At 44.3% G+C, this 121,012-nt stretch overlaps 4 protein-coding genes across 15 annotated transcripts; 1 reads left to right on the top strand and 3 right to left on the bottom strand.

Annotated features, from left to right (window-relative positions):
- Positions 1 to 484: 484 nt before the first annotated feature.
- GRAMD1C (GRAM domain containing 1C) lies at positions 485 to 54,507 on the bottom strand. Of its 5 annotated transcripts, none has more exons than XM_037387609.1 (18): positions 54,124 to 54,507; positions 52,009 to 52,137; positions 35,616 to 35,700; positions 32,353 to 32,456; positions 30,497 to 30,592; positions 29,244 to 29,324; positions 22,775 to 22,893; positions 21,504 to 21,624; positions 17,333 to 17,492; positions 10,383 to 10,529; positions 9,492 to 9,610; positions 8,200 to 8,342; positions 6,397 to 6,500; positions 5,544 to 5,723; positions 3,939 to 3,996; positions 3,321 to 3,431; positions 2,356 to 2,461; positions 485 to 707 (listed from the first exon to the last, which is right to left on the bottom strand). In XM_037387609.1, exons 1-18 carry the CDS (start codon positions 54,490 to 54,492, stop codon positions 630 to 632), a joined length of 2,310 nt encoding a protein of 769 aa, XP_037243506.1. In that variant the 5' UTR covers positions 54,493 to 54,507; the 3' UTR covers positions 485 to 629. The 5 variants fall into 5 exon arrangements, with proteins under 5 accessions (XP_037243506.1, XP_037243508.1, XP_037243510.1 ...); XM_037387611.1 differs by having other exon boundaries at positions 10,383 to 10,526; XM_037387613.1 differs by lacking the exon at positions 54,124 to 54,507 and adding an exon at positions 53,711 to 53,792.
- Positions 54,508 to 54,768: 261 nt separating this feature from the next.
- LOC119149266 (phospholipase A2-like) lies at positions 54,769 to 80,955 on the bottom strand. 5 transcript variants are annotated; one of them, XM_037390350.1, is made up of 6 exons: positions 80,609 to 80,955; positions 77,224 to 77,389; positions 69,845 to 69,951; positions 63,877 to 66,725; positions 56,697 to 62,298; positions 54,769 to 56,558 (listed from the first exon to the last, which is right to left on the bottom strand). In XM_037390350.1, the coding sequence occupies exons 1-4, from the start codon at positions 80,643 to 80,645 to the stop codon at positions 66,562 to 66,564; spliced, it is 474 nt and encodes a 157-aa protein (XP_037246247.1). In that variant the 5' UTR covers positions 80,646 to 80,955; the 3' UTR covers positions 54,769 to 56,558; positions 56,697 to 62,298; positions 63,877 to 66,561. The 5 variants fall into 5 exon arrangements, with proteins under 5 accessions (XP_037246247.1, XP_037246248.1, XP_037246245.1 ...); XM_037390351.1 differs by having other exon boundaries at positions 54,769 to 62,298; positions 63,877 to 64,013; positions 65,862 to 66,725; XM_037390348.1 differs by having other exon boundaries at positions 54,769 to 62,298.
- Positions 80,956 to 92,662: 11,707 nt separating this feature from the next.
- CLDND1 (claudin domain containing 1) lies at positions 92,663 to 110,094 on the bottom strand. 4 transcript variants are annotated; one of them, XM_037389148.1, is made up of 6 exons: positions 110,049 to 110,094; positions 109,386 to 109,553; positions 105,070 to 105,371; positions 103,760 to 103,867; positions 103,235 to 103,372; positions 100,631 to 103,126 (listed from the first exon to the last, which is right to left on the bottom strand). In XM_037389148.1, exons 3-6 carry the CDS (start codon positions 105,356 to 105,358, stop codon positions 102,906 to 102,908), a joined length of 756 nt encoding a protein of 251 aa, XP_037245045.1. In that variant the 5' UTR covers positions 105,359 to 105,371; positions 109,386 to 109,553; positions 110,049 to 110,094; the 3' UTR covers positions 100,631 to 102,905. The 4 variants fall into 4 exon arrangements, with proteins under 4 accessions (XP_037245047.1, XP_037245049.1, XP_037245045.1 ...); XM_037389149.1 differs by lacking the exon at positions 110,049 to 110,094 and adding an exon at positions 109,828 to 109,970; XM_037389150.1 differs by lacking the exons at positions 109,386 to 109,553; positions 110,049 to 110,094 and adding an exon at positions 109,173 to 109,345 and having other exon boundaries at positions 92,663 to 103,126.
- Positions 110,095 to 117,717: 7,623 nt separating this feature from the next.
- On the top strand, positions 117,718 to 120,458 carry GPR15 (G protein-coupled receptor 15). The gene has a single exon (XM_037389308.1). It carries the CDS (start codon positions 117,750 to 117,752, stop codon positions 118,854 to 118,856), a length of 1,107 nt encoding a protein of 368 aa, XP_037245205.1. The 5' UTR covers positions 117,718 to 117,749; the 3' UTR covers positions 118,857 to 120,458.
- Positions 120,459 to 121,012: the final 554 nt, after the last annotated feature.

Below are 121,012 nucleotides of genomic sequence, written 5' to 3'. Positions count from 1 at the left end.
AATTTCTCCGGGAGAGCTACAGCCATATGGCATAAGCAGGCTGCCAGAGCTGGCGGCACGCGGGAGAGGTAGCAGAGCTGTATGAACCATTTTCCTGTTTGCTTAATTAATCTTCAAAATATTCATCCTTAAAGATGGTGACTTGTTTTTACACGGTCTCCATGGCTAAAAAAAAAAAAAAACAACCAAAAACACACACACAAACAAAAAACCACGCACCTAAAAATGCCGTGGCTGTGAAACCACTGCCTGTGCTTTCTCTCCACAGCACTCTTTGCTTGGTGGTAGTTTTGGAGGTTGACCTAAACGGCTGTGACCCTGCTCTGCTGAGGGTGCTCTCCCCTCCTCCAAAAGCCTGCAGCTCCCTTAACCCGCAGCACACACAGCCTGGGGTCCAAAAGCCCTGCGCTGCCGGCGAGCGAGACTCTGCAGGACACGGGGCTGGCAGGAGAGAGCACCACGCTACGGGAATACAGAACCCAACTTACTTCTTCCAGAAACCTTTATTCTGTGCAGCTTTTCAGCCAAATGGTAAAGAGTCCGAAGGTGACAGTGACAATCCCTACCCCGCAAGTCCTCACACACAGAGCTGTTCTTCCGACTCCTTGAAGGGAAGGCTGCTGTGGGTATTAACTCTCAGTCTTGCCGCTCTGTGTCCTGTTCAAGTGGTCAAAGCTTCTTTGGAGCATGGAAAGGGAGATCTTCAGCTGCCAAGATACAACCATCACACCCCACCCAATTACTTCGGTTAGTCTCCTGCATGGGTGAAGGACATCAGCAAAACAATGTCTCCCTCCTCCTTTTCTCTTAAGGGTTTCATGCAATTTCCTTCCCCGTTTCTATTAGCAGTTGCCTTCCTGTGCTGTGCTCTAACAGCTGTACTCCGGAGTTTGTAATTACCAACAGTCCAGTGTGATAAAGTCTTAACACCTCAGCAGACAACAGTGCAGAAGATAAGCCATCCCACTCATTTTTAGTCAGTTAAATGTTCATAGCAAATACTCTTAAGGAATACAGCAGCAAAGCATGAATTTTCTTTTAATACTTGGCCCTTTCCAGTGCATTTTGGTGCACAAAATGTTTAGATTGACAACCGTCAGAAAACCCAAGGTAACAGGCACTAAGATGTGTCATGACTTCCAGACACATTATTTCCATGTGTTATTTGGGATGAAAAAGGTGACTGAATTCTCACTTTTTTTTTTTTAAAGTTGTGGGGGTTTGGGTTTTTTGTGGTTTTTTCCCCACTCTGCGTGTTCAAAAAACAGTTTAACACTTCAGAATTAGTAATTGTTTGGGTAGTAAGCAGAGAAAATGAAAAGGGCATGGAAACCAGGAAATTCATTTCTACAGTGAAATTTTCAGCATTTGGAAGCTTTTTCAAGCTGTGATCAAAATGGTTAATAGATTAATAGCAATTTTGTGCGCAGAGACACCTCTGAACAAGGAATGTAAGAAATGGCTTCTTTTTCTACCCTCCTTTACTGTGTGGGAGAACACAGAGCAAAGTGGTGATGGATAGAGGTACATGTGAACTCCCCCACAGCTTTCCTAATCTAATAATTTCTTCTGTCACATTTTAAGATTTAATAAAAGAACTTAAAATCAGAACATTCATAGGTTATAAGTAAAAAAAAAGTATTTACTGTCCCTTCACTTACTGAGTGGAAATTTCAGCCTAGGGGTTTTCCAGTCCTGGATTCAGGATCAGAGAAACACAACAGTATTCAATCTTTTTTTTTTATATATATATATCATCTGTGGTATGAAGAGCCTGGAAGTGTAAGTTACTGAGGAGGATTAACTCCACAGCCATGGAACCTTTCAGAAACATATGGTCTGTAGAATTTATTTTTCACTGGAGCTTAGGTGGCCCATTGATGTCAAGGCTAAGTGAAGCTCTCACCAATATCTAGAAGAGTAGGGAGGAGCAAAAACCAGGATAAACCTGCATGAAGAAGCCTCATAATGACATGCGCAAACACTTAAAAATTGTGGTTTGAGTCTTCTTAGAAGAGAGGATTTGTTTTGAATTACTCCAGTCTTAGCTTTGTCAAGATTCAGAACTGCATCAACATATGTACTTGACAGGTTTAAGAGAATTGACATGAGTATTTAAACTTAGTTAAAAAAAAACCAAACAAAACCACAACACACCACCACAACCCAAAACACCAGAAACATGAGCATTGCCTATGTGCCAAATTGAAGCCTAGGACAAAACAGGTTAAGGAGTCAAGAAAACTTTAGTTAGCACCAGAAGACACCAAACAAAAGCTATGATGGCATAAGGGAGAAAGAAAGCTTGAGTTGCTGAGTAAGAAGAATATCACCGAGAAAGACTGGCAGACCTACCTGCTCAAGCATTTCAATTGAGTCTCTTAAAACTCCCTTCACATGCTTAACCTGTTCCTTATCATACTGAGGGATCTCCTCTTTTGATACCATTTCTGGGGATATGCTGAAAGAGATGGAGATCACATTAGAAACATGAAACAAGCACCTCCATGCCTTTCTAAAAGCAACTGCTCTCTGCAACCATTGCTCTGCCACTGCTAAAAGCATCCTTTTCCAAAAGCCACATAAAAAGCTGCCTGCAGGTGAATTTTGATCCTCGCTGCCTTGAAGATACTGCCTCAGACCTTTGTAGACAACAGCCACCACCACCAAACGTGCTTGCATTAAGTCTACAACGTAAGTTCTCACACTTCAGAAAGCAAGACCTTTCTTATGAAGAAAGTTACTCTAATCAGTTCTGAGATAATCTCTACGGAAGGTCACCACACCACTTCCATACTCAAGATCAGGTTATGGTTTTCAGACTTGTTGATCACATATTTGAGAGAGGAAGCAACATCTGAGCCTTTTTCACGTGTCTGAATACAAAAGGCACCCCCTAACACAAAAGTTTGAGGGGGAGAGGAGATTTAGCAGAAGAGTCACAGAAACAGGCTAAAAAAGCTAAATGAATTGTTAACATTACATTTGAGACCATGCTGGTTCACCCAAGATGAAGTGAACGCTTCGGTTCTGCGATCAGCACTACGATATTCACAGAAGATGAGTCACAGCAGGGTGATAATACGCAAGCTAAGGTTAACACTCCCAAAAAACAGCTTGTCAAAGGAGAAATTTATTTCTGCAAGATGTAGTCAGACATGTCACTGGATATCAGCACAGACCACAGAAAAGCAGCAAGCCGCAGCAGCTTTTGAAAACTTACCCTCAAGTTTGATTGTTTAAAATGCATTTCTTTAGATCAGATTCTCACATAAGCTGAGGAAGAAAGAAAGAAAGCAAAGTCTGTGAATTCAACTTACTTCAGAGAGCTTTCTTCCTGAAGCTGGACATGATAGAGAGACTGAGCTGCATGCTCTATCTTTGACAGTTTGAAAAACAGTGTTATATTCAGCAAGACCAAGAGCAGCAAACTGTAGAAAGAAGAGAACAAAAAAAATCAGGTCCTGTAACAGTTCCTGTTGCAATGATACAGAAACAATGTCTTGGCTAAAAACAGCTAAGGAAAGAAGCCTTCTGGGAGGAAAACACACCCCAAAAGGTTTGTGGCTGTGCTATACTGAAAATAAACATCTATCCAGACAACTCTAAGCGTTAAGCTACGTAACAGCAACCAATGGGAATGACAACAGTGTCTCCTGTTGGAACTTTTAAAACTTGTGTTTTAATGCGTAAATTCTAGATATTTCTTTTCTAATAGGATCAGACCCAAGTAAATCTGCAAGGCAGACTAGCTTGGCAAGTCAGCATTTTCATTCAGTGTCACTTCACAAGTTAATCCATTCCCCTCCTATACCAGAGTGCTCCATTCAAATTAGGTTATTATGCTACATGCAACGTTAACATGCAAGGGAGGTACAGACAGACAAAGACAAGATGAGCTCGAGTCAAACCATATTTTAATGCAAGTGAGTACTTACAAGACACTCATTACTACAATGATGGTGGTGGTCCTACTTACAGCATCTCTTTTCCTTCCTATAGGGCATGGAAGAGAAGGAGGTTAAAAAGTACTGAAGCACATTTCTAAAGGATGCTTGCAGATACATGTCAGTCAGTGCCCAACATTTCACACAGAACAGCTCAACAGCTGCTGATGGGGAAAAAAAAAACCAACTACCAGATCATGTGGGTGCACAGGATCATCTCCAACATTTGCAGAGGTGTTTTTGCAGTCATGTCAGATAAGTCAGCTGGACAGTCAGGCTCTTCCAGCAGGAGCAGGATTCTCCCTACCCCAGTACTTGGGGGGTGGGGGGGGTGGGGGAGGGGAACAGCACTGGGGCATGTTCACATTAAACCTAGACAGCCTGAGAAGGTTACAGTCCATCCATTACCAACACTCATTCAGCACATACGCTGCTAGCCACACACAAGCAGAGACAGGCTGCAAAATGGCTCTCTTTTGCTTGCTCTTCTGCCCCTATTAGTCTTTCTGATAACTAGTGTCAAATGAGCTTCTCCTGTAACTTGTCCCATCCTTATTGGCTTGGTTTATATTTTGACCTGAAGACAAACTTTTGAAAGAGCACCTCCTAGTCATCAAGCAACAGAGATCAGACGCTACTGAGGCTGAGGAAGCGTGCGTGTCCTCTCCAGACTGAGCAGCGATCACCTACCACAGTGGGCAGGCTGACCTTTAAATGTAATTACCCGTTCCTCTCAAACAGTTCCTTACATTCATGTTTCCTGCCCTGGGCAAAGGGCATACATGAACGCTATAGCGTATACCGAGACACACTCACCTGAAAACATGGAGCAGCAGTAGCAAAATTAAGCAATCGGGAAGTAATCTCAGTTAGGTAAACAGCCCATTACACATGCTGGTGATCCAGATGTTCTCTCGGTACTATACTCAGTGTTGCCTCCCACTTTAGGAAAGAGCACTTGCTCCTACTTCAGTGTGTACAATTCATCTTGTGGCATGAAACCCACCATTCTCTGCTACACGTTAGCACACAGATGTTCCTCATCTCTGTAGGTGTAGCTAATACTGTATATGCTAGTGACCAAGCCTGTCACACCTAGGGGCAGTGGAACTAAGAAATGCTTCAGTGACCCACAAGTTACAGAAGCATAAAAAAACCCCAACAAGGAGATTAAAAGTCCAAGAGGTGAGTGACAAAGTTTAATCAACCCATGACTGGAACGTGCTGTTATTTGGAGAAATCAAGCCATTTTTCAGCAACCTTACAAAAGTCAGGTTAAATTTCTTTCTGATCCCATCTCATTTTCAATCCTGTGCAGGTACAGTGCAGCATTTTGGGTTTTAGTTGGTTTTTGTTTGTTTGTTTTAAAAACAGAAGGTGAGATTAGGTTTGATTTTATGATATACTCATCATAGAAGCAACTATGGATGCTCCAATTATTTTATGCAAGCTCAAACACACTAAAGCATCTGCTATCACACCAATTAGATAAAGGCAATGAGTGTAACATACATGCAAGTGTTACTCATGCACTACTTTAAGAGTTAAGCTTTCTTGAACACACCTTCTGAAAAGACTCGATATAAAGATTCCTACCTATTATGCTGCCCTGGGACTCCACTCCCATGTCACCAGAAGAGTGTTGGGAAGAACGTTTGGGAAGTGATTCTGCCAGACTCTGGTGTAAAGTGCGTCGTCTTCGTCTCAGGGCAACGAGTTTTCCAGAGTCTTCTATAGACTGGTTAATTGCATATTCCTCCATTAGGAGATCTGATTCTACAGCGGAAAAAATAAGGTTACCAAACTTTCAAAAGGAAAGCTGAAAAGCCTAGCACTGAAGACTTGAATTGAGAGATACGGAGGGTGGCAGTGAGAGGAGTAAGCACACCTTCTAGTAGATGTACTCCTTGACTTGCACTAGCTGTCCTATTTGCTAGAGGGCCCTTTGTACGCTTTTCAGATACAGTGTATATCCAGCCTATGCAGGATTGTTTAACGATACGTTAGGCAGCACTTCAAGACACCGTTAGACTGAGACCAGGAATTGTGTTAGACTGTGAGCCTGCAGCCACGGCTGGCCAGGCTGTTAACAGACACAGCCAGGGAGCCTGCCAAGTGCCACTGCTTCTCCTCTCATACCCACAATCAAGGACCTGCTTAAAGATAGGCACATGCAGCTGAGAGTAACAGCTTTCCCACTGCTCCTCCTGTTTCCTTCGGAAAGCAATTATGACAAAGTATACAAGAGCTCCTCATTAGCATGAAGCCACGAGGCTTCTTTTACACCCTGAAACTGGCAGATACACTGACGTCAGGAACGTCTGACTTCACGATTCCTTTGGTGTTGCCTCCTTTTCAAACCATCCTTTAAGGAATAGAGTTAGAGACATGAAAACATACATAGGAAACGTAACCTTCTTACTCCAGCACAAAGAAGAAAATGCCTCACCAAGTTGTTTGAAATTTTCCTGTATGCCTCCCCAGGTATTCTTCTCGATTACAGACTTGACAAGGCCCCAAGGCTGTTTTTTGTACTTCACTTCCGCAGAAACCCTAATAAACAGAATGCAAGAGTGAGTGTACTCTTCTAGGTAGCAGTGATAGCAGAAATCCCTCATTAGAAGGAGGCTTCTAGCTTACATCCATAAACTGAGATACCAGCTGGAACTGCCTTGGCTTTCCACCTGGGTAGCTCTTACGCTGAAGCAAGGCAAGAGACACACAGCAGCAAAGAAAGTATCTAGCTAAAGCCTCAGCACATCAGAATGTCCAAATTATGGGAAACATTTTGGTGTTTTCCTTCACACTCAGACTAGCAGAGAATTTCTTTCCTCTGAAGTGTTCTCATTTTTAACATGTTTAAAATAAGCTTCAGGCTTTCAGATCAGAGTCCTGTTTTTTACTCTGTGTGTATACACAATGGATTACACAGGCATCGCAGTGGCAGCAGGTGAAATTCATTATCACCAATCACACATCAAGTGCTTAGATCCTACCCTGGGTAGACAGAAATTAAAACCTGTCTTCCTGTGAGCATGACAGAGGGGAAGTGACATTCCTACCTCGTGTTCCCCAGGTCAAGGCTAATCAATAATGCTTCCAGAATAAAAATAAAATGGAGTAGAACCCTTCAGAGGGCTGCTTTAACAGCTGAATGAGTCCCAAAGCGTTTCATAAAGGACAAAAGGAGAGCCTGTGGTTTTGATTTAAGTCAAGAATGCTGACCATCCTAGAATACACTTTTTTCAGTGTTTTCAAATAATCATCCAAATCAGTAAGCCTGCTGTCTTTCTAGTCTAACCAAACAGCATCATTCAAATAGCTTCTGAGCCATTTTAAACACAGTACAAAGACAGCTGTAACACCATCATGCACCTTCTGTTCCATACATGCTTTATGCACCATACTGAAACCTAGGTTTTTGCTCTTACCCTAGGGTTACTATGTGTCTCACACAAAATATAGCTCTCAACAAGGAAGAACGACTCAAAAAAAAAAAATCATCCAGAACAGTTCTTCAAGGACCTTTCCCTTCCCTTCTCCCAGCAGAGAGGGAGTCTTCAGCACTTTTATAGCCTGAGATAAACCAGGATAAAATCCAGGCTTGCTTACCTTTCCTGGGTACTGATGAAGTTTGAAATAAAAGGCCTTACTAAAGGGAGCACAAAACCTACCAAGGATTACAGTCAGAAAGTAACACAAATGCACTGAACATGGAACTTCATCACTTCAGGTGTTTTCAACAAGTGGGAAGGGAAAGGGAAGTGCCTTTTAAGACTCCCCTACCTAGGTAAAGTTTAATAATGGAGTCAAAATTTTCTCCAGTGCCCTCCCTGCAAAAGTAGGTACATTCCCTCTTCCCTGCACCTTCCTGTGAAATCATCCTCACCTGCAGGCCCTTAACAAGGGTATCTGGGAAATTGTTACAAAACATCTCAGGCAGTTCCAATTTATCCCACTCACCCAGCTGCACATGAAAATACAAGGTGGTCAGAGCCCACTTCAGTCTTGGACACAAGTTCTGTACCTCAGAGTCAACATAAAGAGTTCATTTATCGCTGCATTAATGAGACCCAAGCACAGCATACACATGATGAGATAAACCAAGCTTATTTTTCAGAAGAGATCCCCAACTTCAAGAGAAACTGACCTTCTCTACGCTGTTGGCAGATCTTTTGATAAGCACACTTCACCAACCCGTAACATACGTGCCTTGGCATCTCCCCTCCCACTGTGCACCAGTCAGGCTCACCGTAATCGACACTTGTGACTGGATGTGCGGCTGATGCAGTATCTGTTCACAGTGTAGAAGTAATCATGGTAGGGGACATCATGGGTCAGTACCTCAGCATCTACCTGATAAGACTGACCTTTCTGGCTCTGCTTATGCAGGATCTACCATAAAAAAAATAAAAATGAGAAGGTATATTCATGGTATCTGGTTGCTTTTTTTGGGTCCCACTCCCCTCACCACCAACCCACCACCTTTCTGCCTGAATTCCTTAGGCTAAATCAACTCCAGGTGAACTGGAGCAAGGAGAAAGCCCGAACAATCACAATAAAATGCAGTTAAGAACAGCAAGTGTAGATGGGGTGGGGAAAAAGAAGATGCCTCCCACTAGAGCCAACACAGGCAGCGGCAGTACTTCCCCAGTGCCATTTCAAGTACCAGATACAAGGCTGGCCACTGACTCCTGATCACAGCTCTTTTTAGAGACAGACCTGTAAGACCTTTCCCAAAGCAAAATTACAGAATGGTTGAGATTGGAAGGCACCTCTGGTGGTCGTCTTGTCCAAGAACCCTGCTCAAGGAGGGCCAACTAGAGCTGGTTGCCCAGGACCATGTCCAGGTGGCTTTCCAATACCTCTTAGGAAGGAGACACCACAACCTCTATGGACAACCTGTTCTGGTGCTCCATCACTCTCACAGTAAGAAGTGTTTCCTGACGTTCAGGGGTGCCACCTGTGTTTCAGTTTCTTCCCATCACCTCTGGTCCTGACACTGGGAACCACTGAAAGGTGTGGCCTTTGGCGGTGAAGGCCTGGCTCAGTCTTCTTTGCATTCTCCCTTCAGATACTATATATTGTAAGATCTCCTGCTGAGCCTTCTCCAGGCTGAAGAGTCCCAGCTCTCAGCCATTTCTCACACAAGATTCTCCAGTTCTGTAATCATCTTAGTGGTGTTTCACTAGACTCTTCCCACCTCTTTCTCTCATAGTGGGGAGCCCGTAAGTGGACACTGAAGGCCTTTCATTACATCTTTTCACCTCCCAGTTCACAAGAGATGTAAACATTTTTCCCCACAGGCTTTGTGGGATAAGTTTACAGGCATCTGTACGGTTAGAAAGCCTCTGATTTCATCAGCATTTGCACACTAATGGCGAGAGGGGCAGCAAGCTACCCTTAGAGATGCTACATTTAGACTGCAGATCCATATTCAGCTTCGTGAACCATAATCCATGGTCAGACCTCTGACAGACCGTAGGGCTGACCTCTCCCTCGCCTTAAAATGGCACCAGGCAGACACGTGCGTGCACACAGTACCTGCTTTTCAGTTGCAGTCGTGAACTTCCCACAAAGTGGATTGTTAATCGTTACAGTGTATGTCAAAGTCCTCAACTGATTGCCACTGGAATCTCTATTCCAAGGGGTTGATACAGCATCTGGATGAGAAATTATGCAAAGTCTCACATGCAGATTACCTGAAAGGCGTTACCTCTGCCCTTTCATATCTTAACAGTTTAAGAACAGTGGTGGTGAGAAAACCAACTCCAAATGGCTGTATTTTTTTCAGAAAAAACAGAAAATAGTTCACTGATGAACAAAGGTGAGGCACTACATAGCTGAACCAGTCTACTGAAAGAGACTTGAGGGTGGGGAATAGAGTAAGCAATTATATGAAAATATGTAATTTCCCATCTGCTTAAACTTGAATAGATTCACTTAGCATTATCGAAAGCTTTTGCCACTGTGCCTTCCAAGCTGACACTGAATAAATATTACCCTTTTTGACTCAATTTTCTGTCCTTATGATCTCAGTGAATAAAATTTACTCATCCAGAAAATTAAAGCCTGTGAGTATCGTTTAGGATGCAATGATTTTGCCCATGTGCCAGCCACACAAATTTCACTGTTTCTGGGACACAATCAGAAATACCCCACAAAATGCACGAACTTAAAGGCCTACCCAAAATGCAGGTATTCAGGTGCGGTTTTGTAGTGCACTGAAATGAGGTTTTTACTCCAAAGTGTGACTGATCTACAGAAACAACAGGCTAGCTTTAAATATCCTCTCTCAGTGAAAATTTCAAGTTTCGAAATACTTTTAAAGCAAGGAGAAACTTAAAATTCAACTTAGCCCTATTTAATGTTTCCCAGAGGTTGAAATTTTCAAGGTAATTTGCAACACGGACAAAAGGGAGAAGAGTGCATTACCTACTATGCTCCTGGAATTGAGAAACCTCTGCATGAAGTGAGAATTGGTGAAAAGGATTTCAAACATCTTGTCTGCAGTGATGTGGAAAACTCTGTTTATAAAAAGTCTCCCATAGAGATCATTCTCAGGGACAGTCTCCTTCACTGCTAAGGAAAGGCAGAGAGATCAAGTTAGGAACAGAACAGTATTATGAAGAAGCTTTATAATATTCTAAGCTTTGTTACAACTCAAACGCTTCCCAAGCTTGCACCAGCATTCATTTCTCACTCTCGGAAACCCAGTAGTGATAGCAGCACATCATTTGGTAGGTAGGTTGTCTTCAGGAGCAAAGTCCAGAACTGATCTTCAAACACATTCCCCACCCTTCCCCCCCCCCATTTCCCTGTGCAAACATAAATTGGTAAATGAACATCACACGGTACCATCCCTTTAGTTTTGCCTTCAATTTTCTACTAATCTTACAGCAAACATTGGAGAAGGTAAGAAGTTACCACGATCTTCACTAATATGTATGCCTATTGTACAAAGGACATGCACAGAGCAAGCAGAACAGCAAAACCATAGCAGGTTTCTTATTGTGGCTAGTTTCAGAATTCTGCTTTTAACATCTGTAATGCTGGCAGCGTCCATAGTCTATGAGGCCAGGTAAATTCCCAGACAGCTCCTCAAACTGCTCCTCCCTCTCCACCTATTTATAACAGGAACACAAGAGGTACCCTGCTCCATTTTACAGTCCTGAAAAATACACCAAGATGCTTAATCGCCGTTCCCCGTTTCAAAACCACCAAGCACCCAGTGGCATGCTGTAGCTGCAGCACTGATCCTTGCTATTTCTGCTTCTTGTTGGTTGCTGGCATGACTCAGCTTCGTGGTTGCCTCAGCCACTCTTCCAGGAGATAAGGGATAGAATTATAATCCTGGAGGGCAAGCAGTTTCTTCTGCCAACCCCAACTCCATCTGCTTACGCTTTAGAAACAAGTCCATCCTAAGCTATAATCGTCAAAAACCAAACACACACACCCTTCTCCTACACATTACTAACATGAAACAAGAAGCCTGAAAGTGAATCTTGCAGCAGAAGGCAGAAGTCAGGATGCCTAACCTTTCAACCGATGCAACTAAAATGCTCAGAGCTAGCAAAGGTTAGTGCCAGCCACCAGTGCAAAGGTAGCCTGCATATTAAGCTGTAGTTCACAAGCTGCCTATAGGCTAAGGTTACAGGACTTAAAACATTACTGCTTGGTGGCAGTCAGTATTGATAAATGCAAATGCAGCAACTAAACACCACAACAGTCCCCATCGAAACCTACTTCTGACTCCAAGCAGACTTCTGCCCTATTACTGCTTCTAGCCTGCTAATAGTCCCTGTTATATATCTGCCTCCAAAAAATGTTCTCTTTGATCTAACCAGGTTTCTATATAGGACCCCAAAAGTGAAGCATGAGTGCCGTATTTTCATGCTTGCACAAGAGGTCGGCTTCCTTCCCACATCATGCTCTGCTTATGCAATTGCAAGTCTACACAATTGCAAGGTAGGACAAAAAGCAAGCACATGTTTTAAGAGGCCCATTTAACCAGACAATATGCAGTCAATACATGCTAGAATGCAGATTCTGCTGTGCTGAAACACTCTGTGGGAAGCCAGAAATTCAGCCTGGGTTTTCAGCTTATGATCACTCTACTTCCTCTCAGGGCTGAACCTAATTCCAGCAAAATGCAGTCTGACCTCAGCTAACAAGACACCAACATCACAGATTTCTCAGAGCGCACTCCTCACTTCCTCTTTCACCAAGAGACAGGAAGATTCAGATATTGATGCCGACATCCCCTTTGCCTGCTGACATCAGCTAACAGGCATGGAGTCAGATACCACGTCATTCAAACTTAGTTACTCTGAGCCTTACTCAGCTGAACCTTGACATGCCCAAGGCATCTGCTACCACTTAAAATAAATAAAATACAAAGGCCTGGATACATGATCAAGTAACTATGCATCAGATAAGTTTTGACAGCTATTTGTATATGTCTTAGCAAATACAAAATAATACAGGTTACTTTTGCCCCAGCGAGGCTTAGCTAAACAATACAAGTTATGTTCACCTGAAACGCCCAAGGACAGCTACTGTGTTTCTGCTGATGTGAGGTAATTTGGTAAGCCACAGCCACTTATGATATGCACAAAGCCCATGCACTATCACCTAAATGTGCAGACCTTGCTACCGACTTCAAGCATGAAGTCTGTCCTCCTTGTACTGAGTCTTAAGCAAGAGCATCCATGGGTCTATAGAAAATTTCCCATTAGAAATAGCGTAGGTAGATCAGCTATCTAGTCATGTCTCTAATAACAAAACGTCAATGAGAGTGCCAAGTGCATCAGAGTATCTACTAAGAAATACATTTTTACTCACCATCCCTCTCAGCTCTTGAAACAAAAAACAAATTTAAAATCACGTTACTGCATAAAGCAGTATTTTCAGAAAATCCAAGTTGAAACTGGGTTAATATATCAGGCCCCTCAGACACTTTAGATGCTAGGATTCAAACAGCTGTTTTCCAGAAAGCCTGGAAATCTTTCAGACAATAGGCCTGGAAGGTGCATGTATGTATGAAAGCTGCTTTGAGTTTCACATCTGTGGAAGCAAGTCACTGCACACATCAAGAGCTTGACAAGCTTCAAGTCACTTCCATCTGGGCTTCTCAGAATTTACCTGTAGAAATCCTAGATGAAGCAGCGAGCAGAAACAGTAGCATAGCAAAGAATAAGCGTACAGTTTACATGCTTGCATTTTGAACAGAAAGCTTTAACCAATTGTCTCTGCTACAAACGAACAGGCATGTTTGTCTGTTGTTTTTGTTTGGTTTAACTCGCACAGGTAAGCCTACCTGCCTTTTATTATCTCGATACTAGAACAACATCAAGCATTTTACCTAGGACTAGCTTAGAAATACTGTTTATGAAGAAAAGCTTCGTGCAGGTACCTAGATATCAGTTTAACTCCTTAACTTTTAATGCTGTTCCAACTCAGCACTATGAAATCATCAGCCACTAACTCTCTTAGCCTGAATATATGTATAGATGAATTGGAGCTATTGTCTGATAAGAGAACATGAGATTATTCAGACTTCAGGTTAGGATCCCCAGGGAGCCAAAAATCCAGAAGTAAGCATATTACCCAGAGTATCCTGGTTCAGCCTGAAGACAGCAAGTCTGTTCCCTCCCCCACCATTGCCTTGCACTTCATAAGGTCATTTTCATCGCTGCAAGGCAAGCTATGAAATAATGTTTGACTATAATACCATTATACAGCAGTGATTGCAGAGGTTTGAAAACATCTGCAGTGTAAGAGACAGAAAACTGGAGGAGGGGAAAGGGGGCAGGAAAGAAATTGTTTTTAAAATTCCCATTAACAACTAACAGCTTGAAGCTAAATGCACACCACAAACAAATTAAAGCTGAACTGATAAGAGCAGAGGCTATCAAACAAATTAATAAGATGGCTGATTTTTCCACTCCACAGAGTAGAGGGAGGATCAGGAGGGGGGAAAAAACCCATGTATGTATGCAAATCCACTGCTGAGGACTTCTGTGCCACCAGGGATGGGGAAAAACTGCACACTACATGAAGAATATGCAGGTAAGGAGCCTTTAACCTGATACACCTGAAATCAAGTCAATAAAGCCAATTCCTAGAGCGAGCATGTTCCAGAAACCACTTAAAGGCTGCATCAGCAACATTAACCATTATCAAAGCACTCCTGTACTTTAAAAGTATAAAATTAACTTGAGGAGGTAACCAAGTAAGTACTGTCACGATACTAGCTTTTTCTAGTTCACAAGATACAAAAAAACCAAACGCACGATAAATTCCCAAATTTTATGCCTTTAGGTAACTCAAACATACATCCTCCAAACCCCAAAACAACAAATAAACTGTACTTACACAGTCAACAAAACATGTGCATTCAATATTTTGATTACAATGCCAACAAGATAACAGGGCTACTCTGCCTCACATACATTGTATGGACAAAATTTCGTAACTTAAGGGGGCAAAACTCCACCAGAGCTGAAGTAATTTCAACCACCCTGCATTTCAAACATTTTCTGCCTCTTATATCCCATCCCCACCTGCAAGGAAAGTCAAGCCACTACTGTACCCATCTCACAGCACTACAGTGCAGGCAGTTATGCTCTCCTGCAGACCACACATTTAAGGTAATTAGTACAAATAGAAACAATACAGTATGTCTGTCAAGTTATGCAAGATCAGGAATTTAGGATATTCCCATACAGAGTAAAGCTTTTAACAGAAAAGACTTTGCCAATTTCCTGCTCGCACCTTTCTTTGAATTATTTTATGCTGCTGAACATTGTCACTGCAAACAAACAAAAAAAACCACAAAACACAAACCCACAACAAATCCTACATACAAGTCTCATTTAAGGAAATTCAGAATCTCCTGGCTCTATTTTGCAAATAGATATTCTGTGTTTGAACTAAAATTTGTTTCCTAAAATCTAGAATCAAGACCGCAAATACTAATTCTTAGCTTAGCCAAAAGTTTGTCGTGGCTCGAGATTTATACTCCAATTTATGAAACCAAACCGAAGCATCCAGATGCAGATCAACAGGCCAATGGTGCACAGTGAGACACACACACCCATCCCCCCAAGTAAGCAATGTGAGAATTGCTTAGGGCAAGGGAACTAGTGTTGCTATGGCTCTGGCATTCCAGCTTTCCGTGTGTCAGGTGGACCTGGAGTTGGAGAACAGTCTTGAGCTCGCCCCTCACCTTATTTGCCAGGACACCTCCATGGGCAGCCTGAGTACAAGCCAGAGGACACAAGAGAAATTAATCGCATGGGTAAACCTTTGCCATGTAGGTAAGCTAGTTTCTTTTGCATGAAGGAATTCACCTTGTAAGAGTATGGGGCAACTGCAATGGAAAACAGACAGAGAAACAGAAGAAAAAAATTCTAAGCATGAAGAAGGGAATCAGAGACAAAAGATTAATGTTGTGAGACTAGAAAATCTTGCTCTGAATAAAAAAAAGACTAGTCTTGGGGGAGGGAGGATAAGTAAGAAAAGTAGCATGCAGTTGGTTCTCTTTTTATTAAAGAAGCATCTCCAGTTCAATATGCTTTATTTACTCAACATCACCAATGCAGGGATGATGGAGTATTTACTACTATTGTTTTGGCAAACAGCAGCATGAAAGACACCAGGACTGTTTTCGGTTTCACTGGAGACCTTTGCCATAAAATCCAGGACAGAAGAGATATGTTACTTAAGAGGACAGGAAAACTACAAGATACCCAAAACATCCAAAGGCCAAAACTTTCTGCTGCTCTAAAAGACATACCTGTAATGAAGTAAACAATTAATTTGTGAAGCTTGTTAAGTGTGTAGGAGTATGGCATGAAGAGCAGCCTGTTCAAGTAGGTATGTTCACAAAAATGATACAACCTGACATGCATTGAGTCAAATCTGAACTCAAGAGAACTCAGAAGCAGTTTGGGTGAGCAAAAGGCAAGTTAATTGCATATAAAGTACGTGAGCAGGCAACAAACACAACTTGCAGGCAGCCAATCCAATCCATGACTTTGTAAAGCTTTCCTGGACACCTCAGTGATCCCAACACAATGACACCTTCAAGCAACTTCAGCTGCTAACTCTGAAAGGATGAGATGTAAAATTTCTCAGCTACATTAAGAACTGGCCTCAATTAACTGAGCTGTTCTGGTCCTGCCAAGAGGTGATGAGGGTAAGTTATCTCCTTGTGTATGAAAGGAACATTCAGCTGCCGTTGAGCACACTGTGACTGTTGAGCTTTTCTGCCTTTCATTTGCACATCACCATACAACTTTGGAACCAATCCTGGTTGTGCACACTTGATGTTAAAAGCATTTATAGAGTCCAAAATTGGGATATTTAACAGAACATTCACCACAGCTTCAGTGAACTGTTTGAACAACTATGGCCCTTTGGCACAGAAAAGTTCGCCACAGTAAATTAAAAGTTCACCTTAGAGAGCGAGAACTTGTCAGAGGCTACTGTGGGACCACGTAACAAGCACCCACAGACCTCAGCACGAGTCTCACTGTCATCCAGCCTGGGTAGGAGGCACACTCCGGCTTTTACTGTCTCCCCAGAACACAGCAAAAATGTTTATACCAAAACCCCTCTGAGACATACAGCTATGCTTTTCTCTCCTACAGTGAGAAGAGGAAAGAAAGCACCTAACAGCCAAGTTACAATCTCTACACTACTGTGGCATCCAAGCTTCTTCTCATCTTGTACCGGGTAACAAGGTATGAGTTATGAGGATGGTGTATTAGGATCCATTAAGATACTAACTCTGGTGGCACACAGTGTAATCTGCTCCAAGGTACACGTTGAGATTATTCATCTTTAGACCAGACTCAGAATACGCATAATACTCTCCTGAACACTGGGAAGTTGTCTTGCCTGAACTTTCAGCGAGTTCCTCAGTTTACTCCTTCAACAACAATGAAGCCCATATGACTTAAAGTAGAAGTGTAAAGGAGGAGGTGGGGGGAATCTTTCAGAAACTGAAGAACAATCTGAAATGTTTCCTCTCAGTTCCCAAGACATGAAAACAAAGAAATATTTGAAATGCCTGAGAAAGCACTGAAAGTGAACAAATGCCACCATGTTGTCAAGAAACTTTTTTTTTTTAGTTTAAGCTGTTAGCAACTCTACCCACCGAAAGAAGAAAAAGCAAAACCACAATTTGTTTTCATTCTAAATACCCTCAACAGAACTTTTTTCGTCCTCAGAAACTAAGATACAAAGATATTTTTGCTGCAATTCTGTGAAACAAATGAGCAAACAAGTTTCATAACATCAGAAAGTTCTCTAACTTGCTCCACAAGTGAGGTGGAACACTAGAGTCAGGTTGTCTTCAGCTCCCAATTGTTATTTACCTTCTTCACTATCTGAGGCACTGCTCTTCTCTGTAAGATTTTCATTCTCATTGAGGTCCAAGGACTTTTCTAAAGACCTGCTCCTAAGTAGCTTAACAGGTTTTCTTTCTGAAGATAGAAGAGGGCTCTTTATTTGCTTCTCACTTGTGGACTCCTCCACCTGAAACAACCAAGAGGAAAAAAAAAAAAAAAACCCTAAACAACAAAGCATCAGTAATCACTTTAAGTAATACTTAAAAGAAAAAGAGACACAGAAAGAGTTACTTTCAAAGAAAGCCATATAAAGGAAGCCACAAGTTCTACCTGCTGAATTACCAGGCAAGCACTAATTTCTCCCCTGTTCCCCTACCCCAGCCAGCATCCCTTCCTCTTTATTTCAAACTTTCACTTTACCCTGGTGACAAGGGGCAGACTTACTTATCTGTTCTGATACCAAGAGCTGCATTAAAGGGGACAGTTTACTCCCTATCCAGACCCTCTGCACCCATCTGCACTGTTTGGTCCCCTTCCCTGCATCAACACTAGCATTTATAAATTTGTTAACCTAACATTTATTTTTCATTCATCAGGTTAGCGTTTTCCTGCCAGTTCAGCAAGGGGTCCAACAATCTTGAGGGGAAGCACAATGAAACAGGCACGGTCTCCCTTTCTCAGCAAGATCAGACCATCCCAATTACCTGTTTGAAATATGTTCTTATTTTGGAGGCCTCCATTATCTTTTGACCAAAAAAAGAGTTTTAAAACACTGTCTAGAGCCATCCTACCTGTAAAATGTCAGTTCTCTGAAACAAACCAATGGAGTATCGTTTGCTACCTCCAATATGTAGAGCAGGATATCCCCCAAAACATCAGTCACTGAATCAATGATGCAGCTCTTAACCCTCAACTATAATAACTGGCAGCTAAGCTTCCATGCCATTGCATACTTCAAGTAGTAACTTTTAGTGGAATTGTAAGCACGAGGTTCATACATCTCCAAATGCCACCCAAAACGCTCAGCTACTAGCTTTGAACCACAGTTCTCATTCTAAACTTCTCAAAGTTCCCATTGCCTCCACTGGAACAGCTGGGATCAACAGCCCCTCATATGCAGTAGCACACAGACTGTAATAAGTAAGATCATTCCTCCTCAACTGAGTAATTCCAATTCATCTGCAACACCATCATCCCCTAAAGATTATTCAGCACTGACTCAGAAACGCAAGAGCATCCCCTACTTGAACAGCCATCAAGAACTTCCTGTACTTGGCTTTTTTCAAAGTAAAGACCGTCTACTTTTTCACAGACTGAGGGCCATTAGCAGAAGGTGGGTGGCTGGAAAACAGATACAGGCATGAATTTGACTGCAGTATAAGCAGGCAAAAATAACTCCCTCAAAGTCAAAAAAAAAAAAAAAAAAAGAAAAAAAGACTGCATCAGAAAAGCAGATCAATTAACAAATACTGCTACTGAAAGGAGCTACCATACCTGAAGTTATACTCAAGTCACTCAACAGGAACTAGGACTGAACCCACATATCCATGTCAAAATACTCTACCAATACAGCTGGAAGTCAGAAAGGAGCTAGTTGTGGTAAAACAGTCTGAAAATTGACAGACAGATCCAGCACAAATCCAAGGAACTCTTGTAGCATTTTGATGGCGATTAGGGATGTGGTGAACAAGTGGGGCTCCCACCAGCAGCAGAAGAGCAGCCGACTACGCCACGAGCAGAGCAGGAAAGTCAGGCTTAAGTCTGAAGACAAGAGCAACAGCTCTTATAAAAAAGCCGTTCATGCTGTCAGGGAAGAGGAGATTCATGCTGAGGCTTTTGGAATAACTGATCAACTCAAACAGCTTTCTTCGGGTTCTTGGGGGGTTGTTGGGTTTTTTTGGGGTGGTGGTTTGTGGGGTTTTGGGGTGTGGTTTTTCTTTTTTAACACACTAAAGGGCAATGATTTTAAGATCTGTCAGCTGGAATTAAAGATACATAATTTCTTCCTCATACACATTTCTCTCCTAAGCCAGTCCAGTACTGCTATGTTCTTTGCCAAGGCTCTTCTGTTTTTAACCTATGAAGAGCAGGCTCTGGGACTGGAAGAACTCCCTACAACTGGTAGAGGGAAGAAGATGGTTGAAAATACAAGCAACAAGGTGGTTCCCACAGCGAGATGAACTGCACTTAAGAGAAGGAGATAAGCTACAACTGGTATTATGCACTAGATTTTCTTCAATCCACTATGGGCAGCTATTGACAATACTTTTCCCAAAACAGGTCAAGTACTATGGCCAACCCCCCCACTAGTTCAGATCTTCCTCTGAAGAGCACTCTGGGACTTACGTTGCCCATCAGAGCTGTAAAAGAGATGTTGAGCTTGTTTCCTTCCAGTCTTTGGAAGATGATTAACTGTGTTTTGTGTCATCAGTGCAATAGTTTTTGATAAATGCATCCTAAGCACTGCTGCCTCCTCCTATTGCCCCTGTGCTTCTACAAAATATGCTGTAATCCTGGGGCTGTGGAGAATGTTGACATTCTTGAGAAACACCAAGTGACACATATAGCTGAACAAAATCACTATGTATTTTAGTTATACTGAAACAGTAAGCTAAACAGTTTAGTTACACATTTATCAAGGCTGCACTTTTAGACTGTAATTACAGGGCTTTTTAAAGGCAGTTTATTCAAGGGAAAATCCTAGCGTTTTCCCCTGCATACAGACCAAATCCCCATGCATTACTGCTCAGCAACATGCCCAATTAGATTTAGCACCTGCAAGAGACACCTCTGGGTGTGGCATCCAACAGGTAAACAACACACTTCTTTCCCAGGCAGAGCAATTATTTTTAGATGGCTCGTTCTTGTGCAAGTAAGACTTAAAAGGCCAAATCAAAGCTACCTGGGTAGATTTTTAGTTATCCTGAAGAGCCCAAATTCCAGCAGCATCTGCAGTCCTCCCAGACCTCCCTTACAGCTCTCCAAAAATCTTGGTTTATACTGCCAGGATTTCCACAAGGGATACCCATCACCCAATTAACTAAGCTTTTAACATCTGACAAATACCAGTATTTTTTGCTGGATATGAGTCTCTACCCACTAACTTAGATTTCAGCAAAACTATTTAAAGCCTGCTTAACCTCCAGATCAGTTTTAGCAAGTGACAAAAGCCAGCAGCTGTATATGGTAGTAAAAACTATTACAATCATCTCCTTTCTTCCCTCCCCAAATTTTCCAAAGCAGAAAGAGCAATTAGGTACCCAGGCCTAGTGAAGTTTATAGGAAATGCTTTGGTGCTCTATTTGCTTTTTCAAGATTTTTCCCCTGGGGTATCTATTAACCAAGAGAAAAAAAAAATGCCTATAACCTTTCAGGACTACAGCTACGTACAGGAGTCCCAGCAACTGTGCACCGCAGATACCGCTGCTAAGGTGCTTGCCCTTCCAAACAGCCAAATACATTCATGATTTCATACAACCATGAGTGAAGCACTCTGCCTTGTTCAGTTGCATTAACCTAAGGCATTAAGGGGAAACTCGTCTTTATTACATCAAGCACGGGGTTTTTTTTCCCCCCTTCCTTCTGAAACACTGCCACAAATTTCAATAAGAAGAGATTTCATATTCACAACAGACTAATTGACCTTTGAAGGCAAGGATAACACAGCGTAACTACCCTCTAATAAACCTCAGGTATACAGGAGGCAGAAGTATAAGAGGAGATATTTGTTAAATGACAAACAGCACAAGCATAAAAATGTGGATGTGAAGAGCAGCATTACTTTCATAAAGCACTTGTGTAAAAATGCACATGGTCCCTAGGAAGGTAGAGAAAAACACAATTTTGTTTTTAAACAAAAGGAAAAAAAAAAAAAAAAAAAAGAAAAGAGAGACCAGGGCATAAGCCTCAGCGTTCTAGCCAGGTTATACAGTGAATTAGCAACAGGACATTGCTGAAACTCAAAACAACAATATTCTCTTATACAGAATTTTGTTCATTTCTAAATTAGAGAAATATTCCTGAAACCTGAAGATACTCATATTAAATTTCTCATGTGAAAAACCTCTTAGACTATCATGAATTCTCAAAGGCTTCTTTAGAAGTTACAATCCCCATGCATCCCATGCTCACAGGTATACAAGTTAAGCATGTATGTTTATCAGTTACAGATAGCAAGAAAGGCTGTGTCAGCACTTACTCCTGGCAACGCATGTCTGTTCAGCGACTCTCCTTCTGTTTGAAGCGTGGGTTCCTGAACTAAACCAATCATTTTGGGTAGCTTTTCATCCCTTTCTCCAGAGTCATCACAAATGCTGGATCTGTCCAAAGCAAAATGGAAGACACCTTTGGAGATACAAGTGCTGAGAAATCCGAGAAAGCTTCTCATGTGATTTTTGCATTAAAAACAATGGCTATTCAGCTAATATTAAAAACTTCCAACTCATTCTCCCACATCCAGCTCATTAATCTCTCAAGACATTTTCGTCACCCTAGCCACCTCTGAAGAAGGTTCAGTTTCTGACCATGAGGTTAGTAAAGCCAAGCACTGGTGAATCAGAGAGAAAGTAAATGTTGTGGGAAAATAAAAAACAGAAATAGCTTAGAACAAATTTGGAAAGAAAATGTTTTAAGAAACCTTGGAGACAAGAGGTTTTTTCCTGCATCCCTTATTTTAAAGTTACCGAGTAGTGCATTTTTTTTTTTACAGGGGGGAAAAAGCCCCACCCAGGAAATATTTAATAGGACATCTTTTGAAGCTTGCAGTGAGCTTTTTTTTCCCCTAACATACTCTGATAACACAGGATTGAAAACAGACATGTTACATTGTTCAGTTTTATAGGGCCATACTTATTTACATAGAGATACAAAAATTAAAGCCCTGTTATTAGATTGGCACTGACAGTTCATAAGTTAGTTCACGTTTGTTTCAAGAAATATTAAGGCACTGTTCAAAAAAAAATACATATACAATTATATTACGCCAACTTCCCAATTCAAGCCAAGGACAATATTAAAATAAGCTAAAGACCTCAGACATCAGGATGGCCATGCAAAACGAGTGTTTCGGTCTCCACAGAGAGAAAAAAAATGTCTGAACATAATACATAGCAACATTCCATTCAGCCTTTCCATATTGTTGAAGGGCATACAGATCCTGCCTAGATAGCAACCTTTTCTCATGATGGTATTTAAGCTACCCTGCTGATATCCCCAAGCAGACCTAGGAAGACCTTGTTCTTCCTATCTCCCTCCCCTAAGGGGCCTCAGCTGTGCTCCTACTATTTTAGACAACGAGCACAATTAAGCTTTTATGCATTCTCAGTTATTGCAGTTTCGTTCTCTGCATCCTTTTACTACAGGCTTAGCCTTACCAGAAAGGTTACAGCAGCACTTTGGAAAAAGAATTTCTAAGAAAGAGGACACTGCTTCTCCCCAAGTATTTCATTAAGCTTTAGAGCCTCTCCTCACCGAGACTGCCCGTTGTCCTCAGATGACGAGTGGAAGCTCTCCATCTCCTCACTGTTCAGGCCCAGCTCAGAGCCATAGCTCTGGTGCACCAGCTGCCAGAATTCCTGCTTGGTCAGCCTCTGGAAGAAAGCAAGCTAGTCAAGAACTACGGTATGGGACAGTAAGGCACAGGAGGTGAAACAGTAAGAAGTTTGAATTACGCCACAGCCTTTAACCTCGATTCTGACAAGGTCTGAAAGCATTTAAGTATCACATTTCAAGATTGGATTTCAGCATTTTGGGGAACTGTACTCCCGTCTACTCCATATTCCCAACCCATCACTGTTCAAGCAGTAACACCAGACAAGAAAAATCATTATTTCAAGAAAACACACACTTGTAGCCACTACTTGCTTCTTCACGTCACCCATGTTTTCACAGATATCTTCAAGGTAGCACAGCCTCTTGAATTTCACTCGATATGGCACAAGACCAGTAACTTAGTAGACAGCCAGGGACTCCCTCTTTGATCTTGGACAAACTGCTTAATAGATACATGCCTGCTTCCTCAGGATGCTCAGAGTGGTGAGAGGCTAGCGTTTCAGTCACTAGAGACAGCGGTGTCTAGGTCAGCCAAGTGTTCGCTTTGCCAAGGGTGGGACAGGAGGTCCTCGCTTTGGAACACCACCAGAACCCCATTTATGAAAAAATAGTTGGTTTTGCTATTACCTTGGCTCACTGCTAGCTACTCTTCTCCTTCTTTAGAATCTCTCTGCCCTGCTCTGTGATTTCCCACAGCTACTGTGATAAATTTAAGTTCTCTCAGATCGTCAGGAAAGTCAGGAAGTGAAAGGAGTATGACAAACTTCTATTAGCAAAGTAAGCAACTCGTTTCAAAGTCCACTTTGACTGTAAAGGACTAAGGGGGGGGATGGGGGGGTATAAATGAAAAATAAAAAGAGAGAAAGGAAAGAAGGTTCTGGGATTTAGCAGAGCTCAGGAAGCAACAATAGCAATCTTTTTTAAAAAAAAAAAAAAAAGACATACCACACTGGAAAATGTGCCTCAGCCACAATCCATATTGATCAAGGGAACAGAGCCGCGCTAATGAGGCAGTAACACCAGTACTGCTTGCTATTTGCATGAAATAATCACCTTAAATAGCCATGCATTATTTAGAGGGCTTTTAAGTGATCCTCCCCACCTCCCGCACCACCTGTAGCGTTCCACTGCCCGCAATTTTAGACCGCCGCGAAGCCGACCCACCGGCAGCAATGCAAACGCACGCCCCTGCACCCCCTCGGCGCTCTCCCCCCGGGGCTGCCGTCCGCCCCCCCCCCACGCTGTCGCCCCGCATCTCGACACACGACAAACCTGGCGCTCCCCGCCGCGCGGCGCCGCCCCCGCCCCCCCCGCTCCCACTTCCTGCTCGGCGGCGGCGGGGCCCGGCCGGGGCCGCCCCCCCTCGCCCGGCGCCGGCTCCCGGGGCACCCCCCGGGCAGACACCACGGGTGTCCCTCTGCCCCCTCGGCCTCCGGGTGGGACCCCCGGGCGGCGCCGCAACGCCCCCCATCCCCCCCTCCCCCCCAGCGGGGGGCAGCGCGAACCCAGCCGGCCGCGGCTGTTCCCGAGCGCTCCGCCAAGGGGGCTCTCCCGTCCCCCTGGGACATCTCCCAGTACAACAAGGTTTCAGGGTTTTCGGGAAGCGGCGGCCACAGGCGTCCTGTCGGGAGGGCTCAGTTTCAAGGTGTTCAGTCCTACCGAGGACAAACAGCACATTAACACACAGCACAGGGGTATAAAACAAGGGCGCAAGCAGCGAGCGCCGCAGCCTCCCAGCCCACGCAAGGCTGAACACGCAGCCACACGGCTGCCTGCCTGTCCCCAGGCACGCTGTCCTGTGCGGCAATAAACCCCGAACCACGGACCACCTACACCTCTTTCCATTAAACAGCTAAGAACAGAGGCAGGCGTCGCATGGTTCCAAAATCCCAAAGTCTATCTTCTAGACAGCACACCCTTCAACCAGAAACCGAAGGACAGAAACAAAGCCGCTTCCACTTCTATTGCCCAATATTGCCAATGCCTTTATTTCCAGTTGGAAGAAAATAACTGGGAAATAGCTAATGTCGCTAATTAACTTCACTAGCACATTCTGCACCACTGCGTGGCCAAATCCGCCTGCCCTCGTGCCGGGTGTGCGATGGTTTGAGGAGAGCAGGGAAACCTTTCAGCTACATGTCATAGGAATCTACAAAGCTGGTTCCTGTGGCTTTGTAGTCAGCATTACCCATTTCTCCTTCTGAAACAGGATTCTTGCGCTCTGCTCAATTATTCCTAGCTCAGCTAGATGTAATAAGTTGTTAATGGTCACAGCCCGAGATCAAACCAGACTTGCTTTATTGTATCAGAAATTTTAAATTCTGAAGGCAAAGGGCACACATTTTCCGGGCCAGCCTTCTGCTTCTGAGAGGATGGTTTGAGAAGCTCTGAAACTTGAAAGGCTGAATCTAAGCATGAATTACTTTGCCTGCTCAAGGTGATGGTCTTTCCTCTGTTCTCTTTGTATACAAAACCAAAAGCTACAGCAAGCAGCTGGGACGCTTTTTGTCTTTCCAGCCAGGAGCATATAACATCAATACTTCGTTTCACGCTAGACAAAGCAGTGGCATGGCACGGCACACGCAGTACTACAGAAAATCACTGACGTAAGCAAAGCTGCTGATTTTTACCCTCTATGGACAGATGCAGAAATAAGAACGAGACACTTGGTACAGGGTTACTCCAGAGACAGCCCCCCACCACACACCACACTCCCACCAGGCAATTCTGATCTAGAATTCAGTCCGACTGCTTGTTTGCGGGACAGGGGAGGTAAATAGCAGACTTCCCCTCTAACTGCCCAAACACAAAGGTCAGAATCAACCCAATCACTCTGATCTCTGAAACAACCCTGGTTGCACACAAAAGTGCAAACAAAGATCTCTTTCACAACCTTCCCCGAGAAGCTGCTGGGGAAGGCAGAACTGCTGTCCTGGTGTATGTTAGCCACAAGAAGCCCAGCTCATCAGAAATTCTGGTCCCTTCTCACACCTCTAGACTTACCTGCTACAATATCTCTGGAGACAGGCGCAAATCTCTACCCAGCAAAGCTTAAGAAGAACAATGGGAAAATAAATCCAACTCTAAGGAAGAGGACTCATGGGAACTGAGACAGATTAAGTTAAGATCTTGTTCCGTTAGAAATAAGGAGTCCTGTGTTTGTTTGGGATTTGAATGACCTGCCTAATTAGATTTTAATTTGTTCCTTCTCCCTTAAACTGGAGGGTTATTTGACACCCATAAGCTTTAGGAAAATAACACGCAAGTATAAATAGCATTATTCTTATTGTCAACAGCAACCATTAGTAAGCTTGTTTTACCAATCTGGAAATCCTGCTGCAAAACAGGAATTTTGGCTGATTTTATGAACTGATGTATTATTGAAAGCCTCAGCGGATGGGGAAGCAGCTATCTGTTTTATCAAGACCGGTGTCATGTCTCTTCCAGACCTGCATTAATGACTCCTTATTTTCCATGATGCTTCCCCTTCAACCAGAAACATTTAAAAACAATGGCAAGGTAAAAGCCTAAGAGGCTCACTCAGAGCACATTTTGCAATAGCAATGGAAAAAAAGTGGAATTTTCCTTGAAAGAAAAGTCTTTACAGGGACACTTCAAAAAAATAGCCTAAGAAAGGACCATATTAAGAGGAAGGTACCTGCTGATTCCCAGAGGAATCAAAGGTGAAGGGCGCCAAACGTACAGTATTGTACTCTGAGCAAGATCTGAAGGAGAAGCTCTGAAGCTAGAGAATTACAACTCAGCTGAAGGGACCAGGAGTCCTATCAGAACAGTGATGCAAAATCGGGGGAGAGCATCTTCATGGCTAAGTAAGCTTAGGCATGGAACTGCACGTAATTATTCACTGTTTTCTTACACAATGCAAGTAATTTTTAATAGAAAGACAGACTTCACGGAAGACTACTTGTTCAACTGTCTAGCACCTGTGATACTTAGGTAGAAGGCAGAACAGCCACAAGATGGAGATCTGGGAAAGGGCATGCTGACCCCACCTAGATGTTCTGCAGGTGGTGAAAGCTTAAGGTGTATCAGGTAAAGCAGGCAGGTCACTCTTCAGAGGTGAGACCTTGTAACGTGAAATCTACGCCCAGGAAGCACTGAAGAGGCCAGTGCCAGTGACTGAAAATTACCTCTGCACAAACCTGATTTGAAGCAAACGCAATTCCAATCCCCCGGATCAAAATCCTGCAAATTAGGGGTTATTCACCATCAGGTGGCGCAAACTAGCACTGTGACAGCTGCATTCAGTTATACTTCTGATGACACCAGAATTGACTTTATTTCAGAATTTCACAGTTCGATGTCATCTCCAGGTCTAGCAGATACACTCTAGATAATAACCGAGTTATCCACAGCTTTAAAATACTTAGGTATCTGCAGAGGAAGCATTAAAACCAGCTCTTTTTGGAACTGGTTCCAGAGTGAGATTTGGGTTTTTTTGTCACAAGCCTTACAATTTCTGACAGGATCCCTTTGACCACTGGAGCCCAGAAACACTAGGCTTCACATACTCAGGCCATTGCATGCCATACCAGAGCCTCAAATGTATGGGATCTCTTTCAAATGTATGTTGTTCCTGACATGGCGTGGGGCAGGGGGGAAGCAATGAAACCGGATTTCTTTTGGGCTTTCTTTTAGCAACAGGTAAGTGGACAACTATCATTGTAGCAGAGTCCATGGATCCAGCTCTAGCAACTGTGGTTTCTACTTTCAACTCCTCAATGCCCATCTATAGCTTAATCTATTTTGGTTAAGCAATAAGGAATTACAAAGCAGGCTGACAGGTGACTTAAAACACATTCTAGCAGAGAATCAAGTCACTACTACATCGCAGAAGCAGGAGCTCAACCTAACAGAAATCTTGTTTCAATAAGCAGCTCCAAACATGCAACATTAAAAAGCCCTACATACACCTCATGGCAATGTTCCATTTTACAACTAAGAACCCCAAGAAGAAACTCACGTAACAGACTTAGGTTGACGCAAGAAAGCTAATAGCAAGATTAGATAAAAAGAATAAGGAGAGTTCCCAAGCTACTCAGATGCACCAGTCCCTAAAACCTGCTGGCTTAATTCATCTCACTTTACATGCACTCCATGCCTTCTGCTTCCATATCTATCCTTCAGTTACTGCTGTGAAGTGAAAAAACCCTGTTCCTAATGTGACACTCATTTCACTGTTGAAGAGTGAAAACACATGGGGAAAAACTAATACTGAACAGCACAGAGCTTGTTGCCCCTGTTCTAGCCCCTTGGATATGTTCATACACCTGAACACCCGTACGTTCATTCACCCACCAGCACCATAAACTACCCAACTGAAGATAATTACTATTCCTGGCAAAATTTTCCTGACAAAAAGAGAACAAGGTTCCAGCTGCATGTTCCAGTCAAAAGATGACATCGTACATTGTGGTTTTTGCAGTGCTACTGCTAGATTCCAGAAAAGATGGTTATGATGTTACAATTAACTAGTATTTGATATGAGAGATATTTGCAGGAAACATTACTTTCGCCTTAAATGGCACTTTATTTTCAGCTTTTGTTTAACAAAGAGTGACTCTAGTCTGCCCTAAAATTAATCTTATATATAGTACCCATGCAAGGTTTTTTAAGTAGTGCACAGCTTTAAGCCTTTGGGAACCATTGTAGTGCAGAGTTATATATGGATATTTCAGCATTCAATTGCAACTGTGTTGAAATATTTAAACGAGAGCCACAAACAGGAAGGAATTGGTTTACAAAAATTGCATTACTTACAGTGATGTTCTACAAAAGCATCAGCACATTTTTAGAAAGTAGATTAGCTTAAGTGTCCACAAATTGCAATATAAATCAAGTTAACTAGCAGAAGTTGCCAAAATACACCTACATATCATACAGCCTGCCTTTGTTGCATCTATTCAAGGTCAGGGGAGTTGTAATGAGAGGGTTGGCAAAGGTTCAGCTAACTTATCCGAGAAGGTGACTTTTAGCTTTTTCCTTAAAAGGGGAAAAAAAGCTTTCACAAAGAAGCCTCTTGCTTTTTTGATTGCAAGTTAGCCAAAGAAAACGTGAAGTAAGTGCATGCCAGTTTAGTAATATCTGCTTGAGTTGGTAGTAAAGTGAAGCACGCAACCTCTCCTCAAAGACAAAATGTTCCATCAACAGCAAAAGCTGTAGGTGGGCAGTATGGGAAGGAACGGATGAGAAGTTTACCTGGGATCTCAAGTACCAGGAGTCAAAGGAGAATATCAGATTAGAATTCCCTGTCAGAAAGGAAAAGCTAACTAAAAGGAAGTCTCTCATCCTCCAAAGACACATCTGCTTACATCAGACAAAGATTACTTTGTTACTTAACTACTGGTACTAGCACTTACAAGCTTACCTTATCCAGCAACACGTTCTGCCATAAGCGAAAGATACTGAGGTAGCTTCGGTCTCTTGCACTGAATGACGTGAAGAAAAACTGCAGGAAAAACAAAGTGCAAAAAGCTCACTTATAGGTATTTTCAAGAAACCCAGAATGCTTCCTTCTATCTTGGATATCCTAAGGTTTTCAGCGATGGCATGCTCCTCTCCCATTCAACAAACCTGGGTTCATAATCCTCACACTCCACATGTTTTATCACTTTAAGTAAGAGTTAGTTCCCCAATATTCACATACTATTTGAACGCACTTGTTCTTTTGGGCATCTGATTGCAATCATTTGTACCTTTGGCACAAAGGAAGAGCTCCCCCTCAACTAACTACACAGTTAAATCTTCCTCCCACTTCCAAATAGGTCATGGAACACATCAGAAATGCATATGCCTGTTTCTTAAAGGCCACAGCATTTTCCATCCTTCCACTACATACTCCTTTTACTAATCTCTTCACATAAGATGACATGAAATTAAAGTAGGAGACCAAATTAGGTGTATCATTTTCAGTATTAAAATTTTTCCCATTTGAAAGTTTGTTTAGCAGAGAAAGGTTTATCTTCCTTGACAATTAAAGTTAATATTTAATAAATTGAGAGGGAACAGACAAATAGGAGGAATCACAGTTCCTTCACAAAGCACAGCTCCAGATTCACCCCGGAAAGCTATTCTCTGTATCCAGCCAAGAATTATTATTTTTAAAGCATTTACAGAAGTATCAGTAAGTCTATTGCACATAACATTCTCTGTAATACTTTCCAGTTTTTCTACATACCCAACACATGAAATTGCACATTCTATGGGTAGATTTCTCCGTGACTTGAAACCCACGACATCACCCTTTTTGTTTTCAGCAATTTTCTTCCAGAAACACTTTAAATTCATTGAGTTTGATATTTTTGTGATCTGAAGGATGCACGTTCTGAATTCACGCCCTGAACTTTTTGTTTTCAAATGGCTTTCCTTTGAGAATCAGTGGGATAAAAACTCCCTTACTTTCTGGTTACTGCATCAACACTACTAGGGGATTCTACAATCAAACTAAAGTTGAATTATCAAGCCAATATGCACAAGGACCAAACCACTAAGTCTGTCTTCTAATCCCAATTACATTTAAAGACTTGACCTGGAAGCTGCTTATGCAAATTTAAAACTACAATAAATGCTCTGCTCTGGACATCGTGATTTTTTAAAATGTATCTAAACACGGGTTTTCACCTTTTCTCCTTTTGTTGCTATTTGTATGGCATTTGGAATGAGCCGAGCAGTCTTCTCCTTTGTCATGAAAGTGATGTCCTTCAAGGCAATAGTAATCTAAGCAGAGACAGATTTTATTAAATCACATTAAAAATAACTGTTAAGACTAAAAATTTACAAAGTCACAGAACATGCAGGAGAAACTCAAAATAAACCCAAACCCTGGGATGTAGTTCAGTTGAGATCAAAGACAATTACTATCTCCATTTGCTAACCCTAACAGCAAGCATTTCAAAGTAGAAGCAAATTAAAAATGACTTAAGAGTAATCTTCTCTTCCTTCATTACTAGGACTAGAGAAGCAAGTAGTTCTTTCTTCTTTCCTTCCACTCCTCCAGCAACACTTGAGGATAAAGGGCACAATCCCAACCACATCAAACGACAGATCTGAAAGCCAATCCCAATCTGTACCCATACATAAGGCAGGACATAGACCAGGTAACAGACTCTTTTGCCTGTGGCATCGCACAGAAGTTTGCGATCTAGTCCATTTTGATAGGGGTTTATTTGCAGTCCAGACACTGCAAGGAAATCTTCCTGCTTAGGTGTTTGCCTTGCATATTAGTACTTGAAACGTTTCTGTTTAGAAGAGCATGGTCTGACTGGCTGCAACAAGCCATTTCCCTTCAGCCCATCCCCTTCCCTTGAAGGTAAGTTTGTGCTGCCACTCAGCTTAGAGAGAGGAAGAACATACAGCTAGATCTTTTTTTTCCTGTGTGTGCAGAAGGTCATCCACTTACTCCCTCTCTGCATCAACACAGCCCACTAAGGAGGTCCCAAAAGTTGTTTCTACTCTTGTAGCTGATGAGCTCAGGTTGCCTTAAGATAACCTGTTCGTGCCTGCCTAGCAGAATGTTACCAGGATCTATGCTGCTTCAGCTAAAAAAAAAATCCAACCATCAGTCTTTGACTAGTTTATGTATTCTGGTCATTTCAAAGGGTATCATTTCAAAGGGAATTTTTTTTTTTTTAATCTCAAGTCTACAATAAGAAACATTCAATCATCAAATTCACCTGATGAAATTGCACCTGGTTTTCAGTTAAGCATTTCTACATCCCCTCATTGTTTTAAGTACATGAGCTATTTGTTGTCTGTCCCGTGTACTTCAGAGCGCACACAGCAGAATTTAAGAGATTAACTTAAGGTATGAGCAGTCTCACAGCTGCAAACATTTTGCCACATCTCCATCACCTATTAGCTTTTCTTTCTCATTCACCACCTTATGCTATTTCAGCATATTCAACTGCTTGAGTGAAAAATGTAAACTCATTAACCTAATTGGACAGAAAATAGAGGGCAAACACACCACAAATATCTACTTTTGCTCATTCCATTCAAAAATTACAAACCACAAAACGAGAACTTGCAGAGGTCTTTTAAGGATGGTCTTCAGCTATTAGATGCTGGTATTTACACACAAGAGTAAACCAGTTAAAGTTCAGTGCTGGAGAGTTCTTGACCAGGGCAACATCAGACACTCCATCGTGCCCCTGGTCTTACAGGAGACTATTACATCCTTTTATAGAGCAACTCTCCTTGGTAAGGAGAGGCAAATCATCATCTAGAAATGTAAAAGATTGGCTTTAGCATAACTCCTGAAATCATTCTTATGCTGAATGACTGACTGAGCAGGCTTAATTCAGCATTCAGATGTCTCCAATGCTATTCTCATTTTACAGAGCAATGGATCTGCATTCCCACTCGGCACAAAGTTATACTAGTATGAGATGGACAGGATAAGATTGTTTGAGGACTCCGACATACTGATAGTACTGGACAAACAAAAGGTGGGATTCAAGTGAGTGGAGAGATCTTACTGTGGTCTCCCATCGAAAAATGTTGCTGTGGAAACAGAGCCAGTTTTCAGACAGATATAAGCGTCCTTGCAGCAGGATATCCTTCTGGAGTGCACAGGCATAATCTATGTACAGAGAGCAAGAGCAAGTTTACTCACTACAGCTCAGTTGACCCAAACCTGTTAACTTCAAGTGAGTAAGCATACTACATACAAATAAAAAGCCCTTTCACTCTTCAAAAGTCTGTGAAGACAGATTTGTCTTGGGTTGCATCCAGACCATTGTTCTGGAAACAGCCCAAAGCCAGAGTTGATGGAAGTATCTGTGTGAGGACAGCACTCCATGTATCGCCCCTCTGTGCATTATCCTCTGTTTTCAGAGGAGGCATTAGGCAAGATCAGGAGTACATGGGAGAAGTTCAAAATTCAAAGCGCCTAAACAGAATACACAAACATTTCACAGTATAACAGATTATACTGGCAACTCCTACATAACAGTAGTTCATATGTTGTAGTAAGACGATCATTTGCTACCAAACAGATCCTACCACTAGCTAAAACTACCTGCAAAGTCAGACACTAAAAGGCAGCCTGAAGCTAATCACTTCTTCAGGCAGGGGATATTTTCAGAAGCTGACTGTCATTTTTATTATGATACTGCCTCTGGCTGAAACATTCCTATTGAGGAACAGATTTCATCTAGAATGCAATTACCCACCATCAGATACCTACTAATTAAGGATAAGAGCAGAGCATTTGGTTGCACTTTTTAAAAACCTCTCTGAAAGAACTTCGGAAAATTAACTTTGTTTGAACCTTCAGACTGAAATTTCCAAAGTACTACTGCTAGAAAGACAAGACAGACTCCTTTTAGAAGCTCCAACCTAAAGAATATTACCTCATGTACAGAAAATACCCCAAACATATCTATTCATGCAGGATATTAGTGATTTTAACTTCAAAAGTAGAGTTTTGTTACTTTGAAAAGCATTGTATCTCATATTGTCTGAGCCAGAATTTTGATTCTGTGTACAACAAGAAAATGAACAGTTCTTGTTCAAGTAACAAGACGTTCAGGGGTCCCTCATGATCCTGGCTTCAAGGTAAGCCTGCATCTACAGAAACTTTTATTATGGTTTTTAAAATTCTCTTAGGTTTTTCCCCTCAAACAATCAAGCAGAAATAAAGCTTCTAGCAACAGGCATGGGGCATGTATACAAATCCTTGGAGGCATAACTGCAATAACTTACAGAAATCCAAACCAGTAAGTTCAAAGAGAAGTCAGATACCAAAATGCTGGGAGAGCAAAGGCAGCAGGATTTTGAGGTTAAGGACTTGAGGAAACCATTACCAAGAAGTTTGCATCTCACTTCTATGTTTAGGGGAAGGGGAGGGATTGAGACCTGTAAATATTGGAGCATTCGGCAAGTGATGAACACCACCACCATGACCTACCTACACAATAGAGAATATCAAAACAAAAGGGAGAGATGAGCATTTCTGCTTCTAAGTTTTCAGATCCAGTAACTTAAGATGCTGCTTGTAAACAACATTTTCAGACAAATTAAAGTTAGTGGCACTCCTTTAAACTCCCATTTCAAAAGTCTAAGTAATTTCTTTTTTATTATAAGAGAATAATTATATTTCATATAATCTTTATTTACAGTGCTCATTACAGTGGAATGGTTGCTTCTTTTTTTAAACAGCTAAGTTAAGAACAGGAGCAGTTACAGCTCTTTTAATGAGCAGCAGCCAGTAATTGCTTCTTTGAGCACTGTAAAGCCTGTGATAAGTTCCTCTGCATCAAGGAAAGGAAGAGCTCTTTGCTTGGAAGATGCAAAAAGTCCTTCCAAAGGAGCACTGCTTTTTATGGGGTAAATAAGTATTTATATTAAGTAATGACTTTGCTTCTGATGGAGCAAGTACTACACTGTTGAGGTTAACCCATTACTAAATCTTTCTCCAAGTCCTAGGCAGTGTGTTCATTGAACTAGTACTTCAGATTTTGCTCCATAGCTTTCTATATCAATCATGTAAGAAGAAACATCAAAACAATGCTTTGAAGTAATATCCTTTTCTTCTGTTTTACTTCTGTACTGAACTCAAGTATTTTAAAAATGCAGAAGGCATTTCAGAGGATAACTGCCTCCTTCCAAGGCTGGAAAAGGACACAGGGCTTTAACTGTTTCAGAGGTGTCACTTGCAGAAATTTTTCTTCCACTATCCTGGAAGGGACTCAGCATGCTGCAAGCATATACTGACAGCCCCTCCATATTCTCTTCCTTAAAGGCTGCATAAGAGGAGATGAACTTTAAATAGTCACAGTGCCACTTTTGTATAAAAACAAAACCCAGAACTTGAACAGTGGATTTGTTACACAACGCTCAGGCAGCGCAGGCAGGCTTTACCTGCAAGGCAAGTGGTAAAAAACAGGAATAGGGTGCATCACCACATGTAAATAAGGTAGGGTTATGCACTTGCCTTCTTTGGATTTTGCAGTGGAGGAAAACAGGGATTCAGAGCTCAAAAGGAACACTTCAGTGGCAAGAAGTTATGCACCATAGTTTGAAATTCTCTGCCACCTGCTTCTGTCCCTTCCCATCCCATGCACTTCTCACCACCTTTGCTCTTCCAGCTGAGCGTTACTTCTACACCTGCACCCATGTCATCAGCATATGGATAAGCCAACCTGGTATAACGGGCTGTGAAAAACCTCTACTCGAGGCATGAGCCAAGCCAGAACAGATTTGCACAGCAGAGCACCCGGTAATGTACTTCATGCTCAGTGCCAGCCTGGGCAGTAACTACAATTGCCCAGACCAGCGTGGGACATAAAACATCAATGCACATTTGTTGAGTTTACATGCTCAGTGCTCACCCTGACCCTGCACAGTGATCTATCTTTCCAGCTTGTCAGCTAACCCCTGTCAGACAATCACACCTCTGCTGCTGTCAAGGGTTTTGTCTAAAAACCACTAAAAAGCAGCAGCAGGAAAAGACATTAAGAGGCTCACACCCTGTGTCTAGATGAACCGGAGGATTCCGCAGCCTCTCCTTCACTTCTCAAGCTCCAAAAGGAATCTGTCTTTTTTTACAGAGCAGGCAATACAGGAGACCAGTATGGCCCTGACTTTCCCTGAAGGTATTTGATACTAGTTCAGAGACAGGAGAATAGGAAGTTTTCAGCTGTAGTTAGAATTTGTCATAAAAAACCACACCTTGACACTAGTGCAATCTGGAGTTATCATCCAGAAGACAAGAACTTTTGGCATGATTACATCTTACCTACTATGAGTCTCTCCGAGTCTGGCAGATGAGAAAACTGTCTCTTGAATTCCTCACTCCTATATTTGTAAGTGGAACTTGACAGCTGCAACAAAGAATGGCAAAAGGTTAAGCAAACAGATTTATTTTCAGCCATCAACTGTCTTTGTACTGGATGTGTAATTTTATCTTGAAGAACAAACAAACATCCAAAGAGCAATAAAGAATAGGTGGTATCTAAATGTGAACATCACTGTAACTTTATGCTTGCTCATGTAAGAGTATGCTTTGAGTAGTTATGATAGTGTGGGCCAAACTGTTCCCTGTATCAGGGCAGATGCCAATTACAAGGCATGGCAGCTGTATGATGGCAACCTGCTCTGCTCATAAGGATAAGCGAGCCCTTCCCAGGGCTGTCTTCTAGCACAGACGAAATGAAGTAGCAGCAAGGCCACAACACAGGAGGTGACAGAGCAGATCAAGTCCTCACGCAGGCCACTAGCTGGGCACAAGGACACAACCTAGAACACCAATTTCTACTCCGAGTACCATTTCAGGCATACTACAAAGCAGTGAAGCTTTTGCCCGTTGCTGCTATTAGACCTGCAGGAATAAAAGCAAAAGTTTCCTCCAGTAAGCACAAAGAGCAGCAGCAGCACCATCTCTTGGTTTCCTAATCTGTTCTACATTTCACCTCATATTTAGGATCACTGCCAATGGTTCATTTAAGGTTCAAATAGGGCAGTGAACTCACAGCAAAGATTAATGCTGATGGACTTCAAGTCCTTAGCCTTATAAATGAAAGCCCCAACTTCCAAATAAAGAGCTTCAACATGTTCTCCAAAAACAATTCTGCTATAAAAGCCCTATTTTTCAGAACAAGACCTTATTTTTTTGCTTGAAAGTTGTTGGTCACTTTAGGGGCTGTCCTAACTAAATGCTGTATAAGGCAATGACTCAGCTGGACCATAGCTAAGACAGAAAGAAGTGACTTTGAAGTGTTACCAAAACTAGGTATAAATATACTATTAAAAGCCTCTTTTACATTATTTTTTAAGCCTTCCTAAAGCTCTTAAGCATATGGCTGCTATTCTCTCCTTGAGCACCTGTATTACTCCAAAACTTGACACTCACCACAAAACCCATCTCTACCATAAGATTAGTGGCTATTTACATTTAGGGTGAGGGAAGAAAGAAGAAAGGAGGCAAAGAACCACTTTTGACTGTATGACCTTGCGGCATGTTTACTAAAAAAAAACCAAACAACCCACCACCTAGATTTAGCACACCCTTGCAGCATGTTAGTTGGTCACTACCCTTTCATTATGTCTGTGCTTGTTGTCAAAACAATGCCAGAACAAAGATTTATCTTCAGTTTGAGGGTCTTTTAATAAACTAGTGCCATAGTGCCCCCACTTCATCAAGATTCTCACATTTCGCTGTTCTCCACAGAAGAGATTCCTGCTTCCTGCAGTTCAAAAGTTCCCTGAACGCCACCCTACACACACATGCTATGATGGTCTGTCGTATACCAATACCTGAGAATCAAGCTCTTTGGTCACTAGAACACATGAAGTGCTACTTCAAGGTCAGGTGCTTAAGTGCATATAGCACAGGAGAGGGCAATGTTACCCTGACTCAGTTCAGCTCCAACAAAAAAAAAATGTTAATGTCACCTTCTAGTACCATTAATAAAAGAAAGCCTTTACATCTGGCCACCGGTGAGTACATATTTGTTGTCTGCTAATATTGTGAGCATTGCAATGCAAAAAGGCAGTGAGAGAGTGAGGCAGAAAGTGTCCACTCTTCCCCTTCTGAGAAAAGTAAGCACAAAAGCTTTAGGTGCAACTAACAGGGCAACATGTTAGACATGTCCTCCAAGCTGTATGCTTCCAGTTAGCCTTCAGCTACTTCTGAGATTACAAAATTAACAATTCTTGGAAAGTATGTCATCTACTAAAGTAGATAGGCTACGGTTCCTTGGCCTTGCCACATCATGCCCCGAAATGCTTTTAACTGATCATCTGAAACGGGCACCCAATGACTGCACCACTTTGAAGAAACTGAGTTCTTTCCAATTACTCTGGAAAGAGACATGGGAAAAAAGGTAGACTTTACAGATCTGAGTTAACTTTTCATCTGTGCTTCTAGAGGCTGTACAGTTTACAGTCATACCTCAACTGACTGAAGTCTGAGCTTGTGATGACAATGCTAACAGAAGAGGATTAAAAAACTGGTCTGCCACAAGAGCAGAAGGAAGTTCACAATCTTCAAGCCTGATTTATGAAACCATGATTTAAGATGACATACTTTTAAGGAAAGAAGCGGTTTCTCCAACACACTGTATGTAAGAGATAAGAGCTACGCTGAAGTTAAGCATTTTTGTCGTTACAAGACAAAGGAATCAGGGAGAGGAGAACAGGAACAGTACAGTATCACAGATGTTTGCATTAATGCCTGAATTTGACAGTTCAACAGCTCCAAGAATCCAAACTCAAGATCTTTTGAGTTTTACTTAGAAATGGGATTTTTCTGTAGCATAAAACCTGCTATAGCTTGTCTCAGAAACCCTCACTGGCATTTAGAAGCATTCTCTTTCATGAGTGACAAAGATAATAAGAAAGCCTCTTACTAATTGTAGATTTCTACGGAGCTCTCAGGACATTATTAAGAGCCTGTTCTGAATCCTTATCTAATCAGCAGAAAAAAGCAAGCACACAAACTTTTTAACCTTATCTTTTCCTTACTTTGCATGAAAAATAGCTCACTTAAATACATACTCGGCATATGACTTGGTGTTTAAGAGATCACTCCATGGACTTTGGAAACAACAGGGCTAGTTTTAACACTGCTGGTGCTATCAGTTTCCTTGAAGTGATGAAAATAAGACATTTCCATTTCTTTGAATACAGCATCTCTGATAATCACTATTCTATTATACCTGCATTTGAGGCAGGTTGCCACCTATGGGTTACAAAACTTACCATGAAATATTAAAAGAAGAAAGGCATAAATTAGGCTGTAGTATGGCATTTAAGAGATTAAACAGCAACTCATTTTTAGCACATCCACATTTCTAAGTTTAATTATAAGTCATCAGGCAAACACTTTGCCCAAGAATAATCTTAGGCATTTATGGGTATGCTATATTTAATCACTAAGAAAATTATTAAGTCCAGCCAACAACATATTAGCATTCTTTATCTGAAGCCACAAAATATACCAGACACCTGTAAAATAGTATAAGCAGAAAAACCTCCAGTGCCATCCAGAAAGTTTACAGAAGACAGTTACACAAGAAACAGATACTACTTGAAGACACATAACCAAGTGATTCTCATACCTTGTTTAGAAATGGACCAGAGTCCAACTATTTAAAGTCATGTTCCAGAAAAAAAATTATATGAACTTAAATAGGACTGAGCCGAGTTATTTATATGATAGGAGCCTGTTAAAAAAATAGCTTCCCTTCACATTTACATCTTTAAAGTGTGGACACTGCAAATAATTTGAGGCATCTAGCAAACTGCAGAGGAAAATTAAGCTGCACCTTCTCCTAGGAGTACAGCAAAAATGCTAATCATTAGATAACTACTTGATTACACATATCACTAAGCATGCAAATAGTCAATCGACCTCAGCAAAGCAGCATGTGCATTTTTAATATCTGCTAATGACAGTAATAATTTTGCATTTGCTTTGTTAGTGTTTTGCCCTTGTTTTGAGACACCACAAAAATCACATTACCTGGCAATTTGTGTTCTATAGTTTTGACATGTAGCCTTGAACACAAACAGCTGAGAACACACATAAGTTGATGTCACTACTACAGTAACACAGTTCTGATGTCACCTCATTTTAAAAGACGCACACATGCCTCCCACTGAGCTTCAGTCCTGATACCCATTACCACAGAGTGCCTGGGGTCCCAAAATCAAACAAGCCCATAAGAAAGCTGCCCAACCTACTCCCCCTTTTATGCTTGGAAGCCTCACTTAACTATCAAAATATGGCCAATTAAGACACATGGCTTTGCTCCTCTGTCTACAAGCAAGCAAATCCGTACCACTACCTCTACACCCCACTTAAAGACCACTTGATGTGCTATTCTCCAAAGGCAGAAGAGCATGGCCTGTACTTTCCTATGAAGTTTCTACACATAGTCAAAACCAAATTTGGAGATATTAATAATGTTAAGATTAAAGTACTTAATCCTACACTAACACATTAAAGCAAACATTAAATATCCAGGCAAAAAAATGCTGCATTTCTACCGAGGAATGCATTGTCTTCTCCCCTCTAAAATCCTTCTTCGCATCAGAAGAAAAAGAAAACAGCCTCCAGAAGAACATCACACAGAGAGGAGTTTGATTTTATACAAAAACACTACATGTACTCTTGAAACTTATCTGGCAAGGGAGAAAGAAGAATGAATAAATGAAAGAACAAAACAAATAGAACATACCAACATCCCACTTTCAGTGAGTCTAAAGCCTCACTAGGCTAGGAGAGTGCGAAGTTAACAGCCCTAAACAAAAGCCTTATTTAGCCGCGTAAGGCAGGCTGACTTAAGACTCCACATACTCCAAAACAGATTCAGGCGGACTTATCTAAAAGGCAAGAACAACTCCCATGGCACAGAGATGGCAGTCCCTCTGCTGAGGCTACCTGCCAAACGTGCCAAGTCTGACAAGCCTTTCCATCACAGAAAAGTTGATTCCACTGCAGCCATTTCTTCAGTCCAGAAAAGTTCATTATTGTCCATCTAAATCTAATCTGTAACACACAAACCACAGCTATCCTGCAATTTAGCTCCTGCTTCGAAACTAGGGCCGCAATGATAAAAATTCCCTTTGGGAAAGAAAAAAAAAAAAATCATCATAATTTAAGAGTCACCCCGATGGAAAAAAATCCATCCCAGCTATGGAGAGCTCTTCTAGTGGTCTTCTGGTTAATCATATCTTTGTGAATTATTTTTGGATTGTGAGCAAGTTACCCCACATCTTCTTTTGGGGTAAAGATTAAGTTTCAAGTCTATTAGCAAAAAGATTTTTCAGACTTATTCTCGTGGCTCTTCTGAATCTCCTCCTATTTTCAGTGTGCTTCTTGAGAGCTAGATGTAGCGTTGCAGAAGTCACTGCAAACACATAAATCCGACTCACATTTGCTTTTAGGCACCGAATCACAGTGGAAGCTCTCGTCCACACGACTACCAGTCTCCCTTCTGTTTTTCAGAGTTCTAGGGCACAGTTTTCCATTTTTCTGAAAACAAGCAGGAGGATGTATTTTGAAAGTGTCAGACTTGCTCTGTTTACTCTGTCACAAGCAAACAGTCTGAATCCACTGTTGCAGTGATCTATTTTTCACTAACCATACCTTGACAGAATCACAGAAGAACTTGGGGTTAAAAAAATTTCAATTATTAAGTAGTCATAAGCTTTACTAGCAGTAACTTACTGTTCTTCCCTTTCTCTTGAAGCACAAAAACATTAAACTTGCACAGGGAAAGAACCACTCACAGGACCTGAAGGGCAACACCACCTTACCTAAGGTGACTTCTGTGCTGTGTACAGTACATCGTGCACCTTGGGACTGGATGTGTACAGAGTGTCCACTTCTGGTTTGTTGTTATTTTTTTAAATAAGGAGGTATTTATCACACCCGATTATCCCCACATTTAGTTGCATTTAATTCATAGGTCATATAAGGCATGTTAACCAATAAAAGAAGAGAAAGAAAAACAAACAACTGTTGCCAGGGTCGGCTCAGCTATCATATTCCCCAGGAGCCTGCCTTCCAAAAGTTCCCATGCTCTCAAGGAAACAGAAACAAACTCATAGCCACAGTGGGAGTGAGCAGGAAGAGTTTAAGGAGCCAGGACTATTTTACTTACATTCATTAAATGCTCTTCTTCATTCACCCTTAACTTCTCTGGAGAGGGGAGTCTCATGAGCACAGGGCACTCTTCCAGTGGGCTACTGGCTGGCACAGGGCTGTGCACTGGGGTCATTATGTCCCCTTCTGTGGCCCAGCCCCCCTCTTATTTGCCGAGGCTGAAGGAGAAACAGATTTTAACATTTTTTTAGTGACTGAGCAGAAAAGAAACCAATGGCAGTTCTCCTCCAGAGGCATCTGTGTACTGGCTGAGTGGCATCCAGTAAGAATTTTGGTGCAACTATTTCTTCTGTTGGAAATACAGCATGTAGAATTTCAAGGAAGGGATACTGAAATACAGGTGATGAACAAGTACTTGAGCTACTGTATTTTCTAGGATTTTGGTTTTTTGATGGTTTTATGGAGTTGTTTTTAAATCCCATGAGATCCCATAAACAAGGCTAAAGATAAGAGTCCTTCATGTTGGCTCATGGCTTGGAAAACTGCCTACAAAATCCACAACCAAAGCTGCCATAATTATGATTTTTGACAGACGAGAAAATTTAGCATCATATGAATTACTGGGAACTATGCTGCTAGCATCAGGTTATATAATTAGAAATAGAACAAAATATCATTTTTTGTGAAGAATTTTTAAATTTGGCTTCCTTCCCAAGCAGAAAACTCAAAGACTTAACATTTTAAAAGTTGAAAGATGTAAAGGTATTTCTTCAGAGAACGTCAAGTTGAAAAGCCAGTTAAAAGATACTTTTTCCATGTTCTTTAGGGAAAAAAAACACAATAGAAAATAGAAAAGATATGGAAGAATATCGTAGGTAAGTATTTCAGTTAGAACACATGAGGAACTCTCCCAAGTTTCTCCTTCAAGATCCCACCAGAATTAGCTGAATTTCACAAGCCATTAAATTTCATTGAAATAAAGTTCAGCTGAAGCTATTCCAACAAGGTCCTTGGGAAAGTCAGCTGATAACCTTATCAATTGTAAGAAAACCTCTTGTCATTAGTAGTATTATAGACTTCTCCCTAGGAAAAAAAAAAAAATAGTTTGGACTCAGAATATGCCCTGCTTATTCTGAAGCAACTGCTTTGTAATACTCGGTACTTTCTTTCTGCAAGTAAGTGTTCTAAAGCATTTTTAAATGGTGAAGCCAATGTACTTTCATAACAGCTCTGATTTGGATATAAAAGTCTCAAGTTTGACATGTACAATAAGGAGCAAAGCATATGCTCCATTTCAGAAATAAAACTGACAGAGGCACGAAACTAACGTAAAGTCAGAAGACACACACCCCCTACACATCCCTCCTTCTCTAGCTGCCTACAGCCTGTTCCAACCCATGCAAATCCCTGGCCAACACTCAGGCAGCCCCTCTGGCTCCCCCCCCCGCTCACCCACTTGCTCAGAGCCGGTGCTGGACACCATCCAGAAGAGCTAGCTAGTGTTCTGCCAGCCTCTGCTTGCACGCCAGTGTGGAAAACAGGCTGAAACACACTAGCCTGGCAGAACACGCACTCAAACATTGCGGCATGTTCTGCATGCAGTTCAAAGAAAACCGGGGGGGGGGGCGGGCAGGGGTCATGAGAGCTGCCCAGCTCCACTCTAAAGTCACTATCATCTACACGGATTTTGGGAGGCTGGCTGCAACAGCATAGGTCATTTCAAGTTCACAAAAGTCCCAAAGGGGACTGCAGAGGAAATTACCATCACCAGGGAAACACCAGCTTGGAAGGGAGCACTCTGTGCCCAGTGCTCCTCCTCCGCATCACTGAAGAAGGGTGCAGCCCATGCACCAGTCTTAAAGGCAGAGTACATCTACAGCTAGTAACTCGGTGGACCCAAGTCTACTTTCACACAAGACTTGGCCATTACTTTATAAGTCAAGCCCTTGCTAAGAAAACTCCTCAATCTGAGCTCCAGAGCAGGAGGGGAGGAGATCAGCACATGTTTCAAGCACACCCAAGCTCCCAAAAATCAATCAGTATGCTACCACCCACCTCCTCCACCAGCTCTGAAAGGCAAACAGCAGGCGTACATCCCTTCAGTTTTCTTTGTGCTGTCTGTCCCTTTCCATCTGCCTTACCTAGACCCAGGCTGCTACATTTCTGCGAGTAACCACGTGAAGTCAGGCTCTGGCTGCCGTTTGTGTAAGAGGCTGTTCTGGACGCGAGGAAGACTGCAGAGGGAACAGCAGACTGCCTAGGAGCTTCACCCTGCACAGACCACGAGCCACGACAGCAGTGAGGGGCTGTGGAGTCCCTCTTTGCTGCTTGGCATCACCCACCCATCCCCAGCTGCAAGACTGCATCCCCTAGAAGCCATCAACACACACACAAGGTTTCAGAGCTGTAAGAGAAGAGGCAGGTGTCTCCACAGTGCATCCACCTCACCCACACAAGTCAGATCCCCTTGGGCACCTGGCTGAATGTGGAGCTAATTACTCGCTCAGCAGTAGGGAAGAGAGATCCCTCTCTCTCCTAGCACAGCCCTACTAAGGAAGCAGAGAGAAGCAGCAGAAAAAAGCATCTCAAGTCTTTTTAATCACTGATTATATCCAAATGCTTGAAAGGAGAAGATAGTCAAACCCAATGAGACTATATTTACAGTCATTTTGCCAGCCACAGCTGCTCACTAGCATTAAGCAGTTGTCTGTGCACACTTAGCTGGGTGGTGGCTTTGGATGGCCCACAGTTCTGTTGTCAAGATCAGCTACATATGTAAATATCAGGAACTGGTTTCACCAGAAAAACGAGGCAACTCTTCTGCCTTCCCAAAGCAAAGCTAGGACACATCACAGGGAATCTTCTCTGTGAAGATTCTCTGAAAGAGCAGCAAGATCTTGGGAGGCAAATCCATACAGAAAAATATTCACTGGCGATTTCTTGCCATCAGAAAGACAGTAAGAGGACTCAGCGGGATCATCGAAAGGTGCTGCCAAAGCCTGGGTACCAGTGTGACTCAGGCCTCCGAAGCAGCATGAGGATGAGTGATTTAAATGCATTTCCTGTTTATAACACCATCTACAGCCGATTAAAAACCTGAGTGTGGACATTTGCAATTAGCAATAAGGCTGATAAATGTTTGTTTCATCCAAACTCAAGAGGTACTTGGTAGATGTAATTAATTATATTTGAAACTGAAATTAAATTTAAAATGAGAAGGTTAAGCAAAAAATTCAAGAGATCTTGACACTTCCACCAACCAACATCTTCCCCAACTCTCAACTGGAAACTGAGGTGCTTTTAGCTTCCAGGAGGCAAGATGCTCCAGTCTCAGACTTACTCAGCATTCTCATCAATACCATCCATAGCTGGCAATAATTTCTTTGGATCTGGTACTAAAATTATGCCTATAATGCCTCTGCCAGAGACCCTGCTTCTTGCTGCCTCCCCAAGACACTAGCAAAGCCAAGTTCGTAAGAGTTTTAAGTTTAAGTTTTAGAAAAGCCTAGCTCCTTTTCATTTAAAAACTGTGATTCTGTACCTACTTTCCTGACTTCAAAGCACAAAAAAGCAACAAAAAACCCCTGTGACACATCAAGTTCTAAAACAAACTTAATATAAATAAACCAAGTGTGTTTGTATGAACTCTCCAGTTACTATTTTAACACTGTGTAATTGAAGTGAGTTTGTCACCCTCCCAGCACAAAGTTATCCTTCAGCTCAGACAATCTGTCCACTCCCCAGTTTAATTTCCAGTCCTGTAACTATGTTGTCCAGGTTTCAACAGCTAACCAATATGATGCAATAGCAATTAAAAGCTCAGCCAAGATGATTTCCTTTTGGATAAAAAACACATTCCTTTCCAAACAGCAGTTTCATCTGACTCTTATTTGTTCCTACAGCATGTGTGTGAAACAATTAGCCAATGTTATTTTTTAACAACATCTGTTCCTTCACCTGATCTTTCACTGCAGGCTGCCTAAGTAATGAAAAAAAGTCAAACTGCCTGTCTTTACACTCACTTGATCCACTTAAACAGGAGGAAAAATATCCAGATGTTTTGGGTTTTGTTTTGTTTGGGGTGTTGATTGTTTTTTGGGGGGAAGCAGGGGGGGGAGGGGGGAGGCACGCAGGGGCACCTCATACAGTAAAGACATTACTTCTGAACATCTGTCTTCCTTACCTACCAAAGTCCCACCAAGATTACTTAACACAAAAAAAGTAACCAAACAAGAAGCAAAAGAATTACATACTTCAGTTGCACTTTTTCTTCCTTACTTTGCCACAATTGGACTCTGGCATCTCTGATTCGTATCTAAGATTAGTAACAGTCCCCAAATATTGGTCAGAAAAAGAGGTCATAAAGGAAACAATCAGTCATCTTGGTAGTAACTCCTCTTGGCGTCATTTACTTTCCAGCAACTCATAGAAGGATACATAAATACTTTGGATCAGGACTACAATGACAACCTGAAGGAGCATATTAAACAAACTACAACAGTAGTTACGTAGTTAACAGTAGTTACTGTAGCCAAGTACATGAACTGTTTTGGTATAATTACACTTGCCATCTCGTTAAGCCTGCCGGTAGCCCTACTGTACTTGAAATTACATGGAAAATAGCACTCACTAAGCAATTGCCCCAAAACAGTTGTTCCTAATTTGATCTCTTCTACCTTAGAAAAGAAAATGCAGATTTTGCTCTTAGTCATTTATTTATCAAAAGCTGCTACCAGATTTGATTGAACCGTTCTCAGCAAACACAGACCATACATAATTTTTCTTCAATTTTATATTAAAATAGAATGCAAAGCGTTAGCTATTGGGAGACACGTATCAGTACTAGCTGATAGGAGCCACATACACTACAGCTCACGATCACATACCTCCACTCATTCTGAACAGGTACAGCAAAAAAACACAGATTGAAGCTGAGAGTTCATATGAGCAGGCCAAAGTCCTGAATGACATCATCTGTCATTTCCGTCAGGTATTTAGGGGGTTGCAGTAACAAATATGCAAATATCTCAAGTGTAGACTTTACTGACTCTGCAAGCAACTTCAATAAAGAAGGACTACGTTAAAAAAAACAAAAACAAAACACCTTACTCCACCTAATTTCTAAAATGCTGCCAATATCACCACGTAATCTTGACATAACTCCATTAGTGCACAACCATCTGCTACATAGGATGACACAAAATATAACTTCCAGAGCTGTCATTAGCTGAAAAGCCATATGCTTATCTAGAATGCTCTTATGTTTTTTTATAGGTAAGCATGTCCCAAATCACCTAAACCTCAACAAAAGATCTCAGATTTTGATTATTTTTTCCTTAAGTACCTCCTGGAGAATTTTCTACTCCCAGTTGCCACTAATGACTTTAAGCAATCACATCCGATACAGTTTCGGTTACCTGCCATCTTTCCCTCCAAAGGGATGCAAGTAGCCCACCTGTAGCAGACTTGAAAAACAGTGCTTGTTATGCAGAAATGCTGAACAAAGCTGAAACCAAACCACAAAGACACACACACACACCAACCCCAAAAAAGCTTACTTGCATCTCCTGGAGCTGCCTTTTAAACCTTTCATTCCACAAGCCACAAACTGTCCTCTGATTCAAAGGGTATCATCATTCAGCCAACTCCATGCTGATTTTCTGAACTATATTGCATTTCTAATGGCTTTGCTCCCAGTGACTTAAAAAAAAAAAAAGTAAATCACATGAATCTGAAGTATTTTCTTCCTGATCTGTAACACTTCATCCTCAGGTTCTAGACTAATTCTTCAGATGTCTGCAATAAGTCACATTATATTAGAGCTTCCTGCTGCTGCAGCTGGGAAAAGCTGATTTAGACAGCACCAACTGCCAGTCTTTGTTCAGAACAGGTTGAAACTTGATGGCAGTCAGATCTGCTCAGTTTGGAGCTGCATCAACAGCAGTAAAGAGATTCCCAGGGTGAAAAGAAGTGAGAAAAACTTTAGCCTAATCAGCCACATTCAAGGATTAGTCAGAACTATATAGTTCATCTTCTTCTACCATTTTAAAACACTGCATCTGTATAACAGTGCTATCACAGGGCTAAAAAACAGGCATCTATCCTAGAGGTTCCAGATAGGTCATAAATAAATACAAGCACAGCGAAAAGTATTTGTACTGACGTTTCAGAAAAAAACAGCCCAAGTGTGTTTCAGATTTTTATTCTCTTTGGAGACCTACAGCATTTATCCAGTCCTCATCCTCCTTAGACTACTTTGCACCAGCAAATAAAAAGGAGGATAAAAATCCTCCTCTGATGTCACAGGCCATGTCATCTCTCCTTCACAACCCAGGCATTTGGAGGCACAGAGGAGAAAAGCTTTCATCAAAAGTAATGTATCACATACACAATACAGGACATGAAGCAGCTGTCATAAGGCCTTAAATCCCAGCCTACCAAAACATAGTTACAGATTTTACAAGCCTAGTAAACATTCCCAGAGTGAACAGAGGTCTTCAGAGAAAGGTGGAAGGCACATTCAAAGAATTATAGATGCAAGAAATACTTAATCTAACCCTTACTAGTCTCATGCCCCAAAATACGTCAGCTTGTATCTGTGCTGCAGTAAGTTATTTACGAAGTTATTTACGAAGCTGTAGCGTATATCTGCATCCCTTCTGTGCAGGTTTGAGTCATATATGCTTATCGTATTCTTGGCACACGTATTCTCACACGCTCCCACAGACTCGCTCTTTCTCATAGAAACCAAATCCATGTTTGTAAAAATTAAACACCCTTTTCTAAATCTTGTGCAACCTCACTTGTTCTTGTATTATGAGAAAAGGCTTATTTTCACTTTTCACTGTATCACTTGTTTGCTTCTGCTGTTCTATTCCTCCACACTGACCAACTTTAAACTGATACTACCTCGCAATCAAATTGGCTTTTTTAGAGCCTCTTATTTTTTTCCCCAGCACCTCCTTGGTGCCTCGTATTTCCAAATTCTTAAACAAGCCTCCCAGACAAAAGCCATTTTCTGAGAGATGCTCAATTGATTTCAACTCTTTCCACCTACCTTTTTACTGCAAGGGAAGGACTTACTTTTACTTTTTTGTTCTTTCTTTCCACAGGCATTCTTCTTATTGTAGACATACATGAACTTTCTTTGACTGTTTTTTAATAGAAACTAGAGTCCCCAGACAGAAGACCCTCATTTTTGATGCAAGGATCCTTTTCATTAGCTTTCTCATTCACCTTTACCTTCTTCATTACAGTAGAACACTTAAGACTTTCACAGGTTTCTTCTCCCAAGGATATTAAATTGAATTATATTTCAGTATGAATAGCATAAGAAGGATAAAAAGTGAATTCAGAATCTTGAGGTACAGCTTCCAGATGCCACTTAATTTCCAATGCATCTCTGACTTTCAGCACTTCTATTTGCAGTTGCCAAAACGAGAACCATTTAAAAGTAAATGCAGGCTTCGCAGGTTCCAGTAAAGAGGGAAAGCCCTGAGATTAAGTTTGCAAGCAAGTTTTCTATAACCTCACTGGAGGAGGAAAAAAGTCTAGCTTTGTCCACCTTCAGAAAAGAATCTTCAAAAAAACACCAAACCCAACCAAAAAACACCCCCCAACTACCACCCACCTTAAAAACAGCAGTTAGTAACACCACCAGTTTAAGAATTGCTTACAGTAGCACAGAAAATGAATTCTTTCTCAATTTTTTTTTCAATAAAGCTATCCAAAGTATTATTTTTTTGGAGAGATGGGGAAAAATTATGCATAGTAGGTAGGATTCTCTTCTTTTCTTTCTTCCCTGCTGTTTTTTCTGCTACCTTTCCTTCTCACCACTGCCAGGAAAGAGATGATATGCCAGAGGCTCCCAACCCTAGCTTGCTGCTAATTACATGTGCTCACAGCACCTATTGAGCATTCATGATACCTGGCCTGACTTCTAGAGGCATGGCACAATTGCCTACTCCCACTCAAATCCATGAAAAATTGAAGTCAAACCAGTTGGGCTCTAACATCCACATTTTGTTTCCATCATCAGAGAAGCAGGTGTACATACTTAGAAGAAACCAATCCTTGGAGCAAACCAAAGTGACCAGAAACATGCAGCCTCTCAAAGCTAATAACCCAGGCAGCAGAGCTGATCCCTGGATGCTACCGCAGGCTAGTCATGCTGTTGTAGCAATTCTTTATTCTACTGACTTAAGAGTAGGCATGAGCCTAACAACAAATCCACACCTGCCACAGGACACAAAGATCACCCTTTGTCAAATGTTAGTGACACATGCTTTGCACACACTACAACAAGCTGCCTTCTGTGTTATCACCTACACATTTACTATGACTCAGTATTTAGGGAGTTTTAATGATTTGTTTATATAGTCAGCAGCTGATCATCAACCGTGCAAGTTATTAAAACACGTTTTCTGTCTAGAAAGGCAGGGAAGAACAGGGAAAGATGCCAATGACAACATTTTAAAATTAGAAGATCTTAATTTTTGCCTTGAACTTGTGACTTCCTGCCTCTCACTACCTCTAAGTTTGGTCCCCTTAAGCGTGAGAAAGCGAGTACCACATCCTCCTATAATGAGATCAGTAGATGTTTTAAAAACTAATCAGTGACAAACGGTACTGCTAGAATTTTACAAGCCACAGCGCTATCTTACAAGAGGTGAATATTTACACAGTTCCTTTGTTTTAACTGCAAGGTCATATTTGCAGAACTAGATAAACACCAACTTCAAACAAATACTGAGGTCTTGGAGTACAAACCATAGACAGAAGGCAACCATTTAATCATACTAGGCAACACCTCACACTTTTAGCAGCCAACGCTGCACTGAAGGATCTCATTGCCCTGAAATTACCAGCACGTGTTACACTACAGGCAGAAAGTAGCTCTGAGGATGCACAAAACCCTGCATCATACACCCCTACAGCTCTGTTCAAAGAAACTTCTAGCCTTTGGCACAGCTCTCAAACATAAAAATGCAAAGCCTACTGCACACTTATCTTCTTCATATATTATATTTTACTGACTTTTAGATTGCCAAGCTCATCAAGGAAAGACTGAGCTGCTAAATGAAAGTCCAACAAACTGATCCCAAGACCTAAACAGGTTTCTTCCTCACATATACCATCAACTGCATTAACTGTTGTATACAAATAATCAAGAGTTAGTTTACACAATCTGATTTGCCATCTAACAAGAGCATAGCTGGCAGTAACGATGTCTGCACAGCATGACTTGCTATCTATCGATTCAAGTACAGAGATACAGCTGGGCACAGGCAAAACCACCCTGTATAGTCTTAGTCACTGTAGGAACAGTGGACAACAATCCGAGTAGTCGCTCTCTATCAACACAATTCTACAACCTGCCGGGATTCATTTGGCCCATCCCACTGCCATTGGCTCCAGGCTAGCGTCGCTCACTTTAAGAGTACACATGCATTTTGAGGAAAGTTTATGCTAAGGCCTGAGATGCAAAATCAGTGTTCTGACCCTCAGGACATCTGCTTAGCTTGCACAGGAGAGATGAAAAGACATACAAGTTAAATTTATAAATAAGGAGTTGGGAAATCTGACCCCCCCCAGTTCTGCTCACAGCTCAGCCAGATTCCCTATAGCCTTTGCTAGTTACTTAATCTTTCATCTGGTGAGCACAATGAAGACACTGGTGACCTCATCAGGACAAAGACACGATAGTCCTAATGATGTTCCTATGCAAAAGCTGAAGCATGCCAATTTACTGAGGCCACCTGACACAGAACCCGAGTCAGACTGTCAGAGCTGTGAGGAAGGGAATCCAAGTCTCTCATGAGATAAGGTCTTACCCTGCCTGTGGCTGCACGCGCTAGTGTTCCCCTTCCCAATCTAACACCAGCCACCAAACTAATAGCACAATATATGCTCTAAGACTACAGCTCTAAGTTTACCCTCTCTCACGGCATTGGGAGGGGAGGTGAGGGGAGGGGAAGAAAAACCCATCAAGGGCATAATAAAAGTATTAAAACCAGCATTTATTATTACACCCTCCACTTTCAGTGGAACATCTCTCTGGAGAAAACAAAATTAAACCTCGCCTTTCTGCCCTTCTTATTCACAAATCCCATTCCTTACACGGAAAAAAAGAAACTTATTTACTCTTGTGGAAAACAAACGTGTTTACTTGACAAAACACAAGGCACTAGGAAAGCACATCAGAAGAACCACACAAAACTGAGAATCAAAACTCAGCCCTTACTGTTAAAAAGCATCAACAGTGGATAGGTTAACAAACCATGCAAGGAACTGGGAGACAACAGGACTGGGCACAGAAGCCAGAAGGCCTGTCACTAACTTGATACTTGACATCAGGTAAAAATTTCACCCCCTCTCAGTCTCAGCTTACACTTTAGTAAGCTGATAATGATAAAATTACCTACCCCACTACATGGGTGGGGAGCACTTTACTAATTCATGACTACAAAGCAACACGAGAACCGGGCATATGCAGCTAGTACATACACACACATATATAAATTAAGACATACATATTTATAAATATAACACAAGTTAGAAGAAAGATAAAACTCATTACCCAAAAGCTCCAGTCAGTACTCCAGCTATACTGAGCAGGACCCTGCATTTTCTCTGTGCACGAACCAAGAGTCTCCTCTGAATCAGCAAGTAGCTGGCTAATAAGACCATGATCCACTTCATGAACTTCCTGTGAACACAGAAGCAAGGTATGCAATTCAACAATGGAGGAGAAAGGTGAAATAAGATGATGGTTAATCCATTTAAGAACTATATATTAAATGAAACTTGACATGCTAGTTTCACCGAGGTGAGTGGCATGGAAACACTTCCCACTGACAGTCTTTTCATTCATTTTACATTTTTTACAGAGTATACTATATTTAGTTATCACTTACATTTTTATCAGAGTATTTTACTTCCACAGCAGCCCCTCAACTTGCACATCAAAGCCGCGCAGGCATTTAGAGCTGGAGTAACACTGACATGAGACGTTCAGTGCAGGACATGCAGCACGTCTCTAGAATCTGCGGGACCTTTCAAAACTTGAGAAAGGTCATGGAGGTGCAGCATGTACCAGAGGACTGACACAGATTATTATAATACAGATACATCAAATATTTCTACGTAATATTAGCTGCGCTGTCAATTGTGCATTTTGAAATACATAAATAAAAGCGCAACACTTCCGAAGCGAATAGGTCTATTTGCATCACTTGTTTTAAAGATAAGCTGTTGTCCACAGCACTCTCCCTCGATAGCAATATTCACTTGGGAAGTCCGTCTGTCTCCACAGAGGGAAACCGAGCCACAGCAAGACACCTGCCCCAAGCCACCTAGCAAACGGGCACCAAACCCGTCCGGGGCCCTAACCAAGAGCTGACACCGGCGGTACTACCGGATCCATCCGTAAGAGACAAAAGCGGGTTTCGAGACCGAAATTTCCAGACTAAACCGACTCAAAACCAAGCCGACGTTGGCGCACTCACACAGGCCCACGGCCGGACGGGGCTGCGCACACCCCGCCGGCGCTCCCCCGCACCCCGCCCGGCCCGCGGCCCAGGCCGGGTCCGCGCCGGGGGGGAGGGCAGAGGCACCCCAGGCTACGTGGCGCGGGCGCAGGGCTGCCCTGCGGCGGCTCTCCGCGAACACACGGCCTCCCCGAGCCCCGCACCCCGCCTGCCCGCACAGACCCGCAAACGCCACGGGGGTGCCGCTCCCGACCCCCCCCCCCCACCGCCGGAGCGCGGCGGCTGCCACAGCAACCCCGAGTGCTGCCCCGCAGCGCGGCCCGGTCTCTCCCCCGGCGGCTCCCGGCCCCCCGGAGCCCAGACCCTCCCTCCGGGGGCCGCAGCAACCCCGCGGGACGCCCGCCGCCGCGCCTCCTTACCGGGGGCCCACGGCACCGGCTCTCCGCGGGCCCCGAGGGCCGCCGCCGCCCCCGCCCGCCTCGCCCCAAAAACTTTCCGGGAGGTGGGCGGTGGTGGCGGCGGCGGAGCGGAGCGCGGCGGCCCCGCACCCCCGGGCGGCGCTTCCCGGCGCTACCCGCGGGGGCAGCCCCGCAGCCTCGGCCCGCCCGTCCCGTCCCCCGGGGGAAGGCGCGGGGCTCCCGCCCTCCGCACCTACCTGCCCAGCCCGCCGCCGGCCGGCTCGCCCGGGGGACAGCGCGGCGGCGGGCCGCGGCGGGGCAGCGGCCGGGGGCATGGAGCCGGCCGGAGGGGCGGGCGAGGGCCGGCGGGGAGCGCGCTGACCGCGACGCTTACCATGGAGGGGGGCGAGGGCGGCGCGGCGCCCGCTAACTGCCACGGCGGGGCCGCGGCCGCCATTTAAAGGGGCAGGCGCCGGCCGGGCCGCGGACCCGAGGCGGTTGCCAGGAGCGAACGGCGCCGTTCTTGAGGAGGGGAAGCCGGTAGGGGGGACGGGGACGGCCGCGGCGGTTCTGATCCCCCTCCTCGGCCCGCTCCAGAAACCCCTCAGCGGCTTCCGCAAGGGTTAACTACGAAGCCTCAGGGCCGGTGGGAAGTTTGAGGGCTGTAGCAGGACGAACTCCCGGCTGCGGGGAGCCGGGGGGCGGCGGCGCTCACTGCCTCCCTCCCGAGGGACCCGCCGCCCTCCCCTGGCGCGCAGCCCCGGCAGTCGCTTAACCAGCGTCCGGGCAGCAGCAGCGGCTCCTCACCCGGCCCAGGGGGGTCTGGGGCTCAGCGGAAAAAGGCGCCGAGAGGCCGCTCCAGGGGGGAGAGGGGAAGGGCCCCGAGCGCCCGGGCCGGCCGATCGCCCGCCAGCGCTGCCGGCGCGGCCACCTGCGGCCTGAGCGGCTGCCCGGGGGCCAGGCCCCGCGTCCCTGCCCGGGTGCTGGCGGGGCAGCCGGCTGTGCGCCGCCCTGCCCGCTGCGGGGGGGCCGGCCGCCGGAGCGTGAAATAAGGGAAGTAAATGGTGGAGGACTCGTCTGAGGGAACGCAGGCTCTCCTGAGCAGCGCCGAGGGTGTCTGCCCCGAGCTGCGAGCGCCCAGAGGTTTGGCAAGCTGGGCTGCAAGTGAGAGGGCATCAAACGGCGTCCCTCGGATCAGGGGACACAACCAGAGCGATGGTGGCTTGCACATCTGTGCTGTCAGGTCACCTTGCAGGAAAAGAGAAGAGCTGTTGGAAAAAAAAAATTCCACCTGGCTGGCTGGCAGGCAATGAAAAGGGACAGACGGGTGGATGGACGGACGGGTGGACGAGTGGATGGATGGGTGGATGGACAGGTGGATGGATAGCCAAGGGGGCTGGGGGGAGGAGAGCAGCCTGGCATGGCAACGCTGGTTCTTCCTGTCGCCCCTTTTCTGCACCGCTGCCTCAGACAGTGGGCTGAGGCTCTCCCTGAAGGAACATCCCTGGACCCTGTGACACCTGCCTGCTGACACATCAGCCAAGGTGCCAGAAGTCCCAGTGGCTGATGTCCCCTCCCAGCTGTTGGCCCAGACAGTGCAGCTTTAACACTGCTGGCATTGAGTCCCCAAAATTTACAATAAAGTGTAAAAAATAACGTGTTTTATTTCATTTTGGTTGCTTGCTTTCTTGATTTGGACCTCTGAAACTCAAATTTTTCAGGCTTTTCTCAACAACACTCAGGAGACTAGTATACTTTTCCTTTTGTCCAAAAACTGAGATTCCCTCTGAACCATACTGGGTTATCCAAGTGGGAGAAGATTTATGTTCAACTGGTGGCTGCCAGCAACACTAAAACCCCTTTGTATTCCCTCGGTTAAAAGCTGGCTGACCTGACAGTTTTGCTCAGGCACGTCCGAGTTAATGGAAGATTCACAAGAGAGTTGCTGTTACAGGATGAAATGAACACGAACAGCATTTGCAGGAACAATGGTGGTAGGTTCATCACAACACGCTTGAAGTTTTTTTAGAAACACACCACATACTTGGGTTTAAATCAGACACTGTTTGGAATGCCTTTGGTCCAGCTCCATCTTCCCATGCTGACTTCCCTGACACGCGGTCACAGCCAGTACTCTAAGCCAGTAGCTCAGTCCCAGTTCCTCGATCTGCCAGATGCCTTTGACTCTACTGGTTATTCCCTCCTCAAACTCTTGATTGTTTTTGACTCCTCTATCTTTTTTCTTTTCATAGATATTCTGGTTTTGCTCCCTAACACTTTGGCAGTAGACCAAACTTCAGAAGACCCTCAGACTTCAGAAGACCCCCATGATCTACCTTCCAGCTTTCTACTGAAGTGCTATGTTGCTCTGTGCTTGGTCTCAGTTGCTCCAGTTTACTTCAGAGTGATTCCTGCCTGGTAATCCCAGGTCTTCCCACTCTCCTGACCCATTTCAGAGAAGAAATATTTGCCTTTTAGGTTCCTGTAGCCATACTCCCTCTAGCCTGTCCTGCTTTTGCTGATACAGGTGTCACTACACCAAAGCTAGAGCAACAGGCAGTCGCTACAGGTTGTTCCTCTTGAAGTTTGGTCAGCAGAGTTCTGCAAGTCAAGTGTGGGATTTCTTAAAGCAGTTATTGTAGAGCATCTGCATGCAAAGATGCGGATCACAGAATTTATTAAAACATATAGAAGAAAGCCATATGACAGTAGCACGATGACAAATTTCCTTACAGTGTGGTGGGGACTTTTTGGGGCTTCTTTTTGCTTTCAAATGCAAAGAAAAGCAGAAGGACTCATGACTCTCTCAGCTGAATTGTGCTTTGTATGTGTTTTAACAGATATGGAACTGAGTCTACTGGATTCTCAAGTACAATTTCATTATCTGAAGAGTCTTAAAGATAGGCAAAATTGTTAGATAAGGTGTGCCATAATGCCTAATCCTGTGGCTGAGGGAAGAGGTGTCAGCCCGCTAGCGAGAGTGGCATGTGCTCGGTACAGCGGCAGCACGGCTGGCAGGGGTAAATGCTGCAGGTGGGGGTCTGGAGCTGCTGCAGCTCTTCCCACAGAGCAGTGCTGGGTGTGCACCTTTGTGTAAACCCAGCGTCTTCCAGAGCACACCTGGATATCATTTTCCAGACAAGCCAACCGCTTCAGCAGTTTCCGCATCCACCCTGGTGGCATAGACAAGCTTTACTTAAATGGAGTCTAAGTAATCAGTTTTTGGTGAAAAAGGATTTGTTCTGCAATGAAAAAAAAATACTTTCAGAAATGCCTTTTACCTATAAACACTGCGTGCATATAGCCACATGCAGTGGTGCAGTAGGGTGATAGGAGTCTGTCTGCTCAGAAAATGAAGCCAATTCTCTTTGTCTTCTCACCTCTGTCAGGGAGGCGTTCAGCAGAAGAGAGGTCTCCTTTTGAGTGTCTGGATATTATGTACTCAGCCCAAAGTTGTGGTTTTTACAAGGCCAGAGTGAAAAAACAATGTATTATCTTCCCTCTGCTCTCAGAACATTTTCAGCATCTTCTCAGGGGGAGACCAGAACAGCCCCCGGGAAGTCATTGCTACTTCAAAGGTGGCTGTCATCCAGGCGGCAGGCAGAGCACTGTGATCTTGAAGCTGTGGTAACTTTAGTAACTGTGACATTCACTGGGCAGAGTGTGAGGTCCTGTTGCAATAACACACATATTTTTTTGCCTGTACTACCAGAGGGAGAGACGGTGAGGCCATATACTTCAGCAACTATGAGCCAGCACATTGGGAAGCTCTACAGATCTGCAGTGTCTTCATTCCTCTTCTTCTTGCTGGTGGGTGAGTACTAAACCACGTTCCTTAATTAGAAGAAACACAGCTTATTCCTAGAGTTTGGCTTGAGGGGTTTTATTCTTGTTTTTCAAACAGCAACTTTCGACTGAGGGCTTCTTCAGAATGCAGGAAAACCGTATCTGGTGTTGTGCGCTGCACTAAAACATACTTTTCTTTATAGATACGTTCCTGTTTAGCTAATAGAAATGTTCAGAAAAAGTATGTTTGCCTGCCTTTTTCACGATGTGTATCATCATTGCCCAGAAGCTTCATTTCTATTTTGGTTCTCTGATGTATTAGCAACCAGTTATTGTCACAAGGTAGTTATTCATATCCTTTTGTGAAAGCCAACCTCAGCCCAGGGCAAAAGCATATAATTGAGATGAGCAACATGCAGTCATTGATCACTTAAACATAGATGCCTGGGAGCTGGATACAGCTTGTAAAGCACCCTCATGGTATCAGCTGAGTGTGAAGTGGAGTTCTAAAGCCCCCCAAACCATCTAAAAGGTCGAACAAGAGGATTTTTATGTGGGTTGGAAATGGAGCCTGATTTGCCCTCAACCTCTCCTCCATCTATTGAGTGTGAACAAAGGAGAGGAGACTCAACTAGACAGGTCAAATTTGCGCTGATCTCCACCACCATTTTAGTTCCCTAGTGCTGTTGGCAGCTGGCAGAAGAAGCTTGCAGGGCTGCTCATGTTTACTCCAGGCACCAAAGAGTAAGTTAGAGGCTCTAGGACTGGGAGAGAGCGCAGGTATGTTTTATTCTTTCCTTTTCTCACCCCACCTCCTCTAGCCTCCTTGTGTATTTCTAATTCACAGCCAACTATATGGCCTACATGGGAAAGTATCAACCTGCAGATTACGTAAGGGGAGGATGATGGCTTAGTAGGTGCCCTATTAATACTGCCAAATGTGGAGCACATTTGGCACATTACAGGGAGTCCCAGAGAGCTTTTTCCCCCTCATGGTTGAAATTGGCCGTGAACTACCGACTTCATATGACAATGACCTATTAGATCATCTAATCATTTTTCCAGGTCAAGACAAGATCATCCATGCTGTATTTCTCTGTACTCAGTCTAGCTCAAGTGCTTTCACCAAAAAGCCTTGCATTCCCCTCCATTGGGGATTGAGCCCTCCAACCTGCAAGGCAGGGGACCTACACATCACTCTGCTAATGAAGCGATTGACTTATAAAGAACTTAGAAGCAGAGTCAACAAGGCATTTGGCATGGTATGCTCCCAGATGCCAATATGATAAGGGCATTGTGTATTTGAATGCCAGTGAACTAGTATGTTCCAGTTTTGCAACAACGCAAAAGAAAAAGAAAGAAAGAAAGGAAGAAAGAAAAATAGAGGCTGTGCTGTGAGCTTCTCAGTGAAACCCCCAAAGACAGCTGGGACAAAATACAGCCTACTCCTCTTGCGTTTTGATTTTCCTAATTAGCTTTCAGTTACACGATTTGTATTGAGTCAAAGATGTCAGATAACACAGACGACAAGGCCAGTTATTTCATGATAGTAGGTGCAAATAAAACTCATGACAAACAGAAGCAGCATCAAAGCACATTGTTCCTGCTCTGTTATGTTCTCTATGACACTAAGTAGCTGTGTAAAAGTGATACCTTTTACATCACCAAAAGGAATAAAAAATATAATTTTGTTGAGGAGGTGCATATGGTAAGGCTGGAATACTTGTGGAGAAGAAATTCTGTGGCCATTCCTTGAAAAGAAGGTAGCAGTAGCACACACTGCTTCAGCTAAAGCAGCAGTATCCAGTGGAGATAATAGTTAATGAAGAGAGATTTTAAAAGAGTACTCATGACAAAACTGCTAAATTCACTCTTAACAGATAACCAAATACATCACATCAGAATATTTGAGGCACAAAGGCTGTAATATGTCAAGCTACCACCAGCTTTGTCAAGCATTTCAACTATACTTGTCAAAGTACCTTGTCAGGATACTTCAGCTTTTATGACTGCTGCATCGATACACTGTTTTCTAACTGAAAGGGAAAATCTGGACCTCGTGTTCCCCCAAGAAGCTCCAGTGGGCTCATTGGTAAGATTGTGTATGAACATGAGGATAATATCTCATCCAGTATCTCTAATAAGGACTATTCATTTTAGGGGACTGGATCCAAAACTACGATAATATTTGAGTACCTAATTCTGAAGTATCCAATTCCCATGGATTGGTGTTCCAGTTACACGTTCAAAATTTTCACTTTGAGGTAAAAGCATGGAACAACAAACAGCTCTGAAGGTTTTTCACATGCTTTGTTGTTGCCTAGTTTCATAGCTAGCTTGTAATTTCTATATTTTTGCATCCATGAGTTACCTCTCATCTGATAATTAAACTGTAAGCTCTATACCCTGTCCTTTTATAAGGCACCTAGAACAACAGGGCCCTGCTGCCTGACAGAAATTGTCAGCGTGACTCCCCTAAGAGTCATAAATAATAATAACTATGAATATAACTGTGATTTTGTGTACAAGCGTGCCTGGAGGAGCCATTCAAGTAACTCTCAAACCAGTCATCAGGGGGGTCGGTTTTCCATTGCCTTAAGACATTTGTCCCCAAGCACAGGGAGTCTATTGCCATTGTGAAGTTTTACCAGACGCAGACAATAGCATTTCAACCCTTTGGATGGCAATGAAAGACTCAAGACAATGGAAAATCAAGACCTCCACTATGGAATGGTCTGCAGTCCTTGAGAGGGCACCGACTAGTATGAAGGGAGATGATTTCGTTTGAAGAAAATAAAACAACAGAAGAAACTTTTTAAAAAATGGGTCTGAACTTTTTCTTGGTGACAGCTGTTGGCTTATATTGAAGAGTTTATTCTTCCCTCTTTTTGAGACAGCAACTATTTGTCTCATCTTCTGAGCCTGGGCTTGTTTCCAGAAATGAGATCCACTCACACTACTCTTAGCTCGAGGCTGTTTGATACTATGATTACTGGCTGAGTGAGAGAAGGCAGGTTTAAATCTCTACTACAGACATGTTTGCATATTTTTCTAACAAAGGGTAGCAGGACAATGTGGTCCTTTCAGAGAGAGTAGATGTCACCCTCAGTATCAATACCTGCAGAATGCAAACGTGCCATCCCCCAGGTCACTGATAGGATCTTCCTGGGGGTTCAGCCTCTGGCAATGGTGATTCTTCCCACAACTTCAAGATTTCCTATCCTGAAACTGGAAGTTCATGCCAAAACTCCTAAGAAGCTCACATTATGTTTTGGACTGCAGGCAGTTGCATTAGGGTGCGCACATATTCACTGTACTTGTCAGAAAAGAGCTGCGTGTGTGTAAGCGTACGTGCGTTTTTTGCTTTGCCTCAAAAAAGGTTGAGTCACGGACATCAGGCCTCGAGATTTTTGGGGGTGGAAATGTGGCTGAATGAACTCTAAATTTCACCCAAAGCCATTGGGCAACGGCATTAATTTTCAGTAGAAAGGAGCTGAGGGTCAGGGAGCAACCATCAGTACACACGAACATAATCTAAACAGGAACTAGGACAAAAATCCCTATTGTGATAATAGTGGCTACCCTCAGATCCTAATCCCAGGAGCCATTCTTTGTGCTGGTTAGAGGTCAGGAGCAGCTGGAAGGTTTATCATCCTATGACCCTCAACCCTCCTTTTCTTTCTCTTCCCTGGTACAGATGTTGGTGCTAGTGGTGGAAGTGCAAGCAAGGAGAATGCAGCTGTAACTCATACGTCACAGCCTTCGTTGCCAACAACATCTGAGCCATGGCACCTTTTGGTGACTCAAACACCAGCCAAGGAAAAAGCCAAAGAGGGTGAAACTGTGGTCTTAAATTGTCACTTTAATAGTCCACGACGTCCCTCCCTGACTGACCTGATGGTGAGGTGGTACAAAGAAGATGAAAAGGGGCAGATGGATCTGCTAGAAAGCAATACGACTATCTTGCCAAATAACTCCAGGGTTTTCATGAGTGGAGACTTGTCCCAAGGGGACGCCTCCCTGATGATCCTCAATGTGACAACCAGTGACCACGGTATTTATTTCTGTGAAGTTACACTTCCAGATGGGAAGGTGGTGACAGGAGATGGCACAAAGCTCAGAATCAGGAGGGCTCTGGGTAATATTTGATGTTATTTACTTCTTTTCTCCTTCTTTCTCCTCCAAAGCTGGTCTACAAGCTTGCAGAAAGAGGGAAGCTGGCCTGTTTGACCTCTAGCAGTAAGCGCCTGGTGTCACAGAGTGTAATTGCTCTATAGCATTTCTCATTATTTTCATTAGGCCAGCTAATTTTCATCGGCTTGCCTCTATAAACAGTCACACAGGTATTATTATAAGGAGGGGCATTTACAACCAAAAAAAAGAAGGAATTATCACTAAAATTAAAGTCAATGCCAAGAATGATACAGTTCGACAAGTTCTCTTGTGCTCACAGCTCTGTTTGGCAGAACCCACATGAGTGACAGATGTCAAGACGGCATCTCAGGGAACAGCTCCCCACTCCTTTTCTTTTTGACATTATTTCTCTGCAACCCACTAACTTGCATATTCATTCCTTAACCTGAATGACATAAGTAATCCCACAATAAACAGGAGGATCGCATTATATCATTTCTGCTTAACTTCACATTAAAATCAAAGTAGCATTAAAAGTGCCATGCTATGTTTTCTTAGCATCACAAATAGACACTAGGCATACTAAGGAAATAACTTGCTTTGCCTTTATCAGCTGGACATGTCAAAGCAGCTTTCCTTTTTATGTAGGCTAAATACATTCCAGTCCCAACAAATCAACACATCAGAAGGTTTATTATCTTATTATCTAATTAACAAAAAATAGCACCTTCTGTGTCAAGAGTAAATTATGCAAGTGTCATTTCCCCTTTATTCATTACTAAAGCTTCTAGCTCACTGAGATTCACTCAGCCTTTGCTCTTTTGAGCCTGACTTCTTCCGTTACTAATTTTTATAAAACTACTCAGTTTAAACCGTAGCATTAACAAGGCAAGAAAACCGTGCCCCCTGCAAGGGCCTGGTCATGTGTCTAACGAGGTCTCCTGTTGGCTTGATCTCATAGTCTCAGCAGTGCAGGTTACCCTTGCCATGTCTGCGCCCTGGCCAGTGTAATTGCCTTTCTGTGGTCCTGAGAAGATGAAATATATCCTTTCTGTATGATGCCTGAATTAAAGAGACAAGAGAATATGAGAAATATAATTCATGAAGAAATGTTACGTGCCACAATTCCAGACTGTCCAAAAACTTACCTAAAATTAAAAAGATAAATTAGCTAACTCTGTTAACTTGTCCATTACAGGAAGCAAATTATATATATTTTGAAGGTAAGTAATGGTTCTACAGTACCTTCATTACTCTCACTTTCCTGATAAAATGAATAATCTACAAATGGATTGAAACTACAGGGTGCCTCCCTGTGTGCAGGAGAAGGGAGTGGGACTTTTACTTACGAGCTCCAGTTGCTTTGCTGGATGTCTACCCGTTAGGCTAGGCAGCACAGGGTAACGCCTGCTCCTGGGAACAGGCGGCCCAACGCTTGGAATCCCGTGTGCGAGTATGGTAGCAAAACATCCAAATTTTCTGGTGAAGCTTAAATGTAACCACATAGATACATGTAGTGAATGCCTGATTGTACTGTTATCGTAGATGAAACTGAAGGGCTTTTAATAATTCTTTTATTATATTTTCTGGGTGAGTCACATGGCAAAATGACTACCATGAGCATGAGGCAGTCACTTAATACCTGATCAGATCAGTTGTGAGCCATCGCCCAGCCAGTTTCCCTCTCTCTGAAGAGACATTCCTACTCTGACAGACTCTTAAGCTACCAGGGCAGATGCTCTCCACACTGTATCCCATAGCCCCTGTAACAGTCCATCCTACTGTGCTCACCTGACCAAAGGCTTTTCCTGAATCATCTTTCAGTCCCTCAAAATAATAAACCTGGATTGCCAACATGCTCGTATCTCAAAGAAAATGGGATCATCCCATCTATGCCATGCAACAGTCCCAAAGAGCAATAAATCAAAGGAAGGACTTCAGTGAGCTCTGTCAGCCCTCTGGTGCTGTCTCTTTTGGAGGTAGACAGGGAGACTGGTGAATTTCTTATAATTGTCAGAGGTTTTTTTTCCATCTGAAAATAAAGCATACAGCTATGAGTCCCATTAATTCAGGCGGCATCATCTTTTGCCATCCCATGGCACCTAGCTGTTAAGGGAGATTGCTAGGGAGATGGGGCTGTCCTATCTCTAAATCTCTGGAAAGCTTAGCAGCTTCCTACATAGGAATGAAAAAAATCAATAGCTCCATAGTGCAATACACTCTTTCCCATGTAGAAGCCCATGATTTCATGTCAGACACGACACTGGCATCATCGATATCACAGTAAGTAGCTTCCGCTGCAGCCACTGCAGAAAGTATACTGGCTGCATTGCATATACTTGCCTGGATGACATCTTATGTTACCCTCTCAACCTTCCCTTCTCCCCCAGGCTTGTTTGGTATAGAAGAATCCATTGGAACTATCATTGGGGTTGTGGCGGCTGGTATTGGAGGCGTAGTGGTTCTGATCATTGTTTTAACCCCGCAGCTGAGGCGGTGTGTCCTCTGCATGAGACAAGGCTCTCACCAAGGTAAGGAACCCAACTCAAAACCTGAATTCCTTACTAGAGGGCTGAACCCAGTCACCTATTTCCAAAGGTACCTTTTTTTAATGTAAGGAGGAATTCGCCATTTACTTACCTCTGGTCAGAGACGGGATCTGGTTCAGGATATAAGCAGTGTGGATGAAACACTAACAGGGCTGGCTCTATACTCCATCTTTTTCAAATATTCTGTTTTTGTTGGGTAGAGCTTCATGCATGGGCCTGATGAGTTACCTATAAACAAAACAACAAGATCTTCTTTAATTGCCACTTTCGGCAAAGAGTTGTTCAATGAGATGCTTCTTCTTTTAACAAAGTACTGGGGCTCCTGTGGTTCTTTTTGGTTGATGCTGAAGGATGGCTCTTCCTCCCACCGACTACATGCTTACATCCATACTCTTGTAATGCTCGTGTACAGAAAGCCTGTGATGACCCAAGTGTGTGTGAAGCGTGGTTTGTGAAGCCAGATAACTTTTATTATATCAGCTGATCAGGCTGGGAAAACTAGATGTTTTCATCACACACGAGCCAAAGAAACGACCTGAGAAGGGTCTGTCTGTACTGAACGTACAGGCTGAGGTACCCGAAAGCTCTCCTGTTTTTTCCAGCTCTGTCAGCTGGTCTTATCAGGATAGGCTGACACTGAAGGCTGCATTTTGAAACAAGCTTATTTCCCACTTTGTGCAACCCGAGCTGTGGTCTGCGTTTCAGATCGAGCTCAGCTGACCTTTTGCTTTTAGCGGGGAGCCGGGCGATGTGCACCTTTTCTCCCGGCACTCGAAAACCTTGCTCGGCCTGCTGCAATAAATGCCCTCCCTGAAGGGATGAAGGAAGAGCTGGGCTTGCCATTCACTGGAGCGCTGCCGCCACCTGATGGCCAGCGTGGGGGGACAGGGACAGGGACACGGCCAGGAGCTCCCTGCCCTCACCGGGGAGGGTCTTCCAGCCCTTGCTGAGCAGCGCACCCGCATCCCTCGGTTGATGCTGCCCACGCAGCAGCAGCCCTTTGCAAACCCTCTGCATGAACAGAAGTCACAACTTCTTTCCTGGCCAGGAAGCCTTGCAAGAGTTTATTGTGTTGTACTAACTCCGTATCACTTGCTCACTCTTTCCTTCTTGCTCACCGTAGCTTGAGGTACAGCGTTACAGAGGTCACTGGAAAATGTAAAGCCTAGAAGTGGAACAACGTCTGATGCCCTGTGAGCCACAAATGGAGCTCTAGATGGAATAAAAGCCTTTGCCTCAGTACATGGTGTCTTTGGCATTTTTATCTTGGTTAGTCCATTTCTTTTTCCTGCAGCTTTGACAGCCACAGTGGCATATGCAGCATCCTCCCACAGCAAGGAGCAAAACAGTCTTCCGTGAAGAAATTTGTATTAACACCTGCCAAAACCCCACTTAGTTAGGTCACACATCTCCGTATTCAGACTCTGCTGAGGTACCTTGGGCCTTTCCCTGCCGTTACTTCTTATTTTAAAGCTGGTACTCAAAGTTTGGGTGCTTCAGAAGAGACAGAAGGAGCCTGACAGACCCGGGTGCCCCAGCTCTCCAGCTGCTAACACCTGCCCAAGGAAATGGATTCTGGTGCTTCCTCGGGGTGTGTGTGTGTGTGCAACTGTGGCTCCCATCTGCCTGCACCTCTCAGTACAGAGCTTCTTGTCCCGTTGGCTTGCTCCAGCCTACAGGCAAAGAAGGCCCACCTGAACGTAGCTACTCCTGGCTGAAAGAATGGGTTATTGTTTTACTCTTGCCAGAAGGAAACGTAGAGTTTCAATATAAGCCTCTAGTACCCTTAAAAAACCAAGGAGCGATGAAAAATTTGCTTGACTCGCCTAATGTTCTCCATAGCCCCTGTTTCCTGACATGACAATAATTGATTCCCAGGTAGTCAGTGACATGGGGAAATGCCAATAGAGGAGAGCATCTCCTATATGTATAGGAGAGCAGTCTACTAGCTCTAAAGCATGTGTAGCAGGCGAGGAACACGCTCTTTTGCAAGGTATGGGTGTGCCTGCTAGTAAGTAGAAGTCAGAAACCCTTGCTGGCCTTGCAACAGCAATAGCCTGGTGTAACTCTGCTTACCTTTGAACACACCTCAGATGTGTCCTTGGTGCTGTGAGGCAGGAACATGAGGGATAAGACAGCTGGTATGTAAACGAAGAAACGCACACCCACCCTGCACACAGACCCCCTGCAAGGAAGGATGGAGCCCTGCCCTGGGCCACACTCTGCTTCTCCTTCTGATAGGAAGCAGAATTCCTCTGAGCACAAACAAGGGATAATGAGGCATCCTCCCTCTCTGATGTCCCCTCTCTTTCTGCGGGTCCAGGAAAACAAAGTGGGTCACTCTGCTTCCAGACTGGGACATCTTGGACCTTCAAAGGCTGGTGCGTCTTTTCACAGAGTTGGAATCTGGGTTTGGTTTTTTCGTTTGTTTGTTTTGTTTTGCAAGTCAGTCCAGCAGAAGTCTCTATGTATTTTTGAGATCATGTGAAAATGTATGGGAGCTGAAGGTCAGGCAATGTGCAAGGACAAAAAAGCCGTTTGGTGACAGATAATGTGTTCCCACTGCCCTGCATACCAAACCTTCTCTTTCTGCCAAGGCAGCAATCAGAGCAGGATCTTATCCTTACTTCAGCACATATATTACCCTGTCTCTCCCTCCCCATAGACCCTGGCCTGACAGAAGTTCTCTTACACCACTGTTAGCTCTGATAAAAGAGGTAAAATTTTATTCCAGCACCCTCAAATTCAGAGGGTTAGAAGAAAGGTCCTAAAAAGACTATTCTGCCCCCTTATATCTGAAATGGCAGGTGGGATGAGTCTGTCCACATAAAAAATCTGGCCAAAGGATGAAGTGTGGGTTGTATGGGGCTGCTCCCCAACACTTGGCTGCTTCTTGGTCACACAGGCACACCATTTTTTCACACCGGTCTGTCAGGTTATCTGCAAAAGAAAATGTGAGCAGAGGATGAGAGATTCTGTATTGGATGAAGGCAAGAAACAGTTTTAGGAGGAACAACCCCCTAATGAAGAAATTCTTAGAAAACAGAGGCTGTGGGAGCAGGAAGAAAGAAGGACTAATGTGTTGTGTGTGGATCTGACCATCACCTGTCCTGTCTCTGTCAACAGGTCTTAACTGTGACCAAGAGCATCAGAAAGTAGCAGCTAAAAGTAAATTGGCAACGCTCACAAAAATCTGCCCAGCACAGAGTGCTCCCCACTTCTAGGGCTGTGTGAACAATGGGGACTTAGTTCAGCAAAGCTAAAAAAAAATATATTATAAAATTTTAGCTTAGACTGAGCTAAAAATATTCCATCTTCTCTCAGTCAGTTCATTTCCCTTCTGCAAATCAGACTGATTTCAAAAGGAAAAAAAAAAATCCTGCTTTGAAAGGAGGAGTCTCCCAGAGGGACATTCAGAAATTTGAAGGCATGGAAGCACCCATCAGGCATCTTTCACTCATGCTCCCTGAGTTGCTCTTACATCTCTCTCTGATCATGGCAGAGGAGCCAAGGAACACTGCAGCAGGGTCAGGTACCTGATTTTTATGAGTCAGCAGCTAATGAAGCTGATCAAAACCATATCTGGAACGATATATAATGCAACTATATGACTACACGACTAGGTAAGGACCATCAGGAACATCAGAGCAACCAGCTCAGGTAGCTACTTGCAAATGACCGATTTTGAGTTAATGAACCCCATCCTATCTATAGGTGGCTTAAATGCAGCCATTGGGCTAATATTCTTTCAGAGCACAGCGCCTTGTTGATTGGAGGCTGCTACTATAGATTATCCAACACCCACCAAACCCTGCACTAGGCAAAGTGTAAAGCCTAGCTTCATGCCAGTGCACGTAGGCTTTGCTCCAAAACCAACTCCAATGAGTACAGGGATCCTTGCAGATTTCACTCAACTTTGCGGGATTAACCGTGTATCTGATAAATACGAAAAGCCCATATTTCTTAAGCTTGTCTGAAGAATCATGTTTACTGGTAAAAAGTGTTTCAGGGGTTCCACTGACGATGACTTTAGCACTAAGGCCATTTTTTTCTTAGCTACCAGTCTTGCCTGATGTTCTCCTTGCCCCTCTGCTCCTTGTGTTCTTTCCATGCCATGCCAGCCACTGTATGTCTAATGTGAGCACAAGTGTCTGGCTTGGTAGTAATTTCTGTTAGAGCCGAATGATTTTTTTGACCAGCACTCACAACTGACAGCCTTTTCTATATGCCAGATATTTATTGAACGGAATTTGCCTACATGTGATGGTGTAGCTGGACTGAAGAATATAGTTTTGTCAACGTTTTTCATTCCACAAACAAAACTGCCTAACAGTAGCAAAAGGAGTCCCAGGTAAAATTAGTTTATTTTTAATTTACCTGAAAGTATCTGTGTATATGATACAGTGCTAGGCAACAGGCATTTATTTCCTTTTGCATAGAAAAGACAGTGCAGCAGTTCTGCTTCTAATGTTTTCTGGACATCATTGCTGTTGGCCCAGCAAGCACGCCTGGAAATTTAATTCGTCATCCCTTTTGTCTGAATGGGATCAGACAGTACAACTCCACACCTTGGTAAAACCTGCTGTGCTGTAGCCTGGGGTAGGAAATTTGCCTTTGGAACACATTTCTATTGTGGGGATGTCAGGGGGAATGAAGCCTGCTGAGGGCTTGTGGAGTGCAGTTGAGGGATACTGCTCAGGCCTTGCCTGGATATCCGCTAAGGAATTAATGGCATTCCTTTAACCAATGCTTGTTAGCCAGGTTGGAGCAACTGCAGCCCCGTGCACTCTTATGGAACATACTTTGCACATGTCTCATGAACTTGATGATCCATCTCACATCTGCAGCTAAGAATGTTCCTTCACAGCAAAAAGAAACAGGAATATTTTTTTTTCCCCTATAAAAACAGCTAGCAGAAAATATCAGTCAGCTATGGAAATATGGGTAAGTGGGAGGAAGAACAGTTATACATTAAAGCAATACATTCCTTAGCCAGCACTTTGTATTTAATAGGCTGTTCTGGCACTTGGGAAAGAGCAACTGCAGATGTGCCGTGCCCCATCCAATACCTACTGGCAGATTTTCTGCTGCTGGAGAGGCTGAGAGTTGCACCAGTAGAATATGGTCTTCTGATAAGGTAGAAATAGTCTTCTAACGATCAGGCAAGTAGCTTTGATGATATGGGGACATGTTTTACTCTCATGCGTTTCTTTTCAAACTTTCAAAGTGTTCTACAATGGATTTTACCATCAGGGACTTTTTTGAGACTTAGAAATTCGAAGTGACAAATTCTAAGACTCAAGTCATCTGGTGTATGTCAAAACAAACTGGTGCGAGCCACTGACGGGCTGTGACTGTGCAATTCAAGACCCTGACTGGGTACCAGCTGTAGAGCTGAGCACAGCCTACACTCACTGTATGCCTGCAGCACTCCGGAACATTTGATTCTGCAAACTTCCAAATCCCCTCTGGAGCCCTAAGGCTTTAGGCTGGAGCTGTGCAGGAGGCAGAGATGCAGGTTGGCACCGTAATTAACCTGTCTTGCAGCCATGCGTAATAGCATGGCTCCTCTCTAGCGGTACGTAATGGTAAGTAAAAAAGTGAACAGTCCTGCTGGAGGGAAGGCCAATACCGCCACGGGAAGACTGTCCCTGCAGACCATTGCACGGCTGTGGGAAGAGGTTGGTGAGGAGCAGGCATGCTTAATGCGAGTGAGCAGAGCGCCTCCAGAGAGGCATCTGCATCTCTGCCAAACCGAGATGGCCTGGGGGCTCCACGGCCCCCACTCCCACTCTTCAGCCTGGGGAGGACCCAGGTTACCTGAAAGAGGTGGTGCCGGCCTCCAGCCTTCCTCCCAGCTCCAGCTGGGGACTCCTGGCGAGCCTAGAGATCCAGGCAAAGGATGGGCAGAGAGCTTGAGGGAGGATGGACGTTGCCTAAAGCGGCTTTGAAACCAGCACACACAGACCTACCTCTGAAGCCCACAAAGCCCTTCGGTCAGCATAGTGCCTGCAGCGGAGGGAGCAAAACGTGCCCAGCGTGAGCGAGCATTGCCTTACCGCACTGCACCGTGTTCTGCTCACATGCCCACTGGTAGCGCTGTGCCTTGGGGCTGCAGCCTTCCTTTTCTGCCTTGTCGTAGCAGCAGTCGTGCCTGTGGCAACACCTGGGAGAGAATAAAGGTAAAGTTGGGTGTCCTCCTGCATCCTGCATGTTTTGCTCAGGGGTGCTTGCACGTACTCCAGGAATGCTGCACTCGTTGCTCACAACAGCAATGTTTGCCCCAGCCTGTCAGTAAATCATCTGTTGATGAACCAAGCATCCTGGCATCTCTGTGAAAGCTCACATGGCTCAGGAGCTCATTAATGCTGTATTTGTTCCCATGACCACTGTGCTTCTTCCTCTAAGATTTTGCTGCCAGAAAGACAGGTGTGGACTTGGCAGCGCTAGGTTAATGGTTGGACTCAATGGTCTCAAACGTCTTTTCCAACCTAAACAATTCTGTAATTCTGTGTTTCTATGGTAACCTCACTGAAAGGGAGCTGAAGAGTTCCTGTAATGTTTGTGATCGTGGCTCACCAGCTTAGGCTTAGACCCATCCCAGAATTTGGAGTCAGGATGTTTTTTGCCTTCCTGAGCATCACCAAGCAGCTTCATCTCTGCAGTTCACCTGGACCTGTCATGTGCTCTTTGGCCCATTCAGTTTCCGAGGGCTGGCTACAAACTCATCAGCCTCAATGATGGAATTCATATCAGTTAACTTCAGATTGCTAAATGCAAACACCTACATCTGAGGCACTGATCTATATTCCCCTTATGCATGTTTGGGGCACAGTTCATATTATCATACTACAGAGATCTAACAGGTGAAAAACATTGCGCTTGAAAGTGCAAATGCTTTTCATTGACCGTAGAGGGGGCTGAGGGTGACTAGCTCAGCTGATGACATCTGTCCTACAGACTAGTCCGTGAGATAATTCCTGCTACCAATTACTTCAGAATTTATAGAAAACTTGACCCCAGTTGAATCTTATTCTGGTAGTTTAGTGACTCAAAATACACCAAGAAAAGATTCAGCACTTAGAGAGGTCCTCTGCCGAATAAGAAAGGTTGTTTCAGCAAAGATGCGAGGTCAGAGGTTGGAGCCGGAGAGGGACGATCTCCTACATTTCCAGAAGCTGTCCCTGCAAGATCACTGGGACTTTACAGAGAAACTGCCCTACTGACTGGGAAGCATCGAGGCAGGCTGATCTTGGGGGTAAATGACAAGGGAACAGCTTGTAGAGAAGCTCTTGAGTCTTAGATGTTAATCTGTTCAAAAGGTTGATGAGCCGGGCAAAAGGGAGCGTGGTGTGCTGGCTGCCCATAGATTACCAAATACAGCTGAAGACTTTGATAGCTTCAAGACCCGAGGCCAGTGCACCTGAAAAGCCAATAAAGTCTGGGATCCATCATTATGTCCCTCTAGAAAAGTGAAATAACCCTGCAAGAAGGATAGAGGTCCCTTGTTCTGGAAGCAGGGCTTCTCCAGGCCCTCTTTGGGAGCTGGCAGTACCTTACCTGATAGCTCAGGAACATCAAGACCTTCATCACCCTCTGCTGCAGAAGGATTTTGCCCTTTTAGAAATTGGTTTATGGATATGAGGGCTGCAGGGCTCTGTAAGATGGCAAAGCACAGGGAAAAAAAAACCCACCAATTTTTTAAGTGCAAAGAAGAAGATCCACCACTGATACAAATTCTAACAAAATCACTGGAACCAGATCAGGTAAATCACAAAAGGGACAACAGAATCAGACCAGTCAGATCAAACTCAGCTTTCATGTAACCCCTGTGATTACACACAGGCTGGATTTAGTCCAGTGTGCTTTCCCTACTGACTGAGCTCTCGATTTAGTAGTTAAATGTAGCATTTTCGTCTCACAGCTGAGTCTGCAAACTAAATGCCTTTTTTTGGTCAGCTTGCCAAGATGAAACCTGTGTAATGGTTATGACCAGACTACTCACTGCATCATGAAACGTAGAAATTTTAAGTTAGCAGTAGCAGTCTAGTTTCTCCTTCCATTCCAGCTCCTCAAAGGACTTCAAAATGGGACTAAGCCCCATGGGATATATGCATCTAGAAGTTTTCCCATGAGAAGTTACAGCAGTTGCTGTAATTGAGAAGACCTTATTCAGCCCATGGGACAACCAGTTCTGTTCGACATGCCGGCAGTAACAGGCTGTGGGTCAGATCTTTCTTGGTCCAGTAACACCTCACTCCTGGGCTTGACCTGAAGAGGTTAAATGTGAACGGCCAAAGGAAAGAAGAATTTGCAGCCTTGTGGAAAGCGTGAAGGTCTCTGCTTTCTTCCTTTCTCCAACATTTGAGTCCCTATGCAATGTGTCACATGATAACAGGGATGGACTATGGCACTGAGCTACAAGTGGGACATGCATCACCTGGAGGAGTTGCTGTAGCCCAGGGCACCCCAGCTAACATAACTGAAGCTGCAGCACAGCCTCATCTATCCCCAGGGGGATGAGAGATAGCAGAGCAGGCACTTCACTGGTGTCTTGCATATGGAACACTGTGCACAAGAGGCCACGGTGGAGCTGAGCTGAGGCAGAGTGCCAGCTGTAGGGATTGTAGGGCTTGTGAGGTCTGGGGAGTGAATCAGTAGTCAAATTGGTAATTTTTTTTTGTGTTGGAGTGATGGAGAATTGTGGGGAGGAGGAACAACACAAAGGTACATGGGCAAAGGGAGGAGTTAGAAGCCTGTGTGCAAAGGAAATGAAATTGCCCGTCATGGAGAGCCAGAGGGAATAACCAGAAAAAGAGGTAGGAGAAGTGAGAACAGAACTTGGAGGGGCAAAAGATGGTCTGTGAATCAGGCAAGGACAAGCAGATGAGCACTAGAGAGGTGTGCTAGCTAGCTGTGAGAACTCTCTGCTTCTTATCTGCCTTGGCAAAACCAGAGGATTGCATAAATTCTGCAGGATCACAGGATCTGGGGCACAATTCTGCTTCCCCTTACACCAGCTCCTCCTGATGATATCTATAACTGCAGCTGGGCGACACATAGCTTACACCAACACAAAGTGAGACGACTTTGGCTCATATTTTACAAATATGTCTTTAAGATGCACTGAAAAAAATGCCAGGGAATGAAGACTGAGGAAGCCTGTTGTTGCCCTTTGCCACCTTCAGATGGTCCCCTCCTGTCTGGACATGCCCTTTCCTGCACCTGGGTCAGAGCATGATGTTAAGCATTTAATAACCTGCTAACGCTCGGTTAGACCAACGCGAACAGTCAGCCAACGCTATGGCAGAGCACTGGTCGGCAGGTCTGGAAAACAAATACAGCCATGCCATCTAGTTGGTAAGCAACCTGTTCGCCAATCTGGGCTACAAGACAGCCCTAATGGCTACAGACAGCTCCGGCTGGCCCACAGGGATCAGACGGCCAGACCCCTGCAGCTGACCAAATGCCATTAAGGTAAGAATTTGTCATGTCCTATTTGTCATATTAACACCACCAACACTGCTGTGTGTCTTTTTGTTTTGCTTTAACTCATCAATTGAGGGGAAATCTTACACTCCCCTATGAGTTTACCAGGACTTAGATGAGCCATATATGCCATCCTGCCCTTCATGGCATTCGGTGTTTTCAGGGAGATGCTGAGCACCTTCAGGTCCTGCTCTACGAAACGGGTGCTGCAGCAATCCAAGGGAACAGAAAGGGGAAGGAGAAACAAATCCATTGACTTCATGTGGAAAAGATGCCCTTTTATCTTGAAGTGATGGGACTGTGAGAGTGGAACAAAAGAGAAAAGGTAATTACTGACTACACATCAAAGCCAGTGTGTGGAATAAACCTTATAAAAAGATTACACACTTTATGGCTTTTTTCTTTCCCCATAAAAAGAGTGGTGCTTAGAAGCACTCTAGCCCTGTCTAGACAGATTGACTGAATTACTCATAAGGAAATTACTCCTTTTGTAAGTGTCTCAGCAACTAACCTAGATGTGTCAAGGGGGTAATTTCAAACAGTGTTTGTCACTCACAGCCGGTAGTTTTGCCACTCTGCTGCTTTCTTTTCTTAGAATGACAAATGTGGAAAATAATGGGGTCACTTTGACAGGCATTCAGTGACACTGATTTTAGCGGTCGTTCTCAGTAACAGATATGAAAAGATTCCTCTAGCAAACATAAAATGAGAATTTTAGGGCTAAATCTAGTGGGGCATTACCAATTCTTCCTAGCGAAGAACCTAATTAAAAACCTTTATTCCCCCCCCCCCCCCCCCCCCCCCCCCCCCCCCCCCCCCCCCCCCCCCCCCCCCCCCCCCCCCCCCCCCCCCCCCCCCCCCCCCCCCCCCCCCCCCCCCCAAGCATTACAGGTAAGAAATAATAATGAATGCACTTACAGGATCAAGTTTCCCTTTTACAAACTATCTGGTCTTTTGAGACATTTCCAGTTGCAGAGTCTCATTTGCTGCCATTGGGATAAAATCCACATCCCATGGAAATCAAATGGCAGCAGAATCACTGGCTGATGAAGATGTGGCCGTATTTTCATAGAATCACAGAATCATTTAGGTTGGAAAAGACTTTTGAGATCATCAGGTCCAACCATTAAGGCATGACTGCCAAGTCCATCACTAAACCACATCACCAAGCACTGCATCTGTGTGTTTTTTAAACACCTCTAGGGATGGTGATTCCACCCCTTCCCTGGGCAGCCTGTTCCGATGTTTGACAGCCCTTTAGGTGAAGATATTTTTCCTAATATCCCATCTAAACCTCCCCTGGCATAGCTTGAGGCTGTTTCTTCTTGTCCTGTCACTTCTTATCTGGGAGAAGAGACCGACCCCACCTGCCCACAGCCCCTGTCAGGGAGCTGCAGAGAGCCATCGGGTCTCCCCTCGGCCTCCTTTCCCCAGGCTCAACACCCCCAGCTCCCCCAGCTGCTCCTCACCAGCCTTGTGCCCCAGCCCCTTCCCCAGCGCCGCTGCCCGTCTCTGGACACGCTGCAGCCCCTCTGCGTCCCTCTTGCACTGAGGGGCCCAAAGCCGAACACAGGATTCGAGCTGCCGCCTCTCCAGTGCCCAGTGCAGGGGGACGGTCACCTCCCTGGTCCCGCTGGCCACGCTGGTTCAGACACAAGCCAGGAGGCTGTTGGCCTTCTTGGCCACCTGGGCACACTGCTGGCTCGTGGCCAGCCGGCCGCCAGGCAGCACCCCCAGGCCCGTCTCCCCCAGGCGGCTCCCCAGCCCGTAGCGCTCGTGGGGCTGCTGTGACCCAAGGGCAGGACCCGGCGCTGAGCCGTGTTCACCCCATGCAGGGGCCTTGGCCCACCCGTCCAGCCTGCCCAGGTCCCTCTGCAGAGCCTCCTGCCCTCCAGCACATCAGCACCCCCCCAGCCTGCTGTCATCTGCAGACTGACTGAGGGTGCACTCCATCGCCTCATCCAGATCATCAGTAAAGGTATTAAACAGGACTGGCCCCAGTACCGAGCCCTGGGGAACAGCACCTGTGACCGGCCACCAGCTGGAGGTAGCTCCATTCTCCACCACTCTTTGGGCCCGGCCAGCTTTTTACCCAGCGAACAGTACGTCCATCCGAGCCATGAGTGTCTCCAGGAGATGCTGTGGGAGATGGTGTCAAAGGCTTTACCAAGGCCCAGGCAGACAACATCCACAGCTCTTCCCTCACCCACTAGGTGGGTCCTCATGTCATAGAAGGAGATCAGGCTCACCAAGCAGGACCTGCCTTTCATAAACCCCTGCTGGCTGGGCCTGATGGCCCCATTGTCCTGCACGTGCCACGTGATGGCACTCAGGATGATCTTGCTCCATAACCTGCCCCGGCACGAGGTCAGGCTGACAGAGCTGTAGTTCCCCGGATGCTCCTTCCTGCCCTTCTTGTAGATGGGTGCCACACTGGCTGACCTCCAGTCTGCTGGGACCTCCCTGGTTAGCCAGGACTGCTGATAAATGATGGAGAGTGGTTGGGCGAGCTCCTCTGTCAGCTCCCTCAGTGCCCAAATTTTACTCTGTCTTTTTTTCAGGAGTGCTGGCCACGGGCAGCCCCAGGGTTGCCTAAATCTGGAGGGGTCACTCACCCTCTACGGTAAGCAGCTTTTAGATGGCTCTGCTCAGCCCTTCGGTAAAAGAAGTACTCCAGATCAATGAGATCATGTTTTACTTTAAAGGCCTGATTATCAGAGCTGCAAAAGGGCCAGCAAAAATAATAAACACCTTAAAGACACTGCAGTAGATCGTGATAACAAGAGATATTAATGAAAATTAAAAGAAAGCTCTACACCCGCAATCTATGACACTTTGCAGGCAGTTACTCATCATTTGTAAGTCCTGTATTGACTGTTCCATAGATGAAATGTTTCATAGATACAAACCAGGGATGCAGCAAGAGGCCTTTGGGAGCGAAACATCTCATTGCGTTAATGAAGACAGCTCCACTAATTTTAAAGGCCACCTGCTCTTCATGCCCACAGGAGTTGGACTTTAACCTTGCCATCTTTTCTTCCTTTTTTCCCTTTTTCTGTCCTGCCAATTCAGCAAAGTTTGGTGGTGTAGCGATGTGAAGTGAGTCCAACAGCTGGACATTCTGGAAAGCTTGGTTTCCTTCCCAGCGAGCTGCACGCTGCCTTCACCCCTGCTAAAAGCAGCACTTGCTTATCAGCAACACCTGGCCTGTTGACTGTAGATAGACAGACTTGTGTGCTCTGTCTTTCAGGTTTCAAACCAGACAAGATTGCAAATAATGGGCTCAGAGCACATAAAGGGTCCACCACGCTCAAGATTTACATGTATGCTAATCGCAAAGTACAAGACAGAAATTTTTGATTGCAACACCTCCTGGGCTCGCTGCTTGTAGCCTCGGGAATAACAAGCACAGCACCTTCCCCGCTAACAAAGAAAAGGGGGAACAACACTGTGCTCTCCCCTGTTGTTGTTCCTCCTCGATTCAGTGTGAACTAACAGGCAATGAGGACAACAGGTTTGATTACTCCTTGCAATGATCTGGATTTCTTCCAGAGGATAAACAGTGATACTCCCATCGCTGCCATTTTCAGGACGTGGCTGAAATAACCCTCCAAACACATTGATCACTCCCCTTTTTTTCAGGCAGGGCTTGCTCTCTGTGACTAAACATGCAGCTATTGCAGGAAACCATATCCTGGTTTCTCCTTTGCCACCCACCCCACATAGTATAAGGTCCCAAGGGCTTTGGTCTCAACCAGAAGGTGGCTAAGCCTTCATTCAAACCCCAAATAATACGTGGGCCCTCACTCACAATTCCCCAGTGCTGTTCGTATATACCAAGTTCCCTCTCCACAAGGCAGCAGCAAGTCCATGGAGTCACAGTGGCACAAACAGGGAAGCGCGGGGAGACCTGCACTGCTTCTGGACATATAGTTGAGGTTCTTCTTACCAGTCTGTCTTATCTTTAGGCCAGCCTCGTCCTCCCAGTCCACAGTAGCATCCGTAGCCGATATATGCCAAGGGAGACCGTCCCGTGCCACAGGAGATAGCTCCTGCCAATTCGATGATTCCTCGGGTGTGCAGTGAATGGGATTTTCCCAGAGCACCTTTCCAGACTGCAAAGACAGGACATGGCTACACACAAGGATTGAACGTGCCTGACACCGATTCTCTTAAAGTCCTTGAAGGGGGATTTTTTTTGGTTTTGACTGGGTGGTTGGGTGCAGCCTTGACAATCTAATTAGCTGTGACATTCAGCCTGCAAAGGGGACTCTGCAGGGGCCTTACCTGAGGGCTGGGATAACCAGGAGGCAGATGCAGAAATACCCAAGCAGGCCATTTCTGCAGAGGGAGCTCAATTCAAGCAAGACCTACTAGCTCTGGCGCGCTAGCATGTGATTGCAGCTATGTTGCACGGGGGAGCAGTGTGCCCAGGTTTGCACATCACAGAGCTCAAGCTGTTAAGCTTTGCAGGACCTGTGCCAGCACCATGCAGAGTCAGCTGGGCTTCATTGCACCCCAGAGCTTCCAAAGCTGGAAAAGCTTACTAGCTATGCTGTGGTCCCAAGTGGGACATGAAGCAAGAGAGGACAAGCACACAACCAGACTTAACCCAGGCTCTATGGAAAAAAAAATATGGGGTTTCTATGTTGCCCTAGATGTCTTCTATTACCCAAGTTTCCCCTGCTATTCAGGATATTTTAACCCATTCTCCAGATGGCAAAAAGCTGCCAGTACCATTAATTTGTGTGGAGGGATAGCTACAAGTCCCTGAGCCTGTAAGGTACACTTTGTCAAGGACAGAGTGCCTATGTTAGCCAAGATGTATGTATATCAGCTTTCTTTTGAATGTTTGGAAGTACTGGCAACGCTTATATCTGCTTCCGTTATTACATTCCATTTAAGTCATAACATCAGGTTGGCTGCATTAATTGGGGGAAATAAAACCCCAAAACACAAAAGGAGCTCTGTGTCAGCTGAAGTGTGCGGGTGGCCACCCAAACCAGGCTGGAGTTTTTGGAGTTACCAGTCTTTCAGACAGTGTTGTGATTTCACATGTTAATTTGCAACTTTTTTAGAAACCACAGACTCTACCTTGCAGGAACTGTTACGGAAACCAAGAGTACCCTGCCCCTAATACTCACATCAACGTGATGCTCAGCTGCAAACACTGATGCTTATCACACTAACGATAGCAGTAGGAGTATTTCTTGCCTGGGTTTAACTGTGAAGACCAAGTGCACTTTGCACTGCTCTATTGTGCATGGCAAAGCTACTCACCAGTAGCACCCAGCCCCTCAGACAGAGGGCCTAACCCATCGGTTTGTCCCGCCTGCGCAGAAGGGAAAGGCCTGCCAAAATGGGGGGGCTTGGTGGCACGCTTGGGTGGAGAGGGAGGTGATGCCTGGGAACTGGGAACCTGCCCCCAAAGTTGCTTTGCCACCTGCCCCCAGCTACTGCAGCATGCTTGACCTCTTCAAAGTGCTGTGCAAACACACACTAATTAATCCCCTAAACCACCCGAGGACTCAATACTATTATTAAAACAGTTGCTTTCCTTTTAAAACCCGGCCTCTAATCCCCTTGCTTGGGCCTCTCGCTGCGTCTCCTGGTCTAGCTTGCCCTCCTAGCCTGATCCAAACCCCAAGGAGGACAAGGAGGGTCGCTCCCCATGAAGGACAGGGCAGGGCTTTGCTCCCTCGCTGCAGCCCGAGCCCCCAGCAGGAACGGGCGCTGCCCTCCACCAGTTTTGCCCTGGCAATTGGTGCCTCTGGCTGTCCTGGTGCGGGGGGTTCGCACAGCCTTCTTCTGCTTCCCAGGGCATTCCTCGGGGATTAAATGCACATTCCTGAAAAAGTAACTACTCTGCTCACCTAAACACTACTTGAGTGTTCAGGTTTCATGCTAAAAACACATTAGAGGGGTGTTATTCAAAACTGGAGAGACCACCTATTTCCCTTCTCTAAACCGAGGGGCTCTGGTGTTAAAAAGGGGCTCGGCTCTCGGGCACCCCAGGAGAAATCACAAGCAGGGAGCTGCTCTGGATTTCAGGTTAAAAACCCTGCTTTTTCAACCTGTTGCTGTTTTGCAGACCCTGAAAATGTTCCAATGGAGACAAAAACTTCTTTGTAGACGTTCAGGCCTCCTGACGAGCAGCCTGCATTTTTTTTTAGCTGTCTTTCACTGACCTCTTAAACCAGGACTGCTGGACTTGGTCTGCTGGCCGCTGGCTGCAAACACCCGAGGCTGGCATAAGGTGGCACCTCACCCAGAAGAAGAAAGGCCATTCTTCTTTTGGGGATATCTCTGAAGATCAAGGAACTGTAATTACAGTGCAGAGCTGCTCGTGGAAGTGGAGAGAAAGCCCCAAAGAGAATTGAATCCAAAAGACTCAATTAGTGTGCTTAGGGCTGTGTGCTCCGCAAGAGCTTGAAATAAGGCGGGCATCCCAGCGGCCTCCGATGGTCCCGTTCTGTTCTGGGAAAGCTGGCTGGGTTTCGAGCCGATGGCGGGTCGCTGCAGCTGAGAGGTCAGCCCCAGCAAGTACATTTCAATATTCAGTTGCACAGCTAATAACTTGACCAAGAACTGAAATGGCTTTTTCTGTGCTGGGCAGCCAAGCCAACACAGCTGGGAAAGCCTTGAAAAAGTCAGAGTCTCCACAGCAGCCTGCATTTAGCCACATCTCCCATTAGGAGTGTGACCGGTCATTAGTTATACTACTAACGGCACACCTTAGCAGAGAACATACCTGCAGGGAGGTGAGCGGCGGTGGATCTGACAACTTAGACTTCTGTCTCCTGTTTAAACAGGCAGCCTTTGCTGTAGATTAAGGCAAGGTCTTGTTTTTTTTATTTTCAAATGGTACTGCAGGTATAACCTCAGACCTGCCAGTTCAGTGTCGTGTTGCCTTTGTGTGTAGGGGCTTTATGTTAGCAGGCATTTAGGTCTTTTTTTAACAGGCTTTTAAAAAAATATTTTTAATTCAGATGAATTGAGAACTGCTTACTCCCCAGTTGCTGATGCAAAAAGAGGGTACCTCTAGGAAGAAACACAGACACCAACAACTTCAAAGCAGAAAACTATTCAAAAAGAAAACGACCCACAGTTTATGCAGTGTTTATAGCAGCTATGTAAACCACCAGGCAAGCAAAGCGGGCAGGCAGCTCGCTTACACAGCCCCTCGCTATGAGGCTGAAACGAGTCGAGCGGTGCTTTTTGCCTCACCTGGCCACCCCACACCGAGAAGCCGGCAAAGCTGCCGGAGAGGGGAGAAGCTGTCCCGGGATGGGGGGAGGCGTGGAGGGGGAGAGGGACCGAGAAGTGGTACTCACCTGCCTGAAGCAGCAGCAGCAGCAGCAGGCGGCCCATGGGCGCTTGCTCCCGCGCTCCTCACACCGGGGCTCAGCCGCCGCCTCGCACGGCCCGGCGCGGTGCGCTCAGCGATCCTCCCGGGCCGCGGCTCCGGGGTTTATATACCCATGGCGCTGTGCCCGCCGGCGGCGAAACACCCTCTCCTGCGGTGGCCCTGCGCCCCAGCCCGGGCCCAGTTTGCCCCCGCAACGGCTCCTCGCTGCGTGGGGAGGGGGGCGAGGGCTGCCTCTGTTTGCCCAGCATCGCCTTTGGGAGGGAGGGGCTGCTGGAAGGTCCCCGGGACAGCCCGAGACACCCAGGCACTAAGCCGGGCTCCTTCTTTAAGCTCTTTGCTTACAGACCCTGGTTAACCTCTGAGGAGCTGCGGAGCAGGGAAGCCTGCAACCCGGCTTTCTGCGGCTCGGGCTTGCGGCTGTGGCATCCACCTGGCAAGGGTTTGCTCTTTTTATAGATCGCTCTTTCCAAGGTAATTTTTTTTTAAATTATTTTAAGACTGATTATTTTTCACGTTTAAAAAAGAAGAGACAAAACTATAAAAATCCAACAGAAAGAATACTGTTAAGTGCAACACCTAATTATAAACTGACCACCAGTTAATTCCACACCACTCCCGAGGGAAAAATACCCTCTTGGCCTGTTGCTGCACCTGACCAACACCGGCTGATTTCTTGAAGACTCGTCATTATGTGGCTCCCAGCCACAGCATCAGGCCAGCAGCTGGGACCAGTCCCCTGGGGCCAGCCATGCAGCTGGGGTCACCCCAGGCGGCTGGATCAGCACGGTGGCCTCCCCATCACACAGCGGGGCAGCAGGCAATGGGAGCAGGAGGGATGGCCCTAATTATTTTGCCTCTGGGGTTGAAACAGCTTCACCCAGCCCTCCAGGGCTTTACAGCTCCTGCCTTGCTCGGTACAGCAGCCATCCACCTTGGTGGGGTTCAAGCATCCGTCCCTTCCCTGCGGTGGGCGTGATGGGCAGGGCTGGCTGCTCGGCTGGGAGAGGGAGAGGAGGAGAAGGCAGCTGCTTGCCCCTTCCCTTGCACAGCCCAGGATGATCTCAGCAGCACCCCTTGCCCGAGTTCCCCATGGTAAAGCTGTGCCTCCCTTCTTAATGGTGTGGTTTATAAATATTTGCTTGCTAAATATTGGTACTCGAATCAAAGGTCAGCAGCAAGTCATTTACAGGGCTGCCTTCTGCTGAGAGCAGCCCCGCCGCAGCAGCTGGCACTCTTTGCCGAGCAAGTTTTCATGATACAGTATATATCGGGTGCCTTTGATACAGGGCAAAGAAGATGGCAGAACTGGGTAAAACTTGTGATGACTGTGGGTCCAAAATCGCTGCCCACCACTGCCCCGTGATGGGCTGTGTGCTGGCAGCGGGCAGGGAGGAGGGCGAGGCGAGCCCACCGCTCACGCAGCCGCTCCGTGCCCCAGCTCCTCCACGACATCGGAGGGGCTGAGCAGCTTACACCTCCTCCCTTGGAAATTCCCTTCAGTAATTAGACATTTACGTAAGTAATAATGCTAAATCCTATGTGTGTGAGCTGGTGCTGGCTAATATTTAACCTTAAGAATGTAAGTTTGCGGAAGGAGGATGCTGAAGGGTGGGTGTGCTGTGTTTGAGGGCTCTGTGGATGCAGGTCCTCAAAATGGGAAATGCAAAGAAGAAAGCAGGCTTTGAAACACCGTGTGGGGCCTGGCTGAACAAGACACCCACTCAGAGCACCCTCCATCCCTGACAGACACCTGGCAGGCTCCATCATAAGTGGAGACCAAAGGAGAGTTTCGAGGAACCTCTGCAGATGCTTTACGGGATTCCCAGGGGCCCCAAGCCCAAGGAACTGCCTTCAGGTGCCAAAAGTGTCTACTCTATAACTTGGATTTATCAGAGTCATTTGGGTTTGAAAACCTACACTTAACCTTGTTCTTTCAAAGCCTTCCTGAGTTACTAACCTGATCAAAAAAGGCATTATACATTTTCAGACCACAAATCTATTCTGTTCTTCCCTGCTCACAGCCCCCTGGCCCCCAAATAATAGATGAGGTTTTTGTTCTCCACTCATCAATAAATACAAAATAAAGAAATACAGACTCCTTTGATAGCCACATGGATCTACAATGTTTGAAGAAGACTTCTGCAGGTATTAGGGAGAGATGCCCAAATTCAAACTTAAAATGGAAAGTAGAATTAATGTATTGTTTCCTTACTATTGTTTCACACTGCTGACTGGTCAGGTTTGTGATTTATCTATGCAATTTTACTGATTACTGTTGCCAAAGTTACTCAGCATATTTATTAAATAGTATAAGGTGCTAATAGTGGTCTTACTATATTATGGCAAGTGCACTGGGATCTTGAGGGCATTTTTATTACTGTTCAGGGAAACAAAATGAATTCCTTGATCCCACCCCTTCACGTGCATTTTGCACATTACCTGCTTGACCTCCCCTTCTCCCTAGTAGCAAGAGGCAGCACACAAGGGTGTTGGCTGTCGTCTCAGCAAACTCAGCTAGACAGACTGCTGGCTGTCTGAAACTGCATGGGCAATAAACTCACTTTGAGCCTCAGGTCACTTGCGTGGGGCAATCAACCCATACTGTCGGAGGACTGTTTCTTCAGAGGAACTAGCTCTGTTGAAAACAGAGTTCCCTTGGGTTGCACCACCAAAAGCAGCTGGCCCTCAGGCATGATGCTACTTCATGCTCTTGGGCTTCTTGTTCTTGAAAGACACTATTAGGGAAAAGTCTTGAAGGGGAGAAGAATTTGTAAGGACTCCACAGTTTTTAAGGATGTTTACCCAACGAGGTTCAAGATGTCAGACCTTCTTGTAGAAGCTGGGCTGTCCTCCATACCATAGAGGCTCCTCTTCCTCAAATGGTTTTAAACTAAAAGAGAGTAGACTTAGATCAGATGTTAGGAAGAAATTCTTTACTGTGAGGGTGGTGAGGCACTGGAACAGGTCATGTGGATCATGTGGAGAAGTTGTGGATGCCCCAAGCCTGGAAGTGTTCAAGGCTGCATTGGATGGGGCTTTGAGCAACGTGGTCTAGTGGGAGGTGTCCCTGCCCATGGCAGGGGGCTTGGAACTAGATGATCTTTAAAGGTCCTTTCCAACCCAAACCATTCTGTGATTCTATGAAACGAAATACCCGGCCATCTCTGTGAATGTCACCACCAACCACAAGAAAAGGTCTCTGCTCAGCACCAGCAGATTCAGTGGTGCTTTTGCTGCCCAGGCCAAGGGGTTCTCCTGCGAGGGGCAGAGGAGGCTTTCTTGCAATACCATGGGCATTAGAGGTTCCTTAAAAGAACTGCCACTGCAAAGACTAGTCTATAGGAGGATGACTAAAGAGACTGAAGGAAACAGAATGACAGTTTGGGCAGTGGGAGTTAGAAGAGAAAATCAGTTCTAAAGGGAAGCAAACTTCACATTAATGGTCCAGAGGAAAACAAGTGATCTGTGACTGCCGCAGGGTCTGTGGTGACATAACCAGTTACCGGAGCAATAGAGTTAATATAGCAACATAATAAGTAAACAGTCTTATCTAACATCGTCTTGCATGGAAGGTCTGTCCATGCTTTAGCGATGATACAGCCCAGTCAAACTTTGATGAGGAAAGAAAACATTATTATTATTTCCAGTTTCTAACTCAGCCCCAAAAGGAAAGCTTCTCGAGTGGCTCCTGGTTTGAAGGTGTCCAGCACATACCTCCTTGTGCTTCGCTGCTGCTGTGTGCCTGGGCTCATCTTGACGGTGGCATTTCTGAGTAGTGAAGCTGGATGGCTCCAGCCTGCAGCACCCTCAAGTCAGTGCCTGCATTTATCTACAGTCCGTCACACACACACGGACACATACCTCAGGTGATGAAGAAGCCAGGCCATCTCTCAGGCTTTCACTGTCACAGCTCTCTCCCAGCACAGCCTCAGAAGGTGCCGTCTCCTGAGCCAACTGTGGGGAACCTTCCCCTCTGAAGCCATTTCTGCATAAAATGTTCCTCTTCTGCACACTGTCTTGCATGACTGTCTGGCACACTTGCCGTCCCATGAAGGCGTGGACCTCATGGTCTACACGTCTAATGCTGCGGAAGGCAGGCAGGCAGAGCTGACATGAGTCCTGTGCTTGGGATAAAGGATATGATGGATAGTTGAAGCAGGGGGGTGATGTGAGATGTGAGGGCACCGTAGCTTCTTCCTTATTAGCATTGCTGGATGTGGGGTAAACATTGTGGGTCACGTGCCAGGGAAGAGCTACACCACCCCGGCAGGCTGCCTTTCCCTCCACACGGCTGCCTCCAGCCCTCGTGAGGACCTGATACCGCTAAGCTCCATTCATGACACACAAAACGTGCATCCTTTCACATATTCCTTCTCCAAGGCATGGGGAGAGGAGATGCAAGCCATGGAAGGGAGATGGGGTGTGGGCATCCCCTCCTTGTCCTGCCTTCTCATCAGGTGGAGAGGGGTTGTGAGGAGGTGCAGCCTCTGCAGGTGGGGACAGGCCTGGCTGCCTCATTTTCTCATCACTGGAAATGCCAAGGCTTTTCTGACTTTAACAACCTTCCTATCCCAAGTGTTAGTGACATTATCTTTTATGCTGAGGCCGTCAGAAGCATCCATGTCCTAGCCTGGTCCACCCCTTCTGCTGCAGAGCAAGCTGTTGGTCCGCTGCCTGCAGGCCAGGCTCGCTCAGGGACGGAGTGGCTCTCGTGTGCGCCCAAATCCATCGGGCTTCAATGGACATCACATAACCTAGTGCATCTGTCAGGGCAATGAGACCATGACTTCAAAAAGGGTTTCAAGACTGCAATGTCCCTTGGCCACAGGTAGCCAGGACATCAGAAACGCAGCATGCCCTGGCAATGCTGTTGGTACAAACCAGGGAGAAGAGCATCCCCTTGGAACCACATTGAGCACTGCCTGTAGTGAAAAACAGGCATATGAGATCAGCTTAGACAGCTGGCTTTCATTGCAGAGCCCCGGTGTTTTACCCATGTGAAAGATAGTATCTATTACCAGAATTAAGGTACACCTAAAACAGAAGCAGACTAAATAAAGGCATCTTATTTAAATACTGACACCACCTCAGGCTGCTTAGTTTCTGAGATCCACCAGAAGGCTGGGCTGCTTCATCTGACAAGAGGCCCAGGGACCACACAGACACAGAGATGAACGGGCACTCTGATATCCAAGACAACTTCCTGAAATGCCTCCGAGTTCCCTGAAAAGAAATGGCTAACATAAATGTCTGTGTCCACTTAATAGGAACCCGTGCCAGAGGCAAAGCTGGAAGACCCACGATACCAGTTCATACCAATGATACCAAGATTCATGCTCCTCACCCTGGCTCTGAAGCCCATTACAACACTTGTTTTGATGTGTCAGTGTTTTGAAGTCTGTTGTTTCAGTTAATGGGAAGTTCTCAATGAAGCAAAACTATATTTTTCTTCTCTGGTTGTAAAGATAATGTAAACAGGTGTGTTTGTAGCTCCTCCTGGGAGAAGGAAGGGAAGACCTGGGTGGGGAAGGTGTAATAACACATCAGGAAAACATAAAATTCTTATTCCACCTTTGCAAGTACATTTCAACCCTGACAACTCTTGACCACCATCCTCACTCAGCTCTGCCAGTATATTCCAGCGCTGCCGATATATGTAGTCTGTTGGGCACTGTCACCTCCTCCAAATGCTGCCTGCTTTAGCTTCTCATTTCCCCATTGTTTAGGCTTCATTTGCCGGGTTTTTTTCAATTGCTAAAAGTTTTCCTACTTCTGCACTTCCCACCTCACACCTCTCTCCTTCCACCTTTTGTCCCTACCTACGAATTTCACCGACAACATCATAAATAGCTTGAAGACTCCCACTGGGATGGTCTCAAGCCGCAGGCACCAACGGAGACAGAAAAGTGCTGTTTTATTGACGGCCTCCATTCATAGCAGCAGTTAGTCCTGCTTAGATCGTGGAGCACTTGGGGGCTCTGAATCTTCCATTTTTCAGAGGACAGGTGATTAGAGACTTCCTGAAGAAAAGAGGATGTACGTTATACTACCTCCACTCCGTTACCCAGGTCGCTGTATTAGGATGCATCCAGTGTACAGACCAACATCTTTTATATTTGATATCTGAGTATATAAAGAGAAAGCCAATAATGGGCTAAATTTTAGGTGGTGTTGCTGCTCCTACAGGAAATGTGAAACCAAGCATTCCCTGAAGGTCTTACTATGAGGATTCATGATCTGCTTTCCTGTAGCCCTGCTGATGGTTGGCCATGAGCTCAAGGCTGCTGCTACAGATTCATTAGGAAGGCCACTGGAGAACAAGGGGTTAGCTGCTCTCTTCTCTTGACATCAACCAGTGCTGCATATGGCAAGCTTTTAAGTGCTCCTGAAATCCCTCTGCTGTTTGTCAGACCAGGGTTTTGTTAAAAGACATACGATTAAGCTTATATTGATTAAAGTACCCTATTGGGGAAACTCTTCTTTACTATTTCGCCAATCACAATTTTAATTGTCAAGCCCAACTTGAAATACTTTAACTTACACAGCTAATATCCTTCCACAGCCCCTTCATAACGTCTCTTTCAATGCATGCATACACCACCATGCACCGACGCTCATTTTTGCCACCACAATTTGTTTTTGTTTCATGACTCATCACCTCTTCACTGCTGTGGAAATTGTTGTCTTCTGGGTTTCATACTTGTTATATTAAAAGGTTGGGGGAAAAAAAAAATAAAAGGAAAAACCATCAGGACAGTGAAAAGAGCTCCACCCTGCTGGAGGAAGAAGGGAGACAGCTCTGCAGTTTTTCCTGCTGGGAAGGCAATGCTCTGAGCTAGTCACTGTGGTCACCTACTTGGTTTGTGTTTCTTTCCATTCTGACCAGCTTCCAGGAAGGGCATGCTGCATGTATGACACCTTATCTTCAGGCTTTGCGCTTGTAGCAGGTAAATCACCACTTTCGTGGTCCTTGTGCCAGCCCTTTTCTCCCTTACACGACATTTTCGGGTTAATGCCTGCACTTTGCGCCGGGACAGGTTATGTGAGGGCTGGATGCTGCTGTGCTCTGTAACGCTGCATGGCTCAGTGCCTCCTGCACCAACAGCTCTCCAGCCACAGCAAGGGATTGCCAACGTGGGAAGCTCCCAGCCCCATAAGGATCTCCTCAAATCTCACTACAACTGCCTTTTTTATGCTGAGCAACCAACCCTAACAAGGCTGTTATGACTTCATGTGGTGTTTTGCTTACAAGCATAGGGAAATTTCAACCTTTATGTGGCTCTCCTGCCTGTTTCTCATACAGTCCTACTACTTACAGTAAACTTAAGACCACATGGAAGGATACAGATAGCACAATTATAATTTTAAGTGCTAATTTATCATTACAATGTTGTCGGTTGTGACGTGGAGGAATGAGGTAGCACACTGTGCCTACTGAAATGCCTTATCACTTCATGGATGCCGTTCACTGCTGGGGAGTTCAGTAGTTCACCAAGTTCTCAGCACACCAAGAAACTGCCTACAATAAGAGCGCTTGTGCTGTTAGCAGGAAAAAGATCTGCAGTGATAAAGTGAGTACATTCATGTAGGGTGTTTGGCTTTCTAGGCTGGGCAGGAAAGAGCAGGGCAGCTCTCTACAGCCCTAGTTAAAACAGCGGCATTCAACTTCAGTGCATGTTCCCACAGTTAAGCCACTCATCCTTCCCACTCTGCTCCACTGTACGTTTGAAAGTTGTGGATTTTCATTGTCCCTTTTTGCATCTTGTCCCTGTGCACGTATCCCACTGGACATCAAGTCCCTGACCCCTACCACAGTCATACTTGCACAGTAAGCAGCATCCATCTCTGCCTGAAGACATTCTTCTCATTCCTAACAGCTCTGATAGGTGTTGCAATCAGCTCCTGAACTTTCTGACCCAGGATTTATTGAAGGTTTCAGTATCTTCATAAGCGATGCTATACTGGATGCTCAATCTATAGTGATACTTTGGGACACGTGAGAAGGTGATGAGGCTTCTCTTTTCACTGGTCAGAAGAACAAGTGTGAACACTGGTAAAGCTCATGCTACTTTGCCTACTTACCGTTTCTTCTTGCCTTCTGCCTGGAAATTATCTCACAGGTGGCTCCACTGATATTTACTCCGCCTCCTCCTGTTGGGCAGGCAGCATATAACACTATGACCGCAGCTACAGACATGGGCTTTTTGTGGTGCCTTTTCCAGACTTGTGTCATAACCCTGGTGATGAGCAGGTCTGCTATGTATGATGTTGCACTTAATCCTCAAACATTCTTTTTTTATTTTGTTGGCTCCTTCTAGGAGATAAAAGAACCTTTCAGACAGTTGTCCTCGCAGTCATACAAGTGTTCATGGTACATGATGTTCTAATATAACAGCTACTGTGCTCTGAGGGTTCATATATTCCCTAAATTAGGTCCACAGGGGCATTCTCAACCCCTCTGTCCTGTTACTAGTGTTCTTAACATGGTAAGGCAGAACTCTATCCAAATTGCTGATATTTATTTTCAGCACCAAACTGCAAGAATATTGTGGCTTTTCCCCAAATCAGGTCATATTTCTTTTGCTGCACGCATCCAGCAGTCAACTCTTTAGGGTGTTTTGTTTAAATTGTTTGGGCCCAGGCAAACATGTATCTTGGCTGAGTTTTCTAGGACTATCAGAGCTGGTTACCTGGCTTAATGTACCTCAGGACAAAGATTCTGTCTGCGTTCTTATTTCTTCCATTATAGAGTATTGGGATTTCTCTTCTATAAGTTCTGTAAAGCTCTGCTGGACTGACACAAGAGTCGACTTCTTGGAGTAACTTATCCAGAAGACATTACTACTTTTCCTTCCAAAACATTAAATTAAGTAATTTAATTAAGACCAGTTGTTCTCAGGGTACCCAGCCCCCTGAGCTGGAAGACAAGGATGGGGAGCAGAATGAAGCCCTATAATCTAAGGGGAAATGATTAGTGACCTGCTACACCACTTAGACGTGCACAAGCCTGTGGGGCTGGATAGGATCCACCCAAGGGCACTGAGGGAGCTGGTGGAGGAGCTCGCCCAACCACTCTCCACCATTTATCAGCAGTCCTGGCTAACCAGGGAGGTCCCAGCAGACTGGAGGTCAGCCAGTGTGGCACCCATCTACAAGAAGGGCAGGAAGGAGCATCCGGGGAACTACAGCTCTGTCAGCCTGACCTCGTGCCGGGGCAGGTTATGGAGCAAGATCATCCTGAGTGCCATCACGTGGCACATGCAGGACAATGGGGCCATCAGGCCCAGCCAGCAGGGGTTTATGAAAGGCAGGTCCTGCTTGGTGAACCTGATCTCCTTCTATGACATGAGGACCCACCTAGTGGGTGAGGGAAAAGCTGTGGATGTTGTCTGCCTGGGCCTTGGTAAAGCCTTTGACACCATCTCCCACAGCATCTCCTGGAGACACTCATGGCTCGGATGGACGTACTGTTCGCTGGGTAAAAAGCTGGCCGGGCCCAAAGAGTGGTGGAGAATGGAGCTACCTCCAGCTGGTGGCCGGTCACAGGTGCTGTTCCCCAGGGCTCGGTACTGGGGCCAGTCCTGTTTAATACCTTTACTGATGATCTGGATGAGGAGATGGAGTGCACCCTCAGTCAGTCTGCAGATGACAGCAGGCTGGGGGGGTGCTGATGTGCTGGAGGGCAGGAGGCTCTGCAGAGGGACCTGGGCAGGCTGGACGGGTGGGCCAAGGCCCCTGCATGGGGTGAACACGGCTCAGCGCCGGGTCCTGCCCTTGGGTCACAGCAGCCCCACGAGCGCTACGGGCTGGGGAGCCGCCTGGGGGAGACGGGCCTGGGGGTGCTGCCTGGCGGCCGGCTGGCCACGAGCCAGCGGTGTGCCCAGGTGGCCAAGAAGGCCAACAGCCTCCTGGCTTGTATCTGAACCAGCGTGGCCAGCGGGACCAGGGAGGTGACCGTCCCCCTGCACTGGGCACTGGAGAGGCGGCAGCTCGAATCCTGTGTTCGGCTTTGGGCCCCTCAGTGCAAGAGGGACGCAGAGGGGCTGCAGCGTGTCCAGAGACGGGCAGCGGCGCTGGGGAAGGGGCTGGGGCACAAGGCTGGTGAGGAGCAGCTGGGGGAGCTGGGGGTGTTGAGCCTGGGGAAAGGAGGCCGAGGGGAGACCCGACGGCTCTCTGCAGCTCCCTGACAGGGGCTGTGGGCAGGTGGGGTCGGTCTCTTCTCCCAGATAAGAAGTGACAGGACAAGAAGAAACAGCCTCAAGCTATGCCAGGGGAGGTTTAGATGGGATATTAGGACAAATATCTTCACCTAAAGGGCTGTCAAACATCGGAACAGGCTGCCCAGGGAAGTAGTTGAGTCACCATCCCTGGAGGTGTTTAAAGCACCACATCTACATGTCTTTAGGGATATCTTTTTGTGGCGGACTTGCCAGTGCTGGGGTAGCGGTTGGACTCGATGATCTTAAAGGTCTTTTCCAACCGAAACAAGTCTCTGGTTTTTTTCAGCTTTGCTACAGAAAAGCCAAATTCACATGCACACTTTTCCAGTAGCACTTGTTTTGTTTGTAGGTCTACTGAGGGCATCATTTGTCACTCGTTTAGTAAGTGTAGCTGTAAATAAGCACATCCATCACTCAAAACATATTTCTCAGTGACCTCTGTATTTCCTGATATTTTAACCTTTATACTTTTCCTTGCTATTGCAGTTTGGCTATCCCTTGAGTGATAGTCAGACCACTGTCTAGTTTAAATTTGGCTTGGCAAGCTCACTATTCTTTCTTGCGCAGCACTAAACACGTCTTCACACATTCAACCACCGCCAAATTGTGTGTTTGGTGCTTTGTTTCCTGTTTGTACAGGGAGCATTTTTTCTGACACTACTACTGAATTCATTTTTACTTATCTGCACTATTTTAATGCCAGATACGACCAAAATCTTGCTTTCTGAGTCACTGCTTGCTTTCTCTAAGAACAATTTTTTCTTTAATTTTCTTCTCTGCATTACCTTTTCTGGCTACAAGTACTGTGCTTGGCTAGTGAAAGAACATTTCTGAATTTGCATTTCTTACTACCTACATGCAGGACTGGAGAGAGGACATCATATCTGAATTTTTGCCCACAGCTGTACTTCTGTACTTGTGCGTTTATTTTCCCTTGTATATTCAGGGCTCCCTTGTGCTATTTGTATCAAGTATCTCCGTACCACCATATAAAGGTTTAACTGGAAGCCTGATACTAACAGGTGCTTTGTGAAAAAGTAAGGATTGGAAATTTTCAACTGGCTGACACATTCCCTTCACCAATATTTTCATAAGCCTTCATACGATAAAGCCTCAGACAGGGTAAACTTGTGAACCTCAATGCACTATGATGATCTACAAAGCAAGGTAATCCCAGTGATTAAATGTGTTGGTGCAGTGACCTCCGGGGAGACATTTCTCTTACTTAGAATCACAGACTAAGATTTTCTTTGCCTCAAAACCAAACAAAACCTCAAAACAAACCTCCATATGCTGAAAAGCACAACATCGTTTCAAAACAAATTCCCTATACCACTGACTCTAGACAAGCAACAAAGTCCCAGAGTTTCTTCGTATTTTTCTATAAGACTCAGGGCAAGATTTTGAAACAAAATTAATACCTAATGCTAAAGTCTTAATTTTTTATTTAATTTTTTTATTTAAAGCCCTCAAAAAAAGGTGTGATCTGGTCCTACTAGAGCTGAACTCACATTTCCTTGTGAGTCCTTCCAAGCATTTCCTTGGAACTACTGAATATGAGTAGTATATTACCTACTTCATATACCCACAGAGCACATAAAGTGCCCATCACATCGACATGCTAGAAACTCTCTCCAAATTTAATTTTTTCTAGTTGGACCGGGCTCTTCTTTCTCTGGGCTTAACTGCTCATGATTTTAATGTTCTCTTCTCATTAATTTTTGTCACTATGAGAAAAGTTGTGCAGCATTCAATAACATAAGCTGGAAAGATTTCAAAGAACTCATCTGAGAAGCCAGTTGTAGAAAAAACTTTACTTAAAAAATAAAGACACAGAGAACAAAGGTGAGTTCAAGCACAAAGCCCCTCTGGTAAGACACAATCAACTCAAGTAGGGCAGAATCAATTGTTAGAACAGTATGATGAGAAACAATTATTTCCTATTTGAAAGATAATTAATTCTGTCTTAGAAATCAGTATCAAGGAAGAAAGCTTACTTAACTACCTTCATTTTCAGAGGTAAATTTCAAAGTTTTTGGGCAATCAGCTCATGAGTACTTCTGTGTGAGCAAGCTGAAGAAGGATACCGTCTCAGAACAGTTATGAATGTATCACTAATATGAAGCTGTCTTCTTTCCTGGAAGGCCAGAAGAAATATCAGTTTTATTGGTTGCAGTTCAGACTTAATTTTCTAAACCTTGTTTTTGCCAAGTTCTGTCATCTCTAACTTCTGATGCCTTCTTCTGACCTCTTTGATTTCAGCCTGACTCAGCATAACAAATATAAAAAATGTCACTGCACATCAAACATCTGTCTTTATTTCCCTACTTATGACAATTTTTTTACATCACTCCCTATGAACTAATTCATCAATGTCTAAAAGACTGCAAGTTCTGGGATACAAATACCATCTGTGGTCTCACTTCGTTCCTACAAGAAGTGCCATCAACGGGGCAGGAATCTAATCCGAGATGTATCATAGAGAGTAAATCAGCGCTGCTTCGTTACACCAACAGAATTCCTTAAAACACCACACCAAGGTTCAAACCAGTTATATATACACATGAGTGAATTTTACGGACCAGATCTGTGCGGCATCATTCGAGCATCCACAGGATTTCAAGGCTGGTCATTTTGTTTGTTCTAAAACCAGGAGGAGCAAGTCCCAGTGCCTTTCATTCATCCATTCCAAAATCACCTAAAGAAGTCATAAGGCTTCAGCGCGTCACATAAAGAAGATAAGATACATAATACCTCTCATTCATTGTATAAGTGATATCAATTTAAAAAAAAAAAAAGAAAAAAAAAAGGGTAAGATGACCATGAACTGTAACACTATTTTGCTCAGGATGCACTTGGATGGCGATGCCTCCTGCAGCGGACACATAGCAGAGTCCCTGTCCTCTATGAGGCCTCTTTAAAGGAAACTTCTAAGAATCAGTATTTCAGCAACTCTGGCTTGAACAAGCCAAGATTCTAAAGTTATAAAGGAGAAGGAAGGACAATAATCATATAGACATAAGTTTCCTCAGGCTTGTCTCAATGAAAATTAAATAACCCCCAAACTAAACACAGTTCAAATAAATATAATCTAAGAACATTTTTGGAAAATCGATGTAAGTGACTTTTCAGAAGACTCCTTGAGCCAGTGTCTCAGGTATAAGTAATCGGATCTTCACCAAATTTCACAGCATTTGAGGGTCCATGTTCAGTTACCTTTATTGGTATTTGTATTTTAGAAATAATTCTGTGACAGAATAAGCCAAGAAAGTCCCTCAGAAACGGTGTCTCTCGGTAACACTCAGCAGATCAGCCCTTGGGAATATAAGTGTAGGGTTGAAATGATAAATAATCATCTAGCTCAGGATGAAGCATACCTAGACCAAAACACTTTTTTTCTGTCCATCAGCTTAGTTCTCCTTTACTACAAACTAAGCTGGTTACCTCTTGTCCTATCACCAGTGGATGTGGAGAACTACCAGCCATTGTCTATAGCAATTCCTTTCGTAAAAAAAGTTACTTGCCCCACTCAAAAGTCTTTCTTTCTACATAATGGCTCCATTGCTCCCTGCCTTGAAGTTTATGGTTTCTAAACATTCTAGAGGTGCTGTCCACTCCTCTCAGGATACCCCCAACCATCTACAACTTCAACACACAATGCTGGCTAAGGCTGAACACAGCAAAGTGAAGGACAAGTATTTCCTGCATCTTTCATGCATAACCCAAGTTACTACATCCCAGAATAAGAAACCTACAGAAAACATGACCTTTGTCTGAAATTCACCTTCCTGATTCTTCATTATCATGATCTTCTTTGTCCCACTTATTTCTCACTGCTTCAAATAACCCTCAGGGTTTTCTGTTGGGCTGGGGAGCTTGAAATCAGTGACATCTTTGTTAGAAATCTTCCTTTTCAGTGAGAAGACAAAGGTGACTCCTATAATTTCTAGAAACTCTGGCAGTTAATCTAAAAATTACTAGCAATAAAGGAAAAACCTGAGCTGAATATATGATACAGCCTCTGAAAAATGGGTGGAAAAATTCCCCCCAATCTGTCTTTACCTCTAGACCAGAATCTTGGCATCGTGCATGATGGCACCACAGGGGTTTTCTTGCTCCATCAGTTGATCCCTGTTGCCTTGCCAGCTTGTTGAACACAAACAATGTCCTGATATCAAGGAACTATCAGCTCCCTACTGGCATCTCCTGGGGTGAAGATGACCCAGGACAGGGAGCAGAACAGAAGCAGACAGCTGGCAGGAACAAGAGCTCCTTTAGCCCAGACTGTACTATGTAAATCTTTTACTGCAAATTAAGGTCTTATTTCTCATTCTGTAAACACTGGATGCAGACAATTTAAACCATAAACTGAGCATCTGGCAGAGCAGAGCCAACAGCATCTAGGCCACATTAAAAAGGGGTGCCAGCACTCTAAAGGCGTTCATGGCCATAGCTGCATGCCCTAACAAACGTTCCTGTGCCTAGCATTTCCAATGAGCTGGCTTCAGGCTTCCAGGCGCACCCAGCTGGGTGTGTAACAGGGATGCGGACAGAATTAAGGTCCTCTGAGTATGGCCCAATTCACTCTAAAGTGAGTAGCTGGTTTATTTATTGTGGTTAAAAAGGCCATGAAAGAGAGGGGAGAATCAGCGTAGGAGCTGGGAGAAGGAAGCGAGGAGACATGGAAGGGGAATAACAAGTCTATCACCTGCATGATGACACTCCTGTCAGCTCACTGAGGTGGCTGGAGGTAAAACACACCTCTGCTCCAGAACAGTTTTGGCTTCCTTTCCCGTAATGCTACACGCTTTGTGCTCCTGACAGAGGACCGCCCTGGCTGCTACAGCCGCCTCTTCAACGCCAGGCCGGCTGGGGAACCTCACCCAGTATGTCCATGCTGTCCCTCCCACAGCTGATCCAGTCCTCTGAGCACTGTTCCTGAGCCACTGCAGTGGCTCCAGCAGGATGGTGAAGCTGCTCCAGAACCCGCAGCCCACCCTCAGGGTCTGCTCATTTCCCACTGCAGCCCGTGCCCCGCTCACCAGCTCCTCCTGCCTCACCTCCCAGTTTAGCACTGGGAGGCAGGGGTGACTCTGCCAGCTGCATCTCGCTACTGACACCACTCATGATGTCCTCATTGTGGCTGGTTTATCACTTTCCAGAACTCAAAGACCTTTAGTGAACCCAAGCAGTTCTAGCACTAGGCAGACACTGTGGTTTTATATCACTGCTGCTGCTGTTTTGTGTGGAAGTAAACATCAAAATGCAAATCAAAGCTAGCTAGTTAAATGGGTCACTTGAGTGCAAGGCAAAAGGGATTTGTTTGCAAGAGAAACGACTGCCACAGCCCCAGAAAGCAGAGCTTATTTCTGGTGAAGACAACCCTCACCCCTTTCTCAACCAAAGCAATTTAACAAGGGTTGGAGAAATGACTCGAGTAAGGAACTGGGATCACAAAAATCACCCCCACAAGTAGTTTGTTTAAATTGGGGAATCAGCAGTGGTAAGGGAGCACGGTCCAGTGCAGGGCTGAGAGCCAGGAAGGATTTGGAGAGGCCGTGGAACCTGTTCTCCGGCGTCTGCTATCGGTATCACCCATAGGCAGGAAGGCTCTGGCAGAGCTGAGGCATCACAGAAAATTAGCACCCGCTCTGCACTGCTACTGCAGCCCGCTCCTGGTGTCAGCCAGCCCACCCTCCAAAACACACATCACTTCGGTGAGGAAATGGTGGATTCAATCAACAATTAAATCAACATCAGCATAAACACATCAGACTGTCAGCAACGTATCACACAGTCAGCTTTGACACTCTTTACACGTGTTAGCCACAGGCAAATCCTCCGATAATGAGATTTCTTGGTGAATTTACATAAAACCCATTCAATGTAAAAAGGTACTGCCAAGGGCAGCTAGCCAACAGTGTCAGCTACCAGACTCTGCGGGAGGAATCTCCCAAAGAATCAAATTAGCTAAAGGTACAAGCTGTACTTGGCCTCAAAGGAAGGAAAAAACCTGTGATTGAGTGCAGTATTGATTTGGGAGCTTAGCCCACGAGTATACTCACGGCACGGCACGGCTGGGCTCACCTGACCCCGTGCGAAGGACACCCAACACTAACACAGCTAACACAAGTCTCCACCGCTGAGCTGGTGGGTACAGAAACGTGATGGAGCCGTATGGGCAGCTGCGCTCCTCCCTGCGCTCTGCCCTGGCTCCTCCGGGCAGCCAGCGAACCGGATGGTTCTTCCGGAGACCTTCACAGGGTTTTTCCATCTCTGTAACAACAGGGGCGTTGTAGTACCAACCCCTTTATCATGAGGATAAAAGGTGAACTTACAACGGGGAATGGTCCTCAACCACGGCTCAATCAAGTTAACATGCGGCAAAACATACTCACACGCATTCAGCTGTGGAAGCTGGGTGGAAAAAGGACTGATTGTAAAGGTCCAGACATGTGGTAGGTCATAACAAGGAGTTAGGAGGAGTCCTGCAGTGCTCTGGAAAGACTTCCCCGTTATTTACTTTTTTGAAAGGCTATTAAAGATGTTTGGATCAACCTTTGTTTTAATAGGTACTCCAAAATTTTAGAAAAAAATGCATGTCTGATATTGAGAACTAGTCCAAATTACAAATGTAATGGGTAGGTCCACTGAGAAGTTACATACGTACAGGTTTCCTTTTCAGTGACAAAGATACAAAATACAACAGATTATCTTCTTTGTAAACTTCAACCTAAAAAAGATAACATTCTAAAACCATTTAATATAAGACACAGTTAAAAAAAGGCAGATGAAAGACTTGAGAAAGCTGGGAAAATAAAGCCGCCTATAAAAAAAAAACCACTATTTTTTTTTTTAGGAGGGTTCTTATTAAGTAATAATAATGAATTTTTATTAAACAAAATGTTCTAGTTTTTTTGAAAACTTTCAATCTTCACCTTGGAAAACCCAAGGCTAGAGAGATGCCTGGATCCTCTGCAAAAATCAGTTCTCATTTTCACCCTGGTCTGTACACAGAAGTCACAGAGCACAGAGACATCTGACACTCATTGCTCTAACCTGACCAATAAATAAACCGCTGTCCCTATGGTTATTTTTTTTAATGGTGATTTTAGAAGGGAGGAGGAGAGACAGGAGTAGAACACGTTATTGCTCTCAGATTTTTTCCAGTGGTCCTTGGTTTGTATCGAGGTTTGGCATGCATCACTAGGCAGACATGCGCTAGTTATGCAAAATTATACTTATGGCTGCTATTGTCATATCCCGACACCCATCCAGGCTTCCAGTTACGGAGTATCCATTCTTCCACTGCCATACCTGAATCCCAACTTGAACAAAGGCTTCACTTTGCACTCCGTAGTCTTGAAAGTTGTAGTTTAAAAATATAGGGCAGGAATAACATTCTGCAGCAACGGGAGAGTTAGTAGTACACACACAAACTTTCGATCCTTTCCTATTAGAAACCAGGTTATAAAAAGCTCAATAGCTCAAAACTCTAGTTATTCCTGAGGAAACGGGGGGAGGGGGGCCGCAGCAGCCTCAAGATGTTATCCTCTCTCTGTTAAGATACACAATCTACTCAAGCTGGAAATACACACAGACAGAGGTGGACAATCAGCCCAAGATACAACGATGACAAGATGCTGACAGTTCAGAACTTCCCTTTGAACAGCAGGTACTGGCTGAGCACACACGATGCCAGCAAGCAGGAAAGAGCTTTTCAGAGGTCACTGCCTCGAATCACAGAACTATGACAGCACTGCAAGAAACAGACTGTGAGCTGGTACGTAATTTGGTGCCAACCAGAAGTGACAAAGAACAGAAAAAAGAAAAACCTCGAACACCTTTCTCAAAACACACTTCAGAGCATTTTAGATGAGGGGAGAGGAGGCATTCCTTATCACTGTAAAGCAAAAAGACTGCAACAGACCTTCCATCGGGAAAGGACCACCTGGCCAGCACACAATCCAGAAGGAAAAGTAGATCAATACACATAACTTCTGGCACAACAACAGATTTAGAAGGGCCTCTTGGGTCATCCAAGATTCCGCTGTCACTTGCGGCCACAACATATTCTTCTTCTAAGTGCTGAACTGTCCCCTTTACACAACAAAACAGGTTTTTGTGTCTGCTCTATGCTGCTTTTTTATTAAAGTAGGGAAAATGGGATTGATTATTCTCCTGTTTTCAGTGATCCCTCCTCTAAAACCAGTGGGAGCTGTCTTTACAGTCACCACAATAAACCCCCTCTTGGCAGTTTCACTGACCAGCCTCTTCTCAGACCTGTTTGGAACAGGGGGGAGAGGACAGGGAAAACATCACTTTGAGTTAAAATAAGAAAAGGCTGCTACCTAGACTACACACTTTATTGCTCTGTGCAGCTTTCTGCTAGTCCTGCTTTCCTAGAGGTTTCACAGTGCTGGCAGGAAAACAAGCCCAACCCTGTGAAGAACAAACATTGTTTTCTCAGGGCATGTCTGAAGGACAAATGCAGCTTGGCCACCTCAGATTCGGGGGACAGAACTTTAATGGGTTTCGCCTAAGTACAAGAGAATTCACCCACTTGCTTATGCCTCCACCGTGAGGGTGCCATGGGTGGGCAGGAAGGCAGTGGTGGTGGAGGAGCAGCAGCTGGCCTTTGCTATGCTGGCTACACAGCACCACACGGGGTGTTCGCGCTGGAGTCCTGGGAGCTTGTTCCCATACAGTGTCAAGAATCCTCAGTTCTCACTCTCAGTCTGATGGGATTCTTCCTCCTCCTCTTTTGTTTCTCCTTTTCCTTTGATATGCCTTCTCTTCACTTTCACTGGCCCACACAACAGTGTTACAGATGTGTGCCATTCCTCCTATGCACACAGACACAAAAGGACAGCCCTTCCCCCCCCCCCCCATCTACTTTGATCTCACTGTATGTATCTGTATTACCTCCACCCCCAACACTGAACCAGTATCAGCAAACACCTCCCATAGTCAGACCACAAGATACTGAGGAACGCAAATCAGCCTTTGATCTCACCGCTTTCTTGCAGAGTTGGAGCACTCTTCACTTTTCTGAGCAAGGGTGTCTGCGTTTGCATAGAGGTATGCGACCACAACCATACGCCCAGGCCTCAAGCTTCTCTTGAACACGGCCGGCCTCTAAATATGGCACAAGGATCTGCCAGTGGGGAAGGCCTCCTGTGCAACCCGCTCTGGGTCAAGATCTGTCTCATCTGTTCGTGAGCTTAACTATCTCTCTTTTATAGAATTACTCCATCCTCAGCGTCTACTGTTTTTTCATCCTCCAACCCCATTTCATGGACCCAAGCCAGCAGTCCAAGAACTCTTCTTCCTCACTTTACATCTTGAGCAAAGCACACAGTTACCAAGCAAGATGGCTATATGTAGATCCATCACCCCAGACAGACAGGGCAAGACCTCCTTCTTATGAAATCTGCCTCCCGCTGAGATCCATTCTGATGAAGAAATCTTTACATAGGAGTGAAGAAAAAACCCAACCACATCACAAAAACCCAAACCAAAATACCCCCCTCCCCCCAAACCCTGAAAGGTGACCCTCATTTTAGTTACGTGGTCCAAATCAAGGATCAGTTAAAGACTGTTTTCTTCATTTCAGAATGAAATTTCTCTTCAGGGCAGAGAAAAACTGAAACATTTATCTCACAGACAATCTTGGGTTTGCTGGTAGTTAAATGATCAAGAAACGACTGACAGCACCTCTAACATTCCCTCTTCCCTCCATAACATTCCTTTTGGAAGCAAGAGTGTTAACACTTGCAAACAGATTTACACTTCAGAAAAACAGGTGTCTGATACAAGAGTAGAGAGCAAATGCACAGAATCCCCATTGCTCAGATTAAAATCACACAATATGATTAGTCTGCCAGCTCCTGAAAAAAGAAAAAAAACCACCCAAACTGTATTAGATAAAATAACCAGCAGTGTTTCCTCTCAAAGTGCAGAATAGTAACTTCCAGTCCTTTTGACCCAAGCTGAGGCTTGCATGCCCTAGTACTTCTGATAAATGAGGAACAAGACAAGCTGAGCAGTTATGCCTTATCTAAGTCAGAGATAACTAATGACTCTAAAAAAGCATCATATCAATACATATCAGCAGCACAAACTTCATTTACTCTCAGATACTGCACGAAAGTACCATATCCCCTCTCACGGGGTTAATACTGACCCAGACGTTGTAGAGAGGGAAAGAAGTTGTTTTAGGAGGAAAGGTGAAAAGTCATTCAACGGCAGGAGAAAGATTATTATCTTGAACCGCCCACTACTGCTTTTTCAGTGATCCTGGTTTTCATCATCATCCTTGTTTCATTTTGTAAAGATTCCAACGTTGATAATAAAGGGAGAAGTTGGTTGATCCTTATCACACACGATAAAAAAAAGAAAGAAATGATACTAGCAGATATCCCTGATCTTCACGGAACTTGTGACTAGGGCTGTTTGCTGATCCAGCAAACCCAACCTGGGTAGAAGCACCTACTGAAAAAATAACAAAAGGCACAAACGAAAATATGAAAACAGATGAGAGATAAAAATGTCTATTTCTGTGTCATTCTCATTAACAGTATCTCACAGGATCTTTGCCATCACAGACTTACTCATTTTGTCAAAATTTATTTCTTCTAAGACATACTTCTAATATTAAGCATGGAGTAAAGAAATGAGGGGAGTTAAGGCCTCAGAAGTAAACAGTTTAGTCTTGGAACATTGTTTTCTAGTTAAGACATGCCACCCGGTCTGGCTAGAGTTGCAATGATTTAGAAGAAATATGTGCAGAAATTATGGGGTTTTGTGCCCCCCAATGATAAGCAGGAGAAAAGATAAAGTTCACAGGAGCTCAAGAATTTAATTTAAAAAAAATCCAACATCTGTTTCTGGTGAAGTTTCCCTGAAAACAGAGAATGATGTGGACATTGGCTTTTCTTTCCCCGAGTAAAATTCCCTTCACACCATTTCCTCACCCTTCCATCAGATTCATGCAATGCTGAAAGTTTCTGAGCTTTTTTTTTTACTTACTATTATTTCATTTAAACAATAGGTTTGGGGCAAGTTGGGAAAAGAGCAGCACCTTTTTAAAAAACCCGGTTGTATGCTATATAGGATAAATAGGTGAGCTTTACAAAAAGTTAGGTTTATATATGTACATATACACACACTAAATGAAATTCGAAAAAAATTGTGAGGGGTCGTTTTCAACACAACGAGGAAGAAAAGCCTTATTTCACAGCAAGCAAAAGCACCACAAGTTAAGATTAGAGTGCACAATCACATGTAGTGCCGATACCAAACCAGCCTGGGTCCTGGAAGCAGTGTAGCTAAAGCAGCACAAGCCTCCACATGGGCCAACTTATCCCACTCCTTGGCAAAAGCCAGCACAGTCTGTGCTCAGGATGGTGTGCTGTGCAGGCACTCCCACAGCCAGCTGCTCTGCCTGCATCCATTTTGGCTGAAGTTACAAAAAGTAGCAAACTAGTGAGAATAAGAGACCCAAAGCTAAGCTATAGAACTGATTTAGCTACAGTATTTCCATAACAGAGGTTTCTGAGTTCCCCCATGTCTCTTGGGTGCTCTCCGCAGGTAGCGCCTGCTTGGGTCACACAGCAGACAGCTCCCGATTATTTATTATTTGTGAACCGAGGTTCCCACTCCTGCCTACCTGCATCTTTTCCTATGTCTCTTTCACCCCACACCACCACTCCTATTTCTTCCAGGCTGAGAGGGTAATAAAGTTAGGAAGGGGTATGTACAACTAACCAAGGCGATAGTCAACAACGAAATGAAGCTTAAAAAATAACAGTAATAATAATTCTTAAAAAAACCAACAATTTAAAAACCCCTGTTCAAGTTCTGCAGACTTCTGGCAGAGTTTAGTCATCTAGCCCAGAGGTCTTTGTCTTCAGGGCCTGCACGCTAAATTGTCTCAACTGGCAAGAAGCACGCAGTACAAGGTAAAATTCTGACTAAAAGAAAAAAGTAGTAAGGGTTGGGGAGAGAAGAGGCTATAACATGGTACTTCAGCAGCAGCACTTATGCCACGCGGTACGCTTTCAGGAGAGTGAATTCCTTTCTGTTGGTGCGAGCCGCCCAGATGAAAAGAGCGGCTGCCATAAACTGCAAAGGTGCTGAGACACAGGCGAGGCAGAAGGACCAGCCAAATTCACCTCTCACATCATCAGGCAGGGGCAGCTTCTTATGGAGCAGCTCGATCCCAGCTACGTAGCAGCCAACGAGGCCCAGTGTACAAAGCCCTGGAGAAGGAAGCAGCAAAGAGCAACAAGCTCGCTGGTGAAGTGCTCTGGCTGTCACTACGAGCTTCTGGAGGAGGGAGGGCAAGTGCTGGATGGCAGGAGACCTACCTGCTAGGAAATGGAGGACTCCAGTGGCAATGGCTGGGTAAAGGCTGCGACAGGCACAAGCACAGAGCCCAATCAGAGCCCCAAAGCACATGAGGCCCAGGCTGACAAAGGGCAGTAGAAACTGCAATCGCCAGAGATCTGCATGTGAAAGAAACACACAAGACAAGCTGTTGAAGATGTACTAGAAATTGATTTTCCCCTACCATCTTACAGTCCTTTCTACTCATGCTGCTTCTGCTTTGTCAGACTTTCTACATTCATAGCTACAAAGGACCAAAGGCTCCACTGAAGTACGAAGAACTTAATTTGTTAACTCCCAGATTCCTATACTGCATTCATGGGCAAAACCTTTGCTAACACATCTAAGTTTTCCTTTTAAACTTTAACCTACTGCCCGTGCTACTGTAAAAACACAATAAAGGCAGAACAAGATACAGATGCTTTCCTCACCAGTGATTATATTTGAGAAATGTCCTTTCTCTTTTTTTATCCTACTTATTCACCTGCCAGAAGTGAGACACTTACATGTACGATTCAAATCCGTGCCACTATTGTGATTTCCAGGCTCTATGTACTTTTCCATAAACTGATCAGAGAGGGAAAAACTGATGCAGTTTGTAGTCATATCAGTTTCTACAGGGAGGAAAAAAAAAATAATATAAAAAAATTACCATTAGGTGTCTCCCCCAACGTCCCTTTCCCAATCATTTGAGCTGGGAAGCTCCACAGAGTTCCATTTGAGAGAACAGAATTACCTCTCAAAACCGATCTGTAAGATGCCTTACCATAATGTAGTTAGTGTAACATGGTTACTGCAACGAGGGACAGCATTTAAACATACAGAATCTTCAAGCCTACCTGGGTTTTCCACAGAGAACTGTGCCACGCTTGACAGACTGGCAAAGAAACATGGTGTATGATGCTCAAATATGTTGTTACACATTCTTGTACTCAGAGTCCCTTAACTAGGCTGTGCTTATCTCCATGGGCAGAATGTGGTATCATACCCAACACTTCATTCAACAATTGGATGGAAAGGACTATCTAAAGAACAGAAATATTTCCTTCTTTACACTAAATGTCTCCCCTTTTATCCCTGTTAAATTTTGCTTTGAGAATACTATTGAGCAGAGCTGGTTTAAGCGTCCTTCAAAAGTAATTTCGTTAGAGAAAAAAAATATTCATGCATGTAATGTTTTTTCTCCAGAAAGTGTTTTGAAAACACATTTTTAAGAGTGTTCCAAACGAAGAAGGGCTTCACACACACAGTAAGTGTCCAAAATCTACTCTGAAGCAATCAAAATAATTGCTTACCACACTTTTTTAGTGCCCAACCATAGCGAAAAAGAATACACATATTTCATTCTATATCCAGCACTATGGTACAAGGAATCCATAATGTACTGAGGCAACAGTGGGACATTTGTGACATGCAACCAAAATGAACAGCTAGCTAAAAGGACCGAGTGCCCCCTTGATAAAGTAGTATCTTTGTCCTGTTGCTGGATCCCAAGACCTCTCCTAAAGAGACAGTGACTGGTAGAGCCACTTTAACTGTACCCCCAGTTGGACAGCAGATACAAAAGAAAACCAAGTTATACCAGAATAAATTCAGATCAAGTATCATGTGTCAAATCCAGAGTCTACAGCACTGACAGCCACAGACCAGTTTGCCTTTTGCTTCTTTAAAAGTTTTGACTGTCTTCATTAAAAAACAAAACCATGTAAGCTAGAAATAAGCCTTCTGGAGGCACAAAGTGTCACGAGTATGTTCTAAGGAATTTAGCACATACCACCCAGGCAAGCTAGGGAAGTGTTAATTACTCCAGAGATACCTGGTGGGCTGTACCAGTGAGAGTTTTTGGGTACAGTGATACACCTCCGCCACAATCCAACCGTGCCGTTGCACCGGAAGAGTGCATCTGTGTAGGTCTTCTCATCTGCCTCTTCGCTGACAAATTCCTCCCAGATGCTCCTACCAGCTTCACTAACATTCTCAGCTGGGGACAAGGTGTGGTATTCGTACCAAAAGTCGGTGCCAATTGAAGCTGCCATATAGATGGTGGAGATGAGGCTGAGAACACAAGCAATTACTAGCGCTGTAGCGAATCGGTTATCCATCATGGCGCCCTTGCAGCTGTAAGGAAAGAGAGGGTCAAGTGAGTAACTCCTCTGACAGTAAACACAAAGTTATCCCAGCAGTGTCAAACTTGTGACATCATTCCTCTTATGCAATGTCCGCTCAGGTTACACGTCTTCCTTTTCCAACACGCTGGAATCAAAGGAACGCTGAGCTAGTCAGCATCCACCGGATCCCCGAGTTATCACCCTTCTCCCAGCCACACTGCGCTAGCTGCTCTCTCCGAGACAACTGACAGAGCAACAGCAACTCTGTCCCCAGAGCAGATGACACAGCTCACACTCATCTGTGATCCTGATTGTAGGGAATCACAGAGAATCCATCCACAGGGCCCAGGCAGAAGACTTATCTTTCCTTAAGAGATTACCAAGGGTAGGAGTTATTTTTAGCCTGCCATCCCATACGGCTTTCACAGCTTGTGTTTACAGCAAGGATAAGAACTACAAGGTGCCAAAAAAGCTCTTCCAGACTGTTCACAAAAGACAGCCATGCCAAGGTGCTGGAATGCCTTTAGGGAAGCAGCGAAATGTATCTAGGCACTAGACACAGAACATGAAGCACACATTGAAAGACAAATTTGGAAACGACTATAAATGCTGCAATAACACCACAATACACACAGTGGTATTTCTGAAGAACTAAACCAACGTAGCAGGGGTGCCCTGCTCCACGGGAACAAGATGACAAGAGCTTCCAAAGCTGAAAGGCCTTCATGCGCTAGCATGAGACTTTGTTCTGGCTCCCTGTATTAGGGGTCATTTATGCCCTCCTTTGCAGGGTTGTGCTCACAAATGGCGTGAATTCAGGGCCAAAGGAGACACGGGAAAATAGAGATACCACACATGCTTACACTTATGACAATACTGTGACTTTAATGAGTAATCAATTGCTAATACATGGAATGTTTTGCAGATAGTGCAATATGTCAGAGGACTCCTCTCAGATGCCAGTTTTTCTAATGCATTTTCTGTGCTTGATTAAATTTATGGATCACGATGAATTAGGCTTGATGCACTTGCCAACAAAAAGGAAAAAAATATCCCACCAATTGAAGTTCACTCAGCAGCTAGAGCTAGCCTGGTGACACAAGCTACTGTCTAATCAGCTCTTGTCTATTGCTTGCTCTACCTCCCTTCTCCCACATACTTTAATCAAAATATTTTGGTCTAGTTTCTTTGCAACTGAATGAACCACAACTGGAAACACCAAATGCCTTAAACCACAACACTCACAAGGGAAAACACCACTGCTCAAGCCGGACCTGCCAGTAAGAAATTCTGGACTATGAAACAAGGTGAAAATTAAAGCAGGGAGTTTCAAAGGCACCGATATTTGCTGCTAACAATGCCATTCTTATTTCTTTTTCTTCCCATCCTCTCCTCTTACTTGGTTGAAACTGGCTAACAGGGTTGGGGAGGAGAAAGATGTGCACCCATATCATTCCCTATGCTTAATTTCTATATTAAATGAGGCACGCTCTCTGTAACGTCTATCCTTGAACTGCAGCCTTAGCAACAGGGCAGGACAGGATTGATTTTTGGTGAACTGACAAACAGCACCCATTTAAAATACTGCAAGTTTGCATACCACTACTGTACTTAAAAGTTTACAGCTTGTGGATTATTATTTATGAGCCAAGACAAATACTGAGAGGGTGAAAACGCCGTATCTGGGCTTATTTATATAGCAGACACATAAAAGCAAATTCTCTGTGCAGCGTTTAACTTCTGGTTGTGTAGTTCCACTTTCCTTTGAGATCCTAGCATCTAGCTCAAGGTACACAGGACACTGGATGAGTAGAACAGGGAAGAGAGAAGGCTGCTGTATAGATCTGACCTCACTGTTCATCCCCACTGAGCTCACTGAGGGATTCCCTCCCTTCCCAAACCTCTCAGAAAACAAACAGAGCAAGTGGCATCTCCAGGGCCAAAGCTGTGTTGCCTGGCTCTGCCCAGCTGAGCTCAGAGTTGAGCAGGTCTTCTGGGAACTCACTCTCAGGGCAAGCAAAACAGGCTGGCGAGCAGGCTGGTCTGGATTTTCCACTATGTTGCAGTCACATTCACTGCAAGAGGCACCCTTCTCTGTAACAGACTCCTCTCTTCAGAAAGGGCGCTCTCTGGAAGGAGGAATCACAAGAACTTACAAGCTCCATCCTCAGAATAGTGTTTGGTGAAAAAGAACATAAGCAGGACATTATTGGGCCATTGGTTTGCTGCCATTGCCTTTTAATATAAATGCTTACAATAACAAAGTCAACTTTGTACCTAATATGCAGAAAGAAGAGAACTGGCTCAAAAATCTTACTTTCAGGTACAGCATTCCTGGTGCCAGCTGCAGAACACTGGTGTTGGAAATACTTCTATCAGAGCATCATTAAAACACAATGACAGGCTTCCAGCAGCCTTCCGTGCACCAGCACACAGTGGACTTAGCAGAGTTGATATCAGCTGGCAACCAAGAGCAGTTCACAAGCAAAACAAAGGGTTAAACATCAAATGATAAATTAAAGCACTGTCCAGTGTTCATTACCCATTTGGTAAAAGGGACATTGCTATCTCCTGATGTTCAAGCCTTATAATGCACAACTCCAGGATAGGTGGAAAGCAGCTGAGGTGGCTACAGTCCCAAAATCTAGTGGGTGGCTTTGTGTGGCATTTGTCCCAGAAATGGGACACGTGGATTTTGAGTATGGACAAGACAGTGCCAAGGCAAGAGCACACTCCCATTTCCTTATAATAAAGGTGTCCCCCCCCCACGCTTCTGCTGAACGCTTCCAACTACTTACAGAAAAGATGAACTCTACAACACTTTAGGCAAATTTTGAACTACAAGTTCTTCCCGCCACAGTGTAGTAGACTTGACTACCCTGCCCATCCACTGTAAATATCCAATGCATCTTCATTTACAGTAGACACACCCCCACTTAAAAGAGGTGTCCTTTGCTCTGCTGAAGAAGGAACTATTCTTCCAGCCGCAGGCAGAGCTAAATGGGAGTAGTGAGCACAGTCAGGAAGAAATAGTTACCAGAGAACACCATGAAAACAGACACTGCATGTTTGTGAGATTATGCCAGCCACACTTTGCAAAAGGTTCTATGCAGAACAATACGTAGGAGGTGCCTTAGAATAAGCTTACTTATGAAAAAATAACATTACTACTACTGAAGATAACCATAATTATAAAGACATAACAATTGCCAACATATAGAAATACTTTGCCTTTATAGGGTGTCAGCAAGAACCTTCATTTTTTTTACAAAAGGTTTGTACATATGGCCCTGTCAGCACATTTTATTCTAACAGTGGAAACTATTTCAAACAAGTTATGGCTGAAACTAAGCTATGCAACAAATATAAGACAACCCAAGGCAGTAGTAAACAAGCATTCAAGCAGAAGTGCTTCACAGGATATTGTAATTATACTCATTTTTAAAAGAAGTGAGAATGTAAAAAGTTCAAAGCACCAGCTCATAAAAGAGAAGGCAAAGGCCAAACTAGCAGCAACATTCAAAGGAATGAGAAGATGCACGCACTTCACAAAAGTGGGGGGCGGGGCGGGGAACAACCAAAAGAGGGCAAGTCAGTAGAGCTGAAAAATAAAAAAACACAGAACAATATAAAAGCAGATATTCTGGCAAAAAAAAAAAATCAACTGTACGACTGGAGAACACGTAAGTATTTTAAGAAGTTACTGTACTATGGCAGAAGGGAATACAAAACCAGGCATACTTCTATCTTGTTACAGCGATCACTCCCTTCAGCCAACAGTGGGCCACCGCATTAAAAAAGCTCCTTTTACCTGACATCACAGAAGAAGAAGTCTGGTGTGCTGGCATTTTTTCAGAAAACTTGCTTGCAATCTGACAGCTCTTTGGGAAAGCAGAATAGGCAAAAAGCCTAAGAGAAGGTTTAAATGTGGGTAGAGGGCTGGCTATGGTACTGAACAGGATCCTCCTTTTAACACTCAGGGTAAGGGAGGGTAAGGAAGGCATGCTACCAAACACTTTTTTACCTTCAGAGGTCTTCAGAGTCCCTCAGGACACACAGCTCCAATGATGTGAAGTCACTTAGAGACAGTGTTGTTTGCAGCAAGCGGAGAGCATGAAATGCAAAGCTCCCATCTGCCCTAACTGTTCCATTCATTCAGTTTCTTCAACACCACCGGTTCACGGAGAGTGATCTAGAAGTAGAAAGCAAAACAAACAGTTTGAGATCATAATTTTATTTTGAAATTATTTCACAGAAATCTCTGTTTTACTCGTTAAGGGAAAAAATATTAAAAAGGGTAGGAAAAAACCGACTGCAAAAGCCCTCAGGCCCACAGCACCGTGCCCCACCGCGATCAACCCAGCAGACGGGCAGCACCGGGGCAAGTGACCGTGTGAAGGCGCCCCCCGCCGGAGCCCCGCAGCCGGCCCGGCCGCAGCCGCCCAAGAGGTGCCACCACGCCTCACCCGCCGCCAGCGCCAGGCACGGGCCGAGCCGGACCGGACCGACCGCCCCCCGGGGCGCTCCGGCCTCCTCAGGAGACAGCCCTGCGAGGGGCAGCTCCCGCCCGGCAGGGCCGCCGCGGTTGGCAGACAGCATAAGCCCAGGAGAGCGCCTCAACCCACCGCCCCTCCGCCCCCTCCCGCCCCCAATAACCGCCCCGGGCCGCGCCGCAGCCGCCGCTCACCGCCGCCCGGCGCCCCCGGCCCGGCCCCGCCGCCCAGCTTCCGCCCCGCCGTGCCCAGCGCCGCGCCCCGCCGCGCGGGGCACCCTGGGGGATGTAGTTCTCCCGCTCTCTGCCGGAGCGGCCGCGGCTGTCCGGCCCCGCGGCACCATGGGAGCTGTAGTTCGCCTCGCCCCGCCCCTGCGGCGCTGCCGCGGTGCCGCCTGGGAGTTGTAGTTTCCCGCCCTCTCGCCGTCGCCCACCCCTCTCGCCTTTCGACGCCCACCGGCTTCCCCAGTGCCCGCCGCTGGGCAACCCGCCTCGCCTCCTCCCCTCGCCCACCAGTGGGGTGCCCGTGGGGCGCCTGGTGCCTGTCACCCCAACAACACCTGCAGGGCCTGGCTGCTAACACAGACCCAGCTTGGCTCAAACTGCGGTGGCCCAGCCCCACCCTTGACGCCTCAGTACCTGTGTGAGGCGCAGCACTGATTAATGCTGAAATTGCACACCTGCAAGAGATGGGTGCTTGGGAATCAGGAATCATGGTCCCAACCATGGGGGTCCTGGACCTGCTGTAGTTGCCATAAGTTTTCATAGAAAACCCAGAATAAACAAACTCATGTCTGCAATTTCAATTGCTCTGTCTCCCCCTGCGGCCATATGGCTTACATTTCTTTCTTTTTTGCTTGGTTGCTTGTAAAAATGGTGATATGATACCCTGGCTGAATGACTTAGGAAAATACCAGGAAAAAAAAAAAAAAAAGTAGTAAAAATTGCAACAATCAGCCATACTGGCTCCATGCCCCAAGTCAGACATTTCCCCCCCATCCCTGGTACACATACCATACAAATTACAAGACGACTCTTACAAGCGGTTAACAACTGCCCTGGCTGAGGCACCACCACACCCAGTTTTGATTTTATCAACCTCTAAACCAGCAAACAAATACTCTGAGAAAACAGATTCCCATCCCAGGTTTTCATGTGTCTGCGGAATTCTGGGGAGCAACCTCAACCAACTCCCCTCCCAGAGAAGCCAGGAAGCATTTTTGCAGCAAGGTAAGAAGCTAGGCTGGCATAGGTGAAAGCAGTGATATAAGAAATCTCTCAGACTCAGTGCGAGAAAATACTTTTTTTTTAATTTAAAAAAATAATCAGAAATTATACTTAATTAAGAAACCTCTGCCTACGCGCTCCACCTTTCCAGTTCACTGAACCATCTCACCAACACCTCAAAATGTAACAACTGTCTGCAAGGGTGTATTTTGTGGTCTGACTGGGATTTATGCTAGACTGAAATATTTAACATCTTTATCAATGGCCTGGAAGAAAGCAGAGTATCACTGATAAACTTCACAGATGACATGAGGGCTGAGGGAAGGGTAAATAATGACATGGGAGAGGGCACTGGTACAGGGTGACCTGATCATTTGGCAGCAGGGGGCAAGCAAACATGCCTTTCAATAAGGTCATCTATGAGCTCATTCACTTAAGAGCAAAGAGTGGAGGCTATATATATATATATACCTGACATAAAACTTTATCCTGGGAAGCACAAAATGGAAAGGACAAATGGGTCATGGTGGATTACCAACCGCCAAGATGGTGCTGTGGCAAAAAAACCCCAACTTTCCTGCAACCTTAGACGGATAAACAGAGAAATCACAAGGACAAAAGAGCTGCTGCAATCACATGTCTAGTTTTGACGTGTTGATAAAGTAGAGAGACACCTGAAAAGGGACATGAAAATCACCGAGCAATGAAAAAACCTCTCCCAGTGAAATATCACAGAAATTCAGTCAACTTAATTTACTGAAGAGAGAGCTAAGGGGTTGCAAGACCATAAAATACATGTAATAGCAATAGGGAACCAAAAAATGAGTAATACTTTTTTCAGTATACCTGGCAAAACGATCAGAAGTAGAAAACATTAACAGAAAAAATTACCTAAACCATCTGTATTCTAAGCCATGGAATAAGCAGAATTGGAACCATTTACTGTAAATTGTAGTGAATTACTTAACACTGGCAAGTCTATAGTTTTTTCTCCTACAAGAGATAATCTCATAAAAATTAGAATAAATTCTAGAAAAATTTTGCAGCCATTGCTACTTCCATTATTGAATTAGACTATAGTGGCCTCTTCTTTATAATCTGTGCTGATCAATATGATGTGTGCAGCTGCTCAAAAACAAACAGAGGGAAGGCATGTGTTTTCATTTTATTTATTTATTTTCCAATATTCTCTACAGATTTCACTTGGTTTGGTTGTTCTGGTTTTCTTCCTGGAAAAAAAATACCCCTCCATATAACCAGAGTAACCCAACAAAAATGTTACAAAACGAATGCACAGAGTCATTCATTGACAGCACCTATCTTTTTTCATTTTCTTTTCACACCTCCTCAGTGTGCCTCAGCAGAACCACCGGTTGATCAGTTCAGCTACAGAACAGGATCATTTGGAAAGGTTTTCAAAGTAAAAGTTTGCCTTTCTGTGCAAAAATGGTGGCAGTTTGCACATGAAAGCATGAAGGCAACAATGCATACGGCTATAGCTTAAAAACTGTTCCTGCTTCTTGCAAAAGTGAAGTTTCTTCTATAGCAGACCTGGATCATGTGCATTAGTTAGTACCTCTAACAGAAGTTCTCAGGAACTGACAGAGTTTAACATCAGCGCTGCAAACAAATCAAACAAAACCCTAACATTTTGCAAGAAATGTGTCATACAAAATTTTTGTCATTGTAGCTCTCACAGTTTAAGAAAATAAGTAAACATTTGTAGGAGGTGGCACCATCTGTATTAAATGAAGTTGATACAGGATGAGAAACAAGAAATGTAAAACCTTCATATATCACATTTGCTTCAGGAATTATTGATTCAGACTTGAAAAAGGTCTTCAAGAGTCTGCCTATTTGTTCCAATACTACTAGTTAATTTACTACAATATATTGCCTCTTGCAACAAGTACTCTCTTTGTAATACTAAAAAGGGCAGTTTTAGTTTTGCTATTTCAAGCACCATCTATAAGCATTTCCCATAGCCAGAATGAACAAAAAATCCCATGGATTTCCCTCAGACCTCTTTATACAGTCTCCCTGGTTTTATTTCTACCTTCTGTATTTTTCTATCTGTGGCAAAGAACACAGCAGGCTAAGAAAACTCTACCCTAATTATAATTTTCAGAGAGAAGACCTTCTGATGTGCTTCTTTCAAATATGATAAACAGCACAGGTTCACTTTAGTGATACCCGCTTGTTCTCTAAGTCAGTGGTCTCCAAATCTTTTTATCCATGCACCCAATCAGTAAAATTTTTTTCAGCATGCACTCCTAATACATGGATTTTTTATTAGAATTATACACATGTACTACTGTACTAATATATTACGTACATTATAAAACATAGTAAAAAAGATTAAAAACAATGAGATAAAGAGGAAATAAACACCATTTAAAAATATGTATTAAGTGTACAAAAAATGCTTTCTTCCCGCACTGCACTTTGTAGACCACTGCTCTCAATATGAAACTACTTCAACCTACCCCAATGCATTGTCTCAGTGCCCACAGTTATACCTGAATCAGTTCTACCCTCTCCTCTTTGTTCAGGGGTGAAACTTCTCTTGGTTAGCATTTATCTGCTTACCTCTGAGCCTGCCTTCACCTAGGTTACAGCATAGTAGGGCAGTTTCAGCCAATTTGGTGGGTATTTTTTGTGATTTTTTTAATTAGGTCTGCAAATTTGCATTCCTTACAGAAAGTTTTTAAAACTCAATCATTCAGAAACCTCTACAGTTTCTTTTACAGCCAAATTAACCTCTGTTCCTTCTCAGCATTTATCATAACTAATAATTTACAGATATATAGATAATCTAGATGTCTGTGCCTACGTAAAGGCAAATGTACAAGTTGGCATAACCCCACATTTAAATTATCAGTAAAACAGAGAATGTAAAAAAATCTGAAACAAGCCCAAACCCACACCTCGCTACCAGGAATGCTTCAATTGCAGAAATTTGTAAGGGGGTGTGCGCGCGTGTGTGTAACAAGCTAAATCAACAACTCTGCATACTTCCTGTGCAGATAGTTCTGCTGTACATCTCTGATTTTGCCACAAAATTAGAAGGCTACCATAATACATGTACCACAAGCATTACAGAACTGTGAACAAAGGCACAAAATCTTTTCCCTTGCTACTGTTGGAAATACCTCAGCATTTCCTACTGGGAAGATTTAAGGAATGGTACAAACACTGACATGACAAACGCCACAAGCACGTTTGAGAAAGGCAGGACCATCAGAGAAGCATACGGTCTAAAGCAGGAGTGGCCAAATACACGGCCACAATTACAGCATCTGTCATCAGCACGTGGTTACAAAAGCTTTAGGTTCATGCTCAGAAAATTTTGTTCAGGAAAAGGGCTTACATGTATGTGGCAAGGAGGAGGAAAGTGCTGTGCAGATCTGGGAGGGGGTTGACTAGAAGGTACAGGCTGTCCTCCTGTTGACAAAACATCTCACCGTATCTCTTGGATCTTAGCAAATGATCACGTGCTGAGCTTTCTGGACTATCTGTGCAGAAGTGTTACGAGGGGAATTCCCATGTACTCAGTATTTTTGAGAGCTTGGCTCTACCTGAGGGAAATGAGCTCTGGGAAGAGTAAGACCTTACGTGACACCCTAAGTAAATCAATACCACACAGAAAACCCACAAGGCTTAGAGACTACGGACAAATATGCCTGCTGCTGCTGCGCTCACATAATTACAGATCACTTTATTATTCATGACAATGCTACATATTATCTTTGCAAATCTTTTGTCCAGATAAGGAAGTCACATTTGTAATATGCCAACACACAGTGATATCCACAGGTCTATTCAGAGCATTCAAGAAATACACAGCAAATTCAAGAGAACAGATTTGATTCCTGTTGGAAAAGGTTTACCATCTACTTTTTTTTATTTTAGTAAGTAGAGTTATTAAACTACAGGGAGACAACAAAGTGAGAGACCACAAACTCAAGAATATATGGACATAGGCTTATCTTTACAGTTCCATTAAGCTTTTAAAAAAGTTACTCACTTTTTTGTCTGCTCTGGGATGGGAAGAGGGAGTGAATTTCAAGGATGCAGTATGCAGTAGTGTGAGATGGTGGGAGAGATGTTTGTGCCTGATTTCTTGTAAGCTGTTAGGATCTAAGTGCAGAGTAAAATAACAATTAGGTTCATCTTTGCAAGACAGGCAGTACTATTATGCCACAGACCGTAGGGTTCAGCTGATCTACTCTAGTACTGACAGAAAGAGAATGCCTCTAGTGCTTCTTCAGTGCTTCAGAAACACTGAAACATATTCCTTGAAGCAGAAATAAGCAAAGATGACACAAAACTCACCTCTGCACTGAAGCCATCAAAAGTAATTTCTCTAAACTGTAAGATACTTGGGCATTTTTACAGAACTTGAGCTGAAAAATAGGTGTATCTTTTGTAATCTTTGGATGGTGAGAAGATGATTCTTAGCCTGTGCTTTCTTACAGGATCACACTTGTGCCTGTGGCGTACAAATCCCAATGTCCTCAAACCAACCTGATCATTTCTGGTTTTTTCAAGGTTTTCTGAATTTAGAAAGCCAATGTTCTAGTGAATTTGTGTGTTACCAGTTATCATAACTTGAGTCTTGTGCGCTCTTCTTTAAATCTCAGCTTCTTACTATGGCATTAAATCTTAGTTTCTATCACAGTAATTACCATAAGTTCCTAGCCCCTGTGATTTCAGAAAAAAAGATAACTTGAAGGCAGAGAAACCAGAAAACAAGCAAAAGAGATCCCACATTTAACCATTTTCTTAAAGGAAAAAGAAACCCAACAAAAAACACTTGTGCTTTTTAAGACTCTTCTGAGCACATGACACAATTTCTGACTGCTTGGGTTGTCATGTAACAGCACAACATAGTGTGCCACTCAAAAGTGCAGGTCTGCTCTGTTTAACGCAACTGGTTTATGTAAAGACATATATATACAGGAGGGCTACTTTCTCCCACTGGAGTCAGTCAAATGCCTCACAATCTAAATCAGCCAGAACTTCACGAACATTTGAGGGATTCTCCATGAGAAGCACAGAGAATCACAGAGAATGCTGAGAAACCTCTTTTTTCAGAGTTTGTAATGGCTGAATTACATTCACTGAGGTAATTATATCCTTATACATTCCATGAAAAATACTCACTAATGCCCTACTGATAGAAGGCAGTTGTGTATTACTAGTTCTTTATTAGACATCAGAATATCTACACAAGAGAGAGTGCCCACCTAAATATCCCTTGGTCCAGCAACCAGTTGTTTAATAGCAGCTGGCTCTTCTACCAGGTACCTGCTGCACAGGAGCACATAACCTGAGCACTGGCACAGTGCATCTGTGTGCACCCAGATTGCACCGGAGGGATTAATTTGCTGTCCATGCAATCCGGAGTTGGTCTTTGCATGTGGAGACATACACAGATGGGATCTATCTGCCCAGGGCTCGAGCACACTCCAGTAAGCAATCTGCTTAAAGCTTCGAGAATCCTGAAGATGTGCCTGGTCTGTGAACATGTGGGTGGGAGGAAGCAGAAGGAGAAAATTAATTTATCTGCAGAAGAGAGGAAGGATGATGAAGACCAGTAGTAGAGGTTTCAAATCAGTATGCACTGACAAAGCTGTAATGAATTCAGTCATTTAAAAAACGAGAATTTTCATTCAATTTATGCAATGCTGAAGAGGCTCTCTGTAAGGTAAGCCACAGCTGCAGCAATAATGATACTGCAAATGAAAGATGAAGGAAATCAGTTTTTTAAGAGAAGCGAGCATTGCAGATAACAATGGCTCAAGAGCCATGCAGGCTGCACAGTCAGAAGGAGAAGGAACAAACCACTCTCTGGAGACCAGGACTGTGGCCGATAAGGAAGCCTGTGCGGAGATGGGAATATGACACACTGGAAATATGTCCTCTAAGTTTCCAATACATTCACAGAGCTGGGTGTGGGTAGTCCGGGGCTAGGGGAACTGGAGGGGCTGCAGGGCAGGAGGGGGGCCGTGGCAGAGCAGTGGAAAGCCTGGGACTGCTACAGAACAACTAACTACAAGGCATAATAGAGATGGTAGTTTTAAATGTTTTCCCCTAAATATTTTCGTGAGAGGATTACTCTCAACAGAAAACAATCATAAATGGACAAAGAAAGTACAAACCTCCAAGCCTCAGAAAAGTTGAGCCTGCCCCAAAAAGCAATTTATACAAAATGTTTTGAGTAAAGATAAAGAATGTGGCACATGAATTCACCGTTCTCTGATTTTTTCTGAGCTGGTACAATCTCGAATCTCTGCAAACTAGCAATATCCTGTCCCAAAAAGTTCAGAATCTTGAAAACTGCCTTCCCTTCCCCCAAAATAAAACCAAAACCCAAACCTGGTTTGCTTATAGGCAAATGCAAAATGAAGATAAAATCAGTAAAGCTAAAACTGATACAAAAAAAAAGAAGCAAGTGTTTATTCTGAAGACAGGTTTTTGACTAATCAAGAGACTCCTGTTGCTAGTCCACTGCCTGTGCGATTGGCTAAAAGCGTACAAATCACCCCCCCAAAACCACTTTTCTCCTCCCTCTCTCCACTCCTTCCTGCTCACTTGCTTTAACGTTCTTAAAGAAGACCTTGAGGGGAAGGGTAGGGGGATCTCAGAGTCTTCCTCAGAGCAGGGATGAGGACAGCTTGGCCAGAAATGGAACTCACCCAGCTTTCGCCTGTGACTTCAGTCACTTTCAGCTATGACTACTACTACGATGACAACTGCCAGTATCAGCACCTGGAACATATGTCTACTTTCCTCCCTATCCTTTACACTGCTGTGTTCCTGGTGGGCATTGTTGGCAACTCCATCTTGATACTAGCCTTGGTCTTCAAGCAACGGATCCAGAGGCTGATCGACGTCTTTATCATCAACCTCGCTGCATCTGACTTCATCTTCCTCATCACGCTGCCATTCTGGGTGGACAAGGAGGCATCGGACGGGAACTGGAGGGTAGGATCTTTCCTGTGTAAAGCTAGTTCCTATGTTATCTCAGTCAACATGTACTGCAGCATCCTCCTCCTCACTTGTATGAGCGCTGACCGATACCTTGCTATCATGCATCCCTCTATTGCTAGACGGGTCAGAACAAGATCTTATTCCAGTGGACTCTGCATCTGTGTCTGGTTATTATCCTGCTGCTTAGGGATGCCAACTCTTTTGTCCAGAGAACTGAAGAAGCACCATGGAAAGACTTACTGCACCGACAAAGCCATAACAGAAGCCAAGCAGATCATGTCACTGATGCTTTTAATCCTGGCCTTCTTCTTTCCACTGTTGAGTATCTTAACCTTTTACTGCTCCATCACCAAGAGACTCTGTGTGCATTATCAGAGAGCTGGGAAACATGATAAGAAACTGAGAAAATCCATCAAGATAGTCTTCATTGTAGTGGCAGCTTTTGTTATATCCTGGGTTCCCTTCAATCTTTTCAAGCTCATGGCCATCCTTTTGGGACTCCTGAAGCAGCCTGACTGTTTTCTTGACATGGTTGCCCAGCTGGGCATGAAGGTGAGCAGCCCTTTCGCTTTTGCCAATAGCTGTGCCAACCCTTTCATTTACTATTGCTTTGACAACTACATCCGCAGAGCCATGCTCCGGTGCCTGTGCCCCCGGGTGAAAATCAGCAGTAGCAGCAACAACTCTGATACTCTGGACACTCGTCTGAGCCACTCCTTATCCAATTTTGGTGTGGGGGAGTATGCCAGTAGGAAGAGGAAGCGCTCTGTGTCCCTCTAACTAGGACCCAGAACTGCAGAGGAAGGAATCTCTCCAAAGATGGCAGGAAAAAAAAATAAAGACACTGAAAAGAAGCAACAAGAGACAGAGGTGCAAGTGCAGCCAGCACTTCAGGTGGGAGGAACGCTACTTCCCTTTAAATGCAGATAGATGGAATAGGAAACCTTAACCACAGAATTAAGGTTCACAATGATCGCTGTGTCACTGCATGATGTAAATCTGAAACCATTGCACGGAGAAAGATCCACAAATGCTTACACCAGAACCCAGTCGAAGTGCTACAAACTACAGAGAAGAATCATGTGATTCAGTCAAAGTTGCGTCCAGACAACCTTTGAACCTCAATGTATGTAGGTTTTTACTCTGCACAGAGCAACAAAAACAACACAACAGAAGTGTTTCTTCTCTTAGGTTCCTAGCTTACCCATGAACGTGTCACAATGTCCTCAAACCAACCTGACCACTTCTGGTTTTTTCAAGGTTTTCTGAATTTAGAAAGCCAATGTTCTAGTGAATTTGTGTGTTACCAGTTATCATAACTTGAGTCTTGTGCGCTCTTCTTTAAATCTCAGCTTCTTACTATGGCATTAAATCTTAGTTTCTATCACAGTAATTACCATAAGTTCCTAGCCCCTGTGATTTCAGAAAAAAAGATAACTTGAAGGCAGAGAAACCAGAAAACAAGCAAAAGAGATCCCACATTTAACTGTTTTCTTAAAGGAAAAAGAAACCCAACAAAAAAACACTTGTGCTTTTTAAGACTCTTCTGAGCACATGACACAATTTCTGACTGCTTGGGTTGTTATATAATAGTACAACATAGTGTGCCACTCAAAAGTGCAGGTCTGCTCTGTTTAGCTGCAACTGGTTTATGTAAAGACATATATATACAGGAGGGCTACTTTCTCCCACTCGAGTCAGTCAAATGCCTCACAATCTAAATCAGCCAGAACTTCACAAACATTTGAGGGATTCTCCATGAGAAGCACAGAGAATCACAGAGAATGCTGCGAAAACTTGGGTAAAGGGATGCTCATGGAAAAGGAATTTAAAAGGACCAATGTTTTAGTTCATTTACATGGCTGAACTCTGTAAATAAAACAGTGCTCATTCTTATCCACCAACCTTTGGGAAATGCAGAGGTCTTGCATTTAATATGCTGTGGGGAAGATAACACTTGCCCAACCGCTTTCAAGTGTGACGGCAAATGAGGTGGGGAAACAGTGAAATCTCAGTGTTTTTAACGGCTGCAGTACTTCCCAGATTTACAAGCTGAACAAATGTGGAGCAAGAAGTTAAGCAGCTCATCAGAAATCTGGTACAGGACTTTTATAAAGCTGACTACATGTATTTTATTAAATCTTTCATATCCTTCTAAATGCCAGTCATTGATAGAAATGTTTGCTTAAAAGAAAGAAACCAGGGTACAATGTTTTTAAGTGCACAGTTAAAAGAAATATTAAACCACCAACAGGACTGGAATACTGTGGCTGTGTTGCAGTTATCTCATATTCTGTTGTCCCTCTTAAATGTTTAGCCTAATATAATACTGCTTGTCATAAACATAATAAATCAGTATCATAAAGCATCCAGGATGTGTAATGTGACTAAGTCAGAAGACTGTTAGAAACTCTCCTTTCACATTTCCTGATTTTTAATTTTTTCCTCTCTCTTCTCTTTTGCACTTAGCCTTTGAAGCTTTTGAACTAGCTTTCACAAAACCCACAAAGGTGGTGACTAGAGGCAGAAGTCATCACTAAGTGATAAAACAAAATACACGGAAACAAATTGTGAATTGCAGTAAGTAAAAAGATTTTTAACAATAAATAAAATATTTTTAAGGCTACTTAACAGCCCTGTAAGATAAAAAAAATTCAACGCTACCAACAAAAGAAAAGAGTCAGGAAATACATATCTCTGAGCTGACTTTTTAAGAAGTAAAATAAGATAGTAACAACTGGCATGCAAATTATTATACTTTCTCACACACACACACACCCCCACACCCCTTATTATACAACAAACCCTGTATCATTTTACTGGGCAGCAGTGTTTCAAATTAAGTTTTAAGAGTTTGGTCCTGTGTTCCCTTCTCCCATCTTTTCCAGGGAAGGAATAACCTGGCACACAAGTCTGTACTGTAACTGACAGAGGGA

Source organism: Falco rusticolus, chromosome 5, assembly GCF_015220075.1.
Source record: "Falco rusticolus isolate bFalRus1 chromosome 5, bFalRus1.pri, whole genome shotgun sequence".
In the NCBI taxonomy this organism is placed as follows: Eukaryota; Metazoa; Chordata; class Aves; order Falconiformes; family Falconidae; genus Falco; species Falco rusticolus.
This window is presented reverse-complemented; position numbering and strand designations above follow the sequence as displayed.

Excerpts from the sequence above, each read along its gene's own strand:
- GRAMD1C (XM_037387609.1), bottom strand. The coding sequence starts at position 54,492 with ATGCCCTCTCACTTGCAGCCCAGCTTGCCAAACCTCTGGGCGCTCGCA. Across the intron at positions 35,701-52,008 it reads GTACTGACTGGAGCTTTTGG|CTGTCAAGTTCCACTTACAA; the intron begins GTAATGAGTTTT and ends TCTTTGTTGCAG. Across the intron at positions 2,462-3,320 it reads CAGGAAGAAAGCTCTCTGAA|CATATCCCCAGAAATGGTAT; the intron begins GTAAGTTGAATT and ends CATCTCTTTCAG.
- LOC119149266 (XM_037390348.1), bottom strand. The coding sequence starts at position 80,645 with ATGGGCCGCCTGCTGCTGCTGCTGCTGCTTCAGGCAG. Across the intron at positions 77,390-80,608 it reads GCTGCTGCTGCTTCAGGCAG|TCTGGAAAGGTGCTCTGGGA; the intron begins GTGAGTACCACT and ends CTGTCTTTGCAG. Across the intron at positions 69,952-77,223 it reads CCTAAAGATAAGACAGACTG|GTGTTGCCACAGGCACGACT; the intron begins GTAAGAAGAACC and ends ATTCTCTCCCAG.
- GPR15 (XM_037389308.1), top strand. The coding sequence starts at position 117,750 with ATGAGGACAGCTTGGCCAGAAATGGAACTCACCCAGCTTTCGCCTGTG.
- CLDND1 (XM_037389148.1), bottom strand. The coding sequence starts at position 105,358 with ATGATGGATAACCGATTCGCTACAGCGCTAGTAATTGCTTGTGTTCTC. Across the intron at positions 103,868-105,069 it reads TCACTGGTACAGCCCACCAG|AAACTGATATGACTACAAAC; the intron begins GTATCTCTGGAG and ends TCCTCCCTGTAG. Across the intron at positions 103,127-103,234 it reads AGTCCTCCATTTCCTAGCAG|GGCTTTGTACACTGGGCCTC; the intron begins GTAGGTCTCCTG and ends TTCCTTCTCCAG.